The sequence below is a fragment of the Artibeus jamaicensis genome, unplaced genomic scaffold (assembly GCF_021234435.1).
Source record: "Artibeus jamaicensis isolate MK-2021 breed Jamaican fruit bat unplaced genomic scaffold, CSHL_Jam_final scaffold_369, whole genome shotgun sequence".
Classification (NCBI taxonomy): domain Eukaryota; kingdom Metazoa; phylum Chordata; class Mammalia; order Chiroptera; family Phyllostomidae; genus Artibeus; species Artibeus jamaicensis.
In genome coordinates this window covers 23,753,284-23,897,462 of record NW_026522042.1, presented here as the reverse complement: position 1 = coordinate 23,897,462, position 144,179 = coordinate 23,753,284, and the positions used below count along the sequence as shown (strand labels likewise).

At 41.1% G+C, this 144,179-nt stretch overlaps 1 protein-coding gene across 1 annotated transcript; it reads right to left on the bottom strand.

The window, feature by feature from the left end:
- Positions 1-32,122: 32,122 nt before the first annotated feature.
- MARCHF11 (membrane associated ring-CH-type finger 11) lies at positions 32,123-126,719 on the bottom strand. Its single transcript, XM_037154547.2, has 4 exons — positions 126,180-126,719; positions 124,655-124,810; positions 56,249-56,441; positions 32,123-32,529 (listed from the first exon to the last, which is right to left on the bottom strand). The coding sequence occupies exons 1-4, from the start codon at positions 126,699-126,701 to the stop codon at positions 32,207-32,209; spliced, it is 1,194 nt and encodes a 397-aa protein (XP_037010442.1). The 5' UTR covers positions 126,702-126,719; the 3' UTR covers positions 32,123-32,206.
- Positions 126,720-144,179: the final 17,460 nt, after the last annotated feature.

The window sequence follows — 144,179 nt, the reverse complement described above, 5'->3', positions numbered from 1 at the left end:
GTTAATAGCCTGAATCTCCCAACACAACTTCAATCCAGCCAAAATGCCAACCCTGAGCAAATAATGTTTACTGCCTTAGTTTTCTTGAACAGGAAAAATTTTTAAAAATCATCCTGCAGTGGTCTCAGTAAAAAAGTTCAGCAGCTGGTATTAAAGAAAGAAGAAGAAAATAGCTCCAGGTATGTTTGATAAAAATCAAATGACTCAGAAAGGTGGGTTGAACAGACTAGACTACACAACGGGGATGCCATGAAAACTGAATGCGTTGATTTGTTTTCAAGCAAAGTATGGGCTCCCCATATTGAAAGAACACCTGATGCTTCTAATCTCTGGCTATGAAACAGGAAGCAAGCTTGGCAACCACGTGAGTTCAGAGTCAATTACTGCCGCTGTACCTAAACAGGGAAAATACTATGGAGGTGACTTACCTCCCATTAGAGAGAAAAACAAGACCAGCCTCTCAGGTGCCACTCTGTATGGCATGATAGTATACCTTGGCCACACGGAACTGGTGAGATGCCATAAAATGACTTCTGCCCTTTACAGTGTTGGGTCAGCTCATGTCGACAGCCAAAGATGTGTCCCGTGACTGATGCTTCAAGAAGTCTCCAAAGAGACAGGAGGCTCAAGGACACATGAATTGACATGAGCCAAAGCTTCCCTGTTTGCAGGACCTTAGAGACAGCTGTCTCCTGGCCCGGGACTGTCAGCAACTGAGCCGACCCGTCAGAAAAGGAGGACCGGCCCCTCACACCCGCCCGGGTGGTGGTGGGGAAGTGAAATGCTGAGGCGGCTGGCTTTGCTCTTCTTTTTTTTTTTAGTAACTTAAAGTTTATTATGGTTCCTTTATAAATGTTGGCAACAAACCAGAAAGATAAACTCAGTTCATTTGAACCCACCAACGCTTCTCTAAAATAATATACACATTGTTCCATATAACAATTATGAAATTACTGGTTTATCAATTACCATTATTTTACAAACAAAAGTCACTTTCATGGCTAGCATATCAATCTTAGAGATTATGAATGGCCCGAGTAAGCGCCATGTGGTTTTTGTCCTGCCCTTGGCCTCTGCTTACCTCTCTAGTTTCAATTCCTGCCTCTCCGTTTTCCCTTTACACGTTGCTGCAGCCACAATGAACATCTTGTACCTGCGAAACACTGTGCTCCTCCTGCCTCTCCCAGAGATTTTGTGTGTTCTCCTTCACCTGTTCATATCTCTCACTTTTGATCGCCCACCTTCCATCCCATCTTCTGGTATCTGCTTAAAACATAATTTGCTATGCAATTTCACAGCACACTGTACTTCCTTTGTCTTTACCATAATAATAACAAATACTTACACAGCACAGGGGTCTAGGCCCTGGTCTAAGAACACATGTTCACGTGCCACACATAGACATGTGCCTGTAGGCCTGTGTGCACATCCACATACCGACCATCCAACTGTAGGAACTGTCGCCAGATGCAGCATCGGCCAAAGCAGAGAAAGTAAGGACGTGCAAAATACAATATATGCAGGTAAGGTTTCCAAAGCCTAATAAAATGGAGCAAGAGAAAAACTCAGAGCACCAGCCAGAAGTGCAGGTTCTTTTCCAAAGAAGATACCATGAACTTGTGATTTCGGATCTCAAAAATTGCTTTACATCTTATAACATGAAAAGTCATGTACATTTGGAACTAGAAGGTTTTTCATATTTCTTCTGAGTCTCTGAAGTCCAAAGCGGCGATGCAGTGGTGTACGGTTTTGAAAGTAATGAATTGTCCCACCAACAGACCACTCTGCATCCTGTAACTGAGCTGAAACATTTATACTGACAGACTCACCAAAATGTGCACAAACACACATGCAACACATACACATGTTCATGTGCTGACACATGTATGTTTTCCTGAAATATCCAGTGAATAGAGATCAAGGACATTTGGGGACTGAGAAATAGGGAGAGAGATTGGTTAGTCTGTTAGCTACTGAACATTCTCCTTTTCAAATGGAGAATAAACAGAATTCTGTAAATGAGTCAACTAAAACTTATATCTGGGAAAGTATCGATGCACTGGCAATTGTACTTGGAGAAAAAATTTACAGATATAAGAGACAAGAAATTTACAGGTGTAAGAGACGGTCAGTGTAACCTTCATGTTTGGAGAGTAAAGGCATGTTTTCAATTACTCTAATCCCCAGAGTCAAATATTTAAGGTATGATGTCACTACTGACCAATGAAACGTTAGGACTCCTCTGCTGCTCTGGTCTGGGTGGGGCCTGAGAGTGTCCTCACTCAAGAAGCAGAGCCAGAAACCGTGAGCGAACAGAGCTCAAGGCCAGTGGTGAGACAGGAGGAACTGTCTGTTTGCGGAAATGATTGGCTCCACCATGCTTCTCTACACTAAGATCAGGCAAAATGCTCACTTGAAACCTTGCCCTTGTTAATGTGTTAGGATTTTCAATGTGCTAAAAACACAAGCACTGAACTTTCCAGAGCTGTGTGTGTGACTCTAAAAAGCCTGCATGTATAAAGCAAACAGGAATCCCAAGGCTTTTGAATGGATTTAGACATCTTTGGCAGAAAAACATTACCAATGGGGAAGCCTTCTAAACATACAGGTACTGGGCTCCAATCCAGACACACATCAAGCGTAGTCCCTAAACTCCCTGGCACCCACCCACGCCTCCACGCCAGGCTGGACCAGCTCACCTGCCTTTGGCTGTAAACGGCCTCCACGGTTGAGGCAAGATTCTTGCTGAAGGTCACCTCTCTGCCTGACCTGCTTCTCTCCTTCATCCAGGAAATCTCTTTGCAGAAGGCAAGTGTGGGGAGTGACAGTTTACACGGATATGAAGGCGGCCTGCTTTTGCCATGTGTTGTCCATTGTTTTCCAGACACAGTGTGTTTGATCTGGCTGCTTCAAGGAGCCCCGACTCCACAGGAGCACTCCAGAGACAGGTGGTACCTGTAAGGGGTGCAGAAGGGGGTGTGACTTCCATATAGAATCCCCCAAATTTTACCTTTGTAATTTGAAATCATGTTTTTCTCCCTTAAGTATGGTACTTGGTTCATAATGCTTGAATATATTCTACTTTCTGCAAATTTTCTTGTTTTTCCTGTTAAGCAATTCCTGCATTAAGACACAGGTTGTATACATTAAAAAAGTTATTACTGCCAGTAAATGTAAAGTGTTTTCCAAATTTTACTTGATGACACACATATATATGAAGTATATCTAATGACTTTGGACCTAGACATTCGGAGTTTAAATCCTGGCCCTACCACTTGTCAGCTTGTGACCTTGGACTTCGTGTCTTGGTATCTCAGTGTTCTCATCTGTGGAAACTACTTTATAGGGCCACTGTGAGAGTGAAGTGAGCTAGTATTTATGAGGTGCACAAAACAGAGCTCGGGGTCTGGCTGGTGCGGCTCAGTGGATTGAGCACGGGCCTGCAAACCAAAGGGTCGCTCTTTCAATTCCCAGCCAGGGCACATGTCTGGGTTTCCGGCCAGGTCCCCAGTAGGGGGCGTACTAGAGGCAACCACACATTGATTTTTCTCTCCCTCTCTTTCTCCCTCCCTGCCCCTCTCTGTAAGAATAAATAAATAAATAAATAAATAAATAAATAAATAAATAAATAAATAAGATCTTTAAAAAAAACACAGAGCTTGGGGAATAGTAAGCACCTAGTATGGGTTAGCTTTTATTATTCTATTCCTTTTAGATGTGTAATGAAGTGTGACTTTTAAAAAAAGAACTTCCTGCCCTGTATCATTGTTCTTTTCCTTAAAACGGAACGACAAATAATGAACTCGACTCCTCCATCTACAGATTGGAAGTGGGAGCTCGGCCAGCCCTCAGACTGAAACCTGGGTACATCTGGTGGCATGGAACAGGCCCCTGTCACAAGACCCTGGGTCTTTGGTCAGATTCTCACTGGGGGTGGGGGCAGAAAAAGACTTCGCTCTTCACTCCATAAGGACCCTCCCACTTGGAGAATATTGGAGCATTAGACATCAGCCGCTCATCACAGTTGTCATGAGGAAGGTAAGGGATAGTTGTATGTGTTGTCTCCATTCTGAGGAAACTGCAGGGAAGACCAGTCAGGGAGAACGGAGGGAAGTAAGAGAGAAGCGGACACCTCCTGAGTGCCTAATATGTGCCAGATAACACAATACACTTTATGCACATTATCTTTTTTACAGAGCAGGGAATTATTAACTGCATCTTTAGATGAAGATACTACGTGTGGCAAAGTCAGGGTTTGAAGCCAGGACTGGCTGACCCCGGCAGGTGTGCCGAACTTGCTTCTACGACACCATGACACATACGCTGTATGTGTTCACCATTCGTAATTATAACCCTAAGCAATCGAAACAACATTTCTTTCCCGTAGGGTTTTTTTAATTAGACTAATTTATGGTATGTTTTAGACATTTTTATTCAAAATAATTAAAACAAAACAACTTTTCATTCTTAAAGGATTGATGCACATGTTTTGAGAAAAGTTCTGAGTTGAACCCCTCATTCTTTGTGAATGCAGGATAAACCATGGTGAAGCTAAACCAAGCAGTCGCTGGGGTGCACTGGCGCCTGCAGAATGGGAGGAAGCCTGTGCAGCTGCATCCAGCTCTGAAGCTCTGTCCCCAGCTTTAACAAACATTTCACATAGTGTAAGTTTAAAGTATACAATGTGATACTCTGATACATGTAAATATCGTGAAACGATTACCAAAATAAGGGTAGTTAACACATCCTTCACCTCCCACAATTACCATTTTTTGTTGTTATGGTCATGGTGGTGGAAACATTTAGGATCTACTCTACCAGCAACTTTCAAGTATCTGATAATACAGTGTTGTCAGCTGGCATCACCATGCTGCCCGTTCATCCCCAGAACCTACTCATATTATAAGTTTGCACCCTTAACAAATATCTCATCACTTCTTTCACACCCCACCCCTGGCCCCTGTCAACCACGGTTCTACTCTCTTTCTATGAATTAGGCTTTCATACATTCTACCTGTAGAGTGAGGTCATATAGTTTTAGTCTTTCTCTTTCCTTAGCATAATGCCCTTAGGGTTCATCCGTGCTGTCACAAATGACAGAAGTTTCTTTTTTAACGACTAAATAATATTTTAGTACAGATACCCGAGAATTTGGATTCTGATGCTTCCGGTAACAGCTGGCCTTCAGTGGGCAATGCAGGCCCCCCAGACAGTGATATATAGGAGACCTGGCTCTGGTTCCTGCCTGCTGGTCTCAGCACAGCCATTTTCTCCCCACAAGCCTCTCCAGGGATTGGACATGAGGGCAGGTGCTCATTTACAACCTAGGGACCTACGAAGAAAGACAGAGCTCCTTGAAGATGTCGCCAGCACTCACCCCACCCCACACCTGTGTTCCCCACCCTCACCTGTGGGGCACATGACCACGCCCAACCATGGCATGCTTCTTCCCAGAGATAATATTCATTTCTTGGATGAAGAAATATACATCTGTAGTATATCCCAGCATATTAGATGTTCTCAAAAGTCTCTTTTTAAATTTCAGTATTTATATTTTTACTTTTTTGGAGGAGGATGTGTATAGAATATGATTTTAATAATATTAATTATCCATTTTCTCATATATATTGAATTACATGTAGTCTGTAAGTTATTTTTTGTATCTTTCATATTTTCTACTTACAATAAAAGGATATCTGGTAACATAGACCAAACAAAAACAAAGAGAAGAATAAAATGTTGAGTCATGCCAGCCACATATTGTGCCCACTGGGAAACAAGCAAGGTGTGGACAAGGGACATGGTCCTGGGGTAAAGCCGGAGGACATGACGAGAGAGGACCTTTTGCTCTTCCTGTGGCCAGACGTGTGCATAAAGTGCCGCCTTCCTGCACACACTTACATCCGATTCCAGGGAGCATCCAGAGAAAGAGGTTTCTGAATGACTCAGCAATTTTCTAGTAAGATTGAGCATGATCTGAAAGGAGTATTTAAATCATGGAATTGAATTTAGATTATTTAAATTATTTTTACTTCATTTTATTTTTAAAAGTGAAAGCTACTTAAAGTACATAAAGAGTAAAGCTACTTGAAAGTGTGCAGTGTGATGATTTGTTGTAAACATACATTGTGAAAAAAGTGTGTCCTTGTCATGCTGGCAGTGTTTGCTCAGTCTGAATGCGAGATGCACAAATTTTAGGCCAGAATACTTGTCAGACATTAAGGTACTCTGTGAAGAAAATGTGCATTTTATGGAAATGACAGGGTTGCCTAACTCTCCTAGAGCTATCTTGAGTGGCCTGTGCCTATATTTTACATGGACACAGATACCTGACGATGCGGCAGAAGAGGATGCAGTTGAGCTTACCTACCCAGGGTGTGGGACAGCCCTCATGGGACACACCTATGTCCCATGAAATGACCAATCTTCTGAAGAAAAACAAAAGGCCAGATTCCCACTCCCCAACCACATTGCTAGAGCACTCTAAATGCAAATTTCTGGAATTTCTTTATGTACATAGAGAAACTGTCATGGAACTACATTGCATTAATATTTGTAAATTAGGCTTTGACACCAAGCTACCAGATTATTTCCTATCTCAGTGGCCTAAGATGGTTCACATGTGAGCCTAGAGGTACATATTTGCCTGCTTATAAGACAAGTCTAATGCAAACTGCACAGAACAATACCAGGCAAGAACCCAATGAGCACTTTATAAGCATTAATTACTATTATTATCACCATTTACTACTTTAAGCGTTAGCCCCCCTCTTCTCCTAAACAGTAAACCTCAGTCTCCTGACCTAGAGTTAATGAGGAAAAGGCTGTCTTATCCAAAGGGGAAATACAATGATACTCCAAAGCATTATCCTGCTAACTGACAGTTTTCAATATAATAGTTATATGTGTTGGCTTTTTTTTTGAAACACAAGACAGACGTAGCCACAACCAAAGACTGATGAACTTTGTATCTGGAGGAAAATTATGCCTCCATATTGCTTCTCAGTTAGGTTTCTTAAAGTGACATTGATGTATAGACCAGCCATGTTTTTTCTACCCACTACACTGAGAAATATTCTCATTCAACTCTGGTTGTCCATAGCCATAAAGGAGATTTCGGTGATAGTTACTCCATAATTCCCTGTGTTCTTAAGACAAATAGACTTGGGGTTTTGACCCACAAATAGATTTTTGAGCATAACATATGCAAGATAAGCTATTTCTTGACAGTAGGACAAGACAAATGATGTCTTCAAGGGAAATAACATTTGAAGAAGCCACTCACCTGGAATCAAAGCCAAACTAGAGACGTAAATTAGATACCAAAGGCCAAATAAAACTGCTGGTTTCATTGAGAGGAAAAGTTGAGAGGTTTATTGAGGAATACGAGTATGATATTTCTTTCCAAAACAAAACAAAATCTTCATCACAGAGGTTTGCTTTTGCAAGCAGCCGCAGCTGTACACAATATGTAAGTATGTGTCTCAGGCTCAAAACCACATGGAAAGCAGGTTAAGTGTCTGGCTTATATCCATTAAAGTTTGGGTAATGTCAAGGGTACGCCAAGTCTTCCAGCCACAGAATACCCCGTGTGATGCCAAAGCTCCTCTTCCCATCTGGTTCTTTATAGTGGGTTGTTTGATCACCAGTCATTTTGGATCTCACCATACAGAATGTCTGGATAGCAGAGACTGGGGTTCAAAACTCCACTTTGGGTTCTTTTTTTCCTCTTTTCCCTAGCAGTGAGCTCTGAGTCTACTCCAAGTCTGGGAGTGGACCACCATACTTCCTAAGCCTTTGTCTTCCAAGGAATTGCACCTCTAGTAAGAACTTTCTACTACATTTACTGGGGTGGCATTGGTTTATAAAATTATATAGGTTTCAAGCATACAAAAATATGAATAAAAAATAATCATGGTATTCCTCATGGTGCTGGGGGGTGTATTACAAGGGAGGCAAGATAAGAACAAAGAAAATCCAGGGAGTGACATTATGGGATCATTGTCCTGTGGATGTAGATTTGAAACAAAGGAAAATCTTCGATTATGGCTAAGCTAATTCTGTCTTTGAAATGAACTTAGGTTAAGTTTGTGATGGCTGTGGTGATGAAGACAGAAAAAGATTTCACTGTAGAATTGTTACAGAACAGAGGCCCAAGGGGGCACAGTATTTGGCCCACCCAAGGATGTCAAAACTGTTACACAGCAACTGGAGCCCCCACCAAGGACAGTATACTAATACCGTCCTGACCGCCTACTGGGCTTGTCTGTCCACTGTCAGAGGAAAGACATCTCTCAATGCCAGAGATTTGTGAAAAGGAAAGGAAAGGTTTTTTTAAAGCTATACAGACTTAAAGTAGCGACCCAATGTCCCCCCATTAAAATATTAAAGTCCTTTAGGATAACCACAGATGCCCACAGTCCTTCCTTCTCCCCTTACCCTAATTTGGGGTACCGTAACTCAGGAAAAGAAGCACACATCCGTGTTTCAGGCGGCTGGCACTGTCTGGTGGGTCGCCATCCAGGCAGGATCTCTAATTACTCCAAAGCCATGTGGCACCTTCTCATGGTCTACTGGCAAAGAGTTCTTTCACCCTTCTTCCAGGCAAAGTCTCTTCTTTCCTTCACCAGAGCTGCAGAGAGGGTAGGGTCCCCACTCTGGCAAAGCCACATGGTTCTTTCCTTCACGTGGCTGGAGGGGTCCCCACTCTGCCAGAGCATGTGGCTCTCTCTCTGTCTGCACTGCCACAGCCACATAGTTCCCTCTCCTTCTCACATGGCTGCTGGGGTCTCCCACTCTGGCAAAGCTGCGTGGTACTTTCTGCTAAAGCTGCATGGTGATTCTCTCTCACATGGCTGTGGGAGTCCCCATTCTGGCCAAAAGCGCATGATTCTCCCTCTCAATGGCCACCACGTCTGCGTTTAAATCCCTGCACCAGTCCTCCTTTGCAGCCCCATTTCTGACTCCTCCCACAACCAGCTACACCTGCCAGCATCCCCGTATATTCCGAGTTTACTGGGCTGCTATAGTGAAGCTGGGCAGGTGCGGCCCCATGGCGTGGAGCCAATCATCTCCAAGCTCTCACCCAAGTGCTGTAACTCAGGGGACCTGCCCCCAGTAAAGTCTTGGGTAGAAGTCACTTCCATCCCCCCTGGCTCAGAGCATGGCCACAGCTATTTAACATATTTATGTAATCACTTAAAGGTTATAGATATGTTAAATGACCATGCCAGAGGTTAGCTCCAAAACTGTTGCTGTACAAAACAGCTCTCAAAGGCCCGGCTCCATTTGTCCCTTCCCCCAACTGACACCTGTGATGAGGGTTGAAGTGAGGACATCTCATTTGTCTTTCTAATATATTTCCTGGACACCTTGAGTTCTGGATCCCATTCCAAATTCCTTTTTGAGCCCCCCCTCTTGGCTGCACCCTGTTACAGGATTGTGCATGAATAAATAGTACAGCTGATGGTGGCCACAGGTTGGAGCTAACAGAATAACAGTTGCACATTCTCTGTATAAATGGTCTCTATTTAGAGTTGTCATGGGCCTTTCCACATATGTGATATCTTCGCAAGCATCAGGAAACACTGTCCAACCTGACAGATCTTTTTAATGGATAAAAGTGACTGCAGAAGAAACCGAGACATGGAGCCAAGGAGAGGTACCTAGAACAGACCTTCTGTTAGAACCATCAGAAGTAACCAGCCTGCTAGCACTTTGATCTTGAACTGCAAGAAAATAAAGTTCTGGTCCCTAAGCTTTCCAGTCTGTAGTGTTTTGCTATGGCGGCCCAAAGAAACTAATGTAACTACTCAATATATGTTTGCTATTCAGAGATGGGAAGGGCGGGGAGGGGAAAATGAAGGTGTCCAAAGAACAATACGGAAGAATTGACTGGATTACAGCTTCCCCCTTGTGTTGACCTCCTTAAACTCCCTCAAGTAGATCCGTCTTTCTGGCCCCAGAGCAGTATCACTGGATTCTCTTCCTAAGTCAGCAAGGAAATTCTGGGAAGAATTGCAGCTACTTGCAGACAGAGGAAAACACAGTGTCCTCATCAGTATCAATTTATAGACTCATTTTGGAAGGACACTGAGCTTCAAATCATACCACAAATAAAAGCAAAGCCCTCATTCTTCCCAAGGCTATTCGCCATTTGCAAGTATAAATCAATAGTGAGGTTCAAAATGTCTTGCTTCTTTTATAAATGTCTTGATTTCTCCAGGTCAAAGACACTTAGAGTCCAGAATAAGATAAAACAAGCTGGGACAAGATGCATCAGCATCAGCTCCTAGGGACCTAATCAGTGCAATCATTACACAACATGTTCTGGGACTTCACTTACCTAGGGTGATGTATGCAAACGTGTAATTTCTTACTACAGACCTAGCCTGCTAATCTATGTCAATCCCGGCTGGGCCCAGGAGGCTACGGGAAATAGGTCTCAGAGTTGTATGCCTTTTCAGGGTCATCTCAACAGCAACAAAAATTCACAGAGATCTAATAGTATATTGCTGCCAATAGCTGGATCTTTTATTGCTAAGTGCTCTCTTTCTTTTGCTTGTGGCATAGTTTTAAATCACTAGTGCAGTTTATGTTTAGGAGAAGCCAGATGATTTCTCTACATCCTGAGGTTGGCCCCCAAGAGCCCATGAGTTAGCACTGCGCTGTTGTTGCCATGGGCAATGCATGTGATGTTTTAAATACTTCATTAGTCTGGGGCTTTGTTCCCTGGGGTTTCCATCTGACAAAAGGTATAATGGGTGCATTCCAAATATTCCCATTGTTTTAAATCATTGTTATTAAATGCAGGCAAGCTATGTAAGAAAGAGAAGCCTGGGGTTTTAGACGGTACCTTTGAAATCTTTCAGTGCAGGGGTGGCAAAGAGATTTTACTTTGTTAACTCTCGTTAATTGATTATCGCTACCTAGAGCATGATGTTGAAAGTGTGCCAAGGCCAAATGTGGGCTCACCTGGAAATAATGCCAAGATCGAATTGATATTAATGTCTGTTGTAACTCCTTCTTCTTATAGATGGGGAAACTGAGCTGCAGAAAACATTAAATGATGTTCTTAAGATCGCATAATTAGTTAACAAAAACATTACAGTCAGAATCAATATATCCTGACTCCCTTTCTACTACACCATTGACAAAATCTTAAGTAGCATGACTATAGCTTAACTCTGTCCTCCAGATGTTAACCCTGGTCTTTCAGACTCCTATGAAAGTGTAATCCAGGAAGCAGTGTTAAAAGCCTCTCTTCCCTCACATCCATTTGTCTATCTTCCCTCAAGGACATTTACTCTGCATTTTCTTAGAGTTTTCTCTGGAGACTTTTTTTATGTTAGGAATTTTGAGATACAGGTTGCCTCTCAGTACTATTTACTCATCTGTAAATTGGGAAAGTGATAACCAAAGTCTAAATTCTTTGTGTTGAATTTAAGTCTCTGGAGCCCTTCGAGTTTTTTAGAAAAAGATTTCAAATAAAGTTTCTTTTGTTATCAATATGCCAAAGAGAGATGAGAAAATATTAAAGTGTATATAAACATAAAATATTCTGCACTTGAATTAAGCAAGTTATAGAGGGAAAATGTTTTGAAAAAGGTAAAAAAATGTTATTGAACTTTTGTGAAGGAATAAGAGTAAGGAGTTAAATTCTAATTCCTTGTAGCAATTATTTTCCCCCCTTGGGGAAGGACATTAAGAACTTTGTGCTGTAATGTCATCTATTTTTTATTGCGCCATCGAACAAGTACATCTTCCCAAACTGCCACTTTTCATTGCTTTTAAATAAGAATAGATGGGTTTGAAAAGATATGAAGATTCATTAGTCCCAGCTCTAAATATTGCAGGTGAAATGATTTCCATACACGGCAGCCTACTGCAGACCCAGAAAAAAAGTATCACCGTCCCCTTGAAAATCACATTTCCAAAGAATGTGGCCCCTGTTGGGACAAATGCAAAGGCAACAAGGCACAGGCTTCCTATTCATTATTCCAACCTCTCATGCATCCTGCCAAACAGAATGGCATTCGATTTCGTAGGACAGAATCCTTCCTATATATTAAGAATATACAAAAACTGGGGGAGGGTGTAGAATTTGATACTGACATGGCATTTTTAAGAAGTTGTTTAGTCAGAAGAAAAATATTATTAAAATTCACCCTTCCAACCATATTACCCGAGGCAATATGGGCTCCAGAATAACTGAGGCAGGATTTACTTAGGCAAAAGCTGACACAAGGAGCTATAATTTTACTGAGCATCTATCTGCCCTGTGTGGTGATCAGTGATTGACATTTACCATTATATTAATTGTCACAGCACTCCAAGGGTAGACATTGTGATCTAAATGTTATATATAGGGCACAGAGACACTGAGAGCTTAAGTACACTGAAGTCATCCAGTGCCCCGGAAGCGAGACTTGAACTGCCCCTTCACTCTGTTCCCCTGGGCCAACCTGAAAACTGTCCTATCCCGTATTTGGTGACCATGTCAGATGCCTCAGCATAATAACTTTTTGAAGTTCTGTTTTCAAAACAACCAATCTCTATTCCCATAGGGGGCCCGACCCTGAGCTGGTCTGCCAAGGGCCAACTGGAGTGTGTAGGTTCTTGACTTTGTGTAGGAAAGAGTTCACAACACGAGTCCAGGTGACCCGAGGATCCATTTATTAAAGCTGGGGACAGTGAAACAAAGAAGGGCTTAGCATAGAGGAAGCAACAGGAGAGGTTAGGCTGGGCTGCCTTAGCTCACTGGGAAGTCAGAGAAAAGGGGGCTCTAGGGACAGGTTCAGGGGATTAACCTGGGACAAGCCGCCAGCTGCCAGTTGCTTTAGAGGTTAGGAGATGCCTGCCTGTGGGGAAAGAAGTGAGGGAAGAAGAAGGCAAAGGGAATGCTGTGGGATGTTCCATTGAGAAAGAGCGCTCTGCTGGGTCCTTTGTCTTGAGGCATTTATCTCTCTTGCAGGCAGGAATCTTTGGGGAGGTCTCATCGGCTCTCCAGCTGTGCCCTTTCTGGGTCATGGTCTCCTCTGATTGGTCAGTGCCAGGGCAGAGGGTCTTTAGTCACTACAGTTGGTTTTGGCATCACCCACCTGGTTCTGCTGCTCTTTTGGGCTTGGAACTGAAACACAACTGAGGCCTAGATGTTATTTCCAAGGAGGAAAGGCCAGGGGTGAAAAAGTTACCCTGGGAACAAGGTCCTTGTTTCCCAGTTTTGCCTTTGCCCTGGTGACCTTCTGCCTCTGGCTGAAAATTGCTCGGCCACGGTGCTCAGATGTCTGTCTCAATTTCCCTACTGCACTTGCTGAGGAGTTTTCCCAGCTTCTCACTATCCTCTGTCGCCTCTACTTCTACACTGTCATTTGGTTTACCTCCCCTTCACATGCCCAGCCCCTAAATGGGAATACCTAAGTCTCTGTATACGTAGGAAGAGCTAGTCCTACATACTTTCTTGGGGCGGTGTGTTGAGATTGCCTAAAATGTACACAGGAAATGAGACATGACTCGAGAGGGACTACCATACCTCACTTACGACATTTGTTTCACCTTTCAATTCACTAGGCTTTGTCACTTACATGACTAAGGGCAAGAACTATGTCATGTAAACTGAATCCCCCCTGGGGTTTAGCCCTGTAACTTATACATAGTGGATGCTCAGTATTATGAGTGGAGTGACTGATGGATTGAATGAATGAATGAATGAATGAATGAATGAATGAATGAATGAATAGATGATAGCTCACTGATGGGGTGTCCACAGCTGCTGATCTATTCCTCTCTTTTCATTCATCTTCTGGTACCTGAATCACTTCCCAAACAAAAGTTCTACCTTCGTCCTCCTTCTCCTCCTCCTCCTCACCTGATTTGCCCTCCACTGTGTCACCCTCTGTTGACTCGCCACAATGTAATGAGGACCCGAGGAGAATGACTCAGCTCAGGATCACATGTAGATCTTTCCTGACCTTTTCTCCTTCATCATTTGTTCATTGCCAGTCTGAGTGTCTCAGCTCCTGGCTTAACGAGAGTGGTGTTTATAGTGTATATAATATCATATGTATTTATAGATATAATTTTACATAATATATTTGTATATAAAATAAATTTTAGGAGCTCTCCCACAGCCGCTATCTCATTTGATCTACAGCATCTTCTAGGGCCAGCAGGATGTACCACTTGAGTCTTATCTGACGGGGAGGTAAAGGTCACTCAACCAGGGTCACATAGCTAGTTAAGCTAGTAAGTGTCAGATACACACCCCATGTTCTTTTCCCTGGACCACCAATCTCTTCTTCAATTGTTGAATGACCTTGCTTCCGCCCTCAGAGCAAAGGCTGAACACCAACAACTCAGTTCCAGCACTGCACTACCGTTACTGATAACTTGGCCATAGCTCCCAACAGTATGCACTTGCCTTTAACTCACTAACCTTGAAGGACTTGTGAAAGCATAAATTTGTTATGAATAAATCAAGACTGGAAATATTTAATATTTTTAAAAATCCAAACTCACTGAAATCTTATCAAAGACTGTGCTGGTGAGGAAGGACTCTATTGCCAAAATCAGCCTGAGAAAAACCAGCATGGGGGGCAGGGCATCCAGACTGGTCGGCAGCTCATGGCCAAGGTGCTGCGTTTGGAGAGATGAGGAAGTTCATCCAGGATGGAGTGGTGGGCGACAGGATGTTCAGATGGAGAAAGACAGCAGGTGTGGCAGAGACAGAACTGAGGGAGGGCTGTCAGATTAACGGCTGAGGCAGGAAACTTAATTGCTATGTGCGCCTGCGGGAACATTTGGGTCCCCAAAACATGCATTTAGGTGTTATTTTTAATTTAATCTATTTTTAATTGATTTAAAATGATTTTCTCCTGAATCCATTCTCCTGCATGTCAGGAGGTTAAACGGAGACAAATTTACCACTTCTCAGCCATGTACCACAGCGAAGAGTTTCTAATTTCTCTGAGGCTTGTATTTCCACTTTTGGGAAATGGAGGGATTTAGACCTGCCATACAGCATCGTTGGGAGATAAAATAAAATGATCTATGAAGGCCATCTAGGACACTGCTTGTCACCAAGCCGTAGCCTAGTGATCTATTTTCTGGGTGGGTTTTCAGACACTCCCTTCTCTTATACCAAACATGCACATTTCCAACAATTGTCTTGACACCCAAAGTCCAGATTTCTTGGAAACACTCTTGTCAACATTTCTTTAGTCTGGAGACAAAATACATTAGATAGATAGGTAGAGAGACATGGAGAGAGAAATGTGTGATACATTCATACATACATAGAGAGACAGAAACAGAGAAAGAGCGAGAGAGATTGACTAATGCAGAGACAGGGAGAGAGGACTGAAGCACTGTCGCTGACCCCCACACCCCCAGGGGACATCACCATTTAATCTGCCCGAATCCAAAGCCTTCGTAATTGCAAGTAACATTTGGCTTTAGGAGGTTTCACTGCACGTCCTAATTATTTGGATTTCTTTCTTATTACTGAGTAATGAGACATCCGAGGAAAATGGAGGTCATGGACAAGAAAGAAAAATTTAAACCTACTCAGATACTAAAAATGGGATTAAGGGAAAACGGGAGAGCAGAGACCGTATACTTTTCCCGTACTAATTACATGTTTTCAACCTCCAGCTCCATCAGGACTCCAATAAATGCCTCACTCCCTCACCTCCTCTTCCTGCCAAACATGTCTCTGACCTCGGCTTTCACTGTGTAGCTGGGAGGTTTACGTGGAGCCCAGGAGTAAGAAGATTCCCTCTGAGGAAGAGAAGTGAAGGCTGCGGGGGGCAGGTTCTTGGAAGAAAGGGCATCGGGGGGGCAGAGTCCATTAAGATCACATGTCCTGAAATAATTGCACACGTCTCCTACACCTCAAGCACGGAAGAGTCCCAGGCAGTGCTGTCCGCCCTGACCATGACTGGTGTGCAAGGACACAGGCAAGAATTGGACATGACCGGCTGAACAGAGTGGTCATAGTATGTGTTGCTAACTATGGGACTCCTGACAACAGTTTGCAGAATTTAAAACCAATGGTGGAACTGGTTCAGTTCTTCCCAGCTAGGCCTCTGGAAAAGAGGTTTTATTCTGAACTTCCCAGGGCCAACAACCCATTTTTAACTACAAAATATTTTATGCCCTCTTTCACGGTTATAATTATAGCTAATGTTTTAAGAGAACTATCATATGTCCACCCCATTTAAGTGTTTTCTGTATACTGATTTCATTAATATTCATTCCATCTCAACGAGGTAAGTAGTATCAGGCCATTTCCCAGATGAGAAAGCCAAGGCACAGGGGAGTTAGAGTAGCTTGCCCAAAACCACCGGACCACCAGAAAGGGGGAGCTGAGTTGTGGTTCAGAGGTGAGATAGGTTTCAGAGCCACACAATGAAAAATTCTACTATGCTTTCTCCTGATGGGAGGTGTGCTTCCACTAAAGGAGCCGCATGAGGACGGAAATATTCCGTACATCCGGTATCACTTTTGTCTTAATGTCATGCGGCTGAGAAAATCATTTGTCTGCACATTCAACGCATAAGCAGCACTGGAAGCAGTGTGTGTGTGTGTGTGGGGAGGTTGTGATGGACAGACTCCTTGCCCCGGCAGTGCATGGTCAGGCCCTGCTTCTTCGACTTCACGGCTCCCCAGGCTGACTGTCTCCAGGCCTTATCATAGTCACTGTTGCACACTGGCTAGATCGGTCCTGTCCTTGTGCTCAGAGACTGTGTCTTCCTTATTGGAATTCATGCAACCATCATTTCTTGTCCATGATGGGTGTTCAGTAAATAATTTTAGGACGAATGAATGCATGGTTCTGTATCTAGCTCCTCCCCTCCTCCACTGAATATATTTGCAAGCACAGATGACTTGGGAATGACAAGCTTAGACTGTGTAATTGGTGGTAACAGTCTCTTGTGAGAAGAGATTTGAGTGAGGCTGCACGAGAGCTCCCCTAGAGGGGCTAGTATGAAAAGCATGTCACAGGTCGGTCCCAGGAGCCCTCCCCTCCCCCCCCCCCAATCTGTTAAAGCAGCTCTTTGGGCATGCGGGGTGAGTGGTCAGTGAAGGTGGTGGTGTCTTCGGCCAGTCTCTGTCCGAGGGTGCTCTAGGTCATGACTTTCATGTGGAACCGAGGACAGTATGAAGCACCTTCCTCAAGACTGGGAGGACCACACTGGCCACCAGAAGCATGAACCAGATGGACTTGCCGTGCAGTCATAATACTTGGGCTACTGTCCCCAACTGGCTGTGGAACAGAGGTTTGCTTTTTCAGGTCAAACCCTGGCCAGTCCACAGGGAAATTTTTCTTCCCCAAACCCTACCAAGGGCATGACCCTAGGTGGGAGTCACTCATGGTTCATCAAAATGAATAAAAAGGGACACTGAGAGATTTCAAGGATGCAATTGGGCTTTGCCAGGCAATAAGAGCTTAGAAGATTGGCACTTTGAGATGCTGGTGAGATTTTTTGCCACAGCTCTTGGGTCTACTCCATGGGGATGTTTTGAAATTACAAGTGGTTCCCTCTCACTCTAAGAAGCAGCTAAGATCTCCCAGCAGGCCCAGCCTACAGCCAGGATGGGATAAACCAGAATTCCCTAAAGACAGCTGGGTCTGTGTTGCGTTATTAGAAAATGGTCTGTGAGGCTTGGATAGCAAACCATTGATGTTGGGAGGGTCTTTTTGTCCTCAGCTGGATGGCACATGCTGAGTTCATTTCTTCCTCTTTGTTCTGTAGAGCGCCCATCACTAAGATGAGGGTGGGGGAGGGGATGGACAGAAGGGGATACAGAGAACATTCCCAAATAGGTTACCATTCAGGTGGGCTTGTACCAAAGAGGACTGTGCTTGAATCCATGCTTGGAAAGCCCACTCCGAGTCGACAACAGGCTTGTCCTTTTCTGCCATCTGACATCCACCAGCCTCTGCACCACCACTGTGACCTTGGATAGCTTTTCTTTATGAAACGAATCCTTGTACACTAAGCACAGCAGCACAGATCAGTCACTGCCTATTAAATCTTTAAACTTCTCAAAAATGAGAAATATATAAAACGAGCATGGTAGCAATGTGTTGGATATGCACCCAGAATCTAGCTTTTGATTTCTGGTAGAAATAAATCAAAAGCAGACACTTCCCTTGACCACGCATGAGGCAGTGCCTGGAGCTGGGTAACAGCAGGGTGCAGAGTCTAAAGTGCACAGAAAATCCAATTGTAAGTTGGCTGACCACAGAACATGACTGGATTCACTTACTGTTAATTAGGGCGAATAGAAAGAGACACGGGGAGATGTAAAGCTTAGGATTATGGGTAGTGAAAGTCGCTTGATGGTTGGAAACCGATTCTTCCTGGTGTTTTGGAAAAACACATCATATAGTGTCTGATCCATCATCTATGCCCTGAAGTTTGCATGTACTGAGAACCAAGAATATTTCTGATAAAACTACATTCCAGGAAATCTAATCTGAAGGGGCCGGAGGGTCCAAACTGGGAAGGATGAGTATGTTGGACTCCCTACTAAACAATGGACCTTATGTTCCTAGCCAGTATGGAAAGATAGTTTTTCTTTGGTCCCAAGCTATAAAATGCAGACCACTGAACAACGGTCTGGATGCTTTCAGCTGAGGATGGTGTGATGCCAAGATAACACACTTGATTATTGATCATTTTATTTGTACCTCCTGCTGCTAACTTCTCTTTCTTTGGGTGAACTCACTATTCCTTTATTCTATTTAGAAAATAAATGAACTGCTAGGTTCGTGCAAGCTAAGAGTGAGTATAGGGAGGTGTAAGGACAGATGAAATCAGTTAGATATCACACTGGTTAATAATATACAGGATACTTTTGTGGGACTTTTTACTCTATAATGATGGAACATCTCTTTGCCCCACTTTATGACCAGGGGTAAGATGGGAGACTTATTTTAATTTTAACTCCATTTAGGACATTGGAGTCTTCCAAAGAGGAGGCGAGTTTTGCTGAATATTTTTAAAAATTGATTCCAGGTGGACTTTCTTTGTATCATTTTTGGAACTGTTTTCTCTAAATGAATCCTAAAGATAGAATGTACATACTCACCAAAGACTGAAGGATGCTGAAATATTAAGCAACTAGAATGGCAAATCTAGCTGTATTTGCACTTTGGGAAATTGGCTTCAATTCTCATTTTTCTCCTTAATGCTTCAGTGATGTGTCTAATACAATAACCCTGGCAGGGTAAGCCTCACCATATGAATTTGCAGAATCTACTCATAGGCATACTTTTAGGGTATTTTGCAATAATAAAGAAAAACTTTTATTTCAAGGTAGTTTTAAGAGCAATTGTAATGAGAATGGGGAGGTGTATGTGTGATAAGGAGAAAGGAGAGGCAGAAAGAGAGATTCTAGTGAAGAGGCCAGTATTAAAACCAGGATTTGATTCCCACCCATGTTCTATTTGTAAATGGTTATCATCAAATAATCACCATGCAAAGGCGAGACTCAAGGGTATTGGTGCAACCCCAGCACTGTTCAAACAGAATGAAAGCCAGCTGTAAACTTTTAGATGGGCTGTAACTGTGCTTTGGGTAAACATCAGCCATGAACTGATATTCCAGAGGCTCTGCACCCTTGCTGCACCTCCGGCCAGGGTGGAAGTGCATGTGTTGTCTTGCTCTGTGCCCTCAGACACAGATATCTGGGCCATAACAGAATAACTACAAATTGACTCCTCACCTAAAAGCCACATGACATAAATAGTAGCCCAGTGGCTTATAAGGCAGTCAACTACTAGAGAAGTGTGCTATCTTTGGGATCAAGGGCAGCCAACTGAGAGAGAACTCTCTGGAGTAACTGAATGAGTGATACCAAAAGCAGAAATAGGAAATAGAGGCAGGCCAGCCATAGAGAGAACCCAAGAGTAGAGAAAGAAACAGCTAGGAAGAAAGCTGAATGTTGAGAAGGGCAAACTCACTAGAGAAGGTCCCAACAGATGCTATTGACAGACAGAACAACAGGACACTGGAGCTCCTAAGGATCTGGATTGATGCTTCATTCCTAGGACACCTACTGTGGGAAAGCGGAGGTGTTTCCTGGCCCTCCTCAGTTCACCAGGTTTTCTTTGCTAGCTCCTCATCACTTGAAGTATCTCAATCATGTCTCTTCTCCTTGTGAGTCAAAGTAATTATAATAATAATAATTATAATGATCGAATGCTTACTAAATGCTAAATGTTTTAAGTAAATTTTATGTTTTAAATATTTCAAAAGCATTGTGAAATAAATATTATAATTATAATATCCATTTTACAGATGAGAAAACTGAGACAAAAGAGGGTTGGGAACAATGGATGCCTTCCTATTGGATGCAGTAAGTAATCAGTCAGTTAATTAAAAATGCAAATTGAAACAAGGAATTGTTAAAAACTTATTTGTGCATACCTTAAACACTTTACTTTCTTTAAAACATTGATGTAGATCAATTTGACAAAGCTTTTCCCTTCAGTCGAAATTGCTAAATGGAATTCGGCACTGTTTTTCTGGCAGAAACCACACACAAAACATATGTTCGACATTTCCTAGTTTCAGTTTCTTTGATGCAAAATAAACCTGGAGCAATGTGTGAACCAATCCAATGCAGAATCCTTCTAGACTTCTCTTTTATTTTTTAATAATCTTCTATAGTTATTCTTCCAACATCCAACTGGCATGGCTCATTCTTACCCAGTCCTTCCAAAATATCCAGCCTAGTTTTCACAGGGGAAAAAAAGCACTTTTCTTTTCACATTCAGATTTCATCATTAGTTATATTTAATTAAAGTATGTGATGGCAACTGGTATTAAGAGATTTGAGAAGTAACTCAGACAAATCACCTGCTAAAAGCAAAAGTGTTAAGTCTATTAGAGAGGATTCTATAGTCCAAGATGGTTGAAACTACATGCACCATCTCACATGCTCTTTTAGAATCTATGCTAAATGATTCTCTCCCAAAGCTGAAGGGGACATGGTGACCACATTAAAGAGTATGGTGAAATTGATGCTATCTGAATTTCAAGCTAATCCAAAAATAATTCCCTCAGCCCCTAGCCCGTAGCCCATAGCTCAGAGTCCACATCCCTGACTGAGCTCCCAGCTGATACCAACACCAACTTGCCAACCATGTGAATGAACTATCTTGAAAGTAGATCCTCCAGTCCCAGTCAAGCCACTCTACTGTGGAGATGAGCCGTCCCTGCTGAGCACTTCCCAAGTACGTATTAGTAAGCAAAATAGAAAATAGTTATTTTAAGCCACTAAGTTTAGGTGGTTTCTTATGTAGCAGTAGACAACTGGGATAAGTGCTTTGGGTGCAACCAATGTGTTTCACAGAGGAAATTGAGAACATACATCAACCAGTAGCTCTGTTAAGTAAACTTTCCCTGAAATTTTCTTAATATTACAGAATTAAAAGACAAAGCCTAGCTGTGAACTCAGGAACCTATGACTTTAGAACTATTCAATATATTGCTATATCCCTGAAAATAAATTGAGAAGAACCTTAACAATTTGGTTTGATTTTTTAACTCCATGCTTATAAATAAGCTCTTCATATTTACAGGGTCCAAGGCCAGAGTACAAATTAATGCCAGAAGTTCAATACTTAAAATTAAAAACTTTTAATTAAAATAAGTTTTATCCTCTTAACTTTACAAATACTTTATGAAATGGTCGGTCTGAGTTCTTGGACTCCATGGTGTTGCCATTTCTCACTCTACTTCTGGATCCTCTCCCCATTACAGGGTCTTTGGTCACATATGTGTAACCTACAATCTACACATCCAAGTTCATTCACACTTCCTGTTGCCCTATCAGCTGTCTCTAGCCCGGCCTCAGGTCCTAGGGATGGCCGTACTGGACAGTGGTTAGCCCCAGCAGAATGAACTCAGGGAAGAGGTCATGTGGGCTCAGGAAGTAGACTTGTGGCATTTGGGCAGTGCCTAAGGCTCTTCGTGAAGAAGAGGTGGGTTCTGGGAGGACTCTGGGTGGGCATGTACCTTTGGTCCACAGTCTCCTTGTGCCACAGGAGTTGTGCAGCTAGAGGGCAGTAAAGCAGCACCCTGTGGGACTTCTTCCACCTCCCACTTGGTGTTTCTCTCTAAACCCTCTCCCTCACCATCCTTCATAGTGTCTGGCACATAATTGAGGATCAGTAAATATTTACTAGATAAATTGTCCATATTCCCAAAGGCAATGTTTACATTTTCAGTCTTGAGTGCTGCTGGGGTCTAAGATGATCAGCCCTGAGTGAGGTCACAAACTGAGATGGGAGCCAGGTTTGCAAACACCTCTGAGCATGGCTGGAAAATTGATTGTAAAGTGACTCCAAAGAGCAAGCACGGTGGAGGACAATTTGATTTGTCTCAATGAATGGTGACACAAAGCAAACACCAGACATCTGAGAATGAAACCTCGAGCACTGCTTATCCCAACCTTTCGTCCTGAAAATACATTTTCCATTGACACTGACAAACTGCTGTCGTCTCTCCCCCACACCTGCACCCTGCTGAGACTGTCCCTCTCCCTTCCCGAGGTACATATTCTTCTGGTAATGACAACCAGGTCAGGTGGAAGTGACTGGAGGTAAAGGTTACTTTGCTGCTCTGTAGACTATAACAACTGTGTATTTAGGGAATTTATTTAAAAAGAATGACTCATCCTGATTGTATCTTCAGAGAAGCCCCTGCAGAACCACAGAACCTTCCATGTCCAACACCAATAATGGTAGTAGCAGCAAACTATTACTCACCAACTTGTAAGTCACAGACCTTCTAAACTTGTGTGTGTCACAGACTGAAATCCACTTGTTGTTTTACTGCTCTGTTTACTGCCATACCCAGAAAATCATTACCCATGGAGGTACAGGTGTTCATCGGAGCTAGTCCAAACCTAAAGAACTTGAGCCAAAAAATCTTATTTAAAAAAATTTGCTTATATTCTCACCACCATTATTTTAAAAACATAGAAACATTAGCTCCTTAGCACATTTTTGTTCCTTTAATTACATTTTTACTATTTTAACTTTTGTATTAATTATTCTGCTTGATTTTCCCTTAAATTCTGTCATGTATGTATGAGGTCTGTCTGGAAAAAGTCCAGCCATTTTTATATAAGGAGAAAGTTTTATACAACATTGATGTAACCTGGTAGCCAAAGAGAGTGGACTGGAATGTGCATGTGTGAACAATGATAACTGCACTGTACTAGTCAGTGGGGGCAGTAGATGCCATTGAGTGAGCGCGTGTACTGTGTGGCTATCACACTCAAAGTGACTGAGCATATACAGCAATGACTCTTCATCAGATTTTGAACATTCATCCATGGAGACTCTCCTCAGAAGGCTGCAGCTGTAAGCAACTGGTGATTGGCAGCTTCATCAAGACAACCCACTTGCTCAGGCATTGTGGGGGCAACTTTGCCCACAAGTTCCCCCATCTGCCAAGATGAAAATGAAACTACCAAGACATGATCTGGTTGGGGAGGAGAGGTGGTCAATCTCTCACAGAAGAAGGACCAAGAACCTCTTCTTCAATAGCTTTTATTGGGTTCATTTGCACAAGAGTACAGGTAAGGATCAAACAATAGATAGCATTCAAAGAACTATGAGAGCTTATTCTCAGTCAAGGTCAGATAGCTAAAGAGCCATAAAACTTTGAGGAACAAACTTCTTTCTTGGACCCTTATCATTTAAGTGAGAACATTCTAAACAAAGCAGGTTTCACAGGATTTTACATATGCTTTCTTAGGCTTGATCACCCGAAACCCGCTCTAGCCAGCAAAGAGCGGCACCGCCTTCCCAGTCATAGGCTTTTTAAGGCTTAAGTGGATTAGAGCCAGGAAGCGCTTCTCCCAGACAAAAATGGGGACTCAGGCTAAGTCAGAATAGCCGAGGGGTGAGGGTCCATCACTCCCTCTTTGCTGCAGCCCCCCAAGTCCTTCCATTATGGCCTCCCAAGTGATTGTGTCTGGCTTAGGTTGCCCCTCCTCTGAGGGCTCTTACCTGTCTCTGACTAACCAACCAAGTGTTGGGTCAGGGGATGAAGCAGAAGCAGCGCTTCTGCCAGAGACAAGCTTTGTCTCCTTAGTGGTTCGCAGTTCAGAGGTCACTCACTCGGTCTTATCCATGGGGGGCAGTTATAGCTCCTGAAACCAGGCAGAGCGGTTCCCAACAAGGCATCACGTCCTGTGCAGATATTTTGGTGAAACTTCAAATCTCCCAGATGACTCAGCCCCCTAGAGCCGAGATTAGGTGCCCTGTGGCTTCTGGCTTTTCCAAAACTAAAATCACCTTTGAAAGGGAAGAGATTTCAGACCATCAGTGAGATTCAGGCAAATACGATGGGGCAGCTGATGTGGGAGAACTGTGTGAGGTCCCAAGGTGCCTACCTTGAAGGAAACTGAGGCGTCATTGTCCTTTGTACCATGTTTCTTGTATCTTGTATCTTCTTCAATAAATGTCTCTATTTTTCATTTAAAAAAGTTTGCCTGTCATTTTGATAAAACTGAGTTCTACTAGCCTCAGAAAAAGACCAATATAAGTTATAACCCAAGAAATTTTAAGAAAAGTGAAAAGAAAAATAAAAAATTTTCACTTGCAGTCTGGTCAATAAATCGAATTTACTTTTATTTAGAAGAGGGTCAATGCAAATTCTGCGTAAACATGGCTGACTGAAGATCTCCAGTGAAACAGGTTGTTGGCGTGTGCTTCTCCTAGGGTGTAATTCATAAGTGCACTTAGAATTCCATCTTCGGTAAGGCTGTATCACTCCTAAGGCCAGCACGAAGATTAAGCCTATGAGAAATGAACATCACACTCCCTTTCTAAACCCCCTTCTGACATTTAAAACGCCCCTCAGCTCCAGGAAATCCATCTTCACCTGAATTCGTGAGTGGTGCTCTGGGCATAGACGATAGCCAAGAATTATATAAATTGATGTTTTAGTGGTACTTTCACCTTTAGAGATTTTTTTAGACAGTTTCATGAATTTGATGGAGGTGAAAGTAAACTGTGGGGAAGTAATTTATTAATTATTAACTATTAGATTATCTTCCCCTCTATATGCACAGGAAACTAAAATGTAAAAGGGTATTTCTCCTTCATCTATCCCCAAGGCTGTGTTTGCCTCTTTATCCTGTTGCAGACAGTTTTCTGTTTTGTTGTATTGTTATCATTTATTATTACTTTCCCTGAGGATAATTGTTCTGGGTCCTGGAAGAGTTGGGAGGTGAGAAGTGCAGGGAACAGTTGTATGGTAGGCCAAAGAATGGTCCCTCAAATATGCCCAAATCCATGAAACAGGTGACTATGTTACCTTGCGAGGCAAAGGGGAGTTAAAAGAGCTAACCGACCTAGCTTCTGCCTGTGTCTCTTTGCCCAGAATGGGGTCACGTAGCCATCCTTAGCCAAACAAACTGGAAACATGAGTATATTTATAAAGGTTTAATTATAGTTGCAAGAGGCAGGATATAAGGTAGTAGGGGATGGGTGTTGGGTTGGCCAAGCAACAGTGTTTGCAATGCACAGGTGTTGGTGGCAAGTAAAGTTGAGGAAATCTACATAGGACATTATGCAGAGCTCTAATACCTTGGCTTACTAGATTTTTAAAACCCCTTCCTTTGAATATTTAGGGAAAAGAAAAAAGAGAGAGATGTATATAGATTTATCTTTATATGGCACTAAACTAACTAAGTGGAAGGTGGGGGTGTTGTTGAGTTGAAGATAAAGGAATGTCAATCCAGCTGCTTGAGTTTGCAGTCAGCTCCGCTCCTCGCCAACCGGGTAGCCCGCCACATGTCATTTAGCCTCTGACACCAGAGTCTCTTCATCTGTAAAACAGAAATAAACATCCCAAACCCTTTGTAGCATGGAGCAAAGACTCATTAATGTTAGCTGTTTTTATTAAGTCCTGCACTCTGAAGGTCTTCAAACACATCATTATATTTAATTACTATAATGAAAAATTACATTTAAAGAGGTAGTCAATTTATACATAGTCTAAAGCGGTGCCCTCTGAAAACCATTCTCACCCATAATTTCCGAGTGAAATTGTATGTTTAAAGTAATTCTCAGGTTAAATAACAGTAACAAATAAATAAATAAAAGCAAGGGACATTGGGAGGGGGACATGATGCAGCTTGTAGGTCTGTCTGACTCCATTTCATTGCCAGCCAATTCCACTGGGCTTTCTAATTCAAGAGGAAGTCCTGGGGTGTGGGGGCATTTTCTCGTAGAGGGATGACTAAGAAACTACAGCAGATTGCTCTGTGATGGCAGTCTTCTTGGAAGCTGAGCAGGTGAGCAACTTGCAACTTCAATAGGCCTGGTGAAACCAGAGCTCATCTTAGTAGAGCAGCGCTGGATCCTGGAGGCAAGAGCAGAACAGTCCCTTTCCTCTCCCAGCCTTCCCGGTTGAGCTAGGTAGTTACCTAGATTCCACACGGTTCTGAGATTCAACAGCAAAAAAAAATTGATGACTTGAATATGAAGACATCTCTGAAAACACATTTGGTTCCTGCAGAAAATTTCACTCTGCGGTACCCACACCCAGCTGGGACCCAGGCTTGGGAGAGGCTCCGGATAATGTGCTTGCACAAGAGCATGGACTGAACTTCACACCTGTGATAGGCAGAATAATGTCCCCACAAAGATATCCCACTTCCCCAAACCCGTAAATACCTTCCCCATCAGAATGGACTTGGCATATATGCTTCCCTTAAGGATCTTGAAATGGAAAGATTATCCTGGAACCAAGTGTAATCACAAGGGTCCTTGTGAGACAGAGACAGAGGTTAGAGTGAGGCACTTTGAAGATGAAAGAGACCACAAATCAAGGAATGTGGGCGGCCTCTGGAAGGTGGGAAAAACAAGGCAAGAAATTCTTCCCTAGAGCCTTTCCAGAAGGAACCAGTCCTGTTGTTTTTAGTTCCTTTCGATCTATTAGACTTCTGATCTCCAGAGATATACTGTAATATGTTTGTGTTGTTTTAAGCCATTTGTGGTACATGATCATTAGTTTCAGCAGCAACAGGAAATTAATACAAGACCATAGCATTTGCTGTTTTCATGATCATGTGTCTCAACACCTCCATTCTCATGAATTATTCAGTCTCTTAGAGAAGAGGCCAGGCTGAAAGGTACTTAGTAAGTAACACAGACATGAACTGCCACAGCTCGGGTCCTTCCTCCAGCTCATGTCCCTCTGCTCAGCCCCTACACACCCCCACACAGACAGACACACACGACTCTCTTCTGCAGGCACTGGGTCTAGTTGGTGGAGCATCTCCGGATGCACCGGGAAGACCAGGAGTAGGTTTATAGCAGTAGAATTCCACTGAACACTGGGAAATGGGAACTGTTCGAAGTTGCCTGAAAGCCAACCCAAAATGAGGCTGTGAAAATCCAGCCTGACTCCATGGGATTTACTTGACACATTGTTTCAATAAGCTACAGTGGCCAAATCCAAACTTCTGACGCGTGCCTTATTAGTTTAAAAGATTTAGGGAAAAGTAATTAAACACTGTCTCCGGAGCATCCAGTGTCTGTTCAGCTGACAGTCTGAGAAGCTACCCCACATGGAAGAACTCTGGCCACCTCCTGCATCAAGTGGTCCTTTCTAACTTGACATTGGACCACTCACTCAACTTGACTCTTTCTAGATCCCCACTCTTTCTCCGGGTGGGAAGACCTCTATGTAACTAGAAGACTAATTGTGTTGGACTCTGCTGCTCACCAAAATGCTACAGAGGGCATTTAGACATTAATCACACAGGCATTTTAGTAGCATGTAGAGTCCTTGGGAAGCTGAGATGATGAAAGACTGGTTATTCAAAAGCTGCTAGACCAATTCCAGCTATGCAGTGATCCATCCTGTGGTCCTGCTGCTGGGTGAATACTCCTACGTGATGGCTCCAGAAAGCAGGGTTTTAAAATGCGCAGGTCACCACATCCACCTACACCCTTGAGGCTCCATTTCCTGGGCACCTTAGAATAAACCTTTTTTCTACTTGTAACACTAGAAAAAGATCATTTTCCATGAAAAGTCATATAAAGCTTCTAAAAATATATAAAAACATTACAAGAAAATTAAGTGACTGCTAACTTGTTTTAGAAAATCAATATAAAATGCATTGGGTGAGGTTTGTGATGTGTTTTTAAAAATCATTCCACCAAAACTTTACAGGGAATTTTGCATGGTTTTCATTCTCCTATTGGCTCCCAGTGTCCTGTATTTCCTAGGGGGGAAAATCTCTTAAAATAACTTTGAAGTCTCTGACTAATTTACCAGATAAATCCGCAGCAAATAAAATGGCATCTTTATGAATGCAGCGAATTAATCTCTAGTTTCCGCCAGGGCCTAAACTCGGAGCTTTGCTACAAACTATGGTACCTGTTCTACTGCTGTACCTCACACACATGATGGGAACATTTTTCTTCTGGACTGATAAACTAGGGACTGGAGTACTTGCCGAAAGAATCTTCTTAAGGTCTTTAAACAACTATTTCTTAATATATCAAAAATCAAATGATTTTTATATGGTTATGTCATTTATGCAAATATATATATACTGAAAATAAAAAACAAACTTTGTCACGGAAGTGTGGTGAAGGATGAACGTGGGCAGAAAATTTTAAAATGTCAGCTATATGCAACCTACTGCCATTAAAATTTGTAAGTCAAACAAATAAACTATAAAGGAAAATATGGACAGAGAATCATCTCTGTTTAAAATGACATCAATGGCTAGACGACAACCAATCTAATTCTAGATTACCAAGGACGAAGGACCGCTGCTGTTCCCCGCCCCAGAGAAAGGAGAAGCGAGCATTAGCGCACCATCAAAAGGCTGGGTGGTGCTAACACTGTTAACCGGTGAGAGAAAAATGGGAGGGAAAGAATGGCAGTTCCACACGGAAGCAGACGCGACAGAGAGAGCTTGCTTTATTCTGGTATATTTTTAGATAATGAGAAAAATAGAAGAAAATAATTTTAATGGTATTTTAAAAACTTATATGAACTTTTCGTTTACCCTGGGATGTGTTTGGGCATGTTTTAAATGATGGAGAAACTATCTTCTACTTCACACGAGCTGTGATGAGCTTTCCTCCCCAGACCTACAGGCTTGGCTGCCTCTGAGAGCGAGGAGGAAAGGCCATTCGGCCCAGTGTTTCTGTTACGTCATTTACAGCAACAGCACCTGCGTGTGACTTCCACCTGCTTCGTTAGACGGGATTTCTCTAAACTCTTGAGGATATGATCACGATTCACTACACTGCTTTACCCCGACCTTACGAAGTAGGAGTGCTGTTACCCATAGGTGTGGGGTGGAGAGAGTACACCGTCCCTCTGAGATGACCTTGCCAACCCCTCCCACGTGCTGCTTGAATGAACTTCTTATGGTTCCATGTAGAATTCAGTCCCAGCTACCCAGCCAGCCCCACAGGGTTGGATCATGTCTTCACGTATCCTATGCTTCCCCACGTGAAAACTTTCACCATTATGGGAACATGCCTCTGTTACTCCCAAGCTGTTTCTAGAATGTTCTTCTCTACTTGTCTGACTGGCAACCTCTACTCATGCTTTAAGGTTCGAGTCTTGACAGCGCCTCAGTGAGTTCTGCACCTGCCCCGGGGAAAACGGATCACTCCTCTGGACTGCCCCTTCCTTTGGCTCACCTGTACCCCGACACACCGTCTCCCAGAGAGCCTGGGGCATTCCGCAGCCTGCTGCTAACGGCGTCTGACCCACCCACACGGGAGGAGCTCCACAAATACGTGTGCTGCGCATCGGTGCTTGCAAACAGGCAGACTGCATTCAGACGTTTTTATGTTTGCAAGTTTTTTAAAGAATTTAAAATATTTCCAACCTCTTTCCTGACCGAAAATGTTTTTGAACTTTAAGGTGGCCCAAATCTGAATTACACCATTCAGAATTGAAAGTTAATTGTTTATAACTCACCTTGCAAGATATTAGAGCTTCATATTTAAGCAGTGAATTCAGTTCTCTAAATGTGGTCCCTCCACAACCCAATGAGTGCTTGAGTTTTCACACAATAATTTCACTGGTGATACATGTTGTTGAGTGGAAACTGTCAGATCCATATACCCACACTGACTGGAGCCTCGTGTGTGTGTGGGGGGGGGGCGTGGGGTGTGCTAAGAGGTGGTGGCTGACAAGACACTGAGGGGAAATAATAGGTATAGACAAAAGGTCCATCCGAAGGGCAAGGTGCTGGGAAGAATGAGAGTCAATGGGTGCACATTCCCTTCAGTTTGACAAACCCACGCTGCACTTGGCACCCCAGCCATCTCCACCCCAGGCGCCCCACACAGACATGGCAGACACGGGTCCTCATCCTCTGCCTCTTTGTGTTTCCGGATGAGTTGACAGGAATACAAAGTGTCCGTTGATCAGAAGGGTGGGTTTGCTGAATACTATAGTAGTGCTAGTCTAATCTGTATCTAAAATCTCTCTACCCAGTACTGTTAATACAGAGCCCTACAAACAGTACCCACAATTACTCTGTTAAATGTGGTGCAATTTATTAGTGGTTAAACTGTCCAGGACAAATATGACTACCTGTGAGGTATAAATAATGGATTGTTGCTTTGACAGATTTGCATCCCTAGTGTGTCTATTAAACAATCTGCCTTCCTGTCCCAGGTGGCAAGATTCTGAGAAACAGACCAGCTTCACAGAACTGGCCTCACCCAAGCTTGTGCTCCTGTAGTGTCTGATTACAACAGGCATTTGGAGTAAGAATGTTAAACACGCTTGCATCCTAGATCCGCCCCTATATGATGGCTACATTCTCCTTCTTTCATGATTTCCTGATTTGTTCCCATTTCCGAACATTACCTATCATATCCTTAACTCATCTGTGGCAATCTTTCAACTGGGAAAATATTTCAAGTGTTGGTAAAATTTGCTGTGTAGGACTCACAATGCTGCCTGTAAACACTCACTGTCCTATCACCAATTTTTCAAAGGTTATTGTTAGAAATTAGAATGTAAAGCATTTCATATGCTTTAAAATCTGATCAATTACTTCCAATGACCTACATTATTTAACTCATGTTTCTAGGGAAAGCATGACCAACTGCCTCATCTATTCTGTCACTGTGATTAAAATGTGCCATTTACTTCCATTAGGAGGATTAAAAGGTGGAAATCTCCAGGTAACACTAGTTAGCAGCCTGATCCTGGGGAGTCAATAGCCTCATTTCTCTTCTCCTCTTTTCACTTAAAAACAAACTCATCTAGTGAAAGAGAAACACTTTCTCGCTGCTGGTGAAACGTGTTTCCTTAGGATTCCATTAAAACAAGTAATAAGATTGGTGTTCAAATGATTAAGTAGATATCCAAGCTTCTGCAAAAAGAAAATCTAATTAAGAAGGTGCTCACAGAAATCAAGACACTAATAATTAACCAGAATGATTCTGATAGGTCCATGAGAGGCTCATGCAAATGCGAGGCACTATTATCATCACACACGGAAGGATGCGATGCTTTAGGAGTACTCAGGGCTGCAAGTGTGCAGGATGCCCCGCCTGCTATGTGATGTGTACTGTAGGAAACTATGTATCTTTTCATAAGCTCTCTGAACTGTTTCACAGTTAGAAAACAAGCCATAATTCCTAGAATTTGCTTTCCTGGTGACAGGTTTTTTCATCCCAACAAAAAAATTTTAAAGTCATGGTCAAGTTTGCCAACCAGCATGAGGTACGAGGAGGCCCATGGCAGCCCTTCTGGGCTGCTCAGCTGATGGGCACTTTGGAGCCTGCCCACAAAATTCTAAACTGCTCCCCATTCACAGCAAGTCGGGAAAGTTACACATGGAGCACCAGGTCTGCTAAAAATACATTTAAAGTGAGCGAGAAAAAAATAGCTTGGGCCCTAAGGATAACTTTCATCATTCTTTTAACGTAGTTGAGTTAAACTATACGTATCGTGATTTCAAGTATCAACTGATAAAATGTGTGATAATCAGAAAGCAAACCACCAGCACTCTTTTTTTCAGAAAAATGTATTTGCAATTCAAATGTTCATATAAAAAGCATAAATTTTAAAAAGTTTATAGATGTGTTTTTTGGAAGTGTTATGGGTTTTCCATTCATTGCAATTACATTCCGAAATGTGCAGGGCGGTCCGCACTGCACCGTCACTGCCTGTTGTCACACGGACGTCACTCTCATCACAACTTCCCCTGAGCTGTTGTCTTCTGACAGGTCTTCATGGGCCCTCATTCGACTGAACAGATGCAACAGCACGTAGCCACACTGGAACCTGGGGGAGGTCAGCTGCGTCGGGTGGACCAAGTTCCTGTTCCGCAGTGCCGTCAGCGGCAACCACAAAGTCCTGCTTGTGGAGGACTCCCCCCGACTACTTTCTTCAATATCTGTGGCTTTGTCGTAATTTAAGACATCCCAGTGTAAGTTAACAGCTCGCCAGCGCTTAAACACTCTGTAAACTGCAGCTCCTTCATGCACAATGAGACCTAAAATTCAAGAAAAAAATAAAGTTAAAAAGACTGGTCATAATTAAAAGTTGGGAATGTTATTTTGTATGCAATTAAGGAATTGAGGATTTGGTCAAATCTGTTACTCATCATTACAAATATGGTATTCCGACTACTCAAATATTTTGGCTCATAGCAAAAATGAACCATATTACATGGGAATAATCAACATTAAGTGATTAAGAACCCACTACACTACACAGAAAGCACAGTTACCATGGATATAATTTACTTGCTCCATTATAGCTCAGGACATTGGGCATTTCATTGCCTTAGGAGATACATTAGGTTCATTGATTCATTCAACATATATTTCTTGAGCCCGACAATGTGCTAAGGGGTTGGTCCCAGCTGGTAACTTACTTCGCGAAGGAGACAGGTATTAAGATTGATACCATCTCCCCAGTTCCTAGAACGATGCTTGACACAAAGGAAGTACGATATAATTTTTTGTTATTTTTACTTTCCCCAATAATTCAACAAAAATTTATTAAATGCCTATTTGAGAGTTTTACATGTGGTATCTCATTTGGTTCTTATTACAGCCTTATGAAGTAATAATTATGGGCATGTCCCCCATTTCACAAGCAAACACACCCAGCCCCTGGCACATTTAGAAACTCGCTCAAGAGCAGCAACTAGTTGCTGTAGAGCAGGAATTTACACCCCGGCTGGCCAGTTCTGGGACCCTTGCTCTTGGCTGCTCCACAGTGAATTGGATGATCACACATTTCTGAGATAGCATCTTGGGAAAATAAACTGGGTAATGCAAGAACCTCAGAGACCACAAACTAGTAGTCAGTGAACAGATACAGTGCCCTGATACATGGCTTCGTGTCCTAAGGTCCCACCGCACCCTGCATTTTTCATAAACTTCTATTTTAGCAGAGAGTCCCCAAACTTTTGAATTTGCGAGCTCCTCACCAAGAAGAGTCCTGGGCAGGGGCAGTCCTTCAGATAGGAGAGTGAGGAGGGGCTCTCCTCTTTCAGGAGTTTGCAATTCCACTGATGGTTGTTGGAGAAGCCAATGAAGTACTTTTTTTAGTAGAATGCGTCAGATGACAACCATTTTTTAACAATAAATTTGAAAACAAGTCGATCTTCTCTCTCCTGCATTTAGAACCCTGGGCATATGTCCTCATGACACTCTCATAAATGTGAACAAGGATGCATGTTCAAAATGATTGTTTACATATTTGTTTGTTTTTTTAGAAAAAAGTATCAGCACAACCTCAGTGTCAATCCTTAGAAGAACAGAAGCGTGTGGTGTGTGGATCCAAAGACTTTGGCAATGAAACAGAAAGGAATACAGTCACAGATGCTAACATGGATAAACCTGAAAACAGTAGTGGAAACCTCAAAGCCACCATGAAAAAAATATAAAAGTATCAGAAATAATTAAAGAAATAACATGTTTTTATGAATACACATCATGATAAATAAAAGATTAAAGCATGCATGAGAATAAGTACCATTAAACTCAAAATAGCAGGGAGAGAAAAAATGAAGGAAGACCAGGGAGAGTTTCAGTGGTGACTTCAACTGTATCTCTAATGCTGCATTTTTTAAGAGGGTGCTGGAAAAATGGGTGTTCAACATGTCATTCTGTGTCCTTTTTTGTATGCCTCAATAATTCATAATTTCAAAAATCACAGAGAATGAGAAAAACTGATTGAAGCCGGATGGAGGAATCGACAGGTGAAGCAGGAGAGTAAGGAGGTTACCCATATAAATGTAGGAGCAGAGGGGCAGTAGTAAGGAGAAAACAGAGGGACCAAGTAATGAACTTGTCAGAGGAAATTGAACAGCGATTGTAATACGGAGAAGGGGTAAATCAGTGTCCCACATTTTAAAGGCTGGAGAAATGGGTGACCGAGAGGGTGAGTACAATGAGTAAGAGAGTTTAGAACATGTTTTTGCTGGGAGATTATTTCGCAGTTTTGTCAGCTAAAGCAATGCCATAGGTGAGTGAGACACCCAGCCCTTGGAACACCACACCTACCTAATAGCAGAATTGCAGTTGTACATTGCTCTCTTACCTGGAGATCAACTTCAGGCACATGTGACTTATCAGCATTTCAAAGATATTGTCAAAGGCCACTAAAAATGCATATGGTCTAATAAATAAAAATGGCTTCAACTCAACTATTGTACATCACCAACTTAACAAGGAGATATGGAAATGTCTGTCAATTACAACAATTCCAAGTAATTGTTATGGTCAATTTCTTTTTCCTAAGGAATATTCTGAGTCGACCCAACTGATGAGATGATTTGGGGAACAGCCAGAATTAGAAGTCAAAACTACCAGATTTTAATGGATGATTCTATTATCAGCTTTCTGAAAGCTCAGTAGCCAATAATTCAATTTTTCTGGTTCTATTTTTCCTCCTTAAAATACAATTGCAATACCTAATCTATATGTTCAACAGTATGAAGATAAATTGGAATTCATCAACTATAAAGCATTCAGATTTCCTCAGAGATGGTAACTATATGAATACAAGATATTATTATTAATTTAAAAATCAATAGCAAATCTATGTGGTGAGGAACATTCATTTGCACTAATCACAAAACCATTACAGCTTGTGACAGGTTCATTGCAGATAAGTGCCAGGATAGGGGGACAGCTTCACCAGGGAAAAGCACTCATTTTGCAGGATCCTATTCTTTTTTTATTGATTTCCTTTGAAAGGCCAGAAATCAAATAATTTGCTGGAGCTTAAAGTCATTTTCCATGCATACACTCCTGGTAGCCCTCTTGTAAATACATAAAACTACTCAGTGTGCAGAGATAAACCCCGCAGGTCTTCATGGCGCACTTGAACTGAATTCAAGGAGAGCTACTTGACGTTTTCATGAAGACGCAGCCTCTCAAATTTCCAGCTCCAAGTGCTGTTTGTTCATTGCATTTCACATTATGAATAATGCTGAGATTGTGTTTTATTCCCCACAAGCTTCTGGAATTCCTCCTTGCCCTCCAGAAGCTTAAATGTTGCTGAAACACAAGGAACCCCGCCCCATCCCCAATGCTGGGCTCTGTCATGTGCATTTTCCCCTTCCTTCCTTCCTCAGATGTTCTGGACTTGTAGCAAATGCCTTCTGTATGAGTGGTTATGAGAAGACAAGACTCCCGTGATTGTTGAAATCCAGAGGTCAGAACTCATTCAACTCTAGTTTCTGTGCTGAAAAATCCAGCCATTAAAATCTTACTGCTGACCTTTCTTACTGGTGACTGGTCTCCTCTAGCCTCCTAGCGGAGATGCTCACTCTCTCAGGCGGCTGTTACTCTCTGAGCAATACAAGTTAAGCTTTAAAAAGAACTGATCACCTTGACATTTGGGTCGTAGGAGAACAGGGTTAACTCTACTTTTCCATCTGAGTCATTAAACTTGAATGGAAAATCAATAATTTCAGTAAAATGTGAGTATTAAATATTTTAGGATACTTGCTCCATTATTAATGGCATGGATGTCAACAAGGGGTGATTCATGGGAATTTGGGATTTTAAGAGTTGAGCTCTTTGTGTGTGGCTGCTTTTTAGCATCTTCTTGCTGTAACATTTAATTGGAGCACCCCTTTACTGAGGAGCACAAGAGCATTTTTGTTAGAGAATCATCTTTAAAAACAAAGCCAGGTTAAATACTTTCTTATTTTGTTGAAATAAAAGCAATTTGTTTGTGTAGGTAAAATATAACTGAAATTTGGAAGTGGCATATTAGTTGAAGTTCTTTTATAGTCGTAGAAAATGAACTAGTTACTAAAAAAGTTCATGGGGCAGGCTATCAGATACGCATGTTCACACACATGTATGCACACATACACAAACACACCATATGTCTATTATGTCAACACAAATGGGTGTTACAATGGGAAGAGGCTCCCAAAATTCACAATTGAGTACAAATTTTGATATTAATGACAAAGTCTGCTCAAACCATTCTATTTCTTATGTTACCACTCAGCTTTTGCCCAAATTAGTTGGTTATTTTCATAATTTAAAAACCAGGTTTTTATCAAGGATATATTTTGATAGCCAGGCACTGTGCTATGTGCTTTACATGCACGCTTTTCATTTAATCTTGACGGCAAATTTACAAATAGACACTGTTACTGAACAGTTTCACGGGTGGGGAAATGGAGACTTACAGAGAACCTGTCCAACATCGTGAAGATAAAAGAATCAGAGCCGAGACTAAAACTCAAATTGGTCTACAAACGAACCTTGAGTCCTACAGTCCCCTCATGGGAAATGCTGAATGTAAGGCAGACTCTCCCAGTCACAGAACGGTTACCAGCTAGAAGGCCTGCTGTCAGCTGAAGGTATGTATCTCCCTAAAACTCCGGTTGAAGTCCCCAGCCCCTAGGGACTATTGTCACATTTCTAATGTGACAATATTTGGAGGTGGAACTTCTGGGAGGTAATGAGGGTTATAGGAAGTCATAAGGGTGGGGACCTTGTGATGGGATTAATGCCCTTATAAAAACTGCCATATGAGGACCAATGAGAGAACAGTTGTCTGCAAATCAAGATGAGAGCCCTAAGCAGTCACTGAATGGGCCAGCACCTTCACCCTGGACTCCCAAGCCTCCAGAACTGTAAGCAATAAATGTTTATTGTTTAAGCCACTCAGTCTATGGTATTTTATTTTAGTATCCTGAACAAGCTAAGACAGATCTTGCAGATACACTACAACACTCTCATTTAAAATATAAGTAAATTAAGTCCTGGAGACTGTGGTTGCAGCAAAGTTATACAATTAGTTGCCACTTTTAATGTCTTTCAGTGTCACTGCCAAGGCAACAACCAGCCCCTTTCTTCCCTGCCTCACCCCCCATGCGAGAGAAGGGGGATGAAACCCTTATTTGAAGGCAACACTATGTGGTCAGAGCTTCATCTGGTAAGCTGCACACACCCCGAACCTTCCAAAGCAGTGCAAGGCCCTGAGGAAACCACACAGAGACACAGGCTAAGGCCCTGTGTGCTGTTCAATCAAAACCAACCCCTGGGAAAGCTAAAGAGCTTGCAACTCACGACAGCTAGGTGGCTGGATTGGGCTCTTGGTTGTGAAAATGTCCAAGGTTTCTAGATTCAATTTTACTCTTCTCCCTTGCCAAGATTATTTCCTTTCTTTCTTTCTCTCTCTGAAAACTGTACATAACCAACCTTTATAAATGTAATCCTGTGTCATTCTAAGAAGTCAGTTGTGCAGCGAAAGAACAGTGACTCTGGGTCCCATCTGATCCCGTTTAAGAACATTTTAGTCAATCTCATAAAGTAGCCTGACTTTTAACGTCTTATTTTCATCCTTACTTGGAAGACCAGGGAATGTTTAGATCAAAGAGTGTTAACTAAACGAGACTTCGGTTCAAGATATCCTTTGTTGCGATGATTTTTGCTAGAATGTAATAAAATGCATTAATCCTTCTGACTCATTTTCCCAACCTGCCCCCAATTTAAATGCCCAACAGTCATGGAAATTTAGATGTGAGTGCAGAGGTGATGACTTTAAAAGTCACACCTCCGTTGTTGAATCTTGTTGATGTAATCCTGAGATAAGCATAAGTCACCATTGCTCTGAATGCTTTTTGCTAGACTAAACGAGGGATGGAGCTTAAAAAAATGGCAATGAAAAAATATGAAACTTAGATAGAACAGAAAGCCACACATGTGTCATCATAGAAATCACTAAGCTCACAAAACAAAGCTATAGTAAACAACAACTTCACAGGCAAGTCTCTGGAACTATAATGTCCTGAATATACTCGGGAATTTCTGTGAATACATATTTCCAAACTTGCCCATATCAGAACAAACATTGTAGAGGAGTCCCACATAAAATGCACTTATATCCATAAAAGATAGGTTGAATTTTCTATTGTTGAATACAAACTGTAGATACACATTCACAGAACCAGGTTGTTAATGGCAGACTGCTCACAAGAGCTTAAAGCTTAAACTCTCAACACTGAAACCAGTGAAAACAAAATCTCTGCAAAAACCATGTTGAGGACAACTTATTCAGAAACACCCCATGACCTGAAAACCTCTGACATTAGAGGCTGGCTAACTTCCAAATATTGGCGACCTAATCTACCCAACCCCCAAAGTAGATCACAATGCACATGAAGAAATGATTGTTGAGTAGTAAAGGCCCTAAGCGACTTTTTCTCTGAGCACACACAAAAGAAAACTCATGGTCGCTGTCCTGCGACACTCTCTGTCCTCCTCTCTGCTCAATAAAACCTGCAGTCATCAGCCTGGATGCAAAGAGCACATTAGTCCTGCATCTGCAATGCCGGTGACATCACTGACTGGGAATAGAACTAGACGGCGCAGCCAATGCCAGGACAGAGTAGTCTCTTCCCAGCTGGCAGTGAGAGAAGCACGCCCTTTCCTGGAAGGTCCTGACGTAGGCTGAAGGGCTTATTGACTGGCCACCCTTACTCGGTTAATGACCATCTCCCAAATCAAGTCAGCTGAAGCCTGCAAATCACCTAGACTCCTCTATCCCCTTGCACGAAATTCTGCTAATTCTGTCTCCTTAGCAAATCTCAGATAAAAACATAAATCAGAGAATTCTCTGAAAGGAACACTCTCCTACATTTGCATGATGAAGTATTAAACATACTTCAAGATCCAGATGCTCTCATAAATTTTTTCATTGACTCACTCAAAATTAATCACTTCCTCCTACCTTCTACCACTCCACACAAAAAATACCTGCACTGTTTTTCTTATTACCTGTACTGGAACGATTTGTTTATATGCCTGTGACCCTAATCATCTGTGTGTTCTCTGAGGACGGGAATCCTATTCCTACTTCAGTGCCTGATACTCGGTAGGAATTCAATAAATCTTTACTACATGTGAGGAAATGAGAAAGTACCCAACATTGGAATTCAGAGGTTGATAAAAACTCACATTCTAGTTATGACTGCTATTAAAACAGAAAGAGATCTCAAGTTTTGTTCTTTGAGGCATTAGGGCAATATCTTGGTATCAGAGACAAATCTCTTAGACCGCAGATGAAAAGGGCCCATATTTTACGACAGTGGATTCTGGGCCATTTGGGTGGGTGACCATGAAGACACACACACACAGTCACACACACAGAGGGTCCAATAGGAGGAGAACAGTTGCAACATTCTCTACAAGGATTTGTTTTCAGCCACAATAAACCATAGCAGCCTCCTCCACTGTTCTGTTGGCCTGGTCATCAAATGTTTGCCTGCATCAATCAATCATGAAGCCAGACAGTTACAAAATGATTGTGCCCAGGCCCAAAGCCTAAGAGACAGGAAGGGATTCCAGGCAAATAGGAGAATAAAGAAGATGTTATCCATCCATCTGACTACTTGCTTGCCTAAGAAGCCAATCTCTCAATTCATTATTTTAATTATTTCATTAGATAGGAGACTCCTTTCCTTCTGATTACTAGCCCTGGAGCATTAACATACCATTGCTATATCCACAGAGCAGTCCTCAAAAGCTGCAAACTTTGTTATACATTATAAAAAACATGGTGTTAAATTTTTCTTTGTAAAAGGATTCAAAGAATTCACTGGAGAGAAGAACTGTTATATCAGCTAAGTTTCTACCAAAAAGTGCCTGAGGTAAGAAAACAGAAAAAAAAGCCTATAGATATGATTAATTCAATAAAAGAAATAAAGGAATGAGCCCAATACTTTTATAGATAAAAAAGATATCCTAGCATTCTCATAAAACTGGGAGCATGGATTAGAATCTACACTCCCAGTTTCAGTTGAATGCAACTTTGATCCTGTCCTCAATTCGTGAACAGATGAAACATCTTATAGCTAAGGGTTAATATTGTGTATCACTAGACTAAGAGGATAGACGTGGTTACCAAATTTCCAAATTAGAAAATGTGGAGCATGACTTAATCCAACCCCCGCATTTTGGGGTGTGAGGGCCCTGAGGACCTGAGAAACAACATGGCTTGACAAGGCCTCCGTGGTTGGTCAGAACCAGAACCAGATGCTGAACGCCAGGCCAGTGTGCTCACTCTGCAGGAATGCAGACTCAGGAGCCGTGACCTTGGACAAAGCCAGCCCTCACTGTGCCTGTTTGGCCCAAGGGGCAATCAACTGACTATGAAGTAGATAAAATCAAACTCTCTTTTCAGGTAAACCAGAGGCTGGGTGTAAGTTCTCTGGCCGTTAGCCTCAAGGGTACATGGCAGCATTTGGATAGGAGATGGGAGAAGTACAGTGACCCTTACAATTTGTAACAATAAATCGCTCTGCAAGGCTGATGTAATGGTACATGGTTTTAAAAACTGATCAAAATCCATCTTCTGTGTTAATTATACCCTTTGGAATCAGTAATCAACTATGATATATGTCCATTTGTTTCCCACACTCTAGTGTGTGGACCAAAGCCAGTTCTTAGAAGACTATCGGTGGACTTCCTCATGGGAAATAAACACAAGTAATTTTCCCCTTTTTTTCTGCATTGGACAAACTGTCTACTGCAAACTCACAGAACACAGTGTTACTGATTTTCAGGGGAAACCATGTGCGCATTGGCTGTTTCACCTTTCAGGGTGAGAGTAATATTTTTAAAAATCTAAATTTAAATATCTAACAAAAACCATTTTATCTTTGCGACCTATAATAGGCTATTTCACTTTTCTTGCCCTTATGTTTCATTTCTCTTAAGTCATACAGGCAGTGGGTAAAAAATTCAGAACAGAAGCTATCATCCCAGCATAAGTAGTTTCTAACTCTTCCCTTTCATTCACATCTTGTCAAGTTTGTGTAACGGCAAATATTAAGAGGATTTTAAGCTGACTATAAAAAAAATGCTCAAACCTCTGTTTCCTTAATATTTTATTGTGTGACGTAGCAACAGAATTCAAGGTTGAAATGTGGTTCCTTATATAAACAATTCTCACTAAGAGACTGTTTCTCTTAGACCAATGGAAAGAGAGAGATAGCTTTGGTAGAATGCACTAAACATTTTCCATTCTCTTTGCTAATGTTTCTATATGTTTTGGGGTTTATTAATTTAGCATGAGTAAAGACTTCATAAAATGGCTACATTACTTTGGGTTTTTAGAAAATTTTTTTTCTCCATTTCTGACCTAAAATCAGCTCTTTCGTAGTTAAAATGTTTCTCCTTGACATCCTGCCTCAGTTGTTTGAGGCAGCAAGTAAAGAAGTAGCTTCACTTTATTGACTAGACATTTTGTAAATTAGCCATTCAAGCTCAGCACATAAGCAGCAGTTTTTACCGCATAATAAACAGAATTAACTGACCCATAAATACACGGGCTCTGGAGCAATAGGGTCCAGATTCCAGTCTTGGGTGCCTCCAATCTGTGTGACCTTGGGGAAACCTGGTAATGAGAATAATAAAAGTACCTACACTTCATAGGGCTGTACACTTCATAGGGTGAGGATTAAGTGTGAAAACTGAATAACAGTGCTTAGAATGTGGCCTGGATCATAAAAACATGGCCTCAGCTATCACTAGAGACACCGCTTTGGAAGCACTTGAAAACATACACGGACCTCGTATCTATGATCATCTCTGTGGTTCCTCCCGACAGAAGAGATTGTCCCCCCCCCCGTCAGCACACACCCAGTCCCTCATCCTCTGCATTATACATAAAAGCATCAGTTAGAAGAATAATCATTTCACATTCCCTTCAGTAAAACAAAAAAAAATGTTGCCGCAAAAAGAACGAAATCAGAAGATCCCGAAAGAGGGGGTGCTGGTTCTGAGGAATGATCTCAGGTCAGCAGGTCCACAAAGGTGTCTCTTCTCATTATGGTTCCCATTACCACACAATCTACTTTGCTCTCTCTTCCCAGGGAAACTTCTCTTTTCAAAGTTGGGTTGGTCTCTTTAATAACCTCTTTTCGAAGTGGCTTAGGAACACACTCTGCTCTCTCTAATGTTGCAGTTGTTCCCAAGCCTCATGTGTTTAGAATTCGCATAACCACTCTTCTGGAAAATAGTGAAGTCACAGAGTCAAGTTGCCCGCACACACATCCGTTCCTGCCTGCACACAGAGTCGGCGCTGATCGCTCAGCCGCCCTCCGCAACTGTGGCTGGTGTGTCCTCTGACTCTCAGATGTCCTCGGCTTCCTAGACCCATGCACTTCAGCTCCATGTGAGTGACAGCCACAACCTGCTGTGCCTGACCCCTGCCTTCTTGTGCTCCTCCCTCACTCCAGCTGGGAACTTGCCCTTTCAGAAATTGTTCCAATTACAAACTAAAACTACCACCCACTGCTGATAATAACTACCTCCAGGGCTTCTCACCCACTCACTTTCTTGATTTCAATGTGCCCTGTCCCACCCCCTGAAGACTTTGAGGCCCTGGACGGCGCAGTCTCTGCCCAATCCTCCAGTTTCTTTCTGGCTGTGGTCCCTTCTGTAAGAACTGAGAGAGCGTAATCCATCCTGTACCAGGGTGTCCAACCTTTTGGAGTCTCTAGGCCACACTGGAAGAACAATTGTCTTGGGCCACACATTAAATACATTGTGACACGTAATCACAAAAAAATCTTGTACTTTTTTAAGTAAATTTACAATTTCGTGTTGGGCCACAGGTTGCACACCCTTGCTTAATCACTCTCCCACTGCCGAAGGCGAAAGGCCAGGTTGAACTTGCCGCTGTCGTCCAGCAACTGCATACAAAACCCATCGCAGCCAGTCTCACCATTTCATCCTTGCACTTACTCTTCATCCCTATTGGGTAAAAAAGAAAGGCCACAAAGCCCTGTTCATTGGGGCCACTCCCACCTCAGGAAGGCTCTCAGGCATGCCCAGTAACGTCTCTTGGCTCAGCTTCCTCCCCAACGCCCTCCACGGCTCTCCTGGGACTCCCTTCTCCTCAATGTGCTTCTGTCTCAGCAGATGGCCATACTGCCTACTTGACAGCAGTATTTTGCAAGGAGTCCCTTCAGTTTATTCTTCCTGAGGAGCAAATGCAGCCATCTCCAGCCGTGCCACCGTCTGCTCCCACCTGCCCACCTCAGGGGCACCAGGTCCCTCCTACACAAGGCACCCCCCACCCCTGCATGCTGGGTCCTTTCTCTGTGTTCTCAGGGGCATCAAACTATCTCTTCCCACCTGGACCTTGAATCTTCCGATTTCTTCTGGGTCTATCTTCTCAGCATTTGCCCATGCCTAACTCTACCATTAAGACATGGAGCCTTTCTCAATTCCACAGCCCCCTCTAGATTCTGCCCTCATTCAGCTGAGGTCTGTGACATAGTCTGAGCCCCCTTCTGCCTATCCCTGCTATTCTCAGCCTACTGTAATCCTGTATCTATTCATCCAACCCCCATGCTGCCAAATTCACTGAACACGCTTTGGTTTTATTTCACCTACTCTTGACACGGCATCTGGAACTGTGGGTCACTTGCCCCTCCTCCCTGAAGTTCTTCCTCTCCTCACTGACCCCACTCTTTTCTGCACTGGTCATGCTTCTCTCTGCCTTCTTGTCGCATCTCTCTGTGTTCCTCAAACTGCTGATCTTCTCATCGGAATCACTTTCCTTTGCCGACACACTGGTTTCAACTACCACATATACCGTAAATCTCCAGCTCAAATTTCTATCCTGAGTGCCAGACTCCTAAATCTAGCTGCTTACCAGCCATAATCACACAGACTCCCCAGGAAAGAAAATGTTCAAAGGAACTTATCTTTCCTACCCATCAGCCTCTACGAATCACATCACACGGCCCCTCTCCATGACTCCCCCAACTCTGCCCTAGTGCCATCGCATTGATCCCCTTACCTTCCAGCAGACTTTTAATATTCTGATAGTGTAGCAGCTGCCCACCGCCAGCCTTAATGCAGGTCTAGTCACAACTTTATAATATCTTTAACTTCTTCAGCAAGGCCCTCTCGCCCCCTCCTCTTCAATGTCCCCTGGGTATCAAGGCCCTCTCTTCAACATCAAGCTGATCAGTCTTGCACAGTTAACCACCCTAAGGGATGCCGAGCTTTCACAGTTTGCTCCCATTCCCAAACTCCATCACAAAGGCCCTCTAGCTGATCAAGACTTATTCCCTCATTGCAACTTGTCAACAACCGTCTTTTGCTCCTACCACACAAAATTATATGAATCCTTCAAAATATTATATGTTTTCATGGGTTGACAAGTTCAAGCAGTTGCCTTTCTCTGGTGCCCTCTGTTGATCTCCTTTAAAAGTTAGCTCAAGACTTCTTCCTTCCCATAGACTTTGCTGATCCAAAGTATGGTTAACCTTCTCCCATCTGCTCCCACACGTATTTCTCTCCCCGAAATCTGCAAGTTGTAATTGAATTGCTTATTTCCCCAGCCCTCTCCAGCAGCTGCAGACGAGGGGGCATGTTATGTTCCAGGGCTAGACAACCATTTCTGCAAAGGGCCAGATACTAAGTATTTTAAGTTATATGACATTATGGTCTCTCAAAGGTTCCAACTACTCATTGACAATACATGAATGGGTATGTGTGTATTCCAATAAAACTTTATTTATGGACACTAAAATTTATATTTGATATAATTTTCCTATGTCACAAAATATTACTGTTTTGATGTTTTTCAACTATTTCACTATGTAAACCATTCTTAGGTCATGGCCTGTACAAGGACATCCCTGTGCTAGTCATACTTCCACTCTGCACTCCAGGCTCTGGACACAGTGAATAGTCAATCAATGACTGACAATCTCTTTGGCCAAACTGTCCCCAACTGAGAGAGAGATGGCTCAAAGAGACACACCATGTCTTATGGAGGGAATGGAAGTCCACAATAACAATGTATTTGGTCAGCTGCTCTGCTAACTATGCCAATATTTCTCTAAAAGAACATGAACCTTACAAGATCAAATGAAAGAAAGATGCTGGTTTGGGTTTTATCTCCAGAGGAGGCCTGAGGAGTTCATTAGTGTCGAGAGACCATGAAGGGCAAGTAGCAAAGCGAATTCCTTTCTATTTTATTTCCTGGCATTTTTTAAAGGCAGCAGTATCACTAATAACTAACTATGGTAATAATCTTTAGAGAAATTGGTAAATATCAGTATGACTAAGGCATACGAAAAGCCTGTAATTTGTACCTCCAGAGTAAAGAGATAATAACAGCCTACTTTCTAAACAGGATAAAAATTTGTTTCACCTCTAAGAATTATGGATTACAAAGGGCCACTCTGCCTCTCCTTCCACAGGGCCTGACCAGGATGAGCTCAGAAACTGAAACGTAAAGGGCCAGAGGCTGGGGCTGCTGTTGGAGAACACCCTCCTGCTTGCCCTGTATCAGAATCTTTTCATAAATGAAGTTGTGGCATTTCCTGGGGCAAGAAGCACACTAAAATATTCTGAAGTCAGGAAATATAATCTCTGCTTGTAAAGGAATTCGACTCCAAGAAATCCTTCCAAACGAGCTGGCAGAGCATGCAACTCTGGTAACAGTCCTGGCTGCAGGCATGGTCAACCTCACAACCCAGTCCTTGGCACAGGAGGGACTTGGACGGGAAACCCAGAGGGGCTCAGGCCAAAGCGGAAGAAGGTTTCTGTCTGCCCTGCACTAGCCAGCAGCTGCGCAGAGGTCTCCTCGGTAGCCAAATGGCTGCACTGAATGGTTTAGATCCCTGATCAACTTAAAGATCGGGAAGCGGAGGAGGGGTGGCTGATAGTCTGTCTGGAGGAAAATTGTGATATGAAGACTCAACAAGGTAACTGGGAGAATCAACTTTTCTAGTTACTTTACCAGTGTTTGAGTTAGTTAGTTAGTTAGTTAGTTAGTTAGTTAGTTAGTTAGTTAGTTAGTTTCACATGCCTAAAATTCAGGCAGACTTATCCAGGTTAATAGCTTCCCATGAACTTCAGAATGAAACAAGGGCAAGACCCTTGGCAATGTACCCTCTTACACTGCAATGCAAAATGCCAACCTCCCACTTAGGCAGCTCTCTGCATCCCCCTCTGGGGCTGAATGCTGACCTACTGACATTCAAGGATGTTTTCCTGAGTCACCTCAGTGCTCAGACCCCAGACTTGGTGGGAGTGGGGGTGGTTATTGGAGTGGGTGGAAGTGGTGTGATGGAAGTTTGGATCTGGGTTTCCAGTGTTTCGTGATAAAAAAAAAATCTACACAGATTTGAAGTCTTAAAATCAAGCTTGCTGACAATCTGGAATGGGGTGAGGCAGGTGTGGGACATAGGCAGCTGGCAGCTATTGTCTCCGCTCCCCACAGGGAAAGTACTTTCAATGTGGAGATGGCCTGTGTCCAATCACACTGGATGCCGGGGTCTCGGTGCTCCTCAGGGAACTCGAGGGAAGAGCTTACTGCATCGGACATCTGCAAACCCTCGGTGCGGGACAGCGCCTGGGCGGGCCCTGAACAGTGCGGTCCACGTGGGTGTTCTCTTGGTACTTTCACATTTTTCACTTGGAACTACTTGATAATTTTATATTTTATATATATAATTTTATATTTATCTATAAATATTTTGCAGGTTAAACAAATGCTCTCTCTACAATGACCCAAGGGCTGTACTTTCTGGCAACTTTTCTGACCATGGCTCTTTCAAGCACCTTCTTCTACGTGGTTGGCGACCCTGTGTGGTTACATAGGAGCTGGAGGCTCTTCTGCTCTCTCCAGCCGGCTTCGCTTTTTTCTATTCTGCATTATGGCATTTCAACTCCAATGCTAATTTCTTTCAAACCCTTTCAGTAAATATGTTTTTCATTTAAAGTATTGTCAATTTCTGAATCATGCTGATTGAGAAGTGCCAGATAGCATAGAAAATCTTAAAGAGGAGAGAGTCTAAAATCATTTATATTTTGCTTGGAATGCATTAGAATTTTTTTCCTTAGTTGATTTACTTTTTTAATTATGCTTTGCTTATGCTAATTGCTTTATACTTGTTGAAAGTGAGCCACAGGAAGGAAGGTGACCTAAAAGCTCCATCTGAGGAGGAAACAATGCAGGCATTAAATACACAGAAGACTGATCCTTCTCAACTGCAAGCCCTCATTTGTGGTAACTGAGACTTTGCTATCCTAAAATTCTTTGTCAAACTTCCTCACCTTTCCTCGTTACTATCAAAGAATTACAAAATGTACATTTTAAATTTCATATCAATAAAATGTTAAGTAATGTAGTACTTTCAGTTGCACTGCTCAGAGGGAAAAATAGCAAAGTGAAGCAATAACAAAAGCAAGAGAGAAATATTACCTTGGCTCTTAAAAATGTAAACATACATCTGATATCATCAGTCTAAAACCGTAGGAATATGTTGTGTTTATTTATGGATCTGAAGTTCTATAATGAAATGTGAATACGAGTTACCAACTGGGAACTCTAAATAGTTTTCCTGTGTGTACAAGTTTTTTAGTTGCTTTAGTTACATATATTACCAATTATGAAAAAACAGAGTTTCAAAAGGGCTATAATAATATTGATAAAATTTGCATGAATTTTTTAAAATGTTATTTTAGATTCAACATATAGGAAAATAAATATTTTGGAGAGTATGGCATTTCTGCAGAGAAACAGGGGTTTTTTTGTTTTTGCTTTTGTTTTTTTGGTGTTGACTATAACTGGTACAGTAAAGAAAAGACATTTTGCCCTGATGCTCATTTTAGGACATCTCAGGTTATTTTTAAAATTCCTTAATCTCTGCAGGTTTCAGAAGCAAGAAAGCATAAACGGTCCTATCTTACTTTATTTCATTATTTCAAGAGAACACTGCAATAATGCTCTGGTTTGGGGTTCCTAAGGGGAAGACTGTGTGTGTGTGTGTCTCCCCCAATCTGCATGCTTGTGCTTTAATTTGGGAACTAGAAAAATGCTGAAAACAAGCAGTAACAAAATCAGTGCTGTAGCCACAGAGCCAAGCACCAATAGGAGAAATTTTTCTTAAAGCAATTTCAGGGAGCACAAAAAAAAAAAGACAGAGTGAGGAGTGAAGTTCCTTCAGTGTCAACAGTGTAATAGAAAAAACTGTCCCCTGAGCTCCTAAGTGCACAGGGTTTTTGAGGGGTGGTGATCTTTGATTCCAATCACCTCTGCTGGGTTTCATTTTTCAGAAAGAAGCAATGGAGTGTCTACAACACAGATCGTCCGTCAGTCTCCGTCCTTGCACATCACATCCCTTGCATCCTAAAGACACCAGAGGGCACGAGCTGCATGTTTGCATGGCCCGGTGGGGCTACCCGTTATATTCTTGGATAAAATTGCCTCACAGGCTTACATAGTTATAAAATGGATTTAAAAAACCCAAAAACATTCTAATGATGTTAAATACAGTTCAAACTACCAACTACAATATCAAAACCTGATATCCATGCTTGTCAAGGTGTGGGAAAACCAAAACTCTTATAGTAGTGGGAGGTTGAGGAAAATACAAATTGGTAAAGCCTTTTTAGGGAACAAAATATTACCATGTGCTTATTACTCGAACCAGACTTTCCACTTCTTGGAATCTGGCCTAGAGAAATACATAAAAGGATGTCCTTCACAGCATTGTTCCTAATGGCAAAAATATCCATCAACAGAAGAAAGTTTAAGTAAATCACGTACATCTGTTCTAATGTGAAAAGAGCTCAAGATCATATTGTTGAATGAAGACAACTATTTGCATGAAAAATAAAACATGTACATGTCTTGGTGCCTGTGTGCACATTAACTGAAGGAAAACAATCTGGAGGACGTGCACCAGAATGTCGAGAGGGGGTGTTCCTTCAAATGGGGTGACGTAACAGAGCCGAGTGAGTGAAATAGTCCTTTTAAAACTTGATGTATTTCATTATTATAAATACAAAGGTGTTTTTAAATTTGAATATGCATATATTTATGAGGACAATTAAGACATTTTTAAAAAGAACACGAGTAATCCAAGCTTTTAAATTTTGTAACCTTAATTAGTTCATTCCCTTAGTATCTTAGGGAAGATCAAACCATTTTTCCATTCAGGGATTTGATACCACTTTACAGTGTTAATGAGATTAGGTATAAGAACTGCTAACTCTATTTCAGGAATTCCACTAAAAAAATAAGGTTTCAGTTTTAGTTTGTTGCTTCTGCAAGAAACTGATATCACTCCTATTCTGCTCTACACTAAATGACTTGGTACCTGCCCTTCCTTTTCAGATGCAAGTGAATCAGATGACTCCCTGTTTTTATGGCCATATTAGTCCCACAATCTTTTAGTCATTAATAAACATATTCTTCCTGTGGCCCAAACTTGCCTTGAATCACATCACCAATGGAAGTAAGAGCCTTCTATTTTCTCAGTGCGCAAAGTACAGAGTTAGGAACTAGATACTGTACCCTGTGCCACTGGCCATGCATTTGCTCTTCATTCCTGAGTTTGCTAACCTTCCTTTGTCCACTGTGCAAATGCTCTTAGGAGGGAGCCTACCTGAGTCTACTTTGGTTATTACTTCTCCATAAATTACTGCCCTGGGCTATACCGTCTGGGTGGTTTAAATCCTTTATATTAGTTTTCCTGGTGCAAAAAGAGTCTGAATGCCACCTATTTAAAATTCAAAAGTTTAAAAGATCTCCCAAATATAATATAAAAATTCTATCTCTTTATATATACCTCCACTTCCTTAAAACATATCTGCCTCTATGGCTCTCTGTCTACCTCTTGACCCCACCCTCTCACCTGTAGTACCCTTCCTTCTCTTCATCCTTTTAAACTCATTCTCACTGTATTCATCACTCAGAAACAGTGTTTGTTTTGTTTTTTTTTACCATTGAGGAAACACACCTATTTATATAGACCTGGTGAAACTTGTTAATCAAAACCTTATGCATCTGCCATTTGATCACCTAGAAATCTGTCCAATATGGTAGCCACTAGCCACATATGGCTATGTAAGATAAATTTAAATTAATTTAAATAAAATTAGCTTAGTACGCAGTTTCTGTTTCTCACTAACCACATTTCAAATGCTCTATAGCCAAGTATAGCCAGTGTCTATGGTGCTGGACAGCACAGACATACAATGTTTACATCACTGCTGGACAGCCCTGATGTAGGTCTTGATTCAACTCTAGCAGTACACAGACCCTTGAGAAAATGCAAAAGTTTAATAGCAGACAAAAACTAGGGGCATAGGTAAACATAGCTTGCCTTCACACAGCCCCATCAAAATTACAACTAAAATATAGAACCATCACTCAGAACCATCAGAAATCAGGTTGAATAGAAGTCTGATAACTATGGGATTAAAGAAACCACATCTGTCCTGCCCCCCCGCTGAGGATTCCAGTGCCAGGAAGATAAGTCCCCGTAATTTCTGTCTACAAAAACCAATGGGGATTGAGTCGGTAAAAGAAACTTCTGGAGTCCCAAGCAGCTCCTCTTTAAGAACCCACACACAGAGTTACTCAGATTCACTCCTTGTGAGCTCCAACACTGGGGTAGCAGCTCAAAAGGCGCCAGTGGTATACAAGGAGGAACTGAAGTGTCTGACATTAAGGCAGGAAAGACATTTTCTCCCAGACGGAAAGTAGGCAGAGGCCATTGTCTCTTTTCTCAGCCCTTCCCCCAGAGAGCCACAGAGCCACAGAATTGGCAGGTTGCTGCCACATCTGAGGCTCTGTCAACTTAGCTAACAAGGTTTAGCCCATCTTAGAGATCCTTTGAAACCCTGTCCCTCTCAACTTATAGGCCCAAACTGTTAACCATGACTTTTCTGTATGAATGGCTTGTCTTGGCTCATGCTTTGCCTCTTCCTAAATCTTATCAGACAAGCAACAGCCAGCCTCAGTAAACCTCCAGCCCCACCACTTGCTAAGTGGCCCCAGGCCTGACACTAGCAGCAGCCAGCCTAGAATCACAGCTTGACTTCACCTGGGAATCTCCAAGCCCATCAAAAGTAGCAGCCATCTCAGACTGCTTTATATCTCATGCAGGTGACCTTGGGCAGAACACAGGTAGGGGCTGACCTTGGGCTGCATTCCCTAGGAAACTCCAGGGCCTGTGCACCCAGTGGACAGCTACAGACCACACTGGAATACCAACACCCTGCAGAGGCTGATCGTCCATGGTGGGGTGGGGGTGGGGTTGGTGGGCAGTGGTCACAGTCAGTCCTTGCAGCTGACTGGCCTGGGTAATTCCTTCCCATTGACCTGCTAACAGCAATCAAGGCTCAACTATAAGAGGAGGGTATACTCAGTCCACACAAAGGGTGCACTTCGAGTACCCAACTTAGGTGACAGGGAAGGCTATGCCACTGGACCCTACAGGACACCTATTACATTAGGTCATACTACCAAGACAGGGAGTCATAGCAGCTCTACCTAATACACAGAAACAAACACAGGGGGGCTACCAAAATGAGGAGAAAAAGAAACATGGCCCAAATGAAAGAACAGATCAAAACTCCAGAAAAAGAGATAAACAAAATGGAGAGAAGCAATATATCAGATGCAAAGTTCAAGACACTGGTTATAAGGATGCTTAAGGAACTTAGTGAGGACCCAACAGCATAAAAAAATAGTCAGAAACAAAGGTACAATAATTGCAATAAAGAACAATTTACAGGGAAACAACAGTAAAGTGAATGAAGCTGAGAATCAAATCAATGATTTGGAGCGTAAGGAACCAAAAAAATAAATAAATAACCAATCAGAAAGAATTCCCCCAAATGAGGATAGCATAAGCAACCTCTGGGACAACTTCAAGAGTTTCCAAGTTCAAAGTATAAACATTCACATTATAGGGCTGCCAGAAGGAGAAGAGAAAGAGCAGTAAATTGGAAATCTGTTTTTAAAAAATGAAAGAACACTTTCCTTATCTAGTGAAGGAAATAGACATACAATTCCAGGATGCACAGAGAGTCCCAAACAAGATAGATGCATAGAGGCCCACTCCAAGATACATCATAATTAAAATGCCAAAGGTTAAAGATGAAGAGAGAATCTTAAATGCAGCAAGGGAAAAGAAGTTGGTTACCTACAGGGGAGTTCCTACAAGGTTGTCAGCTGATTTCTCAAAAGAAACTTTGCAGGCTAGAAGAGACTGGGAAGAAATATTCAAAGTCATGAAAAGCAGGGACCTGTAGCCAAGATTGTTCTACCCAGGAAAGCTATCATTTAGAATTGAAGGGCAGATGAAAAGCTTCCCAGACAAGAAAAAAACTAAAGGCGTTCATCACCATCAAACCATTATTACATGAAATGTTAAACTTGTTTAAGAAAAAGGAGATCAAAACTATGAACAATAAAATGGCAATAAACATACACCTATCAACAACTGAATCTAAAAAACAAACTAAGCAAACGAGAAGACAGAGACAGAATCATGGATATGGAGAGTGTTTTGATGGTTTCCAGTGGGAAGAGGGAGAGGGAGAATGGGTGAAGAGCTAAGGGGATTAAAAAATACAAACTGACAGTCACAGAATAACTATAGGGATGTAAAATACAGTGTAGGAAATGGAGTAGCCAAAGAACGTGTATGCATGACCCATGGACATGAATCATGGTGTGGGGACTGCCTGAGGGAGTGGGGGGTTCTGGGTGGAGGGTGGCAAAGGACGAAAAACTGGAACAACTGTAGTAGCATAAATATAATTCTAAAAAATAAAACATAATTCTAAAAAAACAGGAAAAAAGAAAAACCAAGATCATGGAAAAAGCAGAAAACATATTAATAATAAATAAAAGTACCAACAAATTAACCATGTCTAAAAATAAATAAATAAATTTCCCAAGTAAATAAATTTTCTATAAATCTTTACATTTCTATTTAACAATCCAGTAAAAATCTCTTCCTAAACATTACATATGCTGGCTGGATTATAACATTTTTTGATTCTGGAGTAATCTATAGATTTTTAAAATCATTCTTTAAAAGGAACACTTATGAAGCTGCCAACTTACTCCTCATTTAATTATAAACAAGTTGAAAAGCTTGGATGAACAGAGATGTAAGAATGGTTTCAACTGCTTTAAAGTCCTCTGAATGGCCAGCCAATCTTACATCCTCCAACAGTGACAAGGGGGCCATTTTCCCGCGTGCCAAGCTTCTACTCACCCCCCAGCCAGCCTGGCTCTCACTTCCCCACGAAATCTGCCTGAAATCATCCACTCCCTGCGTACAACAGCCCAGCGTTAATCTCTTCCCACTTTGTCCAACTACCATCTCCTCTGCATACTTGCACACTGTGCCCATCTCTACCTTCTAGTCACCTACTGCATGTCTACCCTGCCTGTAGGGCTGGAAGCTCCTTGAGCGCAAAAAAGAAATGGACTTTGATTTTTATTTGCAGCACCCAGCACTGTGACTGACACATAGAATGCCTTCTATAAATATGTATTAAACTGAGCTGAGCAAATAGGGCTCAAACATGCTTTTCACTCTACTCTGACTTCAAAGTCTTGCTGTTGGGGATATCTGAGGTGTAATCAATGTAATCTACTTTTGTCACAGTCTACTCTTAATTACGAGACATTTAAATTAATTTCAAATGTTGGTGAAAGCTATTATAGGCTATGATCTATTTGGCTACTAGAAGCTTATCTCTATTTACTTTCTTGACTAGTAGCTTCCTGATTTCTTGGGGGGAAAAGAAAGATTTTCTTTGGCCCCACGCTAGTTAATGAGTTTTCCAAGTGAAATCAAGAATGCTGCTAGAGAATCCAAATTCTTCAATATTTTTCAAAGTATACAAATAAATCACTGAATAATGAGATTTAATGAGCCAAAAGACAACAGCACTGTCAACATTTAAAACTTAGATAAAAATTCACTCTCTAAAGTATTTCCAAGAAAATGTCAGTTGGTTTTTGTTCCTAAGAAACTCAACTTTATAAAAAGGGCAAACACCTAGATTTCAAAAGGGAACCCCAAATACGTCATATATTGTTGAAATATCATTACTTCACATGTATGTGCTTTTTAAAGCAAAATTCTCATAATCTTGATTAAAAACCTGACATTCGTAATCAAAATTTGAGATATAATTACTCACCACTAAATGCAAACTGTGAAATTCAGGACAATGGCTTCCTGACCAGGAAATATATGGCTCCTTTTGGTTAATATCAAGAAAGTCAACTGGATTTTTTCCCCTCTAGGTTGGATTGGGAACCTAATGGCTCTTTTGCTTTTCACCTCCCCTTTGAATATTAATGGAAAATCACACTTCACAACACTTTTGTTGAAAGACAGAAGAAACACTATCTCTGAACTTGTCGAGGGACTTGTAGAACAATTTTGTAATTCTTCTTCATTTAGAACACTACCCTCAAGATTACATTTGTATAGAGATTCTGAATTTATAAAAGCATGCATAGGCATTTTCACATTTAATGCAAATTGTTCATATACATGATTAGCTCAATTATTCAGGCAACATCTGCTTGGTTTACATATTACCCATGACATTTCCCTGCCTTCTTTTTTCTTTCTGGCTTGAAATTTGATTACTTTTTTTTCTCACTAGCTTTGTACTAGTGACAAAAAAGAAAAGAAGATGAGGGGAAATTCAGGCTGATCATATTTTAAAATTTATATAGGTCTTTTAGAAAAAATAACAGAATATTAAAACTGCTAGCTAAATTAAGGCTTTCAGAGTAAAGGCATTTAAGTAATTTAAATTATTTCAATGTTTGTTATTTACTCAAATACCCTTAACTTACAACTTGCAATTGATAACATTATTTTATAATCATTATTTCCTTCATTTAGGCCTGTGAACCAGGGTATTATTCACATTTTTATAGGTGAGAAAACAGGAATATGAACGAAGTTGATCTGTCCAGGCAGAGGCCAGGATTAGAGGCCAAGTCATTTGATCCAAGTTGAGCACCCATTCCCCTGAAACTGGCATGTATCGGACCTTAGGAGGCTTGTAAAACCCAGATGGGGCTGAAGTTTCTGATTTGGCAGGCCTGGGGCAGAGCCTGGGAACGTGCATTCCTTAAAAAAGGTGTGACAGATGCTGCTCCTGCTGCCGGTGGTCCCCAAACCACAGTTTGAGAACAACAGCTGCTCCCCTCAGCTCTCTCCACCTCCCAGAGACATAAAGCACATCAGAGCAGGGAAAGTCTCCTTGATATGGGACTGCCCTCCTCAGCCCTGTCTCTCACGGCCAGCTGGTTCCAATCAAGGCGCCTGGAGCACATTGAAAGAGTCAGCTTCTGTTTGTCTCATGGTACAATATTAAGGAAACAGATCACTGAAGTAAAATGCACAAATAAGAAACCTTTTTGTGTAGAGTCAGTTTGATCCTTTTTCTCTTCTAAGCCGCTGAATTTAATATGTGAAACACAGAGGCACAGGACAGTAAGTAAAACTGTCCCCAACTTCCTGTCCTCTCCCCAAATGCAAAATATCACCGTTAGTGTCCATCAGTGCTATCCCAGCTTCGTGAAAGGTGACTGGTTTGTTCTTATTCCTTAGAAATAAATGACTGTCCTTCCATCGCCCACCCCAAATAATCTTTGAGTCCTCCCTTCCTTTGCATTGCAAAATATATCACTTAAAATGGGCATTATTCTGTTCATTTTTTCAGACTACTCAAGAATATAGATGTTACACTTTTTGAGAAAAATGGCCAGATTGTGATGCCCTGGACAGTTAATGAGCTGGAGAATCAAGATCATGTGAATCACAACATTCTATGTTACATCCATCTGATGAAAATATAATTGCTGCAAGAAACGCATTACTGACAGTTTGTGAATGTTGAACATCATGGTCTTACCTATGCACACTAGATCCATAAAACCATACATTCCATAGCAGATTTGAAAAAGGATGTCCTTCCTCTGCCACACTGCATAGGGGCTGAAGGCTGACCAGAGGAGCCAGGTCACACTCGCTATTAAGAACAGGGATCCTAGGATTACAGCAACCATCTGAACTTTCTCAACCAGTGTTATAGAAATGCTTTGCCACTACAAGAAAAACAGAGGCATGTAAGAAAAAAGGTGCTGTGTTTAATTTTAAAAAGAAAAAAAAAACATTTCTATCTCCATGTTTCTCTTTGTAATTTTAGACCCTTTTCAATCTGGCCCCCAAATGAGTTTTTCCATTTCATCCAGGCTATACAAAACAGATGAGGAGATAAATATTAATGAATTGCCTTAAGTTTATTCTTTTCAGTGATTCACCATTCTACAAATTTCCTCTAGTTTTATTCCAGAACACAGTACTGAGCGTGAATGGCTGAGGATTATTTAGTACCCGGGGATCACACATCATCTTTCCACATGCACAGAATTAGACACATTCTGAAGAAACATGGTGAGGACTCCTTTATTCGGAATTTTATTTTGCTCTTAACAGATATGGCTACTGCAAAAGAGGGAAATCCTTATTTTTGTGAGAAAACGTAAAAGACAAATAATTAGGTTCTATAAGAACAAAAGTGAAAAAGCTATTTAAGGTAAAATACTAGAATAATTAGAAGGGAACTATAAAATTACATATCATCTGTTATTGGTACATCTCATGTATTCAGATGATACTGACTTTTAATTATCTATAAGGTAATCCACAAGGCCATTTTTGTCAAGATTTAGAATTTGTACACAAATGGAGCACCTTTGAAACTCACAAACTGTATAAAGCACACTCTAGTCAGTGGGGAAAGTAATCTGAGACAATGTCCGGTACAAATGATCAAAAACCTTCCAAGGGTGCTATCAACTTGAGAGCATTAGTTAGTCAGGTTCACACTTTTGCCTGGTGAAACAAAACTGAAATTGCTGTATGGTATGCCAGCAAACAATGAAACTCAAAACCACCTGTAGAATCTCGGTCTGTGTGAAAGAGTTCCAACTGTTGCAACATATGGCTTGTCAGAAGAATTCCTAAACAGTCTAAATAACCTTTAAAAACAAATGAGCTGAAACGGACCAGCGTCTCCTGGGTGAATCTGGAATTCTCTTAAGCTCTTTACTTACCTGAAGTCTGAATATGTGCACCCACAAATGGCTAGTCTATCATTACCCACAATGCCCTCTCTCCCTCTCATTGTCACTCAGTCTTTTTCATCATAAGTAACTTACATATAATATTTAAGCATGCATTTGGCCCTGCATATTCATGGACAACCTTAAATTCTACATTTATGAAAGACTAAATATCAAAATGCATTTGAAATATTTCATTCTCTAGAGTCATTTATTTTTCTTTTAATAATAGAACCAAATGAAAAAGTTTGTTGGAAATTCAATAAGAAAGATAGTTCTAATTTTTTAATACAAAGATTCACTTACTGAAAAATGGTTCCTGCTTTCACAATCCTGGATAAATAATAACTAAACTAGTCAACATTATTTTATCATTACGAATCAATCAATGTTGTATTTCAAGTTGGCTTTTCACTAACTTCCTGACATAATTTTAAACACATGAATTTCACTAGGCATCTGAACTTCAAACCATTTCAAACTGGAGTCACCAAACAAGTGTGAAGTACCACTGTCTGTTGTTCTAGCTTAGTGTTGACACTGACTAAAATCTGCAGTAAGTACAACTACATGGTTCACAAATAGGAAACAACTTTCAACTAGCATCCATTCTAGACGGGTGCTACCATGTCTGCACGCATTAGAACACTCTCCATCGATTTATTAATCACATCGGATGAAAACAAAGCATACTTTTAAATCCACGAAGCAATGATGTTTGCCAGTAATCCTTTATGTTTCAGATTCATCACATAATTTTAGTGTAGTTAAATATGGACAGCTCAATACTGTATGGTTAAGTATACTTAGCTTCAATTAGTCTTACTAATTAACTGACACAAGACTGCCTGCAGGCCAATTCAGTAACAAGTGGTGGCCAGAGGCCCTACTAGACTCTTGGATTTGGGTGAACCGGTGGGGATCGTTTGATGTGGCGGTGATGTCTCCTGAGACACAGGAAATTGTGGTGGCTCTCAGAAGTAGCATGACTCAGAGTTAGCATGAGGGGGTGGAAGGCGGGTGGGAGGGACACTCAGGTGGCAGCCTTTTGACACATGAGGCTTAACTGTTCCTTAGCAGAAAAAGTGAATGACTAAAGGGACAGACTTCCTAGGAATAAACAGCATTGATGCTTCCCACTTGTTAGTGTGACAGCAAATTTAAAATGGTTTAAAATTCAAACACTTGGCAGTTTGGAATAAATGTGGTCAGAATTATGTCAGAAAACAGAGCAATTAAAAATGCAATTACAGTACACTGGGAAGCTTAATTATGTACTATTATCATAAACATAATTTTTCTTTGCAGATATAAGAATTTGAGATTTTTTGAAGCTTATTTTTAAAGAAGGATAAACTGTTCAAGTCTGTAATGAGCTTACTGAAATTTTTCATTTTGTATCTCTTTACTAACAGTGCACATCTGCCTGAAAGTGCATCGATGTTCTTCATAAACCAGCGAACCTTAAAATCAACACCATTTCCCTGAATACCTAATAAGAACCAACCATTATTGAAACCGGAATTATTAAACCAATTATGAACATAGGCATTTCCCTTTGAACACTGATAGTACCTCGGTAATTTCTTTGCCCACTAGATACTGATCTTTCTTCTTTTTGCCATTATGTGTGATAAGTGGAATGTGTTCACACTCTTCCCCCAGGAAGACAGCGTGCCCTTCCACCACTAGGCCACGCCCACCTGGCATCCTTGCCCCGGAAGGCACACGTGACCTACAGGCTCAGCCTCCAGGAGCTGTGCCAGTGGACCATTAGCTTGGGCAATAAAACTAGAAGATAAGTCTCTCGGGACTTCTGTCTTTAACCGATGGCGTCCAAGGCCTGAATTTCAGTTTGTAACATATTTCTGAATCCTAAACAAGATTTGTCAACTGCTGAACACACTTTCTCTTCTAAAATTTGATATATATGAATGCATGTATACAATACTTTTTTCACTTAAATTTCTTGCCAAGATTGGAAAGGTAAGTAATAGAAAAATAACCAGATTGGTTCTAAATAATTGCTATTATTTTATTTTTTTCCATAACATTTTAGGTATGTGTTTACACTTTTATACTCCTGAAAAATCCAATTTTATACAGCCTATGGGATCTAGCAAAGTTAGACCAGCCGGCTCCTCTTTTGGAAGTTTGTCTTCATTTAGTGGACTGGAATTTAATAACCCTAGCCTATATTTATATAGGGCTAATATGTACTAGGTACTTTTCTAAGAGGTTACACATATTAACTAACTTAAGCCCCATGATAATTCTATCAGAAAGGTACTATTATAATTCCCATTTCATAAATAAGTAAATTGAGTAGAGAGGTTAAACAATTTGCCCAAGGTGAAACACCCAGTGAGAACTAGAAACTGAGATGCAAACGCAGGTAGTCTGGCTCCTAGGTCCATGCTCTTAATCCTTACACTACACTGTATAATAACACTACTGAGCTCTAATTAATTGCATACTCCCTGTCATTTCGGTGCCACAGCAATTCCCCTGATAAAAGCTTTGAGTCTTTCCTCCCTGAATCTACTCAAATAGCTTTCCAGCTGGACTTCTAGCTATGAATCATTCCCTGATCCTTTATGTAACTCCCAAGGCCACATTCCTAATGGAAAAAGAACCGCCTCTGCTGGGATGGACTCTAAACTCTGTCAAGGAAGGTAAGTGTTTGGTCCAGCACATGTACCCAGTGCCTGGCACATAACTGTCGCAGGAAAGATGGAAGAAAGGATAGGGGAGTATTACCAAAAAGAGAGAAAAGATGGGTGAAGGAAGTTGAAAGAAAGGAAGGGAGGGAAAAGGGTAGGAGGAGAGAGGAGAGGCACACTCCTCATGTTGCTTCATCTGACTTCTTTGCGTTCTCTCAAATGCTATGTGCTTTTAACTTTGGTCCCTCTCTGCTTTGGAGCATGTTCCCTCCTCAGCATGCAATGCCCTTCTTCCCTTTTTTCACCAGATGAAATCTCCCGTGTATCCCTAAAAGGCCCTAATGCCCTCTGAAGCCATCCACCTCGTGCTGCTCCTCTTCTAAGCAGAACCCCCCTTTCTGGTCCCCGTAATCCAATGTTTATACTGCTGTTTAGTTTAGATTTCTCTCTCACTTGGACCCCGGGCAAGTGTTTATCTCCCTGCTGTCCACGGACTACAGGGCTCAAATGGCAGAAATGGAGTCTCATCTCCCTTCACGCACCCCAAACTGCTGAATACACTGCTGGTGCTCAGGGAAGACGGCCCAAAGAGACCCAGATGGTACCATGATTACCTTGAATTACAGTTTCTTGCCTTGAATGCAAGATATAAAATCTCCACTGTGAAAGGTGCACTCCATGCTCCAGTGGGGTCAAGGGGGATAGGGGGAGGGTCCTAAGAGAGACACCCTTATCACTCGAGTTAAGGAATCCACAACCAAAAACCTGACATAACAAACCTTGTTACTCCTTTACTATCCAAGCCCAAACTTTGTTTAGATTCCTCACGAATAAGCAACCCAAACTTAAGTGTCTTTGTTTTGTCACTTCTTCACAAATTTATTGTTTCTTGGCCTACAAAGTATAAAAAGCTGCTCATTCATCATTCTGAAAGTATCATTTTTGATCTCCTGTGTGCACATATTAAGTTAGTTTTTCTACTGTTAATCTGGTCTTTTTCAATTTTGTTAGTCCACCCATAAGAACTCGAAAGAGGCAGAAGGGGAGAACTCTCCCCCTCCCCGACAACACCAATAACTGCTTTAAATACACAGAATCCTGACTTTAGTTCCATCACCTCTCTGACTGCCAGAGTAACATTCTCCCTGCCTCCATTCTATTACTACCTACCGGATAAAGCTACCCCTGTGTCCAAAGCACCAGTAAGTAGAGAAGTGAGAATTTAAACTTAGATCTGTTTCCAAAGCATAAGTTCTTTCTAAAACGCCTTTCTCTCTGTCCAGACATTATTATACCTATCTGAAAGGTATTTCTGGGGGTGGAAAATAGTCAAATACGAAAAAAGCAGCTCAGCAGAAGTGCCAAGTAAATCTGACCTATGTAGCTTTTCAAATGGCAACCTCAAATATTTCTTGGATCTGAAAGTTGCAGTTTGTTAAATGAGTATAAACATAGAGAAGAGAATCTCAAAGCATTATTTCTTTTAAATTTTAATGACGTTTGTAAAGAATTAAATAAATTCACATTGGAAATTATTTAATATTCTCTTTATACTGGTCACAGATGCACCAAGTAAGGGCCACCAGTCATAAAAAGATACAAACAAGGCGCGTGGCCTGGAGTCAAGCATCGTTCTGTGTAAGGGGCGATGCTGTCATGGCACTCTCACGGGAAGCGAGCTGACCGCTCCAGCATTTACCCAGGCTGCTCCGAAACCATAGCATTGCCACATATTGCCCTTACCACTGAAATCCTACTAATCAACACGGGTCTATTACTGCCTTCAGAGTAAAAGGAATAGAAGGGAAGAAAAAGCTAAGAATTTTCTTCAAAGAAATAATGGGAGCTTAAGCCAAGGGGAGACCGAGAGAAAACCCTTGTAAAAATCTATTTTAAGCAGCAAGTTAAAAACTGAAGAAAGGCCTAACTCAATGAGGCCTCCTGCAAGCTATTTAGAAGCTGTACCTGCCATCCCTTCATCTAAAAGAGTTAATATACCTTCTCAGTTTAGAATTCAGTTTCCTCCTGAACATAAAAAATGCTCAGAGAGAACAAGATGGAACTCAGAAGGTAGTTTCATTCAGTGTGCATTAAATCATTCAGTCTAAAGTACTGTTTCATCTTTGTTTGTACGAGAAAGGCCAGATATGAATCATAAACTAATAGATTTGTAGTACGATGATTTATAGTACGCAGGTGACAGATGGGATTACTCACCAGTGTCACGGGAAAGAACACCTGTTCTGAACAAGTGTCCTTCCTCTTCAGTAAAATGAATTTAACTAAAACCTATTTTCAATCATCTTTAGATGGTTTTTAAATTGAACCACTAAAGTTGGGATCTGAAATGCTGGCTAGAAAGATCTCAATGTATAATCAATTTGACATGTGGCTACAACTTTCAATTAATTATATTCCCATTCTTTGTAGAATTGTATTCATAGGCTGCATGTTAAAAGTAATTTTATGGTTTGGCATGGGTCTTCTCTGAGAGAAAAATACCTTCAGCCTGGCTGGTGTCGCTCAGTGGATTGAGCCGGACTGAGCCAAAGGGTCACTAGTTCGATTCCCAGTCAGGGCACATGCCTGGGTTTGGGCCAGGCTCCCAGTGGGGGGTGTTTCAGAGGCAGCCACACATTGATGTTTCTCTCCTTCTCTTTCTCCCTGCCTTCCCCTCTCTCTAAAATTAAATAAATATAATCTTAAAAAAGAAAAGAAAAATATCTTCATAAACTTACCACAGCTGAGATAAATGTCAGATGTTAGAAATTTACTTTGCCTCTGAGAAAGGCGAAATCTAAACAGCCTAAAGAAAATAATTAGGAAAACATAAAACCACTTCTTTAAAATATTACTAAAATTGATAAAATTCTAGCAAAACTAACCAAGAAATGAAAAAGGAGAAACAATCACTGATCCTACAGATAAAAATAGTAAGGAAATTTCATGCACAACTTAATCACAATTAATTCAATATTATTGATAAAACAGACATTTTTGAAAATATAACTTATCAAAACTGACTCAAGAGGAAACAAAATATATGCAAAACCCTATATAAAATAAATTAAATTTTTAATCAAAAGCCTTTTGCAAACAAATAAACAAACACTTCCAGGACAAGATGGTGTCACTGGAGAATCTTATGAAACATTTAGAATATTCAATATTAATCTTATGTAAACTCTTTCAGAAAATAAAGGGCAGAAAATTTCCCAATTCATTTTATGAGGCCAGCATAAACCTGATACCAAACCTAACAAAACATAATGAGAAAATAAAAATTCTAGACCAATACCCTTTATGAGCACAGATTTTTAAAAAACCTCTATGGAACATTAGCAAAATCAAACCCAGCAATATACAAAGGAGTGGAGCTGATCCTGGCAGTGCAAGGTGACTGTAACATTCAAGTGTCAAACAATTAAATTGACCTTATCAACCAGATTTTTTAAAAAAGAGTCTCTCAATAGGTTTGGTAAAATTATGACAAGCATCCATTCATGATAAAACTTCAAACAGAAAAAAACTTTTTAACCCTAAAAAAAAGTGTCTACAAAATACTCACAGCTAAAATAATGCATAATTACCTTGGAAAAAAATACCCCCGCACCATACTCAGGATCAGGAACTAGACAAAGACATCTAGCCTTATGCTTTCTATTCAATACTGAACTGGATGTCCTACTCAATGGAAGAAGGCAAAAATAAAATAATAACAAGTACAAAGTTTGTAAAGGAAGAAGTATAAAATTGTCTCTATTTGGAGATGACATAATAATCTATGTAGAAAATCTTATGAAATTGACAATAAAACCTAACAAATTAGAGAATTTAGCAAAACCTCAAAATATAAGGTCAATAAACAAATGTCAACTGTATTTAAATGCCAGCAGCAAAAAGATGAAAGATAAAATTACAAAACAATACTATCGATATATAAAAAACAGTGTAAATCTGAAATTACATAGGGCTAAATTTTTCAAAAAAAATCATCTACAAACCATCGCTAAAAAAAACTAAAGCAGACCTAAATTGACACTTAAGGATTTGAAGATTCAATACTGTCCAGATAACCGTTCTCCCCAAATTTAATTTCTACCCTTAAAATAGAAAATAGTATCAAAAAAACAAAGGTTTCATATCAGTCACAATCCAGAGTGGCTTACATTATTGAAAAAAAAACTACTCCTTTAGAGTAACCATCAGTTAGTTGATATTACCAATTCAAGTTCAACTCCTACTGATTGCAATTTCCAGAAGAATTAGGGAGAAGAAAGCCCTGTGCATCGCTTCCTTGTGTGGAACAATCTTTACCAGAGCTCCCTTCGCCATTGGGAATGCACATCCTTTGAAGGACAGTGTCTTGGTCACAGATCACTGCTTCATTTAGTTAAAATGCCTGGGACTAACAGAAATGAAGAGAGGTGGGTGGGCAGCTCCCCTTGTGTGCTAAGGAAAGCTATGAGGGATTCACACCATTGTACAGAACTCAGAACATCAACAATTTTTTTCTCCAGAAACCTGGAAATTCTAAGAGGTTTCACAAGCCATGTTTCATAACTTTGAAAACGTGTTCAATATTTTCAAAGGTTTGTACCTCAAGGTGAGGGTCATCTTATAGGATTAGTTTCCGGGACTGTTGACCTGGGCCCTAGGATTAAAAGAGAGAAATTGTCTTCCTCCAGAAAGGAAGTCCCTGGGAGGAGAGGAGCTCTTAGAACATTTCATTCCATCACTGAGATGCTTCCCAGCTTTCCCCATGACGACAGGTTCAACTGGGGTGGGCACATGAATAATCTCTGACTTTAGAGCCTGAAAAATAAAATCCTAGAGGAATTCAGACGAAGGTGAAACTGGCTTGAGTCACTTGGGCAGCAAAGGGACTGAGAATCCAGGCATAAGCTGGAGTGACCAGACAAGCCTGTAAAGTTTGGAAATGCAGTTCCAGCAGGGGAAAAATTTGATCCAAAGTGAAGGTTTGATTACTCAGTGAGAAGCAAGACAAGCAGAGCCCAGACACAAGGAGTAGGAGCGATGCTAACTGGGTGAGGCCTCTGTGGATGGCCAGGAACCAGGACACTAACCGAAAGAGTGAGGTGGGCCTTGTGAAGAAGCATCTGTCCAGAAAACCCCTTCAAACGGAAGCTGTCCTTTATTACCCAGATGCTCTGTCTGTGGAGATAGGAGGCTGAGTCCTGAAGACTACCCTATCTGGGTAGTTCCCGATTCACAGGAAGTAGTGGGTCAATGGCAGACAGGTGCAACTGTTTCTTATAAAAAATGACTATCCTTACTTAGAAGGATAGTCATCTCTTATAACTCTCAAATGACTGAGTATTAACAAAAACCTCTCAAATGACTGAATATTAACAAAAAAACTACTTTTCAAACTGATTAGTAAGCAAGATTAATTCAGCAACTATGGCATATGGAGTCTACATAAAGAACACCGAAGGGCCTGTATCTCAGTTCAGAAAAGGCATATTTATTCCTCCATTTATTTCTCCAGGACTATCATGTCTTGTTTCTCAATGTAATTTCTTGTTCAAATGTATTGATTATGATAGATTTTCATACTTGTCAAGGACTTTCTGGTCAACACTCAGCAGTCCAAAGCTGACCTATAAAGACATTGTAGGTCTTCAGTGCTCAAGAGCTTGTGTGGCCTTTTTCTTTCTGCGTGTTAATTATTTCTTGTAACAAAAGCAGGTGCTGTCCATTATTCCAAATCAAGGACATTTGGCCCAAGTACAACTGTCTAATAGAGTTAGTCTTAGTAACTAGACTTTGCCCCATATGAATTAAATGTGTGTCTGTGTATAATGCATTTTTGTTTCATTACTCTCCTCAATATCTGTTATTAATTATGTTTAAACACAGGGATCACAGGGGATCTATATCTAGTAATTAGTAGGTGGTCATAATCCTATTCACTTGTTCTCTCCATGAGGAGTTAAAAGCTTTCTTTGCTGAAGGAGTTTATTATAACTCTCAATGGACTGTTACTGTTTTCAGCCTTGATCTTGGAAAGCAGCTACCTTCCCATTTGTAATACCTCACTTCACATAGACCGAACACTGTTATTCTCCTGTTGGTGAGAACAGCACCCTTGGTAACTAGGGACCACAGCATAAGACATACCACCACCTCCAGGGGATTTAGGCAGCACCTTTACAAAGCGGCTTTCTCTTAGTGATGGGGAGGCAGCATAATGTGTTGAGACAGAGAGCTGTAAACTGGCTCTACTACCAAACAAGTTATTCTTCCTATGGGCCTCGGTACCAGCTTATTCTGAGATATCAAATGTCACTTTATAGAGAAAAACACTGAGGTCCAGTTCCTGACTTATCCACTTGATAGTCTTACAGCTACTGGCCAGTTCCCAGAACCCCATTAAGGAAGGAGAACGGGCAGGAAGGCAATCATTCTGAGATAACTACATCAAATGTCAATTTACGGAAAAGAGCATGATCAGAGAAGGTAGTATGTTTGGGAGGCTGTGAAATTTTTGTCACTAGAGAGTGATCCTGGTTTCTCCAAACTGTGTCACCCACTACAACAGAACTCCAGCCAATACTCTTGGAGTGATATTCAACATCACCTAAGAGGAGCTTTTTCTACTAATTTAGAGGGAAAAATCAATAAATTGCAACTGGAGTTACACCAACAGTTGCAGGACATTCAACACTTAACTAAGCAGGAGACTGATTTTAATAATGTTTTGTATATTACAATGCACTTACAAATTATTTTCCCAGGGTAGCAAAAGAGACCATCAAGTAGCAAGTCTTGTGGGATGTATCACCACAACAGCCTTAACAAAAAACAAAAAACAAAAAAGGGGGGAATTGTAGGGGACCGGTTGGTCTTGGACTGGCAAATGTGACTCAGCTCTGTATGGAAAACCTACAGATGCAAAGTGGTGGGCAGGAGCCAGACCTTCAAACCAAGTTTTCCCGTGGGAATCAGGCCTAGAAAATGCATACAGACTGTTATGGCTTGCTCTTGCTAAAACTCCATCGCCCTGGTCTAAAACAACAAATGTGTATTGTCTATCTTCAAGGTAACTTTCAAAGCCTGTATGAATTCTCCCAAGGACAGAGCTAATGAGCTCATCGTCATTCCCCTCTGCATGTTATTTTTATTTCCTTGATTGTACCTAGAATGTAGACAATGATATTCTATGTGATAGATAATAAATCTTTCTATGATGTAAGACCCCAGGAAAATAATAAAAGCCTGTCTAGTTAAGGGTTGGGCGCTCCCCTCTTGAGGGAGTGGCCGAGGCACCATAGGCAGTCTCCCCTTGAGAGAGTAGTTGTGCCTGTTCCCTTTTTTCACACAGGGTTGTTGTTGCCTGTGCACTGATTCTTGTGGTAAACCACAACAGGCGGACTCTGCTGGACAGGGTCTGCAACATGTGGCGTCCAAACAGGGATGCAACATCTGGCGCCCATGAACAGGGACACAACAGGTTTTTACCTTCAAATAACCTATAATCTACGGCAGGATTAGACCAATACATGGGAAATGGGGCGGGGCGGGGGGGACCAAAGTGTAAGCCATAGCTGTGCAAAAGAGATGGGAGTTTCATAATGGGAGTCAGGTGGGTAGACACCAAAGCAAGCCAACGCAATCCAGAGTGGCTTTCTGGAGGGGACAGGCTTCCTGTCAATGGCATGAAGAATGTGGAGATGTTAAAATCTGAGATAGGCCTTTCAGGCAGGAACAACCTTAGCAAGGTCCAAGGAGGGGAAATGACCAAGGATGCTCTTTCTGTGGCACCAAATTTAAAATAAAGCTGTGTCTGCAGGACCCCAGAGGAACCATTTGAGAAGTAAAGCATGTGGTAAGTATCTGACAGATTTGGCTATATACCATCTAACAATATGACTAATTTCCTCCCTGTAAGGACTGTGTACATATGATTATCTGTTTACACATCTGCTTCCCCGATCTCACTGTGAGCTCGCTATAGGCAGGAACTGAACCTTTTTGATGTCTGAGTCTTTGTTACTTGGCACAGCACCATGGCACGTTCGCAGAACTTAAGAAACATTAGGTCAATTTGTCTCTTCACATGACTTGTTTTGACAGCATGAAGGGATCCCAAAAGTCACTTTAACTTTCTCATTCTAGGTCTGTGGTTCTCAACCACAGCTAATTTTGCCCCATGCCCTTCTCAGGAGACATCTGACAATCTCTGGAGAACTCTTTACTTGTCATTACTGGAGATGGTCCTACTAGCATCTAGCAGGGAGAAGCCAGGGATGCTGCTAAATATCCTACAATGCACAACTCAGCCACCACAACAAAAAAACTGGCCCAAAATGTCAATTGTGTAGCAGGGGTGTTCGACCTTTTGGAGTCTGTGCCACACTGGAAGAACAAGAATCGTCTTGGGCCACACATTAAATAAACTGCAACAAGTAATCACAAAAAGTCTCTCATAACATATAAAGTAAATTTACGATTTGGGGTTGGGCCACATTCACAGTCATCCTGACCCAAATACAGCCTGCAGGCCACAGGCTGGACACCCTGGGAGAATGATGAACCTTATTCTAATCCATTATACTTAAGACTAAAATAGATGCCATGTTTAGGATTTTGAGGTATTTTAGTTGTGTTCTCTTCTGAATTTAAAGCAAGCTTATCTTTTTTAAAGAAATGAAGGGGAAAGAGCCTGATTCTTTTCAACATAATTAACTCTTAGTTTCCTGGGAAATTTAATAGCAACAATGTCCAAAGTGTGTCATCGGTCATCTCACCATCCAGAAAACTGCATTACATGGTGACCATGGCCAGAAAACTGCATGAAAATGGATGGTGCAGAGAGGACAATGTCAAATAGTGACTAATATACTGATGTATTCAAGGTGCCTAGTTAAAAACGAGTTCAAATTCTTTGTGGTTCTGCCTGCAATAACCTACATGCATATATTATTATAGCATGCTAATTTGTTAAATGAATGACAGATGTTTCAATGCACTTAGATGAGTAAGGAAAAAGCATGTTCCTTAAGGAAAGATTTCTTTATAACATGAGAAGATAGAGATGAACAGAAGAATAAATTGATGAATAGGAAGGAGGGGAGAAGGGAGGGAAGAAGTATATATGGACAAACAGATGGATAGATGATGGATGGATGATAGATGATTGATAGATAGATGTACAGACAGATGAATAGACAAATGAATGGATGAACAAGTGAATGAATAGGTGGATGGACAAAGAGACTAACCTGCCTTCATCCAAGCCCACAGTTAAGGTCACTGTAACATTTATAATGCAGTATGGCCATCCTACATTGTGTCTTCATACACTATAATCACCCAAATTTTTAAAAATGGTTGGCCTTCTCTGGTTTTGGTTGGGGAATGGAAAAAAGCTATCCGAAAAGGTTAGGAGGATGCTAATATTCTGGTGCCAAACGACTTCTGCAGCAGGTCTTGGGCAGGAGAAACTACCCTACAGACTAAACGACTGGTGGATCTGGAGCAGAGATGGCTCATCAGATAGGAGAGAAGAGCAAAAGCAAGCTGGTAGTAAGACACAGAGGGCAGGGACAAAAAACGTGTCCCCTGACCAAATTCAGCCTAGTCCTCATCTGAACATACACGGTTTAGAAGTGCCCTCCTATAAACACGTTTGGAAGGAGACAGAAAGCTCCTCAAAGGCCCTTCATTTTTAGGAAAAGAGTGGTTAAGGACACCAAGCTGGCTGTCGGGACACAACATGGCCACTGGATTTGGTCCAGTGTTCCTGTTACTCTGCCACGATCCTCTGAGTTTACCCCAAAACCTCATTCTTTTCTTCACCTGGGTCATCTTCTCAGTCCTATGGGCTCACGTGCTATTCACTCTCAAGTCTGTCTTGCCAATCCAAGGCAGTCAGCCCATCATTTATGACAGTGGCAGAGACCTCCTGCCCCATGACCTATAATGTAAGAGGTGACTGGGGGGAGAGCCTAGGACCTTGACCATGGCTGGGACCCTGGCTGCAGGTGAGCTGTTCTACAGTTATGAAATTTCTGTCAATCTTAAAAACCATTCCAAAACAGTGAACATTTCAGAAGGGATAACTATGAACTTATCCACATGACAGCTGAACTAGCTTTTAAACTACCTATGAACAAGACATAATCTAATAAAAGATGTGAAAGAAAATTTTCTAGAGTTTTCTTTTCCCCAAGAGATGTTTAGAATGAAAAAATAAACTAAGTGGTTTGGAGAAAAGAGGAGGGCCTGAGGGAAGCACTATTGATTCTTTCGGTAATCAGATCCTGTATTATTGCTTTTTAGAAGATTATGTCCCTAGTAAAAGACAACTGATTCTTCAACAAATTTTGTTGACAAAAGTTTTGTAATTGGAATTAGAAATGCACAACTAGAGCTAAGCATGCTTTGCAGCAGGAAACTTGTACCCCCAAATAATCAATTAATTATTAAATAGCTATAAGACAAAGTGTGCCCCTCACTAAAATAAATAAAGCCTATATCTTGCCATTTTAGAGTTAAGAGAGGGAAGAGGAAGGGCAGGCATGGGGTGCAGTGGGGGTTCAGAACTCGGAAGGTCCTGGGAGGAGAAAGGGGACCTGCCGGTGTCCAACTGTTCCCAAGCCAGGACAAATTCCAGATGGTGAAAAGGAGCTGAGTGTCACATCTGCTCACTTGTGGAAGACTCAACCCAGCTTGGGGCTGGGAAGGTGGGCAGAGAGGGGGCTGCAAGGCAAAAGGTTCAGAGAGAGTGCAATGGGAGGTGAAGCCAATAGAGGTGGCCCACAGTGGGGAATCTTTGGAAGCTGCTCTCACTGACATTACATGGCTGGGGGGTGGGAGAATGAGCAACACAGACGAGGCTGGCACACCTCCGGGTCGTGGAGGCACGTAACAGAGTGTGCTCTGGGCTGTGCTTCTCCTTTATGGAGACGGTATCTGTGTGAGTGCATGTGCACATGTGTTCATGTGTGTGCATGCATGTTTCTGATTATGCACCTGTGTATTCTGCCTGGTGTTGATAATGGTTAACATCACAACCCTCAGTGTGGTCAGACTTCAGTGAGAGTCCCGAATTTGCTGTTTCCTGTATAACCCAGGAAATTTACTTGACCTTCCAAAATCTCAGTTGCCTCATTTGCAACACAGAATAACGATACCTACCCCAGAGGGCCGCTATGAGCATCTGAGGAGAAAAATTTCATGAGAGGCTTAGTAGCATCTCTAAAACATAAACATTCAAAGAACAGCATCTAGCTATTCAATGTTAAGACGGTGGAGTTCCCCAAATTCACCACCAGAGCAGTGCGCAAAAGCAAATCCGAGAATGTTGTCAAGTGAGCAACTTTTTTTCCAGGACCACGAGTGGAGCACATCAGTGAAGCCCCACTTGGGGAACACATCGTCTTCCCAGTTTTCTCTAGAAAGACTTGGCAAATTATATTTACATATTTTTCATTGATTTAGAAAATATTATAACATGTGTAATTCTAAAGGCCTCCCTTAAAAGACAAAAATAATAATGCAAAGAATTATTGGTTAGAATACTGAGACCAAGATCACATAATTCAGTTTCTGTATTTGTAAGATTATTCTGCACAAATGGGCCATTAAATCATGTCACTGGACTTCGGAGACTGGATGAAATGAGGAAGACTATCCATCTGCTGTTTCATGTTCTCACTATTGTGCTGTTTGTAATATGGGCTACCAGTTATGTGTGAAGGACAGCATCTTCATATATGAAGTGGCAATCATAATACACTATACTATGACATACAATGTAAAATGGATATTTATTTGAACTACAGAATATTAGAGGTTAAAAAATGCTTAGAAATATTCTAGTCCAGACTCCCATTTCATCAAAGCTGAAGATGAAGGTAAGTTGACTTACCCAAGGTCACACAGCTGGTGATCAACATCATAAACGTTACAGATCTTTACATTACTACTAGTAACAGCAAACTCGAAAATGATGTGAATTTATATTTTTAATCTCCAGCCTGTGAATTAATAACTACTGTATTCCTTGAGGTTTAACAAGAATATAATTAAATACCAAAATCTAACAAATTAAAGAATGACACAGCCAGAAAGCAGGCTTTTTTTATGGTATTCATGACAGGAAATCGCTAATGCACAGCCAATACTACTGGCAAACTTGAGTCTAGGCAATATATGATGAATTTAAAGTAAAATTGCCTCTGGTAGATATACTATTTTTCCTCAAAATTATTAGTAGCTTAACATGATTTACAGAAAGCTCTTTATGCAATGGGTTGGCAATATTCAAGGTATAACTTCTTTTCTTGATGGTGGAGAATGGAAATTTCCATTACAAAGGAATCCAACATACAGTTTATCATTTTAATACAAGAACCACAATTAATGTTGCGTAGTGATCAAATGAAAAGCATGATTAAAATTTGGAAGAATATTCCTAAGCATACTGAAAACTCAATATGTTATTAGGCCTTGACTTTAAAACAAACAAAATTTTAGAAAGAGAGTCCTTTTAGATTAGAGGCTATTTCTCCACTTCAAGTATATACGGGGTTGGGCAAAAACAGGTTCACAGTTGTTCATATGGAAAACAGTACAATAATTACTAAGTAAGAATACAAGAATCAACTTTGGTTTCACATACTCACAACCGTAAACCTACTTTTGCTCTGCCCTGCATGTACTTGAATGAGGAGGACAAAGAGGGCATAACTGAAGAATGACATCAGTCTCAACACCATGCTGTACTGAGAAATTGTTAACAATACAATCCACCCTCCTAATTTCAATATTTGATATCAAAGGAATATTTTTGTTTTTGAAGGAAAGCTATTACCTTTCCATAGAGCTGGTTTATAATGCCAGAATTAAAGGCAACAGAAATCTTGGCTTTAGGCTGTAAACTGAAATTATACAACTAAAGAATACAGAGCGAGTCTTAAAATCTGAAAAAAATTTGTGTCTCATTTTTGCAGTGATTACATATGAGGAACAATGGCTTACATGCCCTGTTTTTCTCACTTCCAGCTTGTTGATCTCCCAGAAAGCATCCTTTCTCTCGGCAGAGCGGCTGTCTTCCCTCTTTGTCCAGAACTGCCACACTGCCCAACCGGTAGATTCGGGGGACCTCATGGCATGTGTACATTCTTGAAAGGGTTGATGTCCTTGGAAGTTTTCCTTTTATAATCAAGAAAAATGACTGCCTAGATTATTAATATGAAAATGAAATACAGCGTGGTTTCTCACGCTTCCCCTCGATTAAATTTATTTTGATTGTTTGGATTGCTGTTTTAAGAAGAAAAACCTGTGCTGTGGAATCAAAACCATTTATCGAAGCTTTTCTAGTTGTTGACATTTACCCATAGCATTTATCTGCACCCCATGGCTCACACTGCCGAGATTATTTCATCCTTTGGCAGTGACTGAATTCCCGTCATCAGTGAGGCTCATGAATAAGATTATGAATCTTGATTCTGCAGGAACATTTTTAATGGAGGCTGAGATGCATCTTTGGAAGGGAAATTTCCCAACAAACATAACTTAAAAGGAAGTATTTAGTCCATCTACTTACTAAGATAAAATCCGTGAGTCTAATTTTAACCACTATTTTAGAAGGAGTGCCCTCTTGTTCCCTGATTTGATGGCCACCCTACCACTGACATTTGACGGGCGCTCACACCCTCCTCCCATGCTTCTCTGACTGCGTGTTCAGTGCAGCCAGCTCTCTCCTCGGCTGTGGAGACTGGATGTCACAGCCTCGTCAGTTTAGGAGAAAAGGACAAACTCATCAGTAAATCTGAACCAAGAGGCTTGAAGGTAGGAGAGAGGATAGAAGTAAGGCATGAAAGGAAAGTATTTTTTTCCTTCAAAAAGCACTTTCAGAAAGCATGTATGTTAGTAGTCACCTAGTATTTCCACGTATTGGGTAAAAGGGAAGGAATAAAAAGATTTATGTTAAAGTTCTGTGCCAGTTAAATTGAACTGGAAGCTTTGACATGGTTTTGCACGCTCCTCGGAACAGCTAACCAGCCTCATGAGCACAGGATGATGTGCATTTCATGAGGCAGAAAACCTCTTGGAGTGAGATGGCAATTTAATGCTATGACTGCAGCCTTTGGAATAGGCAGGTGTTAACGAATGACTATCAGAAGGCACAGCAAGCGACAAAAAAAATTATCCCTTTACATTTATTTACGAAGTCCATGAATAGTGCTCTTGAGGTTAGCATCCTCAAAGGGAGCTCTCCCAACATGGGAAGCTTACTGCCTGTCTGTCTGTAACAACCAGAAGAAATCTGTCTGCAGCAAATGAAACTGATAGACTTCTGTGCTGGGGCCTGGGACCCGCCCCCACCAGGGGGTACAAGGCAGCCACTCACCGCCTCCACACACGTGCCCCAACTAATGGGACTTTGGGATGCCCACGTTTCCCTGCTTATGATTTCATCCAACAATTCTCAGCATCTCAAAGCACTTAGTTCAGCACGACCCCTGCCCCCAATTGCACAGGACTGTTATTACACGTGATTTAGAGAATAGTTCCTGCTACCCTATGAACTTCTGAAAGAAAGAAGTGTTAAGCTATTGATTGTAACTTATCTAAAAGGCCCGTGTAGCAACTTGAGAAAAATTATTCTCAGGCTACTGGAATCGTAAGTAAAAGCTGCTATTTGGAATAGTAAGTGAAAGCTGCTACTTGGGCTACTGGAATACTTAATAAAAGCTGCCATCATCCTGTGCAATGACATCACATTTTGAAATCTGTGGAAAGAGTTTCAGTTTATATATTTCTTTTGTATGGAGCTATAACCTCATACAATGAACAGTTGCACAAAAATACCTGGACCTAGAGACAAATGTTTAAGAGACTGGATTTGGGTACAATTCCCACAGAAAGTGCTTTCTCAGACACAATGCTCCCACCTCCTGCAGGGGCTGCCAGTGGATGGAAGGGGTTAAGACTCTTCGGGCACAGGGATAAAAGCTCAAGGGGAAGAGCTGACATTGCCCAGTCAGGACATTTGAGGACAGAGATAATGGGAAAGAATAAACTCTAACCTAATATCATTCTGGCAATTAGAACCTCAAAGGGATTATTTAAATTCCCAGGAAGAAAGCCACTGAGTCGGGAGGGCAGATGGCATAAAGGCTGCAGTAGTAGCAGCAGTGAAGAACTGACCAGAGGAGAAAAAGAGCAAGAGAAAGGAGGAGCTTAGCAACTGTGCCATCTGAAAAAGAAAAAAAAAAAACACCTAACTTAACATGCAGAGGAGGGGGTAGCTGAGCCCCGGGATTGCTCTGGAAATTTTCTCAAATTGATTTTTTTCCATACGGAGATGAATAAAATATGACTGAATCAGCTGTACTATAATATGGCTCACTTGGGAGGCGGTGAATTATTTATTCCAGAGTACGTACCCATTTGGTATATTTATTCACTAACTTTTTAAAGCCATCTGATAAAATGGTGCAAATTTTTCTTAAACTGGTTCATTTGCATAAAGCTGCTTCATGACTGGCTTCTTCCTTTCCCACTCCTGAGCTAACTTTCATCTCTACATCTGGAAAACACAGCATCCGCGTGGAAAGTGCTCTCCGCACAGCAGCAGAGGACAGCCACGCCCACACTTGGACTTGGTTCCTCAAGAAAGCCATAGGCCCACAGAGATTGGCTGACTGCTCCCTTTAACTCAATCACTTTCTGAAATAAAGACATAGACTTCACTTGCCCGTCCTGTAACTTAGAGCTCAATGTGCGCCTGGCGCTGGGCAGGTGTTGGTAAAAAGCTGGCAAGTTCCTCCTCACATAGAACTTACAAGCCAGCAGAAGACATGAACGTTAGACCAAAACGGCTTGAGGAGGATGGTGTGTGTTGTGACGAGCACTGTGAGAAAGCACTGGCTGCTTGGAGAAGGAGAACAGAGAAGCTCCCTGAAGCCTGGGCACTCAAGGAAGACTCTTGATCCTGAGACCTGAGGGAGGGGTGCGCAGGAGCAAAAAGTAGGGCAACAGGTGTACCACCCGGCAAAGGGAAGAGCACTGTGCCGATTCTGAGGAATGTGTCGAACTGCAGATGGAACGTGGCAGGAGAAAGAGGCAGTGACAGGACCTGAGCTCAAAGGCACAGGCATGGCCTGGGTTAATTAGCAGAGCCCGTGTATCCATTTAAGGATTGAAGTTTTCTCCCAGGCTTACTTGGGGAACCAGCCACTAAAGGCAGGAGGTGATATTTCCTTCTCTGCTGTATAAATAATGGATCTGATCAGGGGAGAAGTAAAAAGTCCACTTGGCAAGTCGTTCAACTGGCTCAAATAAAAGTTAGCCAACTTTGGCCAGATGGTGCTAGGAAGGTAAGTGGATGGGAGGAGGCCCACTGAGATGAGGAAATAAGAGGAGGGTGAGGTGCGAGGGAAAAACCGAGAGTTCTGCCATAGGCACTTAGGCTTTTTGTTTTGTTCAATCTTCACCCAAGGATATCTTTTTATTGAGTTTAGAGAGAGAGGAGGGGAAAGAGAAAGAGCAACATCAATGTTAGAGACAAACATTGATTGGTTGCCTCCCTGATGTGCCCTGATCAGGAATCAAACCCACAACCTTTTGGTGTAAGGGATGACGCTCCAACCAACTGAGCCACATGGCCAGGGCTCGATAGTTAGTTTGAAATTCCCATTAAACATTCAAGTGAAGATGACCAGGCAGGTTGTTGGATTTATGAACAGGAAAGAAGTGCCGTATTCCACAGAGAAGGAAGAAACAGGATAAAAAAATAAAAACAAAGCAGAACAGTCAGAATTCAGGGGAACCTGGTGACAGGAATCAAGATGAGGGCACTGCCCGCTGCATCCTGTCGGGGATGCCTGAAGACCCCTCTTCCAGGCCACGGCCAGCTTTAGCAAGAACAGTTTCAGCAGAGTAATAGGCAGAAAGAAGCCAGCGTAGAGTGGGTTGAAAAGGACGGGGATTAAGAAGGTGGAAACAGTTAAGCACAGGCAATATAGTTCACTCTTGAAAAGGAGGCTTAGGGGTGCCAACACCCCGCTCAATTGAAAATCTGCACATAACATTTGACTCCCCCAGAACTTAACTACTAACAGCCTACCACTGACAGAAAGCCTTACTGATAACATTAAATAGGTTGATTAACACATGTCTCTTACGTTACATGTATTAATGTGCTCTACTCTTATAATAAAATAATTTAGAGAAAATGTCACTAAGAATATCATAAGAAAGAAAAAATGCATTTACAAAATTAATTTTTTAATTTTATACACACAAAATGTGTGTATAAAAGGACCTGTAAGTTCAAACCCACGTTGTTCATGGGTCATAGGAGAATAGCTCAGAAAAAGAAAAGAAAAGAGCAATGGCTTGGTGGGGGGTGCTCGAGGGACTTTTGTTTGTTAGCTTTTGCCTCTTCTCTTCTGCTTGTTAGATTGGGGGAGTGGACTACTGAACTCTATACAGCTGCTCTTGGGAATAATCCAACAGAGAAGAGACACCAAAGAGTCAGGAACGCTGAGAAACTGGGGAACAAAACCTTGAGCTGCTGAGCATGGGACCAGGAAAAGAGGTCACATGGGAAGCATCACTGGGGCATTCCACACAGAACTTGAAAAAAAATGATTTTAATTTTTCCAAATTCCCAGGCGTGTGATGATTGGAAGCCTTGAGGATTTAAAAATGTTAAAGGATGCTTATTCATGAACATTACACATTTGGGATACTGAAGTCCTATCGGCCAAAAAAACTATTGTGCTTACTGACTTGCTGACAGTGCCATTTACGAACACTCAAATTCTGAGTTGATTCCACCAATTACTCTTCTAAGGCAGAACTACCCAAGGCTCTGTGTTTCATTACTTCTATTTATAGTAATAAAAAGTCAACCCACAGATTAAAACAAACATGCAGAACGCAATGAAGTAAAATAAACTAGCTTAAAATGCATTATTAAGTAACCCCTCACGAATGGTCCCCTAGGCTTTCCATCTGTACATATGCTGCTAAGTGTGTAACTCAAGGACACTCCCACCCCAGCAGCAGGTCCAAGGACAAGGGGCTCCATCACCAATCCTGTAAGCAGAGGCTTGCAATCTGCATATCATGCCATGAGCCAGCAGGGCCCTGTGGAGTTTCTGGAATGGGGTTCTGAGTGGTTTCTGAATGTTCACCTTGTAAATCTCAAGTACAACAGATTCATTTACTCATTCATTCATTCAACACACACGTACTGACATCTACCAAGTGCCAGCCACGTCCAATGCTGAGGACGCTATACAAAATGAAACAATTCTTTCCCACAAGGAACAATTCTTTTGTCACAACCCAGGCATGTGCCCGGGGAATGTGCCATATGCCATGGGCTGACTGGGAACCGAACCAGTGACCCTTTGGTTCGCAGACCCATACTCAATCCACTGAGCTACACCAGCCAGGGATCAAATGTGTTTTGAGACTATCTTTCATAAACAATGTAGGAGATCTGTCTCCATAGTTTGCATAATGTTTTGAAAAGGTCTTGGTATTTATGGGTTTACAGCTGAGGTTCCAGATTTCCTTGGTTCATGGAGCCCTTAGTGTCAAAGTAAATTTTCTCACACCTAGGCCAAACAAACAAAAAAACAACTTACGGTTCTGTTTATCACGTAGTTGGATTCAGATAACTTCACGAATACTTATTTCCTAACAAATTAGCAGCTATTTAAAAACCATAATGTAGATAAATGTCGTTATTAAATGACCACAATTACTTGTAATGGGACATATGACCCTATTGGACACCAAACAGCTTCTCAAATTTTGGACTCAAATAAGACGCTATCATCTCCATTCCCTGTTCCAGCATGATCTTCAGGGCACTTTATTTTATCAGAACAATCACTGAAAAACCTGGCTTCATAAAAGTACAATGTCAAAAGGAACATTTGAGATCTAATGCTGAAACCGGAGACGCTGAGCTACCTCGAGCTAGCAATTCACCCTCCACCCTCCTGATGGCACTGTATTTTCCTTGAAAATGTACAATATTCATTGGTGCCCTCGGGGAAATCTTCAGGCATAAATTTCTGAGCAGGGATTTATACAAGCATTAGTTTATTCTAGGATATTATAATACACTTTGGGGCAAGGTTTGTAATTAACAACAGAAGGTGAAAATCTACATTTCTGATGATAATCTCTTAATCATTTCTAAGGTTTTGGCTGGCTTTTTGGCAGAGCTGGTATTTGTCAGTTTTTTTCTGGAAACATGGCTGCACTAGTATGAAAAATGTTCCTACTGTGTGATTATGTTCCCATTACTGATTGCCTTCGATCTGAGGTTTCTTTGCAGGAATATTTTTCAGCCTCTTGTCAATTATGTGATGGTAAAATGGAATTTAAACCAAGCATTATAATCCATACTCCCTACTCCAAAGGCCTGGTAACTGTGATATGTCACATGAAGCTGAAATGCAATGTGAGAGAGAGTGGCGCTGCCAATCACTTATTCTTTGGAACACCGCTGATAGCATATTCACAACCGTCTGATGTTCAACCTGAGCACTGGACACAAAAGCCAACCTGGACATTAAACACAGGTAAAGCCTCCAGTGCGTAGACTGAGGGTGATACATGTAAATCCTAGAACTGGGATGGCACACGGTTCAAGTTCCATAAATACTGTTCTTATTGTCTCAAGGCAAGAAAAGCTAAATGATATATTCTTTCCCTGAACCTCTGTCTTTGGTCTTAAATATTTGGTTTCAAATATCTCAAAATATCTCATCTAAAGGGACATACAGAGTTATGATTCTAATTTCAGAGTTAAGATTCTAGTAAATACCGACATTAAATCGATTCACTATCTTAACTGTTCACTATAATACAATTCATTTTTCTAACCTTAAGATACCGCATCTTTAAAAGTCCTCCTTTGGTTAGCATCTACTTTTAATAGGCATAAGCATTTCATAAAGAATCAGGTTAGTAACTTGATTAAAGCACTAAAGTTGAAGGAACATTTTGAAGGGCTGTAAATCTTTAGTTACATCATAAATCTATCTACTTATATCATCTCAACTCAGTTGAAAAATAAATAAATAGTATCTCCCATGGTTCTGCCAAATGATGAGGTAATTAAAGTCTCACATAATTAAATAATTAGATCATTAGAGTAGCATATCTAAGAGTGACTGGTTAAGCATCCAAGATTCACAGAGTAGGACGGAAATTCGTAGGACAATAGGAATAATTTGGACATGTACAAACATGGGGCTGAGCATTCAGGTAGCACGTGCTAAGGGGTCCAGTTCACTCTCAGCCATGTTCACTGACGGCGTCCAGGCACCAAACAGTGACTGTTCATGCTCTTCAAACACCCTGCCTTTCTCTGAGTATAAGTTGGGGCCATGTGACCAAGTGATCCATAGGATGTGAGTGACCAGATGTCAGCTACCCCAGGCCAGGCCGTAAGGTCATTTTGGGTGATCCTGTCTCTTCCTCCAGTTCCTGAAGACCCTGTGTTGCAGGCAGTGTATTCCCAATGGAGGATGGGCTTGACCCATGTTGGACTAGAATGTGAGCAAGCGGCACCCTCAGTTGGGTTGAGCCACTAAGATTTTGGGGTTTGCTCCAGAGCAGAGCCCAACCTTCTCTGACTAATAATACAGGGTATGTCTGAGCAGTTTGGTGTCTTGGCGATGTCTGGGTCAACATAGCAGGAGTTTATTTGTAGGATTACACAGTCTCTGGACAGGGACTCAAGCGCCACAATTGTTCCACAGAGAAGAGGAACTGCTCCAAATGTGGCAATGCATATGCTTTGCAGATCTCTGCCCTGACCCAGCTCCAAGGACTCCTGTCCAGTGCAGTGTGACGGAGGGGAGAGAGAGAAAGGTGGTGTGTCAAATACTCTTCCTTTGGCCTTTGGCCCTGTGGGTCTAAGCCTGTCTTTTCTTGTCATGTTTTTTATGAAACCATCGCATTAGCTTCACTGCCCTCTTGGCTTCTGGTTGGATGGGCCAGTGGGAGGGGCTTGCAGGTCAGAGGGAGAAAGAAAAGGAAAGTGGGGGCATCTGCCCCCCTGTTCCCTCCCTTCTTATTAACTTGGCAGTGGCTACATTCTTCTACAGCCTAATTTACCGCCTTTGCCACAGTTACAGCTCTGAACAGACAGTGTTCAGGAACCCTCCACTGCCCCCTCACACCAAAGTGTCTAACACCTGTTAGTTCTCTCCATTCTGCTCACACCACCTATAAAACCTGTTGAGTGTTCCATCTGTTCCATACAAGACCTGACAGAGGCTACACATATATAATAAAGCTACAACTATCTTTACTGAAATATCTGTAAGACACCAATACACACAGCAGCACTATCAGGTGAGGTGTTGCCCCTACTGTGATTCGGGGCACAATGCAACATTGAATATTTATACACTTTAATATATATTTTAAAACCAGCAGTACCTTGACTATTCCATTTAACACAGGATAGCATGAAGTAGATAGAAGGGAGGAGTAAAGTTACTTGAATTTACACATAATATAAAGGTAAGTGCTACAAGAGTTGAAAGTCATTCTTTTTCAAAAGCTCAGAAATCCAATCTCAATGCCCATAACTCCTAATTCACTTGTAAGGAAGAGAGCAATCATTATAAAAGAAAAGACACGCTGTGATGTAGCTGGTTCAGCAAGCAGCAACGCAATCCCATTAGAATTACCTTCTTTGGAGAAATGGAAGCAGAAAGTAGTAAAATTCAGTTTATTTGTTATTTTCAATTTTAAAATATAATAAATATGTAGCTGCGTAATAACATTAACACAAGGGTGAAAAAACTGGACCTTTTTGAAGAAAGGGAGGAAAAAACACAACCTAAACCAAAATGTAACGACAGCAAGGCAGTGTGAAGAACTAGGGAACGATGAAGAACAAAAAGGCAGCAGGTTGTGGGGTGTGGGTATGAATTCTTTCCTTCAGCTGCCCATTCTGGAATCATGAATGAGTCAGTCCAAACTCTCTGGGGTCAGTTTCCACCAGTTGAACTACGTGTTCTTTCAGATCCTTTCCAGCTCACATACTCTGGGAACATTGCCATTTCACAAAGGACAGCTCAAAAAGAAAGATTAATTTACTTTCTGCTTAGGAATTGAAATATGTATCCTTTTTTTTCTCTAAATATCTACTCAGTTCTAACTTCTGCCAACTTCTGGTATGAGATATTAATTAGTGGTGATGTGGCATCATTTCTTTAAAAAGGACAATAATTAAGTCACAGATGTTCTGAGGTAGGGTAAAGTTCACCAGAAAGAGCAGAAAACAGAAGCCAAGACAAGCCACTGTCTGCAGTCCTCACGTGTAGCCCAGAGCCAGCCAGAGGACTCCTTTCATCTGTGATCCAGAGCCTCAGGCAAGAGCTCCAGCATCCTGAACTGCGGCTGGGGAGGGTGCCCAGCAGACGCGAGAGGACGCAGCAGGGGCAGCTCTTCCTCTTGCCTACACAGCAAGTTTGTTGCTGTGTTCAGACCAAGTATAAAATGAGTTATTCCTCAGGTGTTTAAATGGCCAAACGGCAGAAATTATTAAATAGGTGAGAAGAAGAGACAAAGTATGATGCGCAGCCACCTAAATACATTCCTTTTGCTCTCGCGTTATCAATCTTCAGGCCAGTTGTGTGTGCCTCCCCAGTCCAACCGAGCACCTGTTTCAGGGCCCCATCCTTACTGGCCTAGGGGCCCCTACTTCACACCTGTCTTTGGCTTCTTCCTCCTTAAAGTGGTCCTCAGAACCCTCTTACAGTGCCTGGATCGCCAGAACCAATGACAGTCAATTAGGGACAATTTGTGTATGGAAATCTACTTATAGAAGGACAGGATTTTTTTTATAAGTAAAGTACTAGGATATTGAAAAGTTTAAATGACAAGCAAATAAAGAGTTTTATTTGGATATGGATGATTTATATGCAGTGTAAGGGAACAAGACAGTATGGAGTGTTAGCCTGGAGACCAAAAGGAAGACAGCTGATGTTTTATTAACAGAACCCAAAGAAAATTTTAAAAGACTTCTTCAAAGACTCTGAAATATGAAAAAAGGTATGCCCTGTAAGAACTAGAAGTAGAAAGTTAACAAGGAGAGAAAATCCTCAGATGAAAAGTCAGCAGGAACACACAGAAATACAAGCAGCTGCAACAGAGATAATGATAAATAATTGCAAGGATATAATAAAATATAAAAGGAGAACCAAACTTCACATTGGAGTGAGCAATGGTATTGACATGGGCAACAGGAACAAATGCAATAATCAAAGACATGCTAAGAAAACTTTCCTGTATTTAAGAAGAATAAATTAATTTTTGAAATGTCTCTTAGCTACATCCTAGAAAAAAATATTGAAATAAGAACATGAAGAAATATCCTAAAAGAATCCAAGTTTTAAAAAAATAGAACTAGTTACTGCCTATGGAAAAAATCAGTAGAATGGCCGTGATTAATCAGTCTTCCTATATCCATGTCTTTTGTGTTTTGCAGTTCTTTCCATTGAGAAGTGAGTTTGTTTTGCCATCCCTTGAATCTGGTCTGATTCTGTGACTTGCTTTTACCAGGAAAAGATGTCGGAAATGGCTGTCTACGAGTTCCAAGCCTTTCTTAGATCCCTGCCATTTGAGTACGCCAAGCTAGCCTGGAGGGAGAGAGTCTGGTGTCCTAGTCCAGGTCAGAGCTCAGCCAATACTCACAACGCGAGAGGTCTCTCCTAAGGTCCACAGGAGCATCTCTCTCCCCTGGAGCTGACCACAGAAGCGTGAGAGCATCTAGCCGAGACCAGAAGACCACGGAGACAACCCAAAGATTGACAAACAATAACAAAGGATCATCGTTGTAAGCCACTGCATTTGAGGGCTTTGTTACCCAGCACTAATTTACCTAAATAGGAACAACACATTGTAACATGTATAGACACGCACATTCATATTTGCAAAAACATGAGAAATGTCAAAATATTCAAAATATCCCCAATGGAAATAAGCAAAATGTGAATACTCCAACAGCCAATCAGGCAAAATAATCTCTTTAGACAATTCACAAAAAACCACAAATGGTTAACTAACAGACATCGCAATCTACTCAACTCGGTTGATAAACAAATAAGCAGCAAAATTTAATAAACACTGAAGCTGGCATGAGGAGGCAAACCCAAGCCACTCCTGGTAAGAGTCTAAGCAGCACAGCCGTTCTCACAACTAAGCTCAGATTGTACATGAGTCTGAAAAATGCTCATGCTCATGTTTTATCCATAGAGCACTGCATAATAAAACACTTCAAAAACAAACCAAAAACTGGTACCAAAAAATCCTCACGCTCTTTCACCGATTAACTCTACTCAGACCTTATCTTAATGAAATGGTTATAAATGTGGACAAAAATTTGATGACACAAGAATTCAAAAAATAATGGAGTGACTATGTGTACACACACACACACACACACACACACATATATATTCTGGTATATCCTTTTAATTAAGAGTCATGTAACCATTACAAAAAATATATATGATAAATACTTACAAAAATAAAATAAGAACAATACAAAAAGATAAACTTGGTATTAAATTCCAGGTATATTAAGCATGACTACAATTTAATAAAGTTCTCTGTGTGTATATACTTAAGGAAAATCAAGGTTATGTTACATAATCTTTGTATTCTGCAGATACAAATATCTCTAACATACAAATACGCACACATAATTTTCAAATTTCCTACTCTGAGTACACATTAATTTTGTAACTACAACCAATAAATTCACTTTCTAATCTATTTGTTATAGCTTTGGGTGAATTTAGAGATTATTTCCTGGTTCAGTACATTTTCCAACCTTTCCATCAGTGACTACACTTTGGCACAGTACATAAACTTAACAGCTTTGAGCCCTCACACAAACTGGAGACGGCATGAATTTGGATGATATTGTCAAATGCTGAGGCAATCAGAGACAAACAGGATGAGATTCAAAAGGGACCTCTGCTGGAGCATTTACAGAGGATAAACTAATTACACGGTGTAACATGGAGAATGAGGGCAGGTGTGTCTGAAACAGATCTCGGAGTTAGTGGACCAGAAACTGAACATGAATTAGAAAGCTGTATGTAAAATCAAGTACACTATTGAAACCTAAATTGACAAATAAAACATGAGATTGATTCCTCCCCATCCTGCTGGCCATGTATACAGTGTTTTATAAATATCACCTACAGTTTTTGGATCCACAGTTTAAGAAGAAGGGTTCAAAGGAAAACATTATGAATACTAGTATCACTTTAGAAATGAGATCAAAGAGAAAACATTGCTGAAAAGATTTAAATCTTGGAGTCGATGAAAAGTAATTATTACATAGTTGGCAATGGTCTGGGGGTCTCCGTGTCTACTAAAAAATACCAAAAAATATGAGTGAATCATATGATAACATGTCATCTCCCTCCCTGACCCCCAACTTACCACCTCCTGCCCCCAATTAACCACAGTTCTATATGGCACCTGTTCCTCAGTGCAAAGATGTGGGAAAACATATCCAAGACAGTAAGAAAGAAGGAAGGAAAGACAGAGAGAGAAACCATGCCCTGGCTGGTATGGCTCAGTGGATTAAGTGCTGGCCTGTCAACCAAAGGGTCCCGGTTCAATTCCCAGTCAGGGCACATGCCTGGGTTGCAGACTAAGTTTTCAGTAGGGCACATGTAAGATGCAACCACACATTGATGTTTCTCTCCCTCTTTCTCTCTCTTCCCTTCTCTCTAAAAATAAATAAATAAAATATTTTAAAAAACAAAGAGGGAGAGAGGAGTTAGAGCAGTGAGGGGGATAGAGAAAGAAGGAATGAGGGAAGTTAAAAGAGAGGGAGGGAGGTCAATCTGGGAAACACATTCTGTAGGAAAAGAAGGGGACACTCCTGAAAAGACAGAGGGAACCAGGCCTGGTTCTGAATTCTAACCAGCACTGTCTCTTACTGTGCTTCAGTTCCTCCTCTATAAATTAAGGAAGATGATAAATAAGACATGCTCTTTAAAAAACTCAGGGAGAAAGTGGTAGCAGTTGACAAGGAGGTACTACTGTGTGCCTAAATGGTGACCAAAACAAGAAAACAGCAAACAAGGACGAGAGAGAGAGAGAGAGAGAGAGAGAGAGCAAGTGGGGGGGAAGCATAGGTAATACAAGAAAATGTTTGGGAAATACATCAGATTGAAAGTGTTTGTCAGGTACTAGAAATAAGTTGGACATAACAATAAACATGAAGTTAACGGACTTCAACAACAACAACGAAAAATCCTGTGGGCGTCCAGCTAAGGCAAAGGGATAAATTTATGTTGAAGGGCTTCAACACATCAGCTGACCCTGGGCTTCTCCCCAGCAACATTCAATATTAAAACATGGCAGAAGACCTCCCAAGACCTCAGGCAAAGAAAGTTGAGACAAATAAAAAACCTTAGCAAAACGACTAATAGTGACTGCTCAGTGCATTTAACCAAAGACTGAGAATTAAAGCCACTGAAAGCTATGGCTGTAGAACAGAATGAAAACAGTACGAACTATGACAATGTAGAGACGGTTGACTAACTGCACTTTGCAGACAGGAAGAGAAGCAGAGAAGTGATGAGGTGCATGCAATGAGAGGGTAAACACAGAAAATTCAAATCTGGTAGAGGAAAAGGAAAAGCAATGTAAGTGTACTAAAATATAGAAGTAAATAGAGGATAGCTAAAAATATACGGTATAGTCAACTTAAATTAGGTAGAAAAAGGAAGTAATAAGAGGTAGAAATAAGTAGAATTATGTTTATTTCTTGATAGGTTTTGGGGCAGAAATATACTGCCTAAATAAATATAATTAGCTAAACAGAACTATGAAGCTACAGTCATAAAGGTTATCACTAAAAGAGTTACAACATGAAAGACAAGAACTTTCCAAATAACAAAAAATAAAAAAACAATTAAACCAAGACCATATAATAAAAGTTGAGAAATAAAGAAAAACATAAAATATGATTACAGATTTAAGACTAAATACATCTATTATATAAATAGATACATTTGTACTATATTAAATATCAAAACAAAAAGACCTATAGACTGGTTCCCAGAGGGAAAAAAGGGTATGCTTTATGTAAAAAAACACGTAAAGTGACTCAGAAAAGTGGAAACAAGGTTGGGCAAAGGCATGCCAAGTAAGCACCAATGAACACTCTGGGGGCATTTACGTTAATTTCGGGTACAATGAATTTACAGCAATTGGCATCCAATAAGAAAAGCTACTTGAAAATTATGCCAGTGCCATCCACAATGAACATCTAAGAATTATAAACATGGCATCATCATTTATATGGCAAAACCTATGTGAAATACAAAAGTATAAGTACCTCTAAGTACTGAAATGTACAATATCTCTTTCTAACAAAGAACCACTTAAACGAGCGATAAACATACAATCATAAAGCTGTTCTAATAATGGAATTCCATATTTTAAAATGGAGAATGTGACTTCTTTACAAATCCCCATGGAATCTATTGACCACTAAATAGGTAAAATAAATAAATAAAGCCTCAGTCAATTACAAAAACAAATATGAAATAATTTCTGTTCATAATGCAATAAAAATAAAAGCCTAGGTCAAAAACCAGAAAATCAAGTGACCTTACCATCTGAAATTTTTAATTCTCTAAAATAAACTTCATGTCAAAATTAAACTCAAAACCAAGAATACAGAATATGCAGAAAATAGTGAAAATGGAATATTCTACCACAATCTCTAGGATAGAGCTGTGATGTGCTCAGAGAAAAGTTCACAGCCTAAAATTCTCACATTAATAGATTAGAAACAAAGAGTTTGTAAAGTCAAAAAATCTAAGGACAATAAGTGACATAAATCCTTAACTAAACAAAATCAAGAAGGAAAGAAAATAGAAATAACCACAAATTATTTATGGAATATATGAATCAGAAAAACTTCTTGGCTGAAAATATTATAATAAATGTAAAAACTGAAATGAGTGGGTGATATTGTACATTATCAATGACCAAAAATAAAATTGATGTACATTTTCAAAGAATAACCCTTCCCAAAATACACCAGACTTGTGAATCCCACAAATCGTTAGAGAAACGGTTAATTTCAGTGCTATTTATAACGCACAAGGAAAAGTAAGTGAAGCTCCTGGTTCTTTCTGGGAAACCAGCATACCATCCACGCCAACACCTTTCTAGCCAGCACACCCACACAGACAGAGACCCCAGGAAGATGCCCCTGCAATCCCAGTGCAAAAATCTCAAAGTATACATGTGCAAGCCCAAGTGTGCAACAGAATGGGGCTCATGCCAGGTGTGCAGGAGCTGTTCGATGTTAGAAAATAAGTCAACATAATTCTTCATGTTACATAGAAGTTAAAAGAGAGAAATCTTACATTCTTCATTAATGCTGAGGGGGAATTGAACACAATTTAAATTTTAAAATTTAAAATTTATCTATTCTTAATTTTTTTAAACTCAGTCAAAAAATATTGAAACATCACTAATATCATAATAATGCCTACCCTTTATATAGTGCTTATTATGTGCCTGGTGTGGTTCTAAGGGAACAGTTACCTATTCAAAATTGTTCTTTACTCTTTTCCTATAGTAACGGTGAAGCAAGGCAATGGTAGTGGGGATACAGGGGTGTGGGGAGAGGCGCACAGCCAACGCTGCAGGACTCTTGGTTTATTCTGAAAGTTGGAAGAATCATCTAGTTGCCAAACCAACAGAAGAGAACCTTCAAAGATCTTCCCGGAGTTCTGGACAGGACACCTGACCATGTGTGAAGCACTCTGCTTTACCCAATAGTTGATGTACATCAGATGCAGGCACATTTTCCTGGCATGCCCACTGGGGGCCAGACACTGCCCTGGGTTTTAGAGGTTTACCAGTAGAGATAAACCATCCTCCTCCAGCACACTTTCTGGTCCTAAATCTAAAAGCAGGAAGAGTTTAGCAGCACAAAGTCCTCTTTGTTGGCAGTAAACACTCCCCAAATCTCAGGTACTGAGTAAAAGAAAACCAAAACGTGGCCCTTTTTTAAGGAGTCCATGGCATCCACTAGGACATGAAGGCCACCTGGAAACCAAGGACCTGTAAACACCCCAATTGCTTTCCATGGAAAAAATAAAAGCAAGAAGTCAGGGGGAAGTCTTCAAACAAAAATGTGGGGGAGACATATCCACTGGAGGCTAAACAGCACGGGGCACCATCAACTACACAGCACGTTCACTTTAATAGTTTGATGAAAATGGACATGTTTTAAAACCATGAAAACCTACTTTCCAATTACCTTGAAAATGTGAATTGAAACTCAAGAGCCAAGAAACATGAGAACAATATATTCTGACCTTAAGCAAAAAAAGTAACACTACCTCCAAAACATCAATACTGTGGAAAGTACTTTCTGTTCTCTGGGTACTTCAAGTTCATTACCTCACAACACAAGGACCGCCCATCCCCCCACCACCACCCCCACTCAAGACCTTCAGCAATCAGAATGTTGGTTGATTTTTCAGGAGATTTCTTTTCCTTTATCCTGGCAAATCACTTTAATATAAAGATTTTAAAAGGCAAAACAAAGCCACCCCATGATTTCCAAATGACTGACTCACTGCCAAAAATTGAGAAAGCAGCCTTGTGAGCATTTTCAAAAGGAAAAACAGCAGATTCTATCTTCGTCACAAGCCAAAATGACTAAAAATTTTACTTCACTCGAAGAGTTGGCATAATGCTTTCTAAAACTAAAATAGCTAACAAGTAATTGAAATGGGTAAAAATTATTAAATTGCACTCTATTTTGCAAAGGCAAGTCATTTCTAAGGTGAGATTTTAAGAGACAAAAGCATCCAAGAACTTAGAGTCATAACATGACTTTTTTTGAGAAATTTTGGTACCTAAGTCATCATCTACCCCACTCAAGCTCACTTACCTTGTTAAAATAGCATTAAAAGTAATTCCACTCCAGGGCTGTTGGAACAGATTCCAAAATGTCTCTTCTGAGCCCAACAGCGTCTGAAGCCAAGTAGATGGCTCATAAAGCAACCAGATAAAAAAATGTATATTTCTAGAGGACTACAATGCAGCCTAGCTTTGCCCAGCGGGTTCAAACTGCCTATAAGTTCTGGATGCCAGCATTTCAAGGGAGCACGGTGTGTGTGCAATCTAGAGACCCAGGTCAAGTTTATCGTTACTGCTTCTACTGTCTTTCTCTACTGTGTTAGCTCCACTGAAAGGAAAGCCTTGTTCACATTTTGTGCATTTTACCTTTTAATGTATAAAAGCAAACTTCGCTAGACGTTAAGAAGGGCAACATACCCTGTGCCCGTATCTCCTCCCTTCTCCTTTTTCTATTCCTTAGTTTCTTTGCCTGTCCTTGGCTCATCATTCTATGACAACCTCTCTAGCTGATGACTTTGTTCTGTTTCTGACACTTCACATAACCTAGGGAGGTAGAAGGTAAGAGACCACCATCGAACATGTTGGAGCCAGGGAGGTAAGGTGGGGTGAGAGGGGACAGCTGGTGGGGAGACACTTCCTGCCCTCTGCTCCTGTTCCCCAGACATTCCCTCTCCCTCTAACACTCTGTCCGGTGCCCTGAGCCAAGGCAATCTGGCTGCCCTGGTCCACCCTGGCTAGGCTGTTCCTCCTCCCATTCTCTCTCAGGAGGAGCTGGCTCCCCATGCCACTGAATATTGGTATTCTCCCCCTTTAAAATGGACCAGCCTTGCCCTACATCTTTAGAGTTCCCATGATCTCTCGAGCAGCTAATCTGATACACTCATCAACAATAAAGTGCCTGTGGAGGAGAATTCTCCGAAGCAAAAGCAGGCCCTGTTAGTGTTCCAAGGAACACGGGCATTTCTCTACAGCTCTAATTCAGTCTGTTTGCCTAAACTAGAGAGATTAATTGTAAAATAGAACAGGTCAAAGAGAGGGAGGCAGGTGTTTGAGAGAATTTCACCCAGGTCCATCTAGGAACATGGGCATGAAGTGGGGCTACAGTCATAATCCTCCGGTCTGAGTTTGGTGAGCCCCCCCCAAAATAGACCTAGCTTAGACATCCAAATGATGAAATCTCTTCAAAACACTGGCAGGACTGCAGAGGGAGTGGGATTTAAATGGATGCTGTGGTGTGAGAGAGGGAGCTGCAGTCTGGAGACCCGAGTGCAGGCTCCCTCTGGCTCAGTGGTCCCCAGCAGCGGAGGCAGCTCACTCCGCGTCATCTGAAACCAACGGACTTGAACTGAAACAGACAGAAGTCCCTGGTTCTTTATTTCAGAACAAGTGATCCAGAATAAACTGATTAACCTCCCTTAGTCTCACTGTACCCACCTGTAAAATGGACTATTTATAAAATCAATATCACAGATTTTTCTTAAGGGATTTTTGAATGCAAAATAACTTTAGACATGGAAAAACAAGAAAACGCTAATTATTTTTTTCTCAGAGAAAATCAGAATGAATGATGTAAAATAAATTTAGTAAAGTTAAGGATATGTTCTTGAGCACTCTCTAAATATTCATCAAGATGACTTAATGCCCTTTAAAATGGGATTCATCAAAAATGGTACTCATCTTGAGGCAGAATAAGCAGCAGGTCCCTGCTGCCCTCTCTGTAACAGAGCGCTTTCCAACAGCACCCCCCTGCTCACTCTTACTCTCCCTCTTTCTCTACCATTAACTATTACACCTGTGCTCCCTGACTTTCTCCCTGCTTTACCCCATCATCCTACCTCTTGTTCTTCCATCAGCCAGTTGGACTGATTTGGGGGGTTTCACTTTTTGTTAAAGTGTGCATTCTGATTCTTAATCAAAGCAACATATTGCACTCTGTTGATGAAGCACATAGAGGACTGCTCAGATATGAGTCACATGGCCCCGCCGCCAGTGAAATTGTATTTCAATTTGATAACAAAGTGAGAAATTCATGGTACCAGAGCAAGCATATCATTTAGCAGTGCCAAACACTGTGATTAAAAAATAATTTTCAGTTCATTATCTGAATTTTAGGCTATTAGGCAAACATTTAAATTAAATGGAGACATGAGGATAGCTGATTAATTTTTTCAATCTTAATCTTGATTTTAAATGCCATGTGCCCACAACAGAAAAAAAAAAAAAAAGCAAAATTAAGAGTGACAGCTGACAGCAGAAATGAGAAAAAGACATAGTACATGGAGCTCATGGCACCATCTCTAGGCAAAATCTTCCCATTAGAGTTAAAATAAGGATCACAGTTGGAAGTCATTTAAATGTTACAGATTAGTAGAAAAGAGCTGGATCCGTTCACTTAATAAAATCAAAGATATTCCACCCTTCGACTTGTTTTCAAAGAGTAGACTGTGGAGGAAGGAGGGAGTAGCCTTGCAGGGGCGTAACCTGACAAACACTACCTCAAATCAGGTGATCAAGGTCAACAGCAACAGTAATAACCCATGTGGATAGGATGTACCCTTAATACAACAGGATGAGAATGGCACCTCAACTCGACAGGTCTTGCTCCAAAAAAACCATTCCAGTCTACCTAAGATAAAAATATCAGCAAACCCAAACTGAGAAACATTCTAAAAGACACCTGGCCAATACTCCTCAAATCTGTCAAGGTCAAAAACAAGGATAGTCCAGTCACAGCCAACAGGAGCCTAAGAAGACATGACAACTAAATGTAATATGATATCCTGGAGAGGATCCTCAATCAGAAAAAGAATATCAAGAGGAAATTAGTAAAAGTTCAATAGAGTGCGAAGCTCGTCAATGATGATGTGTCAATGCTTCTCCACTGAGACAAGACCACCATAGTAAGACCAGAAAAACTGGGTGTGGGATAAACTAAAACTCTGCGCATCACCTTCACGACTCTCTTGTAAATGCAAAACTATTCTAAAATTAAAAGTTTATCAACATGTCTAACACCACTCACTAACTGCAAAAACTAAATAAATTAATGACCTTTATTGCAAGCATTCTGTAGTGCTAGCATAATAAAGCGGCAGTTATATTTTGTTGTTTCTATACCCTCGGTTTCCAGATCGGGCTTCCACCTCACCATTGTCTGTGTTCCTTTGTGTCCTGGTGCTAGGTATCTGCCCCCAGACGTCCAATGACAGGCCTTCATCTCTAGCCAGCTCCGCCCCACAGGGCCAGAAACTCACTCCCTTTCCTGACCCCTACCATGACCTCTACCCTCTGTTCTCTAGGAGAAACTGATCCATTCACTGATGTTAATGTCATCAACAGCTCTTAAATAATCTACAGGCCCTCTGGAGTAATGTTTAAAGGAAAAGAAGTAAATTTAATTGGAAAGGCCCATAAATTGGGGGGCAATATGAGCTTTTCTGGATTCTTCCATCATGCTAAGTAAGGCAATGCAAAAGGGTCCATTCTTCACTAAGACAGTTGGACATAATTTATCAACTAAATCTGTGTCCATCCCAGACTGTAAATAAAATCACATCTAAAATGCTTTTGTTTTGTAGTCGTCTACATAAGTCCAGAGTTATGTTTTGCTATGAACTGAGTATGTCTCTGGCAAAATTCATATGTTCAAATCCTAATCCCCATATCACTATACCTGGAAATAGGAATTTCTGAAGGTAATTGTGCTGAATGAGATCATTAGCCAGGAGCTAATCTGATAGAACAATGGTCTGAGAAGAAGAGAGTCCTCAATGTGAAGATGCAAAAGAAGGCAGAACTCTCCAGCCAGGAAGAGACCCACACCAGGAATCAACCGGCCAGCGCCTTGATCTTGCACCCAGACTCCAGAACTGTGAGAAATAAATTTTTGTCGCTTAAGCTGCCCATTCTGTGTGACTTTGCTATAGCAGCCCAAGCAGATTAATATAGTTCTTTATGAAAGAAAAAGTGGAGTTAGAACACAGGACCAAATATACTTATTCTACATACAATGGCATATGTATGAAAAGATCATTTTGCTGATACCGACAGAATTGTATTTTGTCCCAGAGAAGAGAAAGCTAAAGGAGTTCATCACCACCAAACCAATACTACAAAAAATGTGAAAGGGACTTCTTTTTTTTTTAAAAAAAAAGCCCCAAAATGTGAATAAAATGGGAAAAACTACGTATCTATCAATAATTACATTAAATATAAGTGGAATAAATTCTCTAATAAAAAAAAACATGGTGCAGCCAAATGGATAAGAAAACAAAACCCACGCATATGGCACTTTCAAGAGACCATTTCAGACTGACGTGCACACAGAGACCGAAAGTAAAGGGATGGGGAAAGGGTATTTCAAGCAAATGAGAATAAAAACAAATCTGGGGTTGCAATACTTCTTTCTATTAGACAAAATAAACCTTAAAAGAAACGCTGCAACAAGAGACAATGAAGGACTCCCCACCCAGTTCCACTTTGGAAAAAAAAACCAAAACACTAATTCAAAATGACATATGCATCCCTATATTAATAGCAGCATTATTTATAATAACCAAGATACGGAAGCAGCCTAAGCATCCATCAACAGATGAATGGATAAAAAAGGTGTGGTACATATATACAATGGAATAGTTTCCAGCCGTAAAAAGAATAAAAATCCTGCCATTTGTGACAACATTGATGGACCCAGAGGGTATTGTGCTAAGTGAAATAAGTCAGACAGAAAAAGACAAATACCATGGGACATATGTATACGTGGAACCAGAAATCAAAACAAAACAGAAAAAAAGAAGTATATTTTGGGAAAAATATAAACCATGTCTTTTTTGTCTCATTCTGGCACATGCTTTTGTGGGATCAAATGCATAAAGATGCTTTTCTCTTCCTGATGAATGTCACTGGTGCTACTTTTCACAGAATCACTCCCTCCATGTTTCAATATTCATGTAATACATGGCCCTCAGATCAGTGCCCTTGTGGTAAAGTTCCTTCCATTTCTGGGTAAGTTTTGTCCATATTTGTCCAGGGAAATAAGTAGATAAACTTTTACCTTTTTTATGTACTGGATCTTTAAGATGGTTTTGTGTGGAAGCATTTCAAATCTCTTATCTAATTCAGTAATACTTCCCCCAAATTTCATAAATGGGGTGTATCATCTAATTGCATTTAGCTACTGGACATACGCATGTAAAGTTCATAATAATTTTTAAGGATAGCATAAAACTGATTGCTTTTGTAAATAAAACAATTGGGACATAAGGTCAGCCTTCTCAGTCATAGGTGAGTGATCTTGATAATACACCTGTTTAAAGGCCAAGACCCAACTTGTTTCTAGTTTGTTAAAGGGGCAGGTAGGGTCCCTATGGCCTCTCCCAGAGGTCTTCCCATACAGGCAGATATATTTCTTAGGCAGTACAACTCTTACCTTCCCCTGTAGTACTTTGTAGAAGAATACTTATCAAGGGTAAAACTGGAAATTCTAGAAGTACCTATTCTGTGCTAAAAATCTTTAAAAGACAGAAACAGAGACACTAAGATGCTGAGCTAACAGCTTTCGAGTTTCCCAGAGTGAAAATACTGGAAGTATCTCAAAGGATCTTAGATTCATTTTCTCAAAGGAGGGACTTTCCCAAGAGCTCTCTTTCATTTGCTGTCACGGGAGATGTCATGCATGAGGGGGCTGTGTTTAGAGCTGGCGCACAGCCAGCCACAACAGGACCAGTGCTGATTGGTTCATCTACAGGGAGCATAAGTGAGCCTGCTGGGGACTGATTTGAGTAGTGGTTATACAAGTGTGGATACATGTAAAATTCATCAACTTTAGATGTATGCACTTTATGCTCTAGGAGTCATTCCTCGATGAAAGAGTACATTGTTAAAAATAAATTACACAACCCTTAGACTCCTGAGGGGTCCCATGTCTGCCTCAGGGGTAGCAGGAAGCTGTAGGAACCAATTCTGGCTGCAATCTACCGAGAAGAAAGCTTCATTGCTCAGAACTGGTACAGAGTGGGGAAGTTTGATTTCCTGGGCCCTGAAAGCCAGTCGTGAACTTGGAGACACTGAAGTTAAGAAGAAACTGTTTCCTGCCTCCCCAAATCCAGAAATCTATTTACCCACAATAAAGAGCACTTGGGCTAAATGGCCTCCATGGGAAAGGCTGAGGAGCCCACACTGTCTCTGTGAGTGAAATAAGTGTTGCAATTTCCAAAAAGGAACATTATCTGTTAGGGAGTTGGAAATGGCCTTTTGTATCGGGGTAATGGTCAAGTCTGAGATAAACAATCGTTGATGTTTCTCCACAGAGCTACTGCAACCCATACTCACCTCTTCCAAAAACCTCCCCCACGCAGCCCTTCGCCCTCTACCCCGGTCCACACATTCAAGGCTTAGGAGGTGCTTTCAGTGCCCTCGGAGTGCCCTAGGCACTTTCCATGCTGGATTGTAACGCATGCACTCCTATTCTCCAGTGAGCCCTAAGCTCCTGGAGTCTAAAGGCCATCACTTGCATGTGATTCTCAGCACCTGCCTCACTGCTTAACACAAACCCTGAGGAGGAGTGCTTTATACCTGCCTGGGATGCTGGTCCTGCCTCTGCACCCATTCAAACCCGACAGCTAGAAAATGAATCAACTCACATGCTTCCCACTGCACAGAACCCTCTCTGACCTCCCTCGCTGTCTGGCCTTCCGTTCTCTGAAACCCTGCGGCCTGGAGGGCTCACTGCTAACATCTCCTGTTTCTCCCCAACAGCCTCATGTCTGCATGTTCCTCCTCTGGTATATTTTAGTTATCAGTGTCAATATTTGAATGATTTGTTTCTAACTATTCTTCTATACTTATAGAAATGTTGACATACAGCTATGGATCTATATATCGCTAAGTGAAATCAGAGCATACACATGTTCTATAAACTGGTTTTTTTTTTGTCCTCAATGGTAGGTTGTAAAACTTCCCAAGTCAATAAATGCCATTGGCTTCAGAATGCTCCCCAGTACTGAGGGGACATAATTTACATAACTGTTCACCAGCCCTTCCGTATAAGCATTCAGGTCTTCCCCAACATTCCTCCATCACAAACAAGACAAACAATATCCGCGTACACACATCACTTCAGATGGAATTATATCCTTAGAATAAACCTCTTAAGGTGTGGCTGCCAGTCAAGGAGTGGAAGATTTTGTATTCAGAAAAATGGTCCTAGATCCACTCTGCAAAAACACTGTGTCCATTTGTACATTCCAAGTCCCTTTTCCAGATTTTTGAGCCGGACTCGTTATTTTGTTTCCCAGGAGGACAAAGACATGCAGCGGGCAGCCTCACATCTTTGCCTTAAGAATGTATGTGGTGGGAGCTGTTGAAAGGCGACGTCAATCAGAACCCCTCCAGTTACTGCTGCAAGTGCATGTTTCACCTCACCCTTCCCGTTGCCAATAAACATCTTCAAAAGGGTCTAATCTCCCTACTCACAAGGAAAATGTGAATAAAAGAAAAATGGCTTGTTTGGTTTTGCTTTCATCCTGTTGTCCTTTGGGGGGTGAAAGCAAAGAGTAACATTTCATGTTGATGCAAGTATGTGGAAGTGGCACGTACCCTGTTTTCCGTTCCCTTTCCTAGATGCTTTAGCTCGTGCTTCCAGAACAATCTCAAATGCAAGTGGTAACAGCAGGCACTCATGCTTTGATTAATCAGAATTAATGGCTACATTTCCAGTAACTGGGTCATTAATCATGAAAAGGTTTTTGTTGAGCTTTATATTTTTATTTACATTTTATTCACAACTATATTATGATAAAATGACTTCTACCAAATGGATTTCTGTGCATCCATCAGTATAAATACACAGTGATTGATACATTACAACTGTGTGATATAAACCAGACAATTTCTACCTACCTACCTAGTTGTCTAATAAAGACCTTTTCACTTTCTGTCCAAACTTGAGTTTTGTTCAAAGTTTCTGGACTGGCATGCAAAAATATAGTTAAAATACATGCTCTGATTATACACATGGCATCAAAGTAATAACTATTATCAAAAATTCATGTCACGCCCTGGCTGGTGTGGCTCAGTGGATTGAGCATGGGCCTGCGAACCAAAGGATCGAGGTTCGGTTCCCAGTCGGGCGCATGCCTGAGTTGCAGGCCGGTTCCCAGCAGGGGATGCACAAGAGGCAGCCATACATTGGTATTTCTCTCCCTCTCTCCTTCCCTTACCCTCTAAAGATAAATCAAATATTTTTTTTAAAAAATCCATGTCATAAGGCATTTTAAGGCCTACTCATTAATACATCTTAGAAAAACGAAGGCAAATCTTGGCAGAATTCAGCCTTGTGCAAAGAAATCCTGATTAAGACAACATATTTATTCTGTGGTCTTATTCAGTGTAAGACCACAGAATAAGGTCACCTACAAAGAACTTTCACGGCAGAAGCAGACATCCGTGTTTTACCCTCAACCAGACACAAATGGAGCCCAAGGTATTTCATCACTCCTCCCCAAAGTTTCCGACATGAAAAGCCCCCTGAGAAATCCGACTGGGAGACCCAAGCATTGTTTTTAAATTCTGCTTCCTTTACTTGGCTAAGACTAAATCTCTTAAAATATTAAGATATGCCAATAAGTGGTATCGTGCCTCTTCTCCCCGCCTGCAGCTAGTTGTGCTATCTGAACTAAATGCACCTCTCTGCCTACTACTAAGACCAAGAACCAACAACGTCACTTGGACCACACAGAGAATAAATTACAGTGAGGCAATGTGAAAAAGTAAATATGATGGCACGAAATGCACACATTTTATATACAATCATTTACTTTAATAAACTTCCTTTATTGAAGTACTGTCCAATGTTATACACATGGCCGGGTGCCCTTGAGTTCCTCCCAGGGTGGTGGAGAGACAAAAGTGTATGCACAACTGCAGAAACTCAAAAAAGATAAAATTCCATGGTAGTCCCCAGGGGAAAGAGATTACACACAGGTCTCTGATTACAGGTGTGTAATCAGAGACATCTCAGTGGGTAAGTGGCTCTTGGGTTGGACTTGGAAAGCAAGAGGAGATGCCTCCATGTAGAAAATAGAAAGGAGGTCAGTGGCACAGGAACTAAGGCTGTATTCATGGCTTACGCTGGAAAAACTCAGTAACTTTTTAGCAGGTTCACAGGTTATAAGATATACATACAGAAAGTGGGCACACGTTTGGTCACTTCCAATGCAGCCAGCATTCTTCAAAAAGTCCAAAAGGCTGTACAGACCAATCATTTGATAGGGACTACTTAAGAGTGGGGTGATGAATAGGGGTGGGCTCTGGGAGGTAAGTAAAAGGAGGGATTATTCACTTTACACTCCTGCTTGTTGCATTATCTCAATTATTTAAATTTAACATACATATTCATGGTATTGTTCAGTAAAATATTAGATTTACCCCAAGTCCCTCAGCAATATGTGGTGACTCATAAACTAACATTTAGGCTCCCTAACTGATTGGAAAGTGTTTTTCCATTTTCCAAACCTATGTAAACTTTCTGAATTCCAGAGATTTTGACTGATCTTATTAAATGTTGGCACAACTTAAACTGAAACACCTCAAAGTACGATACATTTTTCTAGACCACTCATGTAACAGCATTTCTGAGAATTGTAGATATGCCTCTTAGGCACTTTGGAAGGTACCTGGCACAGAAGAGTCAATAAACAGCAGCTATTGTTGTTATATCTCTAGAAGCAGCCACTGCAGTGCAACACAAACTTCTAACAAGCGTGCAGCCTTTCAGAGCTCATCAAAGAAAGATTCAGCCAGTCAGCCCGGAGACACCCAGACATACCCTTAAATTCCTAATCCAGATGATTCTCAGCTGCACTTTTCAATCCTGGAAATAGCATGTTGGGATTTGCTTAAAGTAAGCATTTATCTAATCTATACCACTTTCTACTTCTATTTGCTAAGCAATCAGGTTATTTTTAACCTATAAATATCTCTAAATACATAACAAACAATATATTCATTGTATTGGGTTCTGAATGGATTTAACAGATGCTTGAAAGATAATAATTTAAATAATAGTTTAATCTCTATAAAATCACTTTGCTGGCATTATTTGGTTTGGGTTTTGTTTGGGTTTTTTTTTTTTTTCTTTCTTGGTCAGACATCTAGAAGGAATCCATTTGCATACTGACTCCATAGGAGAAATGAGTGCTCTAACTTTTGAAGTGCTGGCCAAATCATGACTCACATTGATAAGGAGCTCTGTGTTACTTTTCATATCACACATCTGTCAGCCACATACACCTAGCACCTTATTTAAAGTAAGAGCCTTGTCTTCAGACTATAAACTAAAAGTGACTTCAACGATGGCCAATATTCTTTTAGTTCTTTATGAGAATAGTAATCTTATGTCATTGTGGAGCTGCTAGGAAAAAATTAAATGAATATATTTTAATGTAGAACATGCAATGTGGATATGTTATTAATGTTAGCATTTCTCTCCTAACTCTCAATGAAACTTTAATGCTATTTCATTGAAAAATGTTCCAGTTTTATATCAATCATTTGCTGCAACACTGCCATTAAAATTAATATGCTCTATTTTGCTAAAGATTTTAACTGCTGGAAGAATGTTATTGTCCAGGCAAAAATAATTTTAATTTGATTGGATTGGGAAGATGGTGACAGAGTAGGAGGGAGCAGATTCCACTTCCCCCTACACATGGGAGAAACACCTGGCCAATCTGCAGAGGAACAAAGCAAACAGCCAACAGTACCCCAGCATATATGAAAATGAGAGACCAGAAATTGTAGTGGACACTGAAAAACCAGACGGTGGAAGCAGTGAACACCAGGATACCACTGGAAAAGGAAACCCAACAACAAAGGAACCACCTGAAGATAACAGAAGAAGGTGAAGGGGGGAGTGGAAACCACACAAACCTCAATCCAAGACCCATCTGGAAATACAACTAAATAGTGGAGAAACTACCCAGTGCAAACAACTGAACAAGAGCAAAAGAGAATCCTGAAAACCTTGTACACATGCAAGAACTAGCTTCAACACAACCTTCCCTCACCAGCACAACAAATTACAAGTGGTAGACAGAGGGACCACCAGCTGGGAGGAAGGACCCACAAAGAAAAGACCCCAAAATAATCAAAACCAAAGCCAAACACAGAGTCAAACTTGGGACAGCCCAAGACCAGTGAGCTTGGGAGATCAAGGAGACTACACTACTAAATCTCACAGGTATTTTACCACAGAAGTTCACACCATAAGCCCAGGAAGCCAGAACAAATCAATTTAAGAAGCTGAGGCTAACAAGAAAAATCTCACAAACAATTGGAAGACAAAGAAACAGTCCCCAAATGAAAGGAAAGGAGAAAGCCTCAGAAAGAATGCCAGATGAAAGAGGCAAGTCAGCTATCAGATATTGGTTCTCAGGCAGTTTAATGAGCTCACAGTGAGCTAACCAGAAACTATAGGTGAACTATAATGAACTCACTACAAACTATATCAACATGAAAAAGGAAATAGAAACTATCAGCAAGGGCCAAGAGGAAATAAAGAATACAATTTCTGAACTGAATAACACAGTAGAAGGAATCAAAAGCAGGATCAATGAAGCAGAAGATCGGATCAGCGAGTTGGAGGACAAAGTAGAAAAAAACACCCAGAAAAAGCAAGAAAAGGAAAAGAGACTCAGAAAGAATGAAAAAGGATTAAGAGAAATGCAAGACAATATGAAAAGTAATAATATTCGTGTAATAGAAATACCTGAAGGAGAAGAAGAACAAGGGATAGAAAACCTATTTGAAAAAGTAATGATGGAAAACTTCCCTAATTTGATGAGAGAAAAAGTCACACAAATCCGGGAAACACAGAGAGTCCCAATCAAGAGGAACCCAAAGAGGCCCACTTCAAGACACATCATTATTAAAATGGCAAAATTCCAAGACAAAGACAGAATCTTAAAGGAGCAAGAGACAAACAGGAAGTAACATAAAAGGGAGCCCCAATAAGGTTAGCTGCTGACTTCTCAATGGAAAGACTCTAAGCAAGAAGAGAATGGCAAGAAATATTCCAAGTAATGAAAACCAGAGGCCTGCAACCAAGGCTACTTTCCCCAGCAAGGCTCTCAGTCAAGATAGAAGGCCAAATAAAGAGCTTCCAAGACAAAAGAGGTATAAAAGAATACACTTCCACCAAACCAGCTCTGAAAGAGATGCTAAAAGGACTGCTTTGAGGAAAGAAAGGAAAAGAGAGAGACAGAGAGTAACATGGGTACAAAAATGGCAATGAATAAGTACCTATCAATAATAACCTTAAATGTAAATGGATTAAATGCTCTAATCAAAAGACATAGAATAGCTTAATGGATAAGAAAACATGACCCACATATGTGCTGCCTACAAGAGACCCACCTCGGGACAAAAGACCTACACAGACTAAAAGTGAAGGGCTGGAAACAAATTTTCCAAGCAAATGGACAGGAACAAAAAGCCAGGGTAGCAATACTTGTATCAGACAAAATAGGCTTCAAAAAAGGGGCCATAAAAAGAGATCCAAAAGGTCACTTCATAATACTCAAGGGAAAAATCCACCAAGAAGACATAAACATTGTAAATATATATGCACCCAACATAGGAGCACCCAAATATATAAAGAAAATCTTAGAGGACTTCAAGAAAGATATTGACAGCAACACAATTATAGTAGGGTATGTTAACACCCCACTGTCAAAAATGGACAGAACTTCCAAACAAAATATCAACAAAGATATTGTGGCATTGAACAATATCCTAGATGAAATGGACTTAACTGATATATATAGAGCCCTTCATCCCAAAGAAGCTAAATACACATTCTTTTCAAATGCACACGGAACACTTTCAAAGATAGAGCACATGATAAGGCACAAAAAAGGCCTCAACAAATTCAAGAAAATTGAAATCATATCAAGCATTTTCTCCCACCACAAGGAACTGAAACTGGAAATCAACCCCAAAGGAAAAAAACCCAAAACACTCAAAATCATGGAGACTGAATAGCATGCTATTAAACAATGAATGGGTCAAGAATGAAATCAGGGAAGAAATCAAAAAGTCTCTGGAAACAAATGAAAATGAACTCACAACAACCCAAAACTTATGGGACACAGCAAAGGTAGTCCTGAGAGGGAAGTTCATAGCAATACAGGCCTACCTAAAGAAGATAGAAACATTTCTTCTATCTTGAAACAAACAACCTAACCCTATGCCTCAAGAACTCAAGGAACAACAACAAAGACAGCCCAGAGCAAGTAGAAGGAAGGAAATAACCAAGATTAGAGCAGAATTAAATGACATAGAGATGAAAAGCACAATTCTAAGGATCAATGAATCCAGGAGTTGGTTCTTTGAAAAGATAAACAAAATAGACAAGCCTTTAAGCAGGCTCATCAAGAAAAGAACAGAGAGGACACAAACACAATCAGAAATGAAAGAGGAGAGATTACAACTGACACCACAGAAATTGAAAGGATTATAAGAAATTACTACAAAGAACTGTATGTATGCCAAGAAATTTGAAAACCTAGGGGAAATGGACACATTTCTAAAAAAATATAATCTTCCAATGAAGATGAAGCAGAGAGCCTGAACAGACCAATAACAGCAGATGAAATTGCAGCAGTAATCAAAAAACTCCCAACACACAAAAGCCCTAGACCAGATGGTTTCACAGGAGAATTCTAAAAAGCATTTAAAGAAGAGTTAACCCCTATTCTTCACAGACTATTCCAAAAATTCCAAAATGATAAAAGACTCCCAAGCTCTTATTATGAAGCCAGCAACATCCTAATCCCAAAACCAGATAAAGACACAACAAAGAAAGAAAACTTCAGGCCAATATCGCTGATGAACATAGATGCTAAAATCCTCAACAAAATACTGGCAAACCACATCCAACAATACATTAAAAAGATCACACACCATGACCAAGTGGGATTCATCCCAGGGATGCAAGGATGGTTCAATATTCGCAAATCAGTAAATGTAATACATCACATAAACAAAAGCAAAGACAAAAATCACATGATCCTATCAATAGATGCGGGAAAAGCTTTTGATAAGGTACAGAACCCATTTATGATGAAAACACCCAGCAAAGTGAGAATAGAGGGAGCGTTCCTCAATATAATAAAGGTCATATATGAAAGACTTACAGCCAACATCATTCTCAATTGGCAAAAACTAAAATATTTTCCACTAAGATCAGGAACAAGACAAGGATGTCCACTTTCACCACTTCTATTCAATATAGTATTGGAAGTTTTAGCCACAGCAATCAGACAAGAAAAGGAAATAAAAGGCATCCAAATCGGAAAGGAGGAAACAAAACTGTCAATGTTTGCAGATGACATGATAAAGCACATGGAAAATCCTATAGACTCTACCCAAAAACTTCTCGACCTAATAAATTAATTTGGAAAAACAGCAGGATACAAAGTCGATATCCAGAAATTAAAGGCATTTTTGTATACCAACAATGAAACAGCAGAAGCAGAAATAAAGAAAAAATCCCAATCAATATAGCAAAAAGTAAAATAAAATACCTACAAATAAACCTAACCAAGGAGGTAAAAGACCTGTATGCAGAAAACTACACAGCACTGAAGAAGGAAATCAAGGAAGACACAAACAAATGGAAACATATACCTTGTTCATGGACTAGAAGAATTAACATCATCAAAATGTCCATACTACCCAAAGCAATTTACAGATTCAATGCAATATCTATTAAAGTACCAATGACATTCTTCACAGACATAGAACAAACACTTCAAAAATTTATATGGAACCATAAATGACCCCAAATAGCAGCTGCAATTTTGAGAAAGAAGAACAAAGTAGGAGGGATCAAAATACCTGATACTAAACTGCATTACAAGGCCACTGTAATCAAAACAGCCTGGTAGTGGCATAAACACAGGCACATAGACCAGTGGAACAGAACAGAGAGCCCAGACATAAACCCAAGTCTCTACAGTCAATTAATAGTTGACAAAGGGGGCAGCAGCATAAAATGGAGTAAAAATAGCCTCTTCAACAAATGGTGTTGGGAGAACTGGACAACTATGTGCAAAAAAACGAAACTCGAGCACCAACTTACACCATATACAAAAATAAATTCAAGGTGGGTGAAAGACTTAAATATAAGCCGTGACACCATTAAAGTCCTAGAGAAGAACATTGGCAGGAAAATCTCAGATATTTCACGCAGCAACATTTTTACTGATATGTCCCCTAGAGCAAGGGACATAAAGGAAAGAATAAACAAATGGGATCTCGTCAAAATCAAAAGCTTCTGCATGGCTAAAGAAAACAGTATTAAAATTTTTAAAAAAGAGAACCAACTGTATGGGAAAACATATTTGCCAATGATACCTCTGACAACGGTTTAATCTCCAAAATATACAAAGAATTTACACGATTCCACGCTAAGAAGACAGGCAACCCAATTACAAAATGGGCAAAGGACCTGAACTGACACTTCTCCAAGGAGGACATACAGAGGATCCAGAGACACATGAAAAGATGCTCAATATCGCTAGCTATCAGAGAGATGCAAATTAAAACCACAATAAGATACCACTTTATACCAGTCAGAATGGCCATCATAAACAAAGCAACAAACAACAAGTGTTGGAGAGGTTGTGGAGAAAAGGGGACCCTAGTTCACTGTTGGTGGGATTGCAGACTGGTACATCTGTTATGGAAAACAGTATGAAATTTTCTAATAAAACTAAAAATGGATCTGCCTTTTGACCCAGCAATTCCACTACTAGGATTATATCCTTCAAAACCTCAAACACCGATCCAAAAGAACCTATGCACCCCAATGTTCATAGTGACGCAATTTACAATAGCCAAGAGTTGGAAGCAACCTAGGTGCCCATCGGTAAATGAATGGATCAAAAAACTATGCTACATTTACACAACGGAATTCTATGCAGCAGAAAGAAAGAAGGATCTCCTACCCTTTGCAACTCATGGATGGAAATGGAAAGCATTATGCTGAGTGAGATAAGCCAGGTGGTGAAAGACAAATACCACATGATCTCATCTTTAACAGGAATCTAAACAACAAAACAAACAAGAAAGCAAAATATAACCAAATACACTGAAATAGAGAACAGGCTGACAGTGACCAGAGGGTAAGGGGAATTTCAGAGGAAAAGGGGAAGGGTTTACAGGAACAAGTATAAAGGACACATGAATAAAAACTAGGGTGGGGCGTGGAAATGGGAGGGAAGTGGGGAGCACTGGGGGGGTGGGCTGGAATGGGAGTAAAAGACAGAAAACTGTACTTGAACAGCAATTAAAATAAATTAATTTTAAAAATAAGATAATAGAAAATAATAACAAGTTTAATTTACTATGTATTTATATCATTTAGTACCCTAGGGTTTGCTGCTGGGAGAAAAAGTCACTAAGTAACACAGGTCACTTTTCTTACTGTATTAATATCTGATGAAGAATATCTTTCCAGTTCTCCAAACTAAAGTATGTGCAACCAAGACATTCAATTTATAAATTAACCATAATAATGTATTCAATTCTTGTCATATTTAGTTTTAAATATTCTCTGAAACCCATGTTGTACTAGAAATACATTTCAATGTTTGGTAAGGCCAAAGTATTGGGTTGGTCAAAAGTTTGTACATTTTTTTTCCATAAGATAGCTTCAATATGCTTAGCTGTCTTTAACTTCACTCAAAACAATTTCATTACATGATATTGTGTGAGCTGTCATACCAGTGTGCATTTTTAAAAACTTATCAAAGTTGGTGAATTTTTGTGTAGCCATTTAAATATTGAAGACGGGAGAAAATATGCAACATTTTTAGTATACTATGCTTTATCATTTCAAGAAAAGTAAAAATGCAGCTAAAATGCAAAAAAAAAAAAAAGATTTTTGCAGTGTATGGGGAAGGTGCTGTGACCAATCAAACGTGTCAAAAGTGGTTTGTGAAGTTTCGTGCTGGACATTTCTCACTGGAAGATGCTCCATGGTTGGGTAGACCAGTTAAAGGTGATGGTGATCAAATCAAGACACTGAGAACAGTCAACATTATACCACGTGGGAGAGAGCTTATATATCAAAATATCCAAATCAGTAAAGTTATTGCTGAAAATAAAAAATGTGTTTTTTATTTTATGAAAAAAGTAAGTGGACTTTTTGGCCAAGCCAATATTATATGTACATCTTTATGTAGAAGATGGCATGTTTATTTTATATATTTATTCACTTAAAACTCAACACCACACTTTGTCCCTATTTAAAATATGTTTAATGAATGTTATGACCAAGTCATCAACTAACAGAAGCTTCATAATCCTAGAAGCCCCGGCTCCACCTGTGATTTCTGAAAATCACAGAACTGACATGGTTTTCCCTGCTAGAGCACAGCATTCCTTGTACCTTCTGCCATGCTACCTTGCGCTTCTTGATACGTGAGTTATTCTGCCAAGATGACAGGGACAGTGTGAAAAACCAAGTTTTTAAAGTTACATGCACATTGTTTATTTCCAATAACTACTATATCATATTTTCTGTGCATCGAACCAAGATAATTGTGGCCTCGTTGATCTGGAATGGGTGTGCATGTCTTCCAAGCACATAATCTGTCTGATACCCACTATTGTATTTTTGAAATGCTTTGCACCTCTGAAGTAAAACTGTATTTCCCATTTAGAAAAAGAAAATTCCATTTGTCTCTCCTTGTCCCTTTCTTTCTTTGTTATTCCCAGTTATTTCCAAGTACAGAGCTTTCCCCTGGGATTCATGACCAGGGGAGAGACTGTTTGCCCCGCCTCCCACCCACCTGAACCTCAGGAGATGGTGTGCCTCAATAGTTAGCACTTAATTAAGGTTCCTCTGGCTGTTAACTAAGAACAAGCTGCTTGGAAAATTGTTCTCCCTCAAGCAAGATGGCTTGCCATTAGTAAAACAATCAGGAGTAATTAAAATCCTCATTTTCAAATACAGTTCATAAGTTTTACATCATAAAAATTGCTTCCCATCTAATTCCCTTTAAAACGTTGTCCTAAGCAAACTAAAAGTCCCTCTTTAAGAAAACTAAATCAGAACAAAAACCAAAATGCAATCACCATTTCTGTTTCAAATAACAAAACTGCCCCAATATTTGTTCAATGGTTGCTTTTAGTTACATGAATTCAGATAAGGAATACTTTTCTTGTTTTATTTGACAAAAATGTCTAAAATACTAAATCATCAACACATGACAAAAGTTTTGGCAGAAAACACTAGATGTTACAATTGTCTTCTTTTTAAACTTGTTGCTCCCAGATATTCAATGGGCATTCAAAATGTGAATGCACTCCCTAAAATAACTTGAAATGGATTTCGCATTCTGCTTAAGTTCACATACTTTATATCCTTAAACTATTTAAGAAGTAGCTCTTCCTGCTCTCTAAACAGATGAAAACTAAACCCTCCAAAGACTGCAAAGTTCAATATAGAAAACAGAAAATGTTTGATTTCATCAAAAGCTAAGCAGACAGAAAAACAGGCACCTTTTCTGAAACAAATTGGGTAAATAATAACAGATGTCAAACCCTTTTAAGTAAGTGGAACCTGGTCCAGGTTTATTTTCAAACAAGATTTAAAAAACACATAGAAATATCTCTAACCTAGCGGAATTCTGTGTACCATGCATCCAATTTCAAGAACATCACTCTGGTTAACAGGAAACACTAGAGGGCAGAGTCACATAGTGAAGCTCTTCTGACCCATAATGAGGGAAAGGGACACCATTCTCGGGATGCTTGCTCATAGAAACCCCCAGGATCTGTCACTACTGATTTACTTTGAAAGGTTTTAAACTTCTAACAGTAAATTTAATCCAGTCCACTCAAGACACTCGAGCAAACAGGAGACCGAAACAAGGGTTCCATGGAGATTGCTTACCCTGGGAGTGAACACTCTTCTTTCCTGCATGTATTCATCAACATAACATCTCACTTCCTATAAAACGATCATCACTTTTCTCCCAAATAAGAGATTCTTAATAACCTACTTGTGCTTATGGGCTTTAAAAGTCAAAGGTTTTAAGTTACAAATGACATTTCCCATCAAATTTGGGGAACTGGTGATTCCATTTTGGTTGACTAAGAACCATAAAGTCAAGCAAAATGTCTCCATATTATTTAAAAATTTAACAGAAGGAAGGAATCTTTACCCTTCAAAAGTCCTCTGCATTCATATTCTCTGCCAGTGGTGGAAATGCACAAAAGAAGTGTTGCCCAGAATCTCGGTGCACTGACTAATGGGAGCCATTTGTTTCAAATAGATTTTAGAAGCCCAAATGTCCGTTTCTGTAGCTACAGAAACAACATAAGCCCTTTCCTCTCACGGTGCACGGCTTTCACAGTGGCCATGTCGTGTACGTGACCACTGTGTCGCCCAGTTACATGACCTTGAAAATTACAGCCTCAAACATTCATTCTCCAAGCAGCCAAGTTTTTTTGACAACAATCAATAAGATGTTAGAGTTTCTCTTCAAAACAATCCATCTTATAAAATGTGTGTGTTTTTAATGGAAAAAAATGTACTGGTCCAAGAAATAGTAACCCCAATATTAGGTTTTTACTTGTTTTATTATCAGTATAATAACAAAAATGAACATAAAAATAATTATAATCCAAACTAGGTTGAATTTCTCATAGATGGTGGCTTTTGTTTAAATCCTAACCCCTTGGTAATTCTGTAGATTGAAGAGTGAATGTAGCAGCATAAATAATTTAAATAATTCAGGAAGAGCAAATTGAGCATCTGTGATTCTTAGAATACAGAGTACATTTTTCACTGTTCTCTTTCTCTTAATTTTCTGATTGTACTCCTTTTATTCTTGCTCTTAAAAACCAATTCAGCATAATATCCAGAATATACAAATGGGTTAAAGATATCACATCCCCTATCAAGGCTATTAATATATTGATGCAAATTATAAAACTATAGGCTATAAATATTGACCTCTCCAACACTCACAGAAAACCAAAACTCAGAATAAAATATCCTTCAGTTGAAGAACCACTCGTGGTGAACATTCACTAGCATGCATACCTTATTTCTAGAAAGCCATATATGAAAAACTTCTGTCAAAGTCAAAGATCATAAACTGGCCACCTTCCCTAACCATCCATATTTAAAATTACCCACCCTTCTTGATATTTCCTATCCCCCTTCTTTGCCCACTGTTTTTTCCTTAACATTTACTACTAATTAATTTACTAACTCTTTTACAGTTGTTTCTCCTTATCTTCAGGAGACATGTTCCAAGAACCCAGTGGATGCCTAAAAGAGAAGATAGCACCAAACCCTATATGTACTTTTTCCCTAGACACACACACATAACCTATGGTGAAGCCTAACTTATAAATTAGGCACAGTAAAAGATTAACCACCATAAGTAATAGTAAAATAGAACAATCATAACAATATACAGAAATAAAAATTATGTGAATGTGGTCTCCCTCCTCAACCAATCTGATAACCAAGACGGCTATTAATAACGGGTGGGTGATGTATACAGGTGGGTATGTGGACAAAGCAATGATGCGGGTCCTGGTAGGATGGAGAGAGATAGCTGGAGATTTCGTCATGTTACTTAGAATTTGAAAGTTATGAGACATATATCTCTGGAACTTTCTATGTTGTATTTTTGGAGAGCAGTTGACCATGGGTAACTGAAGCTGCATGAGGCAAAACTGCCTCTAAAGGAGGGACAGTACTTGAAATTTTTACTTACACATTGTCAGTCTCCCCCTCTAGAATAGATATTCCCAAAGGGCAGGGATTCTATGTTCTATTTATTTTATTTTAGAGAGGAGGAAAGGAGGGAGAAAGAAAGGGAGAGAGACATCAATCAGTTGCCTCTTGTACGTGTCCCCACCGAACCTGTAACCCAGGACCGAACCTGCAACCCAGGTATGTGCCCCAACCAGAAATCAACTGGTGACCTTTCTCTTTGTGGGATGACACCCAACCAACAGAGCCACACCGAGCCGGGACAGGGATTTTATGTCTTCTGCTTACTCTTTTGTTTTTCGCCAATCTCTAGAATGGTGTCTGGCACCTAGTAAGTGATTAGTATGTACTATGTTATTAAGGGAATAAGTCAATAAATAACAAATCCAAAAGCTGGCAGAATTGCATTTGTTAAAACTTGTTCTAACAAGGTTAGGAGTCAGGAACTAATCAAATGCCATCACATGCCAATAACTTTGAAGATGTTATTTGATTTAACTTCCCAACAACATTAAGGAATTAATACATATGGTATCACCATTGCTCACATGGCTTAGTATTTGTCTGAGCTAAAATTTGGCCCCTGACCTACATACTGCTGAAGTCCATGCTACACCCTCATCCTGTGTTTTCTGAGCACTTCTTTACACTCTGGTAGAAGGTACTCCAGTTTCATATTGTACAAGAATGCTGTCTTGTGTGAGACTGATCCCTTTCATTGAGAATGGTGTTGGAAACCAAGAGCTGGTGCTAGGCAAGCTTTTTGTTATCTCAGACCCTCTCAACAGACAGAGCTGGGAAATGGGTGTTTACACAGGAACCCACGCACAAGCACATATACACAAATATCTCCATATGTAACTGTTTGAATCTGTAATAAGCAAAATATGAGTTTACACTAATGTTTCAAGTTCTAATCCAGTGTCACATGGTTCATTCTAGCATACACTTTGTTAATCATCCAGTTACTGACATCATTTATGTATCTACTGTCTATCCCTCACCAGCAAGAATTTAAATTAGGAAGTAAAGGTCTTACCTATTTTAACAAACTCTGTAGCTATAGGTCCTAGAACAGTGTCTGCTGCATAGTAGTGATTAATTTGTTGAATGAGTGAAAAAATAGTAAGAAAAAAACAAGGATAAAATATTTTGAGGCTATGCCTTGATGTGGGTAAAATCATTTTCTACACCAAAAATAAACACATATTAATCCATCACTACGCCCTGTTACATTACTCATCCCCATGCATTCATCATCACTTACATGGAAACTTTTCCCACAGGCAATTCAAAGAATGGCTGACATTTTTCTCCTGCAGTTTACTATGGGAGGCCTTAATCGTGTCCAAAATGAAGTAACATATTTCTATCTCAGATTTTCTTCTCTGCAACAGATACTACCTTTCATCTTAGTAGGGTTCCAGACAGAGAAAACAGACAGGCAGGAGGTAGTGATACAGGGTGCAGCCAAGAGGGGGGCCCCAAAAAGGGATTTGGAATGGTGTCCAGAACTCAAGGTATATAGGAAATATTAGAGAGACATATAAGATGTCCTCACCCCTTCCCCCACAGGTGTGAGTTGGAGGAAGGGACACATGGAGCAGGAACATGCAGGGCTGTTTTGTACAGCCACAGCCTTGCAGCTAATCCATGGCATGGTCGTTTAACATGTCTATAACCTTTGATGGGTCACTTGGATATGTTAAATGGCTGTGGCCAGGCGTGGAGCCATGGGGATGGAAGTCACTTCCCCCCAAGATGTAACTGGGGGGCAGGTCCCCCAGTTACAGAGCCTGCGTGGGAGTTTGGAGAAGATTGGCTCCAGGACATGAGGCCATACATGCCCAGACTCACAATGGCAGCCCAGTAAACTTGAAATAATACAGGAATGCTGGCAGTTGTAACTGATTATGGGAGTCAAAAATGGGGGTACAGAGGAAGATTGGCATGAAGATTTAAACCCAGACACAGCAGCCATTGAAAAGAGAACCACGCAGCTTTGCCAGAGTGGGGACCCCTGAAGCCAGGTGAAGGAGAGAGCCACACACTTTTGGCAGAGTACAGACCCCTGCGGCTTTGGTAGAAGAGGCCCACACAGCTTTGGGGTGCTCCCTTTGGCCATGTGGCCTAGGGAGCAGGAGAGACTTTTCCTGGAAAAATGGGTACAAAGAACTCTTGCCAGTCAACCGTGAGAAGGTGCCACATGACTTTGGATTAATTAGAGATCCTGCCTGTATGGAGATACAGCTGATGGTGCCAGCGGCCTGGAAACATGGACATGTGCTCTTTTCCTGAGTTACGGTACCCTGAATTAGGGCAGGGGGAGAAGGGAGCGTGCTGTGTGTGTGTGTGTGTGTGTGTGTGTGTGTGTGTAGGTGGATATCTCAAAGGACTTTGATATTTTTAATGAAGACATTATGTTACTACTTTAAGTCTGTATAGCATTAAATAAACATTTCCTTTCCTTTTCACAAATCTCTGGCATTGAGAGATGTCTTTCCAATTGGCAGCAGACAATCGAGCCCATAGGTGGTCCGGACGGTATTAGTATACCATCCTCCAGAGTCTGGGCCCTGGTGTATCTGTTCTGCAACAGTAGTGAGATGCACCCCCCACCCGTGCATGTTTCACTAAACTACTCAAAGAGGTTTCAAAGCCTCCCTCCACTGCCTCAGAACCATGAGTAGCCCAAAGCTACCCAACAAATTTTGGTAAAACAGGTTTCAATCTAGTTGGCTTTGCTTTTTTTTCACTTACTGCTACTTCTTAAATTTCCAAAAAGTCTTGTCTTGATGTGAAAGTGACTTTAATAGAAGCAATGGCAATGTGACCAAGTGTCTATCATGAAAAGTAAGAAGAAGACAGTTTGGTGGGGGGGGTTTTACACTCAAAATTTTCTTTCAACTTCCAGATTTGAGCCAAGGCATGTTGAGTCCTAGAAAAAAACAATGTGGGTAGAGACTGTCACCCTTATTTACTGTTTCTTTCTCTCCAGAGGACAAGTTTCCCCTGGAACCCCCCCCACCTTCCCCTCGCCAAAAAGTGTAAGAGTGCGATGTTGCCAAGAAAAGGGAGAGATGGAAGGAGGAGGACAAGACAGGGATTTACTGAGTGCTGCTCGATATATGCCTGGCAAACCCTGTGCTCTTTGCTACTCTACAAGCTTTTTATTTTCTGTATTTTTCCTTTAAATTAATACAGAGTCTACTTACATCATATTTATGTTAGAAATCTGCAAATGGGATGGACAAAAGATATTAATATTGGAGATGGAGGTGGGGAGAGAACAGAGAAAAACTATTTTCTGCTACTTCTGGAATGTTCTTCCACACAAGTTAAGTAAAATCTACTGATATTTGTGAGAAATGTAATCCTTTTTAACATCTTTTTTTGAACAGGCTGAATAACCCAGGGCATCTGACTTTCTTGAAACAGCCCCTGGTTTCTCAGAATGATTCTGTACCTCCGAGTGATGACACGAATCAGTGTTGCGGCACAACTGTGCATCCACATACAACAACGGCGTGCTGCAGGTGGAGAGGCAAGAACTCGTGCACACAGGGAGGGCCCCCTGTGCCCAGACTAAACCTTGGCCACTTGCACATACTTAGCACACCAGAATGAGAAGCAAAACTAAAAGGCATATTAAGGCAATGGACCTTTGTTACCATGATAAGGAGATATAGCCCAGGTGTGATCAGTCAAAATGAACTATTCTGAAGAGATAAAAAGTGGAGAAAGAGCAGGATTTTTAGACAGTAATTTTCAGAGCATACCACACCTAAAGAATGGAATAAGAAATAAGTTTCCTTATTGACTTCGTCCAAATAATAATGCTTCCAGGTTTCTTCATGTCTTCCCACGTGACTGCTTCCAGTCTACCTTTACTTATGCAGGATTTCGCTTAGCTAAATCACCTAGAACACCTGTTGGTGAGTTATGTTCACAGGGAAGATGCTGTCAAATATCCTGGGATACAGAGAACACAAGTCACATGACATTTTTCTTGGCCAAGTCCTCGGTGTCTGCCATCCATTTACTTGTAATTGCAGGTGATTATTTCCTCATCAGTCCACTCCCTGATGCTCAAAAGGATTGGAAGTGCTCTTGCTTTGCTCTCCAAGTCATCCTATTCCACTTTTAGAAGGTCCAAAAATAGAAGAAAGCTGAGTTTCCTTTGCTCCAATCTCTTCATCAGCAAACATCAGTCACATCACGGCAAAGCCACACGTCAAGGCAGAGCAGGAAATGAGCAGGGAGGAAACAGTGTATTTCTCTGGCTACATCCCCCTGTGTCAGAGCATTGCATTCGCCAGCGGAAAATCATTTTGGAAAGTATGTTATAAATGTACAAACCACTCATCAAAACAATGCATCACCTTGTTTTTAACCTGGTGGCAGATTTCACACACCCCCCAAAACAAATTACACCCAGCAGACATTCTTAGCAGCTCATCCATACCCATGACAATGCAGTAAAATTTCCAACAGATCATTTGAATTCTCTGAACAAATGGTAAAGGAAATCCTTCAACCAGTGACAACCTCAAGAAAGCAAGTGTGTCACACATGGGTAACTTCACATTTACTGAGTCTTTTCCCATGACATTTAATTTTTTTAAAAAAAGCAGACATGTCTCACTGGAAACTTTCTTTTTTAATTCTAGATTTTTAAAGACAGATACCACTCTTAAGGTTTTTTCCTGTGGTCGAAGACCAGAATATATTTGTCCAGGGAAAGTCGTAATAGGATTATTTAGAAGAGCCACTTAGAAGCAAGTTGAAAATTGACATCCAGTAAATGGCAAATGTGTAAGCAATGAATGTAACCTGATTTCTTCAAGTCTTTTTCTCACTACAGAAATATGAACATGATGAGTGTTCTACCTTACTACCTTTCTACCTTACTAAAACACTAATTCATTCATTCATTTATTCATTCATTCATGCACAGCCCATATTCATTGAATGCCCACCAAGTGAACAACGAAAGTAAATCTCAAGCTTTACTGACCTATGCTACATAATTTGTTCTAAAATCTGTCCCACTCATGACTATGCCCTTCTGGAAGGCAAACTTGGAAACCCCAAGATAACTAAAACAGTATCATTTTAATACATTCAAAAAAGGATACTCTACTCATACCCACGGGGGTGTAGAAAACCTGGGAGGATCTGTTTTAGGGATGGACATGAACGCCTCCGAAAACTCACTGAGAGGAGGGACTGGACTGTTTCAGGGACACTGAGGGCTTATTCTGCAATGGCCCTGCCTTCCTCTTGTGACTCAACTAAAACTACTGAAAGTTTAAGATGTCAGTCTGAGACAATCAAGAAACTGTTTAGAAGACACAATGCTTTTAATATTTTATATTAAGGAGTTAATAGCATTTTGCTATGGAGCTACATTACTGCCATCTTCTAAATGATATAAGTTTATAAAGACTTCATTCAAAATTATAAAGAAACATGTAGAATTTTTCAAACACTTCATCCATTAACTATAAGTCTAGAAAACAACTACATCCATATCAATACACCATTCATTTAAATCAGAGGTTGGCACAATATCATCAAATCCAGGTAGGCCAATCCAGTTCACCCTGTTTTTGTTTGCCTACCAGTTTTAAAATTTTAAATGGTTGGGGAAGGGGGGAATCAAAAGGAGGACACTATTTCCTGATGCACTGCGGTTGTATGAGTTCAAATCAGGTGTACAGATAAGGTGTTCCTGGAACACAGCCCTGTCATTCACTTGTAGTGTCTGTGACTGATTTCCTACTGGGACAGCAGTTAGGGTGGCCCTTAAAACCTAAAATACTTACTGTCTGGCCAGGGAAAAGATCTGCTGCCCTCTGGTTTAAATAACAAGATAGATATTATCAAGTGAAGACATTCTGAAGCCACAACAAGGTTCTTCTACCGGACTGCTGAAAAATCTTGCCCTGGTAATGTGCTCTGACCAGTAAGTCTACCCAGTTCGGCCCAAGAAAGGGTTCTTCCTTCTACAGGCAGCTGAAGGGTGGGGCCAAAAGAGCAAAGAAAATGGCATCAAAAGAGAAGTACACTTAAAAGAGCTAGAAAAAAACTGTGGAAAAGCAGATAGATGTGGAAGAGAAAGTTCTGGGGAGTATCATCTCCTGGGATATCATCCCCAATCCTCTTACTCTAAAGGGAGTAAGAGGTCTCTCACACACACACAGAGACCTGCATGGACTCCAGCTCTTTTTACTACCAGTTCAGAACCAGCTGACTCTGAGACAAACTGTAAAATCATGTGCCTACACAGTACATAGGACAGCTGTAAGGAGTAGATAGAGTACAATTTATGTATTTTATTCAGTAGAGAATCATTCATCTGTTTTAGTGAGGAAAACAAACATTTATGTTTTGAATTCATTATGCAAGCAAATGAAACAAAAACAATTTCAAAGGTGAGCGATGTGCCTTGTGATATGTTCTTTATTTTGACATTTTTAATTATCCGTGAAATCTGCCACTATATGCATTTAAATATTACATTTAACACTGTTTCTCAGTTGTTCAGATATGGCAAGGAAAAGCTTCCCCTCAGCCTGTCATTTTCTCCTAAACCTACAGAGAATGTTAGTAACAGAAAAAGTAGAAGAAAAGTAGTGACTTTCTCTGTCAACCAGGTTGTACGTATGCAGACATTTTAATCCGAAAAATGCAAATGCCTTGAAGTGTTTCAAATGACAGCATGCATGCTGATAAGGTTCATGCTCTGATGTTTTCTTAACACACTTTCAAATCATAGTCAATTTTCAACGATAATTTGTCAGCCTCTCCTAGTGCATTGGCTCCATCATGAGAATGACTTAATCACTTCTGCAGGTGAAAATATCTCTTTCATGACAGAGTCCCGTTTAGAAAAATAATGACCCCAGGGTCCTCAAGAAGTCAATTAAAGTCCTATAAAGACTTGACAAATACATTCAGAAGCTGTACCTTAGAACATTTGCCAAGATGAACCAACCTGGTGCCAACTTCCTCTCTAATTCAAAAGTATAATGATGAGTCCCAGCGTTTTAAGAATATGGATAAAAGTGAAAAATACTCAACGCATTCTCCTTCCTAGGAGACTCTCCATCATTCTTACTGTTATAGAAGACCTGCTGCTGATTGCACATTATAAGTGTTGAAAGGAAAAGCAGTAAGAAGGCTATTAACATGTTAAATGATAGTAAAAAATGGCCAGGAGCCTAATATCTGCAAGGTATAGGGCCAACATGTAGGTCTCCAACCCTTCCCAGGGAAATCCGTTCCTAGTCCTTTCCTCTGGTGCTGAGTGACAGAGGAGGGGGAAGGAAATCTAAGACACCAGAAGTCAGCACTGATGCTTGGTCACCTGCCTGTGCCTCTTTGAGATTAGTGCCCCCCTCCGCCCCCCACAACCCTCCCCCTCCCAATCTTGGGAGCTTCCCCGCCTCCTCCCAAAATATAATCAAACAATGGGTGCCTGGGTGCCCTAAATAACACTGTCCTATGCTTGGCCACATATAAAAGCATCTCATAACTCCAGCAAAGTCCCCCAGAGAGGGACAACTGGAGAATAAATACACTCCTGTGTGCTGAGATCACTGTATCTTATTACACCTGATTTTTTAAATGCTGATTCGTTCATTATTTACTGTAACACATTTAGCCAAACACTGAGATGGGCTCTCCCAGAAAAAGGGAGTAAAATCTAGGGATAAAGAATGAAATGAAAAGAGTCATTAACTTCACATAGGTGACAAGACTTAAGAACCACACAGCCCTGTGAGCACCACGGTAGTGAGCGGCTGAAGGTGCCCGTCTGTTTGAACATGTAGTAATTATCAAAGCCAACATTAAAACATGCTGGGCACTATTCTCAGCACCTTACGTATATTTGTATCTTTAATCCTCAAAATTTTATATGAAATGGGTGACATTATTATCTTTCAAAGATGAATTAACAGAGGCACAAAGAGTTAAGGTAACTTGTCCAAGGTAATAGCGCTGTTACCGTCCACTTACATTGTATTTTTCTATGTAAAAGAAATACAGTTCAGTTCTTACAAGTTTGAAGTTTCTCATACAACACTTCCTCCTATAAATGTTACTTCTTCAAGCATTTATATTTTTTGACAAAGTAATGAAAGCATTCACAAATTTAAACATGGCTTAATTAGTTTAAAATGTCATTCACATCTAAAAATATAGTTGACCTTCATGTTGTTACATTTCACAAGTTTTACACCTACTATGAGATTCAGAACAGAATTGGCTTTTATTCTTAATCGTTAATGCATCATCTTGACTATGTTAATCAATAAAATACATTGTAGAAGTAGGTAGATGGATAAATGCATGTTAATTACTTCCAATGTCTTAATTAACTCCTACTGCTAATGATACAGCAATTAAGGTTTAAACATGTTACAGAAGATCCCTCAGTTTTCTGCTGGGTCCTGTTAGGAACGTCACTGAAATTCAGTGAATGGGGAAGTTCAGCCCCACATGTTCAAAAATGTCTAATCTCAATGAGAAAAATGAGTCAAACTAAGGTGTTAGACTCACACAGCATATTTACTTCACACATACCTGGCTCCTGGCTGACTGCTCCTCTCCTCTCTGCGTGAAGCAGCTCTAATGGAGTCAACCTCCCACTCATTTTTTTAACCTTTTTGGTTTCTGAGCCTTGGGAGGGAAACTGTGGTGACTGCCCGCTGACCGATCTGGACCTGAGGAGGACCAAATGCAGAGACCAGGGGAGGTAAACACAGCCATTTTAGAAGCTGGCTCCTGTGGTAAACTAAAGATGGCTATTCTTAAAAAAAAGGGCCGACTCCGGAAGTGGAGTCCATTCGTCCATCTTCCCTGCTCCTGAGTTTGAGGTGGTCCTGTGGCTTAATTAATCAAGAGAATGCAGCAGAGGTGAAACTGTCACTAGCAAGGCTGAGCCTTGAAGAGATCTGTGACTTCTGCTTTCTTGGAGCTCAACCCAATATTGTGAAAGGTCCAAGCCACGTGGAAAGAGAACTGAGGCCCAGCTGACAGCCCCACCCGAGCTGCCAACCAAGAGCCAGTGCCACCGTGGACGTTCCCATCCAGTCAAAGCCCTGGATGACTGCAGCTCCACACTGATGCCATACATGGAGAACCTCCCACCTGGCCCCAATCGCCCCACAGTCTTCAGAGATAATAAATGTTTAAACTACTAAGTATTTGAGATGTTTCATTATGCAGCAATAAATAGTAAAGGCCTTTCTGGTCCATCTTACAGACCAGGCTGAAAACAGCTGCTATTTGACCAAAAACATCAGGTTGGCTACAATGGGGTTGAGAAGAACACTTTCTGACAGTGACTGAGACCATGAACCTGGGAGCCAGACTGCGTTTGAATTCTGATTTTGCCTTTTACTAGATAGGTACCTAGTAGAAGGTACTTCACCCTTCTGTGCCTCAGTTTCCCTTTGTGTAAAATAAAGATAATAACATTCCCTACTTCATAGGTTTGTAATGAAGATTAAATATCAGTATCAGTATATACAAAGCACTTAGACCAGTGCCCAACACAGAGTAAGTATTCAGAAAATGTTCTCTCAATATTATTATATATCTTCTCTATTCTCTTCCACATCCAAAGAACCACCAGCTCAAAATTATGTGATGGCTCTATACTTAGGACAGAGGGGTATGGAAGGTGAAGGTGAGGGCCCTGACCTGCTTCTTATTTGGTTCTGCACCATGAGAAAATGGCTCTCTGCCGCACCGTGATGAATGCAATAAATGCTAAATCTAATAGGCCTCACGCCAGCACAGGACAAAACCAAATATCAGACTAAATGCTAAGTTTATGGGACATCCATAACAGAAATGTCATACAATTAGTCCAACTTTATCTGAGAATAAACTACTCCTAGGTATAGGGATCTACACTTCGGGAACCTTTTAACTGATCTCTGTTCACTAAGAGGACTGAGCTTTCCAGTGCATACTACATAGTCCTAGAAAGTGATTTCCTCTGGCATGATCTATGCTATCGTTACTACATGCCTGTCAACTTGGCTTTTAAAGACAATTTTCTGGTTCACTGCAACAAGCAAATCAGGTTACAGATCATGGTAGCATTTGCATAGGTTATGAAATTAATGCAAATGTTTAGTAATACTGGGTTAATTTATTGTTTTGGTTGTTTGTGTTTTGATTTTTTGGCCATATACATACTTTGGGATGTTGCTCTTGCTAAAATTATTATTACATGTCTCTTAATGAAGAAAAACATAGTGGTACTTAATTCATCTTGCTATGGGATTAGAATTACAAGTCAATTGTATTTTTACCCCAGCATTTTGTCTTCTTTATACTTTAAAATTATATAAAAAATCAGTACCTACTTCGAAAGCAATCATCTCAAATGGATTAATATATAGGAGCGTAAGTGTAAGTTTTTCAAACCCTTGGCATTCCGTTTCAGCTCTCAAACACCCAACCCGCTCCAGCAGTTCTTGTGAAACTGTTCACTGGAGTCCCAAAGCTCTCCATTTGTCATCTCCACATGTTTTTATTCACAAAATTATTGTGGATTCCATTATACTACTCCTATCCTGGTCTTTGGATATGGTTTTAACTGTTTTTCAGGACAACTATGATGGATCCATAAATTTATATCCAAAGAGCTCACTCAATTAGAGGTTCTGGGAAAATGTACCAGGTCCATGCCTGTCTTCAGCATGATAGCATCACTCGACCACATTAGTTATTCTTCTTCTTTTCAAATTATTTATAAGCCTTAGGTCAGTTTGAGAAAATTAATATTTTCATTTCATGCCTGATAATCATGCCTTAAATGATGACTATCAGAGGTGCAAATTATGTGAAGGGAGCACAAATTAAAAACTGTGAAGTGCAAATGAGTAATGCAGCAGTAATTCAGCTGCCAGATATCTTCTGCAAACACTAACAATTTCAACTATTTTATACTGCTCAATGCAAACTAAATGTGGGGGGTGGTATTTCAAATGAAATGGGAATACTAGATTTCATGACTTTCTTTCCCTCCTAACTGTTTAATTCCCTCTTCCTTTCCCTTCCATTGCCTCCTCTGTCTCTGTGCTATGACCCTTACTCTTTTATATCTGCTTCTCTTCAGCCCTCTGTCACTACCAAGTGTTGTCGATTACACGTTACTTCGCTTTAGTTGGAAATGTTATTCTTACTACTTTGTATTTTACATTACATCAGTCTTTTCAATGGACTGAATCAGTTTCATCATGACAAAAAAAAAGGCTTTATTTTTTCAGGGGCATTTGTAGGCTTTTGGGTACTATGTTATTATGTGATTATACACAAAAAAAGCTTAAGAATATTTACAATTTCAGACTTCCGCCAAGATGGAGGCGTAGGTGGAAACACCGTGCGTCTGCGCACAACCAAATCTAAAAACAATAAAGATTTAACAACAATAAACGCAACCAAACCACACAGAAAATCGACAATACTGAGTCCGAAAACAACAAAATGCTCAGCTAAACCGGTAAGAGGAGCGAAGCCAGCAGCGGAGCAGGTTGGCCAAAACGATCCCTGACCTGGGTGATGCGCAAGCAGCCAAGGCGTGGATCCCAGATGCGGGCTAGCAACGGGCGGACACAGGGAAGAGGCTCGGCTGGCTGTCTGTGGTGAGTCGCGCATTTGCGTGCAGATAAACCAGTGAAGAGGCGAGCATTGAGACTGCATGGCACTGGGCGGCAGGCCCGCACATTTCCGCTGGATAAACGAGCGGGGGCAAGGGGTGGGACGGACTGGGAGAGCAGAGAAGACCACCAGTGCTCCCTCTCTGACCCCGCCCCCACATACAGCGTCACAAACCAGTGACCTGGGTGGCCCCGCCCTGGTAAACTAAGGCTCCGTTCCTCTTACTTAACGAGTGCGAACAGACCAAAAATGGCTGGAGAACAACTCAGAGCCCCAGAGCCAATAAATCTAAGCGATGAAGAAATAGCCAAACTTTCTAATGCACAGTTCAAAACACTGGTGATCAGGATGCTCACAGAACTGGTTGATTTTAGTCACAAATTAGAGAAACATATGAAAGCTAAACTAATTGCAATGAATGGTAATGCACAGGAAACCAATAGTAATGGAAAGGAAACTGGGACTCAAATCAAGGGAGTAGACCAGAAGGAAGGAAAAAATGACCAAACAGAAAAGAATGAAGAAATAAGAATTCAGAAAAGTGAGGAGAGGCTTAGAAACCTCCAGGACATCTTTAAACATTCCAACATTCGAATTATAGGAGTACCATAAGGGGAAGAGGAACAGTCACGAGTGAAAAACTTATTTGAACAAATAATAAAAGAGAACTTCCCTGTTCTGGCAAAGGAAATAGACTTCCAGGAAATCCAGGAAGCTCAGAGAGTCCCAAAGAAATTGGACCCAAGAAAGAACACACCAAGGCACATCATCATTATATTAAGATTAAAATGAAGGAGAGAATCCTAGAAGCAGCAAGAGATAAGGGGACTGTCACCTACAAAGGAGTTCCCATCAGACTGTCAGCTGATTTCTCAAAAGAGACCTTATAGGCAAGAAGGGGCTGGAAAGAGGTATTCCAAGTCATGAAAACCAAAGACCTACAACCAAGATTGCTCTATCCAGCAAAGTTTTCATTTAGAATGGAAGGACAGATAAAGTGCTTCTCAGATAAGACCAAATTCAAGGAGTTCATCGTCACCTTATTATATGAAATGTTAAAGGGACTTACCTAAGAAAAAGAAGATAAAAAAGATGAACAGTGAAAGGAGAGCAAACTCACAGTTATCAACAACCACACCTAAAACAAAAGCAAATTAAGAGGACATCTAGATCAGGAGTGAACCATAGAAATGAAGATCACGTGGAGGATTAGCAACAGGGGAGTGGGAGAAGGAGAAGGGGGGAGAAGGTACAGAAAATAAGTAGCACAGACAGTAGATAGAAAATAGATAGGGGGAGGGTAAGAATAGTAGGGGAAATACAGAATCTAAACTTGAGACACGTGTTCATGAACTAAAGGGGGGAGAATAGTGGGGGAGGGGTGTGAAGGGTGGAGAGGAACGGAGGGGGGGGAATAGAACAAATGTAATGGCATAATCAATAAAAAATGTAAAAATATATATATATTTACAATTTCAGTAGTATTATTGAAGTTAACTGTTGGGAATACTTCTGTGTCCACTATGTACTTGACCACAGCAAAGAATGAAAGTAATCAAAATTTAACTGTGAAAAAACTCATATGAAAAAGCCTAGTGAATTTTTAAAAGTATTCAGATCAGAACTAAGTTCTAATAATTATTCTTTGAATAAAGGGTCAACCAAAGTTTCCAGATGAGTGAAGTTTTGCTTTACTTATATTTGTTTCCCATAAACTGAGCTCAACCAGGGTTTCAATGCTTAAATTAACAAAGTATTACTAAAATAAATTATGAAATTTCTAATAAAATTGATCTAACTGGAGTATATGACATTTTACCAGCTTATCATTTTAGGAAAAAAGATGGTAAAATTTCATCGCTAAATAACAAATTAATAAAGGAAACCATTTGAATAAAATGTATTTTGAGTTTCTCAGATAAAAATGTCACAGATATCTCAAAACACATCTCTACAAATTCTAAATCTTGATTTTACCGTGATTTGCATAAAATGTTGTTAAGTAGCATTTGTAAGTATCCCCAGTAACAACTCAAGTGTACTTACATTTAGCAAAGTTATTTCAGGGAAAAAAAAATGTCACAAATGTTTACCTGGCAGGGCTGTTTCATTTTAATGGCTATGACATGGTATCTGTAACAGCAGAGTTCACAGGTCCAGGAGCCCCTCTCGCTGATCCACTTGAGCAGGCACAGCTGATGTGTGTACCGAACTGACCCGTCACACCGACAGGGGTTCAACAGCTCCCCCTGAGAAGGAAACAGCTGGGTGTGAATATGTATGCTCACGTCTCTATTTTTAAAATCTAACACTTGCTTTCTCTTCTTTCAAAGCCATTTACCCAGAAGATATCAGCATCAAACTCTATCCTAGAAAATGAAATTAAATTTTTATACCTCTGATGAGAATGAAACTAAAGTCTTAAAACTATTTCAAAGATATTGCTTAGAGTTATGACATAAATGTTCTACCAACATACAAAATGGTTGGGAGATGCAGCTCCTAATGCTCTGGGGGGAAAGCTGTACTATTAAATCTCTTTAATAACTTGTAAGTGGATGGTCAGATGCATTTCCTCTGCAGTTATTCTTAATCATTGCTAAAGAAGAAATGCACGGCAGCCCAGAAAGTAGCTTGCAATAGCATCATGCTTTTACTTTTTTCTAAATGTAGCATCATAAATATTGACTTAGGGCACTATATTCCTGAAAGCCTGCATATTCTTACGCAACATCCTTACTTTTAAAAATAGGAAAAAGGGGAAAGATTTACAGGAACTAGTATAAAGGACACATGGACAACAACTAAGGGGGTGGAAATGGGAGGGAGGTGGGGAGCACGGGGGGGGGGGGCTGGGATGGGAGTAAAAGACAGAAAACTGTACTTGAAAAATAATTACATAAAAATATTTTTAAAAGGGAACCTAATGCTTTCTCAAACCCACAATTTGTGAGAGTGATACATTATCCTGTTGTCTCCATGAGTCTTCTCATGTAAGTGTGCATGCACCTCTAACGGAGTTTACATTTTAGAATTGTTTCTAACAAAATATAAACTGCATGGGTGCCTCAATAGCCTTTCCTTAGCAGGGGCAAAAGTACATTTCTATTTCTCTTGTAAAAGTGTAACACGCTTGTCAAATCACTGAGAATAAGTCACCACAATCTGCAGTAAAGAAGCATGTTGCCCTTTTGGTTTCTACATGACTCACTCCAGTTTGCATTCTGTCTGAGACGATGTGACTCAGGACACAATTGTAGAAAAAAGGATATAGGTTTGTTTCTAAGTACAAACCAAAATCCACTTAGTAAGTAAGAGATACTTATGGCATTATTATTAAAGCACCTGAAGAACGTGTCACTGCAATACCAGATATGGGGGACGGGGGTAGATCAAATGGAAGCCTGTACTCGCCACCGGGACACGTGCCGGTGTCCTCACAGAACTGGAAAGGCCACACGAAGTAGCCGCCTCTCAGGGCGGGACCAGAGCAGCCGCGCCGCGGAGCCTCTCGGAGCCGAGCGCTGTCCGTGGTGCTGAAAGGTCGGCCGTCCCGGGCGAGGACCCGCGGGTCCAGCCCGAGCCCGCGCCACCTGCTCCGGGATCCCCGGGCCTCACCTGCTCCGAGCCCTGGAAGCAGATCTTGCAGATGGGCTGGTGGTGCTGGTGCTGGTGTCCCGCACGCGGGTCCCCGCCGCCGCCGCCGCTGCTGCTGCTGCGGCTGCTACACACCGAGCGCGTCTCGGGCTGGTCGCCGGCGCCACGCCGCTCGCCCTCCCGGCTTGCGCCGGCCTCGGGCTCCCTGGGGCCGCCCTTCCCTGCCGCCGCTTCGGGGACCGCCGCCTCCGGCAGGCGCCTCGGACCGTCCCCGGAGTCGCCAGCCACCGACGCCTCCTGGCCGGGGGGCGGCAGGGGCAGCGGCGGCAGCTCGTCCTCGCCCCTGCGCCGCGGGACCACCCCCGCCGGCAGCTCGTCCGACCCCGCGAGGCGCTCGGGGGACGCGGGCGGCACGGGCAGCGGCGGCAGGTAGCGCGGGGGCGCGGGGACCGAGGGCGGCTCCCCGGGCGGCGGGGGCGGCTCCGTGTCCCCGCTCCCCGCCCCGCGGCGCCGACCGCCGCCGTAACGGTCCTCCGAGCTCATGGTGGGGCCGCCGCCGCCCTCCCGGCAGCCCGGCTGGAGGGCCGGACTCGGGCTGCAGCCGCGGGGAGGACGAGGGGGAGGGAAGGGGGGCGGGGGGGGGCGAGGACCGGGGCTCCGCGGGCTGGGGGGCGGGACGGGGAGGGACGCGGGGTCCCGGCGCTGGCGGCTGAGGCTGCTGCTCCGCGGAGCCGCCGGCTCGGCTCTGACGGAGGCAGCGCGGAATTCGGCGGCGCGCGCGAGCCGCCGGGGGCGGGGCCGGAGCGGGGAGGAGCCGCGGGGGGAGCGGGCGCGGGGCGCGCGGGCGGAGGGGGCGTTCCGGGCAGCGCGCGGGTGCGGCCCGAACTCGGGGCGGGGGGTCCCTGCGCCGCTGCCGACCCCACCCCGGGCCGCGCACGTCGGTTCCGGGGCGGGTAACCCCTCCGCGAGGGGCTCCGCGCTGCGGCTCCGGGGAGCGGGGCGGGGGGAGGGGTCGCGGGCCGCCGGGACCGAAACAGTTAGTGGGCGGGTCAGTGGGGTGCGGCGGCGCCGGCCGAGGTGCAGCCGGGACGGTGGACCCGAGACCCGCCCGCGTGGGTTTAGAGGCGCGCGAGTCTGCCCTGGTCGAGCCCGAACCGCTGAGAAGGGGCGCGGGGAAGGGCGCGGGGCCCTGGGGTCGGAAAACCCCCTCTTCCCTGCGGCCGCTCCGGGCCCTCCTTGTCCTCCCCCTCGAGAGCGCGCTCCCCGGGCCACCGGCGTCCTAAAAACAGAAGCCTCTGGAGCCCGTGTCCTCCTGACCGCCTCTCCTCCCTCGTTCCTGCAGTGAGTGTCCGGAACTATTTGTTTGTATCTTGATGACATTGTAAGTATCTTGAGTCATTTCCTGGAGAGGTGCCTCCTAGTGCCACGGTCACTTTCATCCTTGTTGTATAAAAGGACTCCCCTCCGGTCAAGTGGCTCCAACCTAGGATCCCAGTTTTACGCGCCCCGAAGCCAGTTTGTCTGCACCTGCATTGGTAGAACCTCTCTGGGACTCATCTGGTGGGGCCATAGTCCCCTCCTGTTCTCGGAAAAGACTTTCCCTACAGGGAACTAGAGGAGACCCATGCACTTGCAGGGGCTTCCACATTTGTGTACGGCAGTGTCCATACATAGCCATGGTGATTTTCACCAGTGTAACATTGTAACGCCTTGGGCACAACAAACTGGCATTGGACACTCAGTTTTGGCTACAGTTCACAGCTGAAGACCCCGAGCCAGATGGGCAAAGAAACTTGTTCAAGGCCAGAGGACTGTTAACAAAGAACTTTTGAGTTCCCTAACTGCAGATTTTTCTGGCTCGAATACAATGATTTTTTTTTTCCAATCCTCTCTCCTGCCTCCTAAAACAGTATTGTAGTACATGTGTCTGATAGTGCTGACTCCTCCTGGTAGTTAGATATTGTGAAATGCTCAAGATAAAACTACCAACTTAAATTAGTTTTTCCATTATTTATTTTGGCAGTAAGAAGTACACTTGCTAAAAACAAACGTACCAAAACAACAACAAAGCCCCAGCTCTTTTGACAGAAATTGGTTTGGTTGGAAAACAAAGTACTGAAAAAAGTCAAGAATGCTGTCACAATTGGTCCCAGATGAAGTAGTTCCCAGGAATGTCCTCTAACACTTAGCTCCCTGAGACTAGCTTATTTTTGGTAGCAGAGTGGCAGACAGCAAGCACATTTTTAAAATAATCCCGGAATGCCCTAGGAACTTATCACATTGAAGAAATGTGGTTGTAGACACGCTTTCATTTTCAGACTTCACCTGTCAAAACGACATTGCACAAGTCTGCATATTGCCAGTCTTAAGATAATCATAAGCCTTAGGATAGTCATAAGCCTTGATCCTAAGTGTGTGAATTAAAGGTGTCTAAATTGGTTTTGTAAAAATCCCCTAAGTCAATTTGTGACTACTTTCTACCAGGTGTAATGAAGTACATCGTATTATTTGAAGGACGGCATGAAAGCTGTGGCTGTAGATAAACAATGCAGAATGACTCAGGCAGCAAAGACACGTGGGTAAAGGAGGCAACAGCCACAACACTAGATGTGTCCCTCATAGTTGCTTGTTTCTGAAGCATAATTCTGGTAAGAAAAAATGAACTCTCCTTGGTGAGTAGCCACATAAAAACATTTTCCAGCTTCTAGAATCTCCAGAGGTGATCACTCCCTAAAAAAGAATCGTGTTCATTATCTTCAGTTAACTTGGTGGATCTTCAGTAGATCAAGAAAAAAACATGTCTATAACTGACTTCATCTTCTGCTGTAAAAATAGACAACAATAGAGAACACGGAAAGGATGAATCACACTCAGCCTGCTGTCACCTAAGTGGAAGAAATGATAAAGCACAGACACGGGATGAAGAACAGGGTACCCTCGGATGGGGACAGCCATCCCATAGCCAATGTGCATCCACCAACTACAAAATCAAGGAGGGAGAGACAATTCTGTCGGTGTGGGCAAATACTGAAACGCACATCCAACCTACCTGAACCTACATAAGTGAGAAGAAAGATATAAAAAAATACAGCAAATGCTTGAAAATTCTCCACTCCCATGTCTCCCCACCACCACACACACAGAGTAAAATATACCCTTCACCAAAACCTGGATTTTTTTGAGTCAAGTCCAAGCATAGGTGAGCAAAGGGAGGGGCCCAGTCAGGCAAGTATGGCCAAAAAGTTATTTAATGATGTTAGCCGATATTTTCTTTGAACTTTCCTAGTGACCACATCCCTTACCTCTCCCCTGGAGTCACATCAGGGTTGGTAGATAGAAAACAACCCAGGCTACACTAGGTCAGAATGGTTTCAGAATGACCTTGAAGCTAAATTAGGTATGATGACCTTGATAAATCCTCCGAACAAGAGGACATTTAGCTTAGAGAGCTCTTTAGAATTGCTTTTCAATTCTACTAACTTTAGCCCTTACAGATGCTCCATAATTGTTCAGTCGGCACCTTTGCAATGCATGAATTTGTCCTTGTGGCCACTGAGTACAATACACTGAATTCTCAGTTGTTTCCAAATATCAGAAAAGAAATGAAGAAGTCTTAAGTATGTCACAGAGCAACAGGTCATATTGGGTGGGTGGGAGGGTGATTTTCAGAGAGGCTAGCAAAGCACAGCCTGTGTGTTGTGAAAACTCGACCCAGCATGAACTCCGCTGTACACAAGAACTGCAGTGGTATCAACACCGCACCACACAATTCCCTGTGCAGACAAGGCCGCAGTGTGTGCTTCTGGCAACACATTGTCTCCTTGGCTGCTCTGCTTAGCTACCCAACACTCATTTCAAACTAACCCAGTCTGAAAGCAAACAACACCCCCAAACTTGCTAGTTTCCCAATACATGTCATACCAATAAACCAGGTGTTCATTTACCCAGTTGCTTATGCCAAAATCCTTGGAATTATCCTAGACCTTATTTCACCCTGCTTCTCCTTCTGAGTCCATCTCCGACAGCGGCCAGGATGACACTATTCAAGTGTAAGTCCAGTTATGTCACCCCTCTGGCTGCCCACACACACCAGTGACTGCCCATCACACTTCATGCCACATCAGAAATCTCAGCACACCCTGAAAGTCTTCACTAGCTCCCAACTACATCTCTGAAGACGTCTCCACACCCCCCTCGTGACCTTGTCTCCTGTCCCTGCTGTTCCTTCCTACCCCAGGCTGACCTTGGATACTCCCCCGTACACTCCCTCGTCACCCTTCCTCCCTGTGTTATGTCTCACTCCCTCACCTCACTTAGGTCTCTGCTCAGAGACCTCTCATCAAAAAGACTTTTCTCAACCCTGCCATCTGAATAGGTCCTCCATTTTGATTTTAACTATAACCATTTCCCAATTTTACTTTTTTTTATTTTAAAGATTTTATTTATCTTTAGAGGGGAAGGGAAGGAGAAAGGGAGAGAAACATCAGTGTATGGTTGCCTCTTTTGCGTCCTCTGCTGGGAACTGGCCTACAACCCAGGCATGTGCCCTGACTGGGAATCAAACTGCAGTCCTTTGGTTCACAGGCCCGCGCTCAATCCACTGAGCTACACCAGCCAGGGCATCAATTTTACTTTTTTATATCACTTTACTATCAACAATATATATTCACATTTTGTATGTATTTTTGTTTGCTTCTTTTCTAATCTAATATCTTGACTGGAATACTGGCTTCATCAAAGACTCTATATTTTCACTCCTCTGTTACCATTGCCTAGAACAGTGCCTGATCATACTAGTGCTCAGCCAGAACTTACTGAACAAATATTTGAATAACCCCGGTGACCAGGCTGGTAATCATTCTTCAGTCTCTCTGTTTAAGTCACTGTGCAACTGGTTAAACTACAGTTTCCAGGTGGGAATGCAATCGGTACGACAGTGAAGAATGCAGCCATGGCATTTTTGGCGTGCTCCATGTGCAATATAATCAATTTTCTTATTGCTTAACCAAGTGAACTGAAGTCATTCTGTTCTCTTAGCGATTCATAGCTGCTTCCGAATTAGTCGTTTGCTGCCATGTACAAGTGAAGTCAAAGTTCCGGCTGACCTTAATCTCACATTCAGCAAAGACATCAGAAATCTGAAAACGCAAGAGAGACGTAAGAAATTTGAAAGTACGTGTATTGGCGTTAAGGGAAAGTGAAGGTGTGCGGACCTGTGGTCTCCATATCTGGCCATTCTGTTTGATCACCCATCAGGTTCCTCATCGGACTTCACCCTCTACCGCATCCTTCATTTGTCATTTCTACCTGTGAGTGTGGTACAGTTCTTTTCTTCACTCTTTGTCTTTGTCTCTGGCATCTCTTCATTATTCCCTGACCTTGTTGTCTCTTTTGCTCATGAAAGCTTCCAAATCTAACCCAGCCCACCAATCCCATCTCCACCCTTACTAAATGGTGTGATGCTCACCAACTTTGAACTGACTTTTCCCCAAGAACCTGGTATCTTCTCTGAAAGTTCACAGACATCTAAACTGCTATGAGATAATTAGTGTCCTAATTTCTACCAAAAAATGCTTTCAGACCTTCAAAACAATAAAATATCTTAAGAGCATGTCTGATTTAGAAAGGATCCTACTGTACATTTTACAAATTACAAAGAAAAAAGTGTTATTTTCTCCCTTGGTCTCTCTGCCTCGAACCTTGAAAATGCTGACTTTTTACTGACAGGCTGAAGCTGTAGAAATATGTTGAATTGCTATGTACACTTTATATCTTTAACCTGACTGACATCTGGAAAGCAATTGAGTCAGTGTGACATGATAGGGCCACCCTGGCTTTAGAAGGATCTCACATAAAGCTGGCGCTGATGCCCCTCAGCTGAAAACCATCTATTTCTAACACCAAGCTCAAACACTGAATGTGAGTTCTGTGACCTTTGTCACAGTGCACCCTGCTGTGGGGTTTGGCAGGTGCTCATCTGGGTTCACCCCACCCTGCCCCATGAGAGATTATAAGTTACTTGGAGTTAGAGTCTGTCTGTTTAACAAACCCTCTCTCTGAAGCATATACTGTGATGACTGACATTAATACTAACCTCAATAAATGTGGATTAAGAGAGTAAATATTAACTGAAATCTTCATTTTCAAAAGAACTACCATGTACTTTTTAAAAGTCATTGATAAAAAGAAAAAGAAACCTGAGCTGCTAAAGGTGGCTGAGATCATCAATGTAGCTCCTCCAGTTTAAAAACAAGACAAAAAACTTAGTTTTTTAACCACCCTTCTATCTTCTGCTTCTGTGTGTTCAACTTGTTTAGATTCCACAAATAAGGGAAAATTAGTTATCTGTCCTTCTCTGTCTGACTTTATTCACTTAATAAAATGTGTTCAAGGTTCATCCACACTGTTGCAAATGGCAGGATTTCCTTCTTTTTTAGGGCCAAGCAATATTCCATTGCATATACACCACATTTTCCTTACCTCTTCATCCACTGATGGACGCTGAGGTGACTTCCATATACTGGCTATTGTGAATCGTGCTGCAATGAGCAGGAGAGTGCACTGTTAAAATATAAATGGATGCATAGTAACATTTTTGAGAGTTTGGGTAGAAATTGAATCTGGCAGCATTCAATCCAACAAAAACAAAGGAGCTCCAAAGAGCTAGAACAATGAAAGGCTTTTACAGGAAGATGGAGTGGAACAAGAACGTTACAGCAGGCAAAGAACGAGGTTGGTTGCTACAAGGTTGCTTTCCTTCGGGGCAGCGATTTCCAATTTCCAACCGGTCCAACCGGTGCGCAGCAGCAGGCGCACTGGTGTGCTGCAGGAATACTCAGAAAGTGCAGAACCTGATCCTTTGGTCAGGGGCACTGACCCCTTTTCCCTTAGACTGTCAAGTGAAAAATGACAATGCAACAGTGGCTTTCCTGTGAGGATTAACCAAAATGATACCCCACTTTTTGTTGTTGTTAGATCAGCAAAAAGTAAAATTTTTGGTGTGCTGCAGAATTTTAGTCATTTATGTGGGCCATTGCATGAAAAAGGTTAAAAATCACTGCTCCAGGGGGAGGCAGGGACCTGTCTGTCAGGTTACCTAATGAGAATTCATCAGGTGATTCCTGATTGGTTGGTTTAAAATCCCATTTCTGGGAGAGAAACTGTAATTAAATCTCAGTTTGGTGATGTGGGGCTTAGCATAAGTGACTCCACTTAGGGCCTGTTGTCTTGCTTTTAACAGAGGTAAACTTAAATTTCATTTTATTTTTACATTTCTGCTCCTGACCAGCAGCGAAAGTTAGGATGGGGAGGTCAGAGTGCAGGTGTCACCTGTCTGACCTTTGAGACTGACAGCATGAGTACCATAGCCACACCCCTCCAAAGTTGTCCCTGATGCCACTGGCAGAGAGAAAACAACAGGAGCGAAGGGGCACTGAGTTGAGTGAGTGTGGTATTTCCTAGGCTCTTATCTGTGGACTGTCTGAATACAATATCCTGCTTAGACGTTTCAGAGGATAATTCATTTATAAATTATGACTAAAAATGGTACCTCAGGCCTAAAACTCATTCTAGCTCTGTGGTTCTCTCTCAAAAGGGAGCAACTTGGCCACTCCCAGTCCCTAGTCCCCATTCCTTGGGGGCAGCTGTCCATGTCGGAAACGAGTTTTGGTTGTCACATCTAGTGGGTGGTGCTTCTGCAGTGGAGTTGGGTGTAGGCCAGGGATGCTGCTGAAGATCTTACGATGCCAGAACAGCCACCCACAATAAAGAGTTGACCCCAAACTTCAATAGTGCCAAGACAGAGATCACCTGCCCTCAGTAATCGTAAAAGTCTTTCCAAGATCTGAGTACAAGAGAAATAGCCACAATTCTAAAAGCAACACTGAAAAGGAAATGATTAATTGCACAGAAATAAAGTCTCAGGAGTGAAAATTTTAAAAAAAGAAGTGAAATAGTAGACTGTTTTTTAAAAGCTTAAGAGAAATAATTAGGGGGGGGAGGACAGTGTCCAAAGAATAATTGTGAAGCAGGATAATAAGGAGCAAAGAACATTCCTTGGTAAATGGAATGGGGAAACTGGGACAAATGGCTGACTCAAACAGGCCCTACTCAGCTCCTGACTCACCTGTCTCCTTTCCCCTTACAAGACCTTTCTCTTAAGCATTAACACAATGTGGTTCTGATCAAATTAGCTCAGAATTTTAAAAAAAATTAGGCCCAGAATTTAAAAAAAAAAAACAAACCCAGGCCCAGAATTTAAAAAAAAAAACCCCCGCCAAATGAAGCGATGCTGTGGCTGACACTGGCACCAGATACAATGACCAATGACTCTCTACTCTAGCCCCAACCAATTAGTAGAGACCAGAACCTTGAAAGGACACACCTAGAAAGCTTATGAATATTATATTAAAATCCTTCCCTGAGATCTCCCCTAAAATTCCTGCCTTTGGAAAACAGATAAAAACCCTTTAGGCAAAGGACCCAGTGTGTGAGCTCCTGAACCCATTCATCTCCTACCCACCTGTCCCCTTCCCTTCTCTGTCTGTCTGTCTATCTGTCTCTCTCTCTCTGGTGCGCACACCTATGCTTTCTTGTCCTTCTTTCCTAAGGCGTGTATCTTCGCTTCCTCTCTCCAAAGGCCCTACTTTTTCCTAGGGAACTTGTTTCCTGAGTGCACACAGCTCAGCTAGCCCACTTCTGCATCTGTGACTTTCTAAAGGGCCAAGGCAGCTCCACCCAGGCTCACTTCTGTTGCTGTGATCTTGCCTCTTTTATCTTACGCCCTTCTTTTGTTTCACTGTCCCCAGCTTTAATAAACACACTTTCAAAATCACCTGGACTTGTGTTGCGAAATCTTTCCTGCACAAAGTCAAGAACCAAGAGCCCACATTGCCACCAACCATTGGACAGCGATGCATAATGCAAGAACATATGCTCAGAATAAAAAGCTAATTTAAAATAGATTAAAAGTAATGTATGTGCAAGAGGTAAAGCATAACAGGAGAGAGTCACTTCCTTTCAGCTTGTTTTTCATCTTTTCCAGTGCTCAGTGAACAGACTTCCCCCCATTTTAAAGGATATTTTGGTTTTAAGATTACCTTTATAGAAGCTAAAAATTATACTTGAAAAATTATAAACTCCCAAGAACTTAGATTTTAAAACTTCTAAAATAAAGGGATACGTTACATAATTTATGCTGAAATCAATGCACTAAACAAGAAATATTTTGATGACATTAATGAGAATGATACCCAGAAATAGTGGTAGTAAGAAAAAATAAGAAAAAATGTCATCCTAATAAAGTGTGTTTTAAAACCAAGAACACATAAAAGAAATCCCCAATTTTCAAAGAGATCATGTTAGTAACTCTTAAATAGACAAGAAGAAAATCTTTAATATGACATAAATTTCATTTTTTCAAATATTATTATTTGTATATAAAGAAAAGCAGAATATGGCACCCCGAGTTTAGCATATGGCCTCTTTAGCATAAGGATGATATGGAACTGATTATTTTTCAGTAACAGCAGATACAAGAAAAGCTCTGAAAATCAAGTTACTCTTTGTAAAAGGACATTTACATTGACAAGGAAATCTCTGTTTGTAAGGGTGTCCCCACCTCTGTACCAGGAACAGAAAGGATAACTCCAAATCTGTAGAAATTCTCCTCAGCGGGGAAGGAGATGCCCTAAATCTGCATAGTAACCTTTTCCTTGTTCACTGGGCTTTTCCCGCCACCTGCCATGTGTGCCCCTCCCCCAACATCTCTCCTTTGTCCTCAGCAGGCGGTTAAGGTGCTGGCTTGGGCCATTTTGACTAGTTGCCCAGTTTTCCTGAGTAAAACTCCCACACATGCAGGAGGTATACATGTTATTAAACTTCTGCTTACTTTTCTTCTATTAACCTATTCTTATTACAGGGGGATACCAGCCAAGAAATCACAAAGGTCAAGGGGAAATTCTTTTTTCCTTCCCTATGTATATGCTATTTGTTGAAACATTTTTAAAGATTTTATTTATTTGTTTTTAGAGAGGGGAAGGGAAGGAGAAACAGAGGGAGAGAAACATCAATGTGTGGTTGCCTTTCACATGCTCCAAATCGGAGACCTGGCCTGCAACCCGGGCCTGTGCCCTGACTGGGAATTGAACCAGCGACCCTTTGGTTCAGAGGCCTGTGCTCAATTCACTGAGCTATACCAGACAGGGTAATTTGTTGAAATTTTGAAAAGTATAGAAAATGAAACCAGGGACTCCTAATTCGGCCATCTAGGAGTAATAAACATGCATTTGTAGCCAGGGGTCTTCTCGCTTCCCTGCAGAGCCCCTTTGCTAGGAGGGGACTCAGGTGAGAGGAGGGAAAGAGCCACAGTCTCTGCTGGACCAATCGCGCAGCAAAGGTCGAGTCTAAGACTTGTCTCCATGAGGAGGGAACCATATGTTGTGCAAGTGCTTCCTTTTTTATTTTGCTTTTGTTTGCTTCATTCCGATGGACCAGGAGACTCTGCCTTCCCCAGCCCTTTGCACTCCACCTGGGGGGCAAACTGGAAGGTACCAACTAACTAGCGGTAGACTGCAGTGAAAACAAAAAAGGAAACCTTAGGATAGGTTCTGTGGGGTGAGACCAGAGAATAGGAGACTTAAGGACCAAGAACATGATTAACGTAGTAAGACTTCTCCACCTAGTCTTTAGGAATGCATACTGAGAAAAAATTCTTTTAGTGTATTCACTAAGCCCTCTAGTCTTTCCAAACATTATGGCTCTACTAACGGAATTCTCCATAGAGAAGAATATTTTGATCATTTTCTCATACCCTTCCAAAATATACTTTTTGACAGTGAGATAGCATACACGACACAGATGTATCATCTACTCTGTCCTAGGACATTTAAGTCATTAACCCTTTTCTTTCTGTTTGGTTATGGGGGGTTGCTTTTTGTTTGTTTTGTTTTATTTTATGGTAAAAAGAGAGGGGCGAGGCTATTATTGATAATGTTTGTATGAGCAGCAAAACAGAAATTTGTCTTTGCATTTTCCTTATTATTTCCCTTAAAGTAGTATTGATGGGCCAAGAAATATGAACCAAAAACTGTAATGCTATTAATGATAAAAACCACAAATTTAAAACCAAGCTGCAGCCACTCTTTTAGAACACAAAAACAAACAAGAGTTCTGATTTTCAGATGGTACATTGTTAATTCCCTAATTGCACTATGGTGAATTTATAGTGTCATTACTGTTGTTCTGACTGCCTTTGCTCATGACACATTTGCTTGTGACATGACCAATTCCATGTCCTTAATTCCACATCTGTCTCATTAACTTCCCCTCTTCACTCTTCTCTTCAGTAGTAAGAGTCTGTATTTTTATTGAATGGTTCGAATGGCTTCACCTTGAACTTTGAATTTCTCAGCAGCTGCTAGCTGTGCTTGCTGAGATGGGTCCTTGATCTTGGCATTGCCCAAAACTACGTAGTTATCTAAAGATGGGTGGAGCATGTTGACTTTCTACATTGTGGGTGTGAGGTTTCCATGCCCCTCACGATGGCCCTGGGAACTTGGATCCTAAGGAACCTTTCGTCTCCAGCCCAGGGCCCATCCTGGAACTTTCACTTTACACCAGCAGCAGGGAGTCAATTCCAGAGGCACCTTGGCTTCCGAGGTGGAGATGCTGCCTTTGCAGTATCTGGCAGCCACCGTAGGCAGTGCTTTTTCCTGGTCCTGCAAGCTTGTGGAGCTCAAGTTACAAGGTAGTTGGGTTGTAGTTTCTCAGCTCTGTTAGCATTTATTATCCATTGATTACCAGCTGCATTATATGTTCCAGAATTTTGTTTTACAGTGCCATTGGCACTCCCACTGGTTTTTCAATATCTTATGGATTTATTTAAGAGATTTCTTATTTTATTTGAACAGGGTTTGAGAAGGGAAACTGATTTACTATGCCTCTGTATGTAAAGTGGGCCATAATTCAGAAGATTGTTATCATTATGTAGCAAGATTGTTTGCGTTCAAAATTAGACTTCATCACTTTCCAACTGTATGACCTGGACATAATACTGTGCCTCAGTTTCCTCATTTGTGAACTGTAGACAATAGTACATAGCATTGTCATACAGAGACCATGTATAGGATACTATGTAAATACCACCTGTTGTTAAGCTGTTGTTATTACTTTGTCTGTCATACATATTATAAAAGTTGTCTTTATCTTGTAATGTTGTGTATCTATATGGATATAGATAGAGGAATATGAATGTATCTCTGTACTTTTCAATAACAAAAACTAGCACCTACATGGTGCTTACCATGTACCTTTTAAGCACTTCACATATATAACCTATATTTCCAAAGGAGAAATCCCAATAGAAATTAGAAAACATTTTGAACTGATAATGAAAATAAAACATAATAAAACTTATGGCGTGTTTTTTCCATTATGTTTCTTAATTAGCTATCACCGGTACCTTAAAAATGTTTTCATTTCTATTTATTTATTTTGAATCTAGTTTCAATACCGAGCATAGCTTCAGGCAGGGGGCTTAGGAGCTATTACTTTACTAGGAATCACCATTTTCCAGAGGAAGAATGAGGACAAGTGGAGTGACGATGGGCAGATGGGGGAGTCACGTGAGATGGTTGCCTGCAAGTGCGCTTGCTCATCACGGGGACTGCCCCGGAGGCTACTGTAAACTGCCCCACCTCTACATGGTCTTTCAGGGAAGGGGAGGCCTGGGAAGGGAAAATGCTTTCTCCACCAGCTTTCATCTTCTTCTTCCCTCTGAGAATTTAGTCCCTGAATTCCCAACCTTGGCAGAAATCTAACCCAATGAGCTCTCTTCTCTCCAGGAGCTTGTGCCTCAAGTCCAAGATGTTTTAGCAAGGCCTGAAGCCTTCAAACAGAATCTTTTTACAATGTATTCAGCTCTTCTAGTTGTTCTCACTGAGTTATTACTCTGCTAAAAACTACACCCATGAGGTCAAAAGTAAAAGCTCACCTATATGTTTAATTTATGATTTTTTATTTCTCTTTTTTCCTGAATAATCAATACTTTTAGTTTTGGTTAACTCTTGACCTAAGAATCAGTAAGAGGTGCCCTGGCTGGGTAGCTCAGTTGATTGGAGCATCATCCTGATACACCAAGGTGGCTGCTCCGATCTCCAGTCAGGGCACATACAGAAATCAACCAATGAGCGTCATGGTCTGGTTCCTGCTTGCCTTTCCAGCTCCCTTCTTGCTACATTGGCCCCTGTACACTGGCACACTAATTATATTTGCCAGTCTTTGAATACATCATTCTCTCTCCTGTCTGTGATTTGTCAATGTGATAGTTTGCTCTGTTATTTTTTCTTCTTTCTGTCATATCCTGGTACCACATTACCCCTTTCTTAGTTGGCTAAATACACTCCATCTTGAAAAACTCATCCAAATTGTCACCTTTTGGGGTAGAGTTTCCCCAGGCCCCCCAAAGGAGAATAGAGTAGGATCATCCTGCTGTGTGATCCAGCATACCCTAAATTTTCCTCTATTGCAACACTTAGAACAGTATAATGTCTCTGTAGTCTTGTCTCCACTCACTGCCCCTCCAACCTCACCATCATCTCCTTGAAAGCACAGACTTCTCTCTCATGCCTGTGTGTGTAGCTCTATGTATAGTGCCAGGCATATAATGGGTGTTCAATAAATGTCCTAAATAAATAATCTGATCACACCTTCTATGAGAGACATCTGCATGCATTCCTTTGTCTCTTTTGCTGGCCGGTCAACACTTTGAAAAAACTAACTATTTTCCCAATCTTTCTTCCACTGTCTTCTACCAAGCTGTCTACAATTTAGGCACACAGTAAGTGTTGAATTAAATTGCCATTAGTGTTTCATACGTTCAGGTTCACCTCATTGGTGCTCATCGAAAACAAGATGTTCTTTTTACAGTGCTGACCAACAACATGATGCCATGATATTGAAACCGATGGTTTGTTCTGTATAGATCCATGGAATACATCCTTTGAAACAAAGGGCCGTGGAACCTTTGGCATCTGCTCAATACTTAATAGTTTGCATTGATTCTATTAGGATTTTGTACTAAAGCACCCACTGTCTTCCATCAGGACCTCCTAGAAAGATAATTCTTACAGCCAAACTGTCCAATCGACCACAACCTGGATGAAATAACCCACAGAATGGTTTGGCTCCCTTTGGTGGCAGCGCCTGCTCTCCGAGCCTAAGGGTCATTATCTGCCTGAGCGTCATTATCTGCGGGATGATGGGAAATACAAAACTCCCTGCTTTGCCTGCTGGACAGTGTCTACCTAGCCCTGGAAAATTCTGATTCTAAATCTCCATTTATGAAATTTCACATATTTTTAGAACATTACCTCTGAGGGGCTATAATGAGATGCATCAGCATCTATTTTATGGTGGCTGTAACTTAATTTCCTCAATATTTGGTAAACACTCTGGCAGCACCTTGATTGAGATTTGAAAAGAAAAGTGGGTTTTCACATAATTTTGAGGGTAGATTGCTTCAGCTGTTGGTTAATTTCATCCAAATTATGTTTAATCTTTTATAGCTCCTAATGTATATAAAAACATGTTCACTTTTACAAGTCCAAGTGTTAACATATTGGTTATTGTGTGGAGCATGTGAATTTCAATCATAGTAGAGTTGCACTGTACCAGGTTAGATTCGGAAGACAGCCTATTTGGAAAAAAAACATGTGTAAAAAAGCTACCCTTGATGATCCCCCAAAAGAAGGCAGAGATTCCTTCTCTCCCAAGTTCAATGCAGCCGAATCTCTCCTCTCATTACCACACATCGCTGTTTCATCAGCCCCACACCAAGTGAAGTTACTGGCTTGCATTTAAGGGCCATTTTGTGTGAATAACACATATCTCTAAAGCAAGAATTATTTTTTAGTGGTGTGAGAGGATCAGGCAAGCAGAGGCCCCAAGGATCAACATGCGATTTCATCCTCACCTAAGAGTACATGCTTTTTGGTGGAGTGAGTAGCAGGCAGAATCGCCACACTTTCTGTTCTCTCTCCCTCTCTCTCTCAGTGATAAGTCATAGAAGTTAAATGTGCATGTTCTGTGTCCACACTGGAAGTTTTAAAAACTGTTCACAATAGCTTATTACAACTCCAACCAAACCAACAGTTTGTCTGCTCAGTGTACTCCAACACTTTTCCATTTCTAATCATCACACCTCTGATTGCTGGAGCTCTGAACTTCCCTAGATATGTCTATTTCTAACATATTTCAGTGAACATGGGAGGGAGTTCTGATGCCTTTGTCTTTGGTTCTATTTTCAGAAAATTTTCTTAACTAACCTGTCATGTCCACTATAGTACACATCCAAGGACGTATGTTGGGTCCTTGAGATGTGGGAAGTGGACTGTTTACTTACAACTGGGGCTTCTCTGAAGAGCCTGAGATCTGTAGTTGAGCTTAGAGTTGAGATTCCTAACAATAAAAAGTGTAAATAAAATTTTTGTAATGAAAAAAACAATTCTAAGTTCTATGTCTGAGGATATGCTTTAACTTGCTCCCTGAGCGTTTACTTACAAATTTAATTAAAATTTAATTATATGTGTCCCACTCTCATTGAGAGTCCCAGTGCAAAGACCAAAGGACAAGAAATTTTCTTTTAAAGAGAAGGAGCACGAGCGAGAGGATTTGCGGAGCCCTGACAACGGAGGCGGAGAGGAAGGGGCAATGGCTACCACATGTCATCTCTTTACTCCTCTCAGTCACCCTATTATTTCTGCCCCATTTACAGAGGAAGAAACTTAGCTTTAAAAACGTTTTTAGTTATTTGTCCAAAGCCATGCAAATAGTCGATGCCACACAGAGATTCCCACAAAAGTCCATCTGGCTCCCAACACTCTGGTTCTTTCATTATAACCAGCTATTTGTGTCATTCCCAAGTCCTGTGGTTTCTTTTTACCTTTATCATAAAGCTACTTATTTTTATAACATTTTTTCTAATCAAGCTAGGAAATTTGTAACTACCGATTCCTTTAAAAGGTTTCCATAAAGTAAGTTAGATTGCCAGCCTCTGAAAATGACTAGAAATCTTGGATAACTGTAAAAAAAAAAGTAAGAAATGAGTTCTGAGCCAGACACGGAGGTCAGGAGAGCACCAGATGCAGCTTTTGCACTGAGGTCTGCCTGCCAGTACAGAAGCACTTGAGTTTGAACTTTCACATCCTCGTCTGTGATACAGGGAACAGAACGTAATGTCTGGGGTTAGCCCCTGGTGGGAATCTAATAGGTGATGGTCCAGATGAAGATGAGGTTCCAAAAGGCTACAACCAAACATAAGGGAAAACATAAGGGAACATAAGGGAAAACAAAAAAGAGGTCGGATTTGGGGTACTGTCTCAACCCTTGGCTCTGAGCAGATTATAGGAGAAGGAGGCTCCTGAAAATTAGGACCTACCAGTTGGTCCCTGGGAAGATGTGAAGCCCTAATTCAAACTACCTGTGAGATCCGATAAGCTTGAAGACAATATTTTTATTTAGAATAAGGGTTTTCATCCAGTAAGGATGAACCACCTGAAATAAGAACTACTAGGAATTGTTTAGGGATATTTTTTTTTAAGTTCTCACAATTACCGGGTATACCCAAAGCATTTTTCAGGTAAAAACAGGGACATGAAACCTCCATAATGAAGAAATGTTCCACCCAAGATATTAATAGCACATTCCTTGAGAAACACTGACTTAAAGTAGGTGGGCAGCTATTCCTAAGGATCTGAAAAAGCACAACAAAATTTGCCTGGAGAAACCTTCCTTTATCTCATATTCCAATTTTCTTTTACAATTCCCAAAGAAAAATAAAATTATAGTCAGTAATAAGAAAGCAAGGCACAATCTACAGCAGACTCTCCAAACACACACACACACACACACACACACACACACACACACACACACAATTGACTGCACCTCTGTGCTGGCACCGAGATAGGGAGAAGGTAAGAGGTTCTGCAGTTGCAGGCAGACTCGCCTGGGCACTGCCAGCAAGGGTCCTGTGCTGACCCCAGCCCTCCTCACAGCTGTGCCAGGCAGGCCCTGCTGTGTTGGAAGGCAGCCTCTCCCAGCTGAGATCATGGGATTCAGACCTGGGAGGACCACAGCACCGGCTTTGAGGGAGGGACATGGAGGACTCAGGCGAACCTGTTCTGGGAAGGTACGAACCTGGATTTCCTCTGTTTCAGATTCTCCATACAGTAACTTTGTGGTCTTCCACCAGGGAGGAGAGAGCTAGAATCTGGACTGAAATGGAAGTAGGAAGGGAACCAGCGGTAACTGCTTCTCTACAAATACTTGTAAACATTCCCTCTCCTCAGCCCCAGACAGACCCTGATTTTCAGATGTGTGGTATTTCCATTTCCAAAAACTTCCATTTCTGGACTTCAGTGATATGCCTTGACTTTCCCTTTCCTGCCCACATTTCAATTTCCTCTGCATCGTTAATTCAGTTACCACTCACTTGCCCATTTCCTTTCTAGCTTCCAAATTATGTTCTTATTCTTTCTAGTCTTATAAAGCCTCTGACTTTTCAAAATCTCTGTAATTGTCAACTTACTGAGGTTTGGGGAAGCAGCAAAATTGTTTGTGCACCTGTAACCAACTCTACACATTTAACTGAAAGCATCTCTTTTTTAATTTCTTCCCCCATTTAGAATAGAAGTTCTCTGTCTCTTTTCTACTCTTCCCCGATTGTCGTATAGTGTGGGTACTGGCAGTGCTTGTACTCACAGTTGAGGCTAAGAACACAAGACCCTGAGAAGTCTCGACTCACATAGGGAGGACATGTTAACCCCGTATTGTCTAGAAAAGGGTGCATGGGTGGTGGACAGCCCAATGCGAGCACAAATTAGATGCCTCATTCCTAACCGAAGGGCACGTGATCCCTGTTTCTGCAGAAACTGCCTCTGTCCATGAGGATGAGGCCCCAGTAGTTGCATCTATGACAAGATCACCCCTGCCCTTGACAATGTACCAAAAATGGGACAATCA

Bases quoted from the DNA above. Each gene is read 5' to 3' on its own strand.
- MARCHF11 (XM_037154547.2), bottom strand. From the start codon at position 126,701: ATGAGCTCGGAGGACCGTTACGGCGGCGGTCGGCGCCGCGGGGCGGGG. The intron at 124,811-126,179 runs GTGAGGCCCGGG...TTTCCTTCTCAG, and splicing joins GCTTCCAGGGCTCGGAGCAG to GGGGAGCTGTTGAACCCCTG. The intron at 56,442-124,654 runs GTAAACATTTGT...TTTTTCTTGTAG, and splicing joins AAATGAAACAGCCCTGCCAG to TGGCAAAGCATTTCTATAAC.